Source organism: Empidonax traillii, unplaced genomic scaffold (genome assembly GCF_003031625.1).
Source record: "Empidonax traillii isolate 1590-97213 ecotype Southwest subspecies unplaced genomic scaffold, ASM303162v1 scaffold376:size1174107, whole genome shotgun sequence".
Classification (NCBI taxonomy): Eukaryota; Metazoa; Chordata; class Aves; order Passeriformes; family Tyrannidae; genus Empidonax; species Empidonax traillii.
The window spans coordinates 891,547-1,035,725 of NW_020955569.1; the positions used below are offsets into that span (position 1 = coordinate 891,547).

At 38.2% G+C, this 144,179-nt stretch overlaps 3 protein-coding genes across 6 annotated transcripts in view; 1 reads left to right on the forward strand and 2 right to left on the reverse strand.

Annotated features, from left to right (window-relative positions):
- Positions 1-23,868: 23,868 nt before the first annotated feature.
- SH2D4B (SH2 domain containing 4B) lies at positions 23,869-86,980 on the reverse strand. Of its 4 annotated transcripts, none has more exons than XM_027893028.1 (8): positions 86,192-86,980; positions 73,200-73,359; positions 71,927-72,074; positions 63,409-63,553; positions 55,065-55,275; positions 52,218-52,345; positions 27,946-28,166; positions 23,869-24,633 (listed from the first exon to the last, which is right to left on the reverse strand). In XM_027893028.1, exons 1-8 carry the CDS (start codon positions 86,373-86,375, stop codon positions 24,541-24,543), a joined length of 1,290 nt encoding a protein of 429 aa, XP_027748829.1. In that variant the 5' UTR covers positions 86,376-86,980; the 3' UTR covers positions 23,869-24,540. The 4 variants fall into 4 exon arrangements, with proteins under 4 accessions (XP_027748829.1, XP_027748832.1, XP_027748833.1 ...); XM_027893031.1 differs by lacking the exon at positions 86,192-86,980 and adding an exon at positions 79,264-79,343; XM_027893032.1 differs by lacking the exon at positions 86,192-86,980 and adding an exon at positions 74,618-74,769.
- Positions 86,981-104,949: 17,969 nt separating this feature from the next.
- Positions 104,950-140,359, forward strand: LOC114062010 (rap1 GTPase-GDP dissociation stimulator 1-like). The gene is made up of 13 exons (XM_027893018.1): positions 104,950-105,028; positions 120,568-120,690; positions 120,837-120,962; positions 123,109-123,237; positions 124,358-124,483; positions 125,134-125,277; positions 126,202-126,246; positions 129,232-129,366; positions 132,400-132,525; positions 136,663-136,802; positions 137,669-137,795; positions 138,832-138,960; positions 140,226-140,359. Exons 1-13 carry the CDS (start codon positions 104,950-104,952, stop codon positions 140,357-140,359), a joined length of 1,563 nt encoding a protein of 520 aa, XP_027748819.1.
- Positions 140,360-142,036: 1,677 nt separating this feature from the next.
- The window catches only part of TSPAN14 (tetraspanin 14), a 38,974-nt gene continuing 36,831 nt past the window's right edge, over positions 142,037-144,179 (reverse strand). The window contains exon 9 of the mRNA XM_027893034.1: positions 142,037-144,179. This exon is cut by the window's right edge and continues 1,485 nt beyond it. The gene's annotated coding sequence lies outside the window, so the exon portion shown is untranslated.

Below are 144,179 nucleotides of genomic sequence, written 5' to 3' on the forward strand. Positions count from 1 at the left end.
ATCAAAAGCAATTTTTTATTAAAGAAAAACCCACAAGGGTTTTGTTGAATACATCATATAACTTTGAGAAGACACGGCACCAACATTTGAGTCGTAAGATTCGTAGTTACAAAAAATGAGTGAATAAGTAAAAGCTTCTGTGGTAGTTTTAATCTAGGCCTTCCCTGGTTACCAGTTTGTAACCAAGGAAGGGGCAGTGTTCCCAGTATTCCATACGATTTTTACGTAAATCGTGGTATAAATAAGAAGGGAAGAGCCACCTTCATTCTCTCTTCTCTTCCGCCAAAGTTCGGGAACAGTGCGTCCCTGCGTTGGTCTCGCTTATCTAAGGCTGAGACCTGCAGCATCCACTGGCCTGCCACGTGGAGGCTTGGGGAGTGCTGGCTGTGTGTGTGTCAATCCTGTTTCTTTCTAAGGGACGTGGTGAGATTTGTTTTACTAGTTATTTTACTAGTTCTTGGGTTTGATTGTGCATATCTATTCGGTGTCCCTTTTTGTTTCCTTTTGTCCCTTTTTCCCCTTTCCCTATCCCTTTCGGGGGGGGAGGTGTTTGGATTCCCATTTGCTGTGTACATAGCACCTTAACTGTAACACACATAAAATATATTTTTTATATAACTAGCTTGATTTTTGGGTTCTTCAGTTTGCATAGTTTTTTTCCTTTGCCCTGGGGGAAGTAAAAAGGGGGAAGAGAGGGGCTGCTACTGGGGGATTGGGCATTTGGCAGGGAGCCAAGTCCGAACCATCACAGCTTCATAAAAGAAACAGCAATTAATATCATTATATCCTTTTATAGTCCTAGGGCACCAAACCAGCCCCCAAAATGCACTGATAGAAAATCACCGAAATTATTGAAAGGACTCCAGAGAGTTTGGCTCATTCAGACAGATACTGCAAAAACCAGCGCCAGAATTTTTTAGCTCTAATTCTCCTTACTGTTCTGAGGAAGAAATGTCATGCTGTAAAGCTGCAGTCACAAGGTTCTACTAGGAGCTGTAAAGGATGCATATGACAAGGGTTTCTGTCCCACATCTCCAACACAAAGAAGGTCCTTCAGAGAACATGTGAAAATTAACTATCGTATTGAGCTACTATCCCTAAAGCCATGGTAACATTTCAGAAAAATGCAGCTTTTGACTTAACTCATAAAATGAACATACGACTTGTAGCTCTCAATGTTACTAAAAAAAAACAAAGACATTTGTTATTTCACTACAACTATGCTCTCATATTTTTCCAGGCAAATCTCAGCAGAAGTGCATTTAATTTTACAAGAAAATTTAATTTCAATGCCTAATGAATGTGAGGGAGTCTCAGGCAATAACGTGCATCAAAGCCTGAATGTGTCATTCTTCTCTTTCAACACATAAAAAGATGTTTGCTCCTCAGCTATCAGACACGTGAACCCCCATGGGCTACCAGAAACAGTTATTGCAACTGTAGCCATTTATTCTATTAAAGAATTTCTGAAATCTTGGAAAGACTTTCCTCAAAGTTAACAGTCTGATGAAAGACCACGTGTTGGGAGACTAGGATGGGGTTTGGAATGCTGGAGTTGAAAAAACATAGGCTTAGGAAAAAATATTAAATCTTCAAAACATTCTCTGCTCAGTATTGAAGGCAGAAATGGAGTCTTTGATGTAGAATTAAGTATTTACAATTAAAATAAAAGGCTATTATTATCTTTTTTCTTTAATTCAATCCTTCTGACTGAGCATTCTGAAGGAAAAATAACAACACATTATATCTGAACTGCTGGTGAAAGGCATGATTATCCACTTTAAGTTTGCTTTAGCTGCTTCTTAATGTTCATTAATTATTTTCATGTTAAAAAGACTTTTCCTCCCCTATAAAGAAAAAACTTAATTCCCAGATAAACTGTAGCTCTTGAAAAGGAAATCTGACACGCGAATTTTGTTCATCTGACTGTCAATCTCCTGTTGTTACGAGTCTGTGGGAGAAAATCTCAGCTGGTGTACACTGATAAAATCCAACTGATCCTACAGAAACTGGGAAACTTGCACCGAAGGTCCAATATTTGATTACGAGACCTCACAAACCTCAGTGCTGTTGGGACATACAGAGTTCAGTTCAGGAGAGAGTATTGACTACTTCTAGATGCCTTGCTCTGAGCTATATATCGATCATCTAATTAGTCATTTAGATTACTTCAAAATAAATCCTGCTTTAAGAGTCTTTTCCCTAACCTGGTAGCAGTCTCGTTCTCCCACAGAGATTCTCACTGAAAGTGAGGCAGTGCTCAGAAACACCTCAGAAAAAGATGCATTGACAAAGATCTGCCCCATTGGCTTGCAACAGACACATTTTACTTGCACTACTCAAGCCCCAGGGCTATTGCCAGAGCTCCAGGGCACACTTTCTAACCATTCTGACATAATAATAACTAGTGATATTTGTAATTTGAGCACGTTAAAAAAATCTGGACTCAACTGGTCACTGAGCTGACTTGTGTCAGCACACAAAAACATCAGTAACAGCACTTTGACACCATTCAGCCAGGATTTCCTTCTCCATCTATTATAGTGCTTCCCTGAGTTCTAATGCAGGACGTCTATTTCTAAGTGTCCTTGTGTGGAATTCAGATATTTATGTATAGACATCATACACTTAACAGTTTTCCTCTGAAAACCCCTGAGGACTTCAATATGCTCTGAATCATTTTCACCAAATAATTGCAGCAGGCTGAAATATATTGAATGTTTTCTTATGCCTTTGATCTCACTTTATTTGCTTGCATATATCCAGTGACAATGTCTAGGCTCTAAAAATATAGGCACTCTTGTTTCAGTTCTTAAATAAATACTAGCAAATAACCACCCATGGAACAGTGAGGACCCTTTGTTAAATTAAAATAAAAATTACAGAGCGAAGATAGCTCTTGCAACTTTCTTAATTCATGCTTTATTACTTTGCTATTATTTTCTACCATCTCATTCAACTGGAGATTTTCTTTGACATGTATTTCACTAAAAACATCTTAATTCACCCATTGGATTGTAACCTATAATCAGAATACATCAGGTGTATGATATCTGATAAAGACACAGACACCCTTGTGCCCTTGCCCTCCCTCTACTCATCCATTATGGAACAGGCAAATACTTTTTTGATCGTTGGGGGAATTGTGGGGTATGTTTGCAGTTCCAAATTCACATATACAAACTACAAACTGGCTTGGTTTTGATTAGTTAAAATCCTTCTATAACCCTATCATTCAGGCTGGGACTATGGTTCCCCTGTGCTGAGAGCTTTCAGTATTGTCTGCACATCCTTATCCTGTGAAGGAGCACTGGCTGTCTGGGAGTCACTGTCATAGCTCATATTTTTCTGAGACAGTTAATTTCCTTCATAAGTTTAGGACATGGAAATGAAGAAAATAATTATCCTATGTTCGAAACTTCGCATGTTCACTTACATCTATGCATTCTGTGGAACCTTGGCAAGTATCTCACCCATTTTACAGAGTACAAGTAAATTTCCATCCCTGAAAACATTCCTTCATGTATGGTTTTTTAAATACTGATACTGTGAGATAATTTTTGGAAAATCTATATTGTTCCGCAGGCTCTAGCCTGCTTTTTCTGAACTCAGTTCAGAAAACATACAAAGACTTCTGGGAGTGCCTGAATACATGTATGCATGTGTAGATAGTTACACCTAGAGGAGAAATGCAATCAGCCTGCGAGGTGAATAAACGTACAGCTGGAAGGAGCTCCCCTAGAAACACAGGTGTACACACTTTTGCTTCAAGATCAGAAACCGATCCTGATATTTAGGGAAAAGTGACACTGGCATTGCAAAAGCGGAAAAGAATATCCACTTTTAAAAGAGTAAAGGGGTACCTGAGAACCACAGAATCCCAGCCTTATCTGATACTTGGGAAGATCCTGGAAGAGTTGCAGCATTCTGAGCACAGAGGTAAGTAAATAAAATAATGCCCTCCATGATGTAAACAAATCACAGTACTAGAGCAAGTGAATTTCCTTCTAGCTGGCTTAATAAACAAGGTTAAGCAACAGATGTGCCACACCTCAGCTTTGGTGAGATATTTGACACTGACATTCCAATAAACTAGAAATATTTGCAGAATGGCCAGCAAAACAATCTCAAACACTAATAGTTTATGACTCAGTATCACACTAGGAGATTTTATGTGAGGTCTTTCAGAGACCTGCCCTGTGGTTGTTTTTTTTTTTAAGCTGTTCAAGCCACAAGATCAGTAAATTATTTGAGTAATAAAATGAACATATACACACACAAAAATAAAATAAAAATCACACATTGCATTGTACTGGGATAATTTAAAAGGATTTTGAAGGAGATGATCAAAATTTGAAATAACCCTGGACAGTCAGAAAAATGGTTTAAATTCAGTTAGGACCAGAGCAAAACTCTACCCATAGGAAGGGGAAATAAAGAGCATAAATACAAAGAAGGGAAACAAACCATTAGATTAGGCCAGGAAAAATCTGATTCTTAAGTTTAAACCTGAATAAGGATCAATCATTTGGGACACTTATTCTGAACTGTTGTAACAGGAATATTGTAAATCTGAAGTAGAGCAAATTGCTCTGCTTCTCCTCACCCTGTTGAGAGCTCAGCAAGAACACTGACTGTCATGTGGCCTGTCTGCTTAAGGCAAACATAAGCAAACTACTGAAACCTGAGGAGAACATCAAAAGTCATAAAGGTTTAAAAATGTGAACTAAAAGGAAAGGCTGCAGGGATTCAGTTGGGGTTAGTCTAGAGAAGAGTAATTTTCCAATAAACGGGACAACAGTTCTCTAATGTGAAAGCTGGTAAAAATGCTGTAGCGATTAGTTGTTCTCTACTCTCATCGGGAGAAAGGAAAAGAGAAACAAGCTTTGTTTGCAGAAGAGACTTCAGAAATTAGGGGAAAAAAATTCTCATTCACAGTGTTTCTGTGTTTATCATTAGTGAGCAGTGAAGTTCTGTCACTGCTTAGACAGTGAAGGACAAAACATCTGACTGAAAGGAGATGAGCTAGACAAAAATGTCTCCTGTTAATGCTACACTTCTGAGATTTGCATGCATTCTTTCGTTAAAAGACACAAAACAAAATACTGAAAAATATTGTACAATACTGATATTTGGAGTTTCAAGGTCAACATGTCAAGCCATTGTTACTCCACCTTAAAATAATTGAAAGCCCAGATGTTCCATGAAATGCTTAAACTGCATTGTTTATCATTCTTCATCACCTGTCCTGCACAGTGTATTCTTTTGCACGTTCAAGCCGTGAGCACTGTACACATTCACGCAGTTTTACAGTGAGATTGGTAGGTAATAGCAGCTTTTCCTAGATTTATGTATATGCCAGTCCTGAATAGAAAATTTCACCATAAGTAGCTTGTTTTGTTGCTATTTTAAGCCTAATTTTAAGTCTTTGAAAGAGTTTGAATAACAGATGAGCCGTTTTCTGCTATTCAAAAAAAATATTTTAAATCTGTCTGGTGTTTTGTAGCTGAAACTTGTAAACAAGATATAAAGTATTCACAGTAGACACGTTCTTTTTTAAACCTCAATTCACAATGTCCATTGCTATCATATGTCTGAAGCCCATGGAATCTTGTGCTGATGTTGCTTTTTCCCCTATTTAATTACTTGTATTATCAGGAGAATAACACTGGGTTTACTGTTGATTTTTCATGGAAACATCAATACGGTATAATTTCTCTCTAATGATATTTGGGGGGAACAGTGTAATTTTCTTAATTAGTAAATGTGATTAATAATGGTATGCTATTCCAGCATTATGTCTGCAATTAAGCCTTGGCAGTGCTTGTAGCATGTTACAAACATACTCCCAAAAATTAGTATTGCTTAATAATCTTACTGTCTCTGCAAGTATTTGCTTAAGATATGCAAATAGGCATACAGTCTGTATACCTGCATTCTCCTGACTGCATGCTGAAACGCTTTCATCACCCTCTACTGCCAATCATCCTCCAGTTATTCCCCTCATTAATTTCCTGAGCCCAGTTTTTTTCAGTTAGGAGCCTCTTGCTGAAGTTTTGGAAGCAAAAAAGTCAGGAGAACCCAGAAAACCCAAAGAAATACCCCTGTACACACACCTCTCCCCCAAACAATAAATCTATGTCTGATATCTTCATCCAGCGTCGGGAGCACAGCCAGAAGGCTACAAGATAGGTTAGGAAGATACACTGATTACGCAAATTCAGCCTCTCTAAATACACAAAAAAAGGAAGGGAGGAACAGAGAAAAAGCTTTTACCCCAAATAGCCAAAAGCCTACTAAATATTTAACCTGCAACCTGATGTAAGAGGCTGAAATTCAAGTTCTTGTTTTAAGCCAGCTTTCAGTGGTATCAATGGATTTGACTACTTTCAGTAGTCATCACAGTCATGAAACTCTAGATAAACTTCTTCCACATTTTTAGACAGACTTTAAAATACTGAAATTAATTTGATATATCAAAAGTCATAGTTTTAGTCCATCATAATCTTCATGGAAAAAAAAAAATAGGTTTCCTAATAACACTTACCTGAAGACCTTGAAACCTTACACAGAGAAAAGGACAACGCTTCGCAGTGATAATGTAGAAGAGAAGACGCAGTAACAACAAATCATGAGAAAGGGACAAGAACTTTAGCCTGGCTTCTAGATGAATTACTGCCTAGAGACTTGCTAGCGAGAATTTATTTTCTTTCCACTTCATTTCAGTCTGTGAGGTCTTTTACCTTGCACTGAAGTTTCCCATGCATTCCCATCAAAGGGGAAAGGAAATGAGAAGACATCCTAAATTTGCATCAACCGATGGAGACACCAGTGAACCGGTGGGGCAATTTAGCCTTCATCATCCCCCTCACCTGAGGACCTGGGGCGTCCCAGCTGCTGTGCTCCAGCTGATACTGAGGCAGCCCAAAGGTCTGAAGTATTTCTTAGTATTCCTCTCCTTTGTAGGCAAACACATTTCTAGTCCTGAAAAAATAACCTCTTGTCTACACATCATTGGATGAGGAGGAGCAGTTACTGTTTTGGTAACACATGCCCTTATCTTCTCAGAAAAATGGTGGTGGGCTAGATAGGAGCTAGAAACTCTCTCTTGATTAGGCTGGGTTACAGCATTGCACCTGTGTACTATATTTAACATACATCAAAAGTATTCACCAATTGAGCTTTTTTGCTGATAATCATTTTTAAGACCCTTAATTTCCCTTAGAAGCTCTAATCAAGAGCTGTTGAGAAGGATTTTATCAAATAACAAGGAAAGAAGGATTGTTCAAAAATGGCTAATGATTTTAGGTGCCTGCACTTTTCACCCGTGTTCCTCTGAAAGGACGTGTTCTGCAGAGCACTAGCAAATATAAAACCTTATAAATTGTCTCTAACTTATAAAACAAGACAATGCAAAACTACCCATCACATTTGAAAAGCTGGGCTGCAGTATGTTCCCAGCGAAGACTGGGCTTGAAATAGGCACTGAGATCCAAATATATGAATTGCAGAGCACTGTCTGCCAAAATGATCAGCCCTGTCTGTTATATTTCTTGGAATATAATCATCGCATTCATAAATGGCTACTATTACTACAAAACAAGTCGGTTTTCTCTTGTTCTCTGTCTTTAATTTTAAAGGCATAACACCACATGCAAGCCAAAGAAAAAATGTTATTAAAATATTTATTTACAGAGGGTACTGTTTGCTTATCTCCTAAGTAGAAAGGTGATAAGAAAGTGAATTCACTGACATTTCAGTAGTCAGACTGTTTGCAGTGACAGCGACACACTAGCTAAGGAGGATTTTGTACCTGTTTCAGTTTTAATGTGACCTGAAACAGCTTAAATTGGCTCTGTCTCCCAAACCCCGAGAAAGGTTTAATTGTGAATGTTCAGACAAAACCAGAATGCAACCTACTTGACTCCATACCTGTTATGATGAGTTAAAAAGCCTTGTTAAATCTTGGCAGAATATTGCAGCAAAGGGTCCCCTATCTTATGAAGAAAGGCTCTATTCCTGTGTGTGTGTATATATATATATATAAAATTATGAAACTAACCCAGCTACAAGAGAATGCTACAGTCACTCATATATTTCCTATTATACCAAGAACAAACATGAAAGAAATCGATCTGGCAGCCTGGTTCAGTAAAATACTGTTTTAAAGGATGTGGCAACTAGCCAAAGTACAGTTGTCCTATCTACACAATCCCACCTCAGGATGCTTGTCCTAGTCACTAAATCTCTTGAATATTTGAAAATACTATCAGACATAAAAATGTTTTTTAGAAGAAAGCTTACAAGGAGATTGGTAACAGTTGAGAATAATCATCACTGATGAATTATGCAAGTTGGGCAAAACCCAGTAACATGTTCATGCCCTTTTGGGGAAAAAAAACAAAAAAACAAACAAAACAAATAAACAAACAAAAAAAAAAAACCACACCAAAAAAAACCCAAACAAACAAAAAAAAAGAAAGTAAAATGCTCTTGCTCTGGCAAGATCTATCTTTCCCCTTTCCTCCGTCTTTAACTTTGGCCCATTAGAAGTTTCCTGACTCTAGCATTATGATTTATAGATGATCATCAAGTTGAGTACCAAAATTTGCACAGTGTCAGAGCTGAGTTAATATACACTCACATGGTTCAGGGTTTCGTAGTTTGACTCAGCACTATGCTCACTGACTTCAGGTCTCTGAGCACAAGAGGAATAATTTCAAGTCTGCTTGCAGCAGGAATATGCAAAGCAAAAGATTTCACTGATATCAGTGTGAATAAGACTTTTTAGACTATATTCTCATTTTCAGATTCTGTACACTAGTCTCAAAAGGAAAGAAATTAGATATGCTGAGCCTCTGAGAGAGCTGTTTTTTCAAAGCACTTCCTTTTACATCAGTTTTAATGAGGTTTTAATTACACTTCTCTTCCTTAGGCAGTACATACCTTTTCACAAACTCAATGTACTGCCTTGTGTAGCATTAAATGAACCCTCCAAGCAAAATAAACGTTTGGTACCTAACATTTTGTATTAAAGTGTTTAGTGTTTGGCTTGAAGTTGTTCTGTCGTTACTTTATTGCTGTGGTGGACCTTCACTGTAATGCAGCCCATCATGTAGCAAACCCTCTTTCCACTTATGTCTCTAGCCCACATCCAATTGCCTTACTCTACAGGTTGTGGAAGCACTGTTTTCATGGCAAGACACCATTACAGTTTTCCCAGGATACCAATTCTCCCTACACAGGTGATCATAAACTTCCAAACAGTGCATAAGATCTCCATTGGCTGTGTGCTGTTGTTCTGAAGAAGTTTGAATTTTTCTCTAGTAGGACAAGAGGAGTAGGCAATGTAAGGGGAAGAAGATCATCTAAATCCCCATGTAGGGAATGAATTTAAGCTGAGGATTATGTCCTTTCGCATCAAAACAACCAAGTTATTGATTGGACTATGGAAAGCTGCTTGTCATGTATTTACTTGCTTTTACCTCAAAGGAGCTGTTGTGGTGACCACCAAACCTTAGAGCCTCATTTTTACATCTTAAGACTCTACTTTCTACATCTTGAAGTGTGTCTAGACTATCCTCTGGAACTTGCACATTCTATCCTTTTGGATGGAGTTATGCAAGGAAGTTCAGCCCTGTCTGTTCCCAACTCAAGTGTTAAATGAAGGATACCACTGCAATAGTCTGATCTGTACTTCTAGCAGAAAGTGTTTTGAGATTCAACTACACAACTCACTCTCAGCATTGCTGACTGCTCAATTATGAACCATGATTGACAGCTTAGAAGGAAAAAGAAGCTGCAGAAAGAATCATAAATATTTTCAGGAAAGACAAGAAAAACTACATGGGCAGTTCAGGATTTAGTGAAGTCGACCAGAGGTCTATAAGTTTTGTCATGAGCATGTGAGTAATATGTTATAAAAAACAATGTATGTATTTGAAACTTAGCTCCTATTCATGGATCTTATTTTAAAATGGTTTGATATTTGAGAAAAACTTTGACACATACTTAGAGCACTGTTTTACTCAGACTGGATTATTTCTGGAAGTCAAATCCAGCCATTCTTTATTCAAAAATTTGAGAGCTTTTCCTCTCAAAAACATCTCTGTTTGGAGCCCTACTTACAGCCTGTTACTGAAAGAATGTTTGCTGATAAGCAACAATTTGTAACAGACGCATTTTACAAGATCATTTTGACTGTAATTCTTTTGGAAAAAAAAATTACACATCTACTGATCTTCTGTCCAGCTTTTTTTTTCTTAATGAGTTATATTTTACAAGCTCTCCTAATACATCAAGTATGTTTGACTGCCAGCAGCTTGCAATCCAATACCTAGACTTGCCCTTGTGAGTCATTTCTTCGAGGACAGCTCAGTTCAGGCTGCTCACTCACAGATGTTAATGTAAGATGAGCTGTGTTACATTAATGGGATTCCCAGTAAACAGCCACCTAATTGCCAGTCAGAAAGCCTCAGTGGGTAAGTCAAAAGTATAGGGTCAAATTCATCCTTGCAGCCATAAAGTCTACAGAAAGAAGATGAGTTTACAGTAACACGGTGCTGAAAGCCCAGCACCCCAGTAAAACAAACCCGCACTCTTCAATCCAACACCAATGACCATCACTGTGCTCACACTTTTTTTTTTTTTTGAACACCACCACATTTTCTCTGATAGTATAAAATTTTCATACTATTTTTCCACTGACTTGTTTTCTTTCTCTGTTCCTCATATAGGTCTAACTCCTCTGCCAATTAAGTCAATGAGAATTTTACAGTTGACCTACATGAAAGAAATACTGGCATAAGGCCTATTAAGTTACAATTTCCACACAAGTAACACTAGAGAGGTGTTTTTTTTCACTTCGCATGTTAGAGAGCTTTTAAGGAATATGTGTAAATGAATAAGTAACTAAATACAAGTCAGAGATCAAAACCCTTAACAAGATTAATGTAGTGACATCAAAGCTAGTATTCAGAGCAATGCAGTTTCATAAACAATAATAGACTCCTATCCAGAAAATTAACGGTATCCGAAAACATACTAAAGGATTTTATACCTATTACAGTGATGAAAGATGATGACTTAAAAACAACTTTAAATGGTTTCATTTAAAAACTATGAAAATCAAAGTCCTTCATCCATCAGGAGTTTCTTCTATTCAAGTTCACTGGGCATGCAAAAACCCCAAGGATCCCTCTTGCACTAAACTGTTTTGCCTGGTGCTGGTGGGACTGCTACAAGGCAGGTTTGTGAGGATATGGGTTTGAAGTATTACAAATGACTTTTTAACTGCGTATCAGTGCCATTTTATTGATAATGAGGGATTTGCTGACTTTTTACCACTGACATTTTGATAAATTGTTCTGTAATCCAAAATGATCTCCTACTCTACAGCATTCATGTTTAAGCTAGGATCCAGAGGGAAAAAAGGAGGCGTTTGGCACAGTATGACATTTTGACATATTCTGAAAAGTTTTCAAAGGATTTAGCATCCAAAGTAGCAGGATAGATTAAAAAATACATAAGGACATTTTCATTAGAGATTGGCTGTTCTCAAAAATTCAGATGCTTTTATATGAAGCACAAGATTTCAGACCCTCATCTGAAAGTGTTCCATGGAATTCAGGGCTCTGAGATGCATCAAGGTCTTCTTTTGAGACTTCCCATTCTTTATATATCCTCTTGTATCAGACATTTAACAAGTTGTAAGATGAAGATAAAGGCCGACTTGCATGGATTTCCAGGAGTTTTGGATCAAGCAGGCACTAACAGAGCATCCTTTCAGCACTCAGATCAAAACTAGTAAGAACCAGGAACTTTATGAGACCCTGAGGGGACTGGAAATGGAAGCACCGAACTTATCTTTAACTTCAAGAGAGTTCTATTATGGTTAGCTATAAAATCAGAATAAATTCAGTTTGCCTGAAATTGTTTTGCCTTTTTTAACCGAATTGTTCATCCAAGGTTTTCTTCTCTACTATTTCTACAATAACTTTTCTACAATAACTACTCTGGCCCGGTTGCCAAAGGAATGTGTCAAGCACACTTTAATGGGGCACTGAAGTGACTACAACTTACTAGTAAACACTAGACTTTAACAAAAAAATAAAAAAAAAAAAGGAAGAAAAGGCAGGAGGTAGGAATCAAGGAGGGGGAGATGTCTATGTCTCTGAAAGAAGCAGAGCAGCAGAAGATCATGGACCTGTAAAACGGATCAACATGAAGAATAAAGTAGAAACAGTGAACCAGTACATAGGCTTTGTCCTACAATTGTGCTACAACAAACACATTTTTTGTTTGTTTGTTGTCCCACAAAACATGATCCACTGATTCCTATTATAGCCTTATGATTAATATTGATGACTAACTCTCATAATATGTGTCTAAACACATTGACCAAGACTGTCAGAACTTTTTGTACCTCAAAATTAATTTTTTTACATCTGTATTGAATAATAATTTTTTTAATACATTCAACATACATTGTATATATAAAGTTATGCAGAATATCTGTGACTTCTCAGTTGGCCTTTTCTATTGTGAATTTTGGAGTCCAGCTCTTGACATGCAACTAAGATTTTTTTTTTAACGTAGTAGAATGTAATAATGTGCACACTACTTTAGGAAGAGAAAGAACACAAGAAAAACAATAAACAAGATGTTGATTTCACACCACAAATTCACTGCCTGAAAGGAAAGATCTCCATAAAGGAAGTTAATAATACTGGTCTGCTTGCCTTCCTGAGACAGGACATCACTCAGTTACTGGTATAAATTCACTGGCTAGACATGTATCTATTGCAATATTTATTCATTTTTGTGCTATCAATAGTGACAAGTTGTTTCCTTGCATTCTTTGGTTGGAAATGGGCTGCTTTTTTTTTTATTTATATGCCTCCCAACACCCCAGACACTTTCGCAGCCACATCTGTAGCTGTTACAGAACTCCTAGCAACAGCATTTTATTAGGTATGAAACAACAGTAGTCACTGTAAAATATCAAGCTTAAAGAAGAAACTCCAGTTGTCTGGGCTTATGAGGCCTTCCACAAATCCTCTAGTATCCCAATAAATAATTTTTTTTAACAAAACCAAACCAAAGACTAGCAACAACAACAGCAAAACAACAAAACCACTAACAAAAAACCGTGCTTCTATAGCTCTGTCACATACATACTAAAAAAATACATATATACTACATGCAAAAATGAAACATGGGCAAGAATTTCCAATATTTCCATTTGGTTTCTGTAAAATATTTTTCAGCTTTTTTCAGTAGAAGTTCTGCTTGTATTCACACATGACGAATTCCAGCATCTCTGCTATAATGTAAGATTAAAAGTTTAAAAAAAAAAGAACAAAAAAAAGTGGCAAAAACTCTGTAGAAAGATGAGCTCTAGGAATGATAATGTAAAACAAATTAATGAAAATAAATGGGCAGCTCTGTTGGTTCAACCAACGAATTAGTCAGCTGTGGTCCTCCGGAGGGTCTGGTGACAAGGAAAAAAAAAAAATTCCGGACATTAAAAGATTAAATAAAATGAGCAAACTCCACAAAAATCAAGGGAAAGATATTCTAAAATTTTAGTATAAACATGACCTCCAAAGATACCTTAAAACCTCAAATTATTCTATGATCCTACAATTCTTCTTTTCTGAGTTAAAAGCAGCTTCCTTTCCTTTCTTGTGTGCCATGAAGCAGTTCTTTAACCAAGTTTTGTGCTTTGTAGAACAAGCACAGGAGAGTCTTTATCTTCTATTTGCTGCTTCTCATCAACTAAAATTACAGTGTCATATGTCCCCTTTTTCTTTCTCTGTTGTGCTCCTCGGCTTCTTTAAAATTAAATTACCATGGAAAATACCAAAAATATATTAAATAAGCATAAACATTCCATCTGAACTACTTGAGAAAGCATTTCTTTCTTAAGGTATTCTGTAGCTTGTTCTCCTGTAGTGAAAGGATGCATATTGAGATTCCGTAAACAAACAAACAAACAAAAAAAATCAAAATAGAATAATCTCATTGTAAGAATCAGGCAAAATTACATCCTTGGTAGTCATTTACAACATTCCCTATTATGTGAAAGCTTTCTTATATTACATTATTGAGTATGGTTTCAGTATGTATTAAATAGCCCCAGTTTTTGAAAGTTTATAGACTGTAGCAAAGCACATCAAATCAACCAGAACATAGCTGTTTGCCACTCTACTCTCTAGCACAACAATTCTATTTTGGACATTTTTTATTTTGACATCTCTAAGTCTTCAGACAGTTTTCCCTCTGCTGTATCTGAAATTGTGTTTAGTGCTGTATGGAGAAAGGTGTTAGCGATGAGATTTAAATTTACATTTTCAGAGTCTGATATAGTTTATTTCATCAAACAGAAACAGTTCCATTAAGGGAAACACAAGCTGCCCTGATAATGTGTGCTCCAGCTGTGACTGTGAAGGTAAGAAGGCAAATTTATCTTCCTTTGCATTCAAAGCTTGATCCAAGACCTATTGGAATCATGGGAAAACATTCACATTTTTGTAAACATCCTCAATACTGAACTAATATGTGATTTGTGCTTAGTGATTCATGGAAATAAAAACATGTTGGACAATTTTTCCTTTAGATTCTTTCTACATCAGACACAAACTTTAGACTGGGTTAACAAATTGGGGCACTGAACAATAACCTCTCCAGCAATCACTGTGGGTTTTGCTGTTCAAAAATCACCTAGTATCTTTCTAGCATTGCAGCACTGTTACACTGGCAATTCTGGGACTCTGAGCCAAACCACAACAAAAAAAAAAAATGCATCTTACCTACTGTTCTGCTTCCATCAGGTAAATATTATGGGAGAAGAGGGTTCCTTTCCTTCTCTTTGGAGACAATAGGGCAGCTTCCTTCCCTAGAGCCTTCCCATTTCGGTTGTCCAGCCACAAGTAGCACAACTAAGTTCTCTTCATCAGATAAATAGTTCTTAAATCAGGGAAATTCAGTTTCCTACTGCCAGTTTCATCCTGTCAATCTGTAAATTGTCTTTTCTGTTCAGCCTGAGTGGAATCAAGTCATGGAGTAGGATTTCATCAGGCCTGTATTTCAGGCCCGGTTTTGGGTAGGGCTCAGGAAAGAAGAGGCTTTTGGCAGAGGAAAACTGATAGGGAAGTTTCCTCCTGCAGAGCTGCAAAACTAAGTCCTCAGCCTCTGAGTCTTCACTGCAGAGCAGTGCTGACCAAAGTGTGCTGGGACAGCTCCATCCTGCATCCTCCTCCTCCTCCATGGCTGCAGCCACCAGCCCCTCCAGGCACCGCAGCAGGGCCGCAGGATCCCATCCCGAGCCCTCACACAGCACAGAACTGGTCAGGCTGGAAGGGACCTCAGTGGGTCATCTGATCCAACCTCCCTGCTCAAGCAGGGTTATCCTGGAGGACACGGTACAGGACTGCATCCAGACAGCTCTGGAATATCCAGCCTCTCACGATGACCAGGCCTGGCCGAGGCGCGGCTCCGCCATCCAGCTGCCCTCACACCAGGGCCACGGAGCAGGAGCGGAGTAAAGGGGGAATCCACTACAACTGGTGGCATAAGGCAAAGCCAGGCAGTGAATCCTGATCAGTTCAGATGAGTTCAAATCAATCAGGCGAATTTCACCCCACACAAAGAGAGCGTTTGATCGACGCTTATCTCAAGTTTCCTCTCAGGGCCGCCGCCCTCAGCCAGCCCTGCTCTGTGGCTGCAGGTCTGCCCCACAGCCACTGTGTTACCACCAGACACCTCACTGCTCCCTGTCATTGCCCAGAGACTCAGCTCCGGGGGATGTTTATCCTTGGGTAGCCCCAAGGAACCTCGGACTGCCTTGCCCACATCACGCTGAGGTGCCAGTGGATGCTCCCCGGTGTGTGCTGCACTGGGATCACCCAGTGCCAGCCCTGTGACATGGCCTGGGGTCTGGAGCACAGGCCTGCAGCTAAACTGTCAGGAAAGGGCAATTTAAGCATCAGCGGAAGTAATATTATCATTTCATATTTTTTTTATTGACATACAGTAGCACAAAAACATTATGAAATACCACTTAATTAGGTCACATGGCTTAGAGGACCACTAAGAAAGAATTTCTACATAGGAATAAAATAATTCCTCCACTTTGTTGTATGGATGGCTCCAAGACAAAGTAAGAGTTGTTGGAGCTTCTCAAGATCCCTAAATTTCTCTAATCTGTGGCAGATATAGCGTGGCAGGATTTACACAGGGAAAGCCCTTGTACCCATACTGTTCTGAGGCCAGAGGCAGGACATCTGTACTTCCCAGGATGGGCTGAGGGGGATGTTGTGGATGGCACTGTTCCTGCAGTGCTGGGGGATTATTCTGACAACAGTATAGGCTCCTCCTGCAGTTTTCAAGAAGAGAACTCAATTCCCTGTGCATAGTTAATTACTGCATGACCCTGGAGATTTTTAAACCATTTCAGATCCTCCTTGAACTCCCAGCCAGTATTCCAAGAGTCAGTGTGTTCCCAGCTATACCACTGTGGCATTTACAAGCATCCAGGTACCAGCTTCAAACACCACATTTTTCCATTGTCTCTCACAGTAAAACCAAGTTCATTAATGCCTTCAATCTTTATTACATCTGATAATGAGGATGCCACCATTCTACAGAAACAAAGTTATCAGTGAAAGAAAATCTGAAAAACTGTTATCTGTCTAGCCTTTGAGAACTTCATCTGATATTGAAACAGGTAAAGCAACATAATTCAGTCTCAAGTAGAGCACTCTGTTCCATTAAAATTTCATTGATTTGCTGCTGATAGAAAATGAACCACTAAAGACATTGACAAAAAAGCTTTATAAAGGGATATGGCAAGTGATCATCAATTACTGAAGTGCAACTTGAAATGAACTTTAGCACTGAGGGCAGGTGCAGACACAGGATTACAAACAGAGTATAGGCCAGCAGGCAGGTTTCTCCTTGGTTGTTGTGAATTTAGTTCATTATTAATAAGTCTGAGGGAGGAAGAGAGAGAAAAAAAAAGCCCTGATGCCTCCTAATTTATCTCCTTTATCTGTGTCCCTAAGTAAAGGCATCCAAGCCTTTTCAAACCACCTTGACTGTCTCCTTGGCAGACAGAGTATTTTTAGCCCACTGGATTTGAATTGCTTCCGAGAACAGATGGGTTAGCACTTCATGACTATATGTGTGGTGCTGTAGAACAGAATGAATAAAAAATGACCTGGCTGTGAAATCCTTATTCCCTGCTTCCTTCTCATTGACTCCAACAAACTTGTGTACATGTCTACTCACCAATCAGAAAACAATGTCTCCCAGTTTCATAATGCCTTTTTTCCTTATGCAAGGAAAAACTGATTCTTATCTGGGGTGGGGAAGGGGAAGTACTTCTTTTTCTTTTCATGGTAATATTTCAAAGTTTCAAAAGTTTTCACACTCTCTGCTGACCCCAAGTCTCCTAAAATAGTCAGTGGTCTTTGGCAGAGGAGATGATGCTACACTGACCTGGAACTCTGGATGAAGTCCATATTTCTACTACAGCTTGAGGTGAATAACTGGAGTCTAAGCTATTAATTTTTGCCACACAACAGTGACTATTCTGTGGGATGTTTCACATTTACATAAAACTAGTTCATTGCAAATGTTTCCATTTTGTATTTGCACTCATAGGCAGAACTTTGCATTCTTAATCAGAAACCTTCATCCAGGATGAGATTTCTACTGTGACTAGTCACAATGATTATTTAGAAAATTATATCCTTTTTTTGGCAGAAGTTTATGAGTAGACTTAGTCTTTCACATAACCATTGATAGAATTAGTCTTTCTCAGAGGAACGGGAATAACAGGCTTAATTTGCACCATGTTGTTTATTATTCTATTGAAATTAATTATTTTTCAGTGCTCACACTTTTTAGTAATGTATAAATGTAAATCATATTGTAAGAACCCAAGCATGTAACACCAAATATTCAAAACTGTGAATGACACACATCAGTTCTTTTTTACTAAACTCATTTTGCTAGCTTCATTTTTTTCCTGGAGAAAATTATCTGGGGTCTTATTTAAACCTTCATGAATTTATTTCAGTCATCAAATCAGATATTTAACGGGCTTGACATTTTGAATAACTTCTCCCTGGGTATTTCCATTCTCCCTTAAAAGAAAACTAGCACTAAGGGAGAGAATGGATACCTAATGAAATGTCAAAAACATTGAATATCTGTATTGAATTTTCAGCCTAATGTAACACATTTTCTTTTAGGGATGACTACAAAAAATAGAATTTTTCTGTGTTAGATTTTTGCTTACTACTTTTCATATTTTCTGCAGTTAAAAATGCCTTTAGATACTTTTAAATGTTGTTTTTGCTCTAAAAAATTGAAACAATTCCATGGAGCTTTTAATTTTGAAAATAGAACATTTCTCCATTAAAAAGCGTCAATGGAAGATTTTAGATAGCTCAATTTCTTTCTGTCAAAAGTGAAAAATGATTCTGACAGGCAGTCTTAATAAAAGATTTTCATATTTATCAACTAAGGATTGTCACATGAACTCTAGTGAATGTTGTGGGGGCTCAGCACTGGAATTCAGTGAACATTTTCATCCCACAGAACAGTTTGTTCACACACATGTGTCTCTACTGTCTTCTTATTAAAAAATGGAGATAGGTTTCAGTGTAGCACATAGTCTGAAATTCAAAATGAATGAACCAGCATAGAACAAGTAACAAAATATCATCTAGAAGTCAGACCTTCACTGTTAAGAGTTTCTTTTTTTTATTCCTGGAATTCCTTGAGAGAAAATGTTAACAGTAAAGATTATAATGAAACATATACCTTACCACATCTTCCATTCCACTGGATTTGAATGACTTAATAAAAACATATTTCTCATTAGCTTCAGGCTATCACAAGCATGACAACTTTGAGAATCAAGAACAGATATAAGTGCAACAGGTTGGCTGTCTTACTAACTGGAGTGCAGTGTTTCACTGTACAGCTCTCGGAAGGGACTTTTTATCAAGCTTAAATTCCTAAATGAGAAGATATTTTCTTGTTTTCAGTATTGATATTTCCTACAGGACAGCATATAACAGGGGACAGCTTTGAGTTTTTAATTGCTATAAAAATCACATCGAGAAGTTCATTATGCTTTATGTGGTAAGCAGTGTTTAGCATTTGCATATCCTGATATGCATTATAAGTTTAAAAATTTTCTGCCCCAAAAATCCTACAGTAATACCTATTAACACCTGTCTAAGGTGTTAATAGGTATTATTGTAGGATATTTGGGGCAGAATGATGTCTGATTTTCCTTTAAGGTAATCTATGTTCTACCAATTTATGGAATCAGAGGTGCATTAAGATTGGCCGTCTTCACATGAACTGACCATCAGTGACAACAGTCATACAGTTAGAAGGATACAACAAACAAGAATTTGCAGCCACTCCTTGCTCTACACACCTACGCACAAAATATGTCTTTATCATGAGCTTGATCTGCATAGTTCTGTATCATTCCTGGGGCACTGTCATGTTACTTCTTGAACTCCCTTTGTGCCCTTTACATACTTGGTAGGAAAACCTTCCTGTTGCTGCTGTGTCAGGGAAACACAGTGACCACAGGTCTCAGCACAGGTCCTCTGAATGCTAAGCAGGAAAAACAGTGCATCTCAGGAAATACTGCATTCAAGCTTTGCCTGCTGATACATGTAAAATTACATGGAATAAAATAGTCCTGCCTCCTCTCTTTTCTCTCCATGGCTTGTGAGCATAGGACCTTCTCCTACACACAGTTCTCATTAAAACTGAGAACAGGGGAGAAATGGCAGCTAAACTTTAAAGGAAACATTAACATGCTAAGTGTTTTCTTTGTACATAGATCAAAAGAACATGATTAGGATCAAACTAAATGTCCAGTCTCTTTTGAAGTTATTTCTCCTCCATAAGAAAAATCACTTATTGATATATAATAAAGATACCATAAAATGTTATCTTCATTTAAAACTTCTGGAAGAGAAGAAACCTAACTCATTGAAGGCTCCAGCCTAGTAGAAAATTTGCATTAGCTATGGGCCATCATGTAAATACACTGGCTACAGGACTAATCACTGGCAGTAAACAAATATTTGAAGAGAAGGCTTCACACAGCACTTGCATGGCAAGAAATTAGCTATAAAAATCAATTATGCATCATTATCACCAGACAGGATGTATCCAGGAGATTCATCTCAGGAAATACAAACCAAGCATCTGGCCAAGTGCAAACACCTCATTTTGCAATTTATAGCCCAGCCAGGGACACATTATTCACAGAGGTCACTTACTCTATCCTCTTGGGAAGGGAAAAAGGAATCTTAAAGCAAAGGCACAATGAAACAGTAAAGAAAGTCAGTCCTTGAAAAATAATCTCTAACCTTTAAATTATGCAAACAAATTTATTCATATAAAGGAAGCGAAAAGCTTCTCCTACTGTGAAGTGCCACATTCTACTCAAGACGAGGTTTTTCTTGTGGCTTTATGTAAAGGGAAGAATTTAGACTGCAGTGAAGAGTGGAGCAACTCCATTAGTGCTCTGTGTTCAGGTTTGGGGTGACCAAGGGAAGATTGAGCAGAAGTGAATCCTTAGTTCATACAAAATCAAATTCTTTTACTGTAGTCAGTGCATTAATCCTGCCTCACTTCAGCAACGGAAGAGGTTTTATTAATTTGATTCAAAGGGATTGCAACCTAAGTGCAAGTTCTCATTCTGAATCTGCACTTTGGAAAGAGTTTCTACTCAGTAAGCCTGAAAATAAATCTCTGTTATTAAAAAAAAAAAAAAAATTTAAAAATGTTTAAAAAAATTAGATATTTGTTTCTTGAGGCAGATGCTATCTTCTTTTGCTTAGTACTTGTTCAGGACAATAGGGTTTTAGTACTTCAAATAATAACCCAGAACAACTATTATAGAACTAATATATAAACACTCATACTGCCTCATTATTCCATTAATAATGAGGTAATAGACTGGCTTCTGTGTTCCTTGAGTAGCCTTGAAAATCTCCTCCATGACTGCTGTCAATTTTTTTGCTTGGTTTTTGCTCTCGGTTTTGTGCAGTAACAGGTTAAAACAAAATTCAAAAGAACTGATGGATCTGTGGATCCAGGAAGAAGCAAGAATAAATCCTCAAAAGATGCTTTTTCAAAGACACTTTCAAACAAGCTGGGGACCTCGTGTGCCATATTTTATTGGTGTAAAACAGATATGAGAAAAGTTCAGTTCATTTAAAAGTTTAAAAGTTTCCCTTCTTGCTGTATCGTTTTTCCTTATGAAACACAATTACCACAGTAGGTCTCTCAATGTGTTCCCCATGGTCTCATTGACAAGAAATATTGACAGGAAATCTTATAATGAAAATCCATAACATGCACCTCTTACGACTCAACAACAGCTACCACTAGAGAAGCAGGTTAAAAAGCAAGATTGGAAGGTCATTGTGTGATGAAATATAGGTACCAATTGCAGACAAGGAAATGGTAGCATTAGGAACATATTTTTACCCAGTGATGAACAGCTTCAAACAGTAATACACGTACTGGCAGAGTGAAGCAGATGCAGCACCGATCAGCCCAAATCTTATAGATTCAGGAGTGTAAAATCCAGCTCCCAGGTAGATTGTTAGCTCAAAGTTGAAATCTTGGAGAGAGAAAACGAGGTAGCAGGGCCCAGTCTTCCTCCCAGAGTAGCACAAAAAAAAAAAATTAAAAAAAAAAAAAAATCCAAAATGCTTTCAAAACAATGGGATAAGAACATTTTCCCCTTTCTTGTTTTCTTAATTTTCCGTATTTACTCCTTCCCTGTTTTACCTTCTATTCTTCCTATTAACTGGCTTACCTTTTCATAATCCACTTATTTTCTGGAAGGCAGCAAGAAGCATCTGTTAGCTTAGAAAACATCTCCATGCTGATAATTGATTCAAGTATATTGGTAACAGCTGCACATTTCTACCAAAGAAAGCTTTTGTTTTTCTTAATTTCTGCTACCTGTGATCTCCTTTTGTTTCCCTCAAAATTTACCTTCAGTTAAGTGCACTGTATTTTATTGCTGCTGCTGTTGCTCTTGGTTATACATCTTTGAGGTTTTCTTTACTGTATCTCTATGAATTGACTGGCTATTTTTAATTATTTTTGTTGAGCTATGGAGGGAAAAAAAAAAAAAAAGGCAATTTCTTTACTTTAGAATTCTGCCATTTATTAGCATAATAAAACTCTCAGAAGAAATTGCAGTTACCAAGTAGCATCATTTGCAGGGGAACTTACAAGGGCTTTATTTTAAAGCTAGGGAAAACTTGGAATGAGAAATGGATGGAATTCAGACAGAAAACTTAAGAAAATTAGAATTTAGGAAGTGTTCTATGAAGTAACAGTGGTGATGTTCTGATGTTAATCGCATCACAAGAGGCCACATAAGCTAGAGCTGGTTTTCCAACCCATCTTAAGGGCCAAACAAAACAGAAGCAGGTGCTGGGAAATGTGACACTAGAAATAAATAGCTGCATTATTATCATTTTCTAAATGTGAATTCCATGTGGAACGAGTTCTTCAATATTCTGTCTATAAACACTCACAGAATTTTGTACTGTGGGTTGAGTAATCTCCCAAAAACTTTGGAATTTGCATGTCTTCTAGCATGTCTATCACCTTTGCCAAAGAGAAGGTGGCATTTTACGGTGGGGTTTTTTAATTGGTCTTGGTTAGTTAGCTTGGGTTTTTTTTTCAGTTCATAAAGGCAAAACATCAGTCTGCAAAGATGCCTGGGTGTCTAAATACCACCTTGACTGTTCAGTACCACCTCTGGACCCTCAGTTCTACACAGCCATCTGCTGCTTTCTGGCCTTGGGGAAAGTCTATGGATACCTCAACTTTAAAGGTCCCTTTCTATTCTCCTTTAAAGAAGGGGTCCAGTTGTTCTTTGACGAAACACGTGCAGCTGTGAATAACCACCTGAGGCCGAGGTGGTTCTAGAGATATCTTTTATAGGAGGGAAAAAGTGCAGAGCTGGTTTCTCAGAGGAAGGCTCTTTGGAAAAATTAACCATGAAGTTACAGTAACACATATGGATTGGTCCACATAACATCTCAAAATGCACATCATGTATGAAAAGTACAGAGAAACTGCCTGTTAAAGGCATGGCTATGACACTAACCAAGAGGTACACTTCTCCTTCCCCCATGTTCCACTTCACTCTTGAAACAAATCACTTGCATGCAAAACTGTCACAATCCTATTATTTGAAATATTGCACTGCAAATTGAATATTTGGAGCTGAAAACAACCCACTTCTATACTCAGCAGTTTCTGTCTGGCCATTCATGGGAACAGAGCACAGGAGGGTAATAGGAACAGTTTTGCAGCTCTCTCACTCCATTTTCTGAATTGCCTGCTCCAGTAGTGTCCAGCCTACCAGTGAAACAATGCAGGACTATATCTGTACCATGTGATACCCCAGAGTGCAAGAATGGCTGAGACACAAATTTCAGGAGGACAAATTATCTGCTGTGATGATATTTTATTATCTTTGTAGTCCAAAAGCTAAGCAACTACTCCACAGATCTCAGCTCCTGGTCTATTTACATGGGGTTAATATGGGGTTAATAGCAAATGGATGAGGAACACATTGTGTGCATCTTTTTTAAACATAAAATAGCATGATGACAATGTAATTAGTTGTACCTTTTCCATGTACAAATATACCAGCCCACCATCACCTGTAACACAGCTAAGGAAAATACACGGTCCTACAACAAAGTAAAGACAGAAATGTCCAGCGTGTCTCTTGCACATCTCAAAGCAGAAAACATGACAAGGACAGCGAGAAAATTGCAGCAAGTCAAACTGTTTTCTTTGCAATAAACTGACCACTTACTGTGCAGGAGTAAAGTTTCTTCCAAGGCTGTTGGACTGCGTGAAATTGTAAATATAAGGTGCGTGACCTTGTTCTGTCTCTGCTGTGGGGAATTTTGTAGGTCTGAATTCAAAAGCATAATGCCAAGTGTCAAGATACACCTACCCATGTAAGCAATCACAAACTGCAGAAGGATGTTTTAAGACCGCTTCTCTTGTTATCAAAAGTGCACCACCGAGTAATGAGATTGTCAACAGAACCTGACAAACCTTGCTTTGGAAAAAAGAATCTGTTCACCAACACTGGTGCTTCATACAGTATGAACAGCTCCTGGCCATGCTTCTTGGTGCATCAGACATGAAAAAATTAGGATAGGAAGTTAGCATTCAGTGCAATTGGCCACAATCCCTTGAAAATTTTCTGGGAGTATCCTCTTTAGTAATTTGCTGGTAATTTCTCACCTTTCACATGCTAGCAACATGACTAATGATGTTAACTCAGATGCAGAACAGGAATATTTTAGGCCTCCTATTGAGGATACTTTTTGGCCACAAGACCAGTGGCTTTGCAAGTTTGTTAAATACTTTCAGTGTTTACTCTTGTAGCTATTTATTACTACTGCTAACCAGAATGCATCCCTGTTAGTCCTGGATCAGTTATTCAAATAAAGAGCTGTAGTCTGGTGGATTCTTCTGCTGTCCACATGGCTCCAGTAGTAGCTCCCCACCTGATGATGTGATGATTTCTTCCTGGAAAGATAAAACCAATTAAAATATAAAAGATCTAAGTCTTTCATGTAATCGACAACCAATTATGAACAAACCAATTATGAATAAATAATTACAGACCAGCAAAGGGATCCTATCGACTAAACATTTTCTTCATGCGTTGTTTTTCTTGTGCTTATGCTCGCAGTAACTTGTGCTACTACCAATGCAATCAGTGTACACAAGAGGCTGTGATTTGTACTACTTGCAAGTTGCTACACTACTTAGGAAAATCAGCTACAGATGTCTGTAAAGGATGTTCTCATGGATTAATTTAACAGACATATGCCAGTCTTCCTATGCTACTTCCACAGTCATTCCACAGGATGAAAGAAACTTCCCCAGGCAGACAGAGCAAGAGTTCAATGTTGAGTGCTCACATGGAACAGGAGCAACCCTCTGACTCATTACAGAAACATGAAATACATTCACTTTGCTAGGATAAAGACAGCCTTTACAAATAGCAAGTATTCTCATTAAGTAAATACTCACATGCCAAGTGTGTATTTCCAGTAAGTGATTACCAATTCACCTACTGTAAAAGTAGAGAACTTGGTCTTTGCATTTATTCCTACAGTAATGATTGTTCATTTTTGGTTTTGTAGAAATTTAAGATTTATAGATGAACCAAAATGAGCCAGGATCCAGACATGGTATTGACTAAAATAGCTATCCTTCATCTGAAAGTTTAGATCCAAGTTATGGATCTATATATGGGCCTCAGATGTTCAAAAGCTATCTAGTTTCTATTGAAATTCAATGTAAATTTGGTGCCTGATTTCTTGAGAACACATGCAGGCTCCCAGTTGTCATTCCTTCCCAGTCACTACATCAGACTGAGAATTAGTTCAGAAAGTCACTACCCAAACTAAATGATTTTCAGAATCAAAGAATCACAGAAGCATTTAGGTTGGAAAAGGCCGTAAGATTACTGAGTCTAACTTTTGACAAATCACTAGCTTGTCAACTAGATAAGGTTATGAGGAAGTAAATACAAATATTTAGCAATTATCTTGGAGATGTTATTGCTGCTTTTCACACAGTATTTAAATGAAAATAAAAAGAGAAGATTCACAGTCACACTTTATTCTGTAAGGTTTGTTCTTTCAGCTAGTGGTTACCACTTGTCTCTGTCAGCTGAGTTGCTTGAATGACCTCTTCTTATTAATTTTTTTTAATCAAAATGAAACAAAATTAATCAAAAAGTAAGTAAAAAATTAGTTATACCAGTCCTGCTCACTTTGATTGAAAGTTAAAAAAACCCTCAAAGAGAAGTCCATGCAACCCATGGGGTGGGAAAGTATACTCTTGCCAAAAATAGTCCTGAGGAAAGCAGCACCTTCTCAAATGATACAGCAACAGCTGCAAGAGGAAGGGTGCCCAAAGCTCAGCCATTTACATACAGACTGCTTAGTTGGTTACCAGAAGGCTTTGGGACACTTGACTGTGTACTTCACCAGAAGGGGCAGGAAAAAAAGCTTCAAAGAAAACCATGTGACAGACAGGATAAGATGCCTCCTGAAGTGACTGCCAAAGAGACCAGTTTTAATATAGCTAAAAGCTAGACAGTTAAGAGAATTGTGTGTTGGCATTAAAGATGAACCAGTTTCTCTGATAGGCTTCCTACAGGGGCAGCTATTAACTATTACCAGGAGACACTTAAGAAAGTGTTGGCTTTTTGTTTTAATGGCAGGAACTAAAAGCCATTCTGCTTCTGACAAGTGCTCTACTGCTCTCTGAAAATAGATGTTTCTGATACAGTGATTGCTTAGCATGAGCTGTGATAGAAATACAGGAAGGTAGCTGGAGCAGAGCTGGTTGGAAATGGTTGCCACCATCAACCATCTACAGGAGCAGAGAGGATACTGCATGAGCCAGAGGTCCTACATCCAGTGCCTGGCAATCTGCATTTGAGGTGTTGCGTGTCTGCTTTTCTTTCCCTGACAAGCCTCTGGTTTGACTCTTTCCAGTTGTACTGGGTCTGGCTGGAGTAGAGTTAACTTTCTTCACAGCAGCCTGTCCTGAATTGTGATGCTGTATTTTGAATTTGTGGCTAAGACAGTGTTGGTAACACACCATGGCTCTGGCCATTGCTGATCAGTGCTTGCACAGCATCAAGGCTCTCTTTTTCCTACTTAGGCCTTGCTGGCAGAGTAGGTTGGAAATAAGGGAGAAGCTAAGAGGGGACATTGACCCTCTGGCTGACCCAAACTGGCCAAAAGGATATTCCATACCATATAATATCATGCTCAGCAGAGGAAGAGGAAGAAAAAGTATATGGGGGATTTTGGCTTCCAAGGTGGCCATGTGAGAAGATTTCATCAAATGTATCTTTTAGTCAAATGGGACACCTACTACATACCCCTGTGGAAATATAACTTCTGGACATCATAATGTCAAAATGATCTGTGAGGTGACACTAAGGCAACACTAAATAGATGTTGCAAACTAGGTAAGGTAAAAGGAAGATTTAAAAGAGGGGAAATTTAGAAGAAAAATAACACTTAAATAAAAAGCTATGAAGGAAGAGCAAAAAAATATAAAATTACTTAGAGACAAGAGTGAGAAAAGGATAAAAAAGGATAAAGGAACTAGAAAAGAGAGGATGAAGAAAAATAATAAGGGTGGTTAAGAAAAAAGCAATAAAACTGATGAAGATGGAGAGAGATGCATGATCACGAAAACAACTTATGCTATCAGAAACAGTGCTACTGTTTAGTTACAGTCTGGCAACAGGAAACAAAAGTTAGAGGCAAAGTAATTCAAACCCATGTAAAGTCGAGTAGTAAATTACTCCTGTAAGATTGCTTTGGGTAATAAGGAGTGATCCTTAACATGTCCCTCAAAGGAAGCCCCTCCATGATCCCTTCACCCTCTTTACTGCAGAGCCACACTTCCTTGCTTTTGCACATTACAGCCCTCACAGCAAAGGTAAACAAATGCTGAGATTTCATTGAAAGACCTTTCTATGGCATTTCCAATCCAATTTTCCACAGGAAAAAGGCTCAAAGAGCCTTAGCTCTGCCAGCCCTTATTAGTCCATTTGTAGCCAAGGAGAGCATGTGTTGTATAAGAGGACACAAATACATGCTGAAGCATTTTAAAGACAGAGAAAAGCCTTCTGATTCACTGCAACAAAAGACACTATGAATGTTGCAACTAGGCTTAGTGTAGAATATTCTGTCCCACACTATGGTCATTATTATTTTCCAGGTTGGTTTCAAATTACACAGCTCCCTGTTAAATTATTAATTTGCTCCACTCAGCTATTGATCTCTACCTAGCAAGTGTTACCTTGTGAAAATCGATCAGATCTGTGAGTGTTGCGTGTCGGTTGGGATCTACCCCCAAGAAGCTGTAGAAATCCCCTGAAGCATCAACCAGGAAGTGCTTGAACCCGCTTTGCTGGCGATAAGACAACGCGTAGCCCCAGATTTTCTCACTGACTCGCACCAGGAATGTGCCTTCAGATTTATTCATCAACAACTCTTCTGCCTCCTGACGGCTGATAATACCTGGCAAGAAAAGAAACCCCATAGTTATGCAGGTAACAAGTCTGTCTGAGGCAACCAAATGTAACAAATACAGAGCACTAGTGAAATTAAAATGATGTGATTTCTGAAGACCTAAATGTTTACATTCAGGAGTAGAAGCAATGGAGACAATATATATGCTATTTGCTTCTGAAGGACAGCTATAAGATGAGTCTGGCGGGATAGGCTTTTTAATTCTGTGATTAAGAATATTTTTCCCATCCTTACTGCTTTTCCAAAAGAAGTACATGAATGCAACTTGCCTATCAGACTGGAGAATTCTGTACAAGTGATCATTTAAGCAGATTAGGACGGTTTGGCATTGCAATCTGAATTTGCAATATACTGCTGGTAATTGCAATTATATTGCAGTTCTTTGGACTCTGTTACCTTACAACTATTTTATGGGTCCTAAATAAGGAATGTAAAGCAAGTGCCAGGAGAAAAAGTATTTGTCTACTTTTGTACATCCACACACACACATATCCGTAGATGAACGTAGATAAACTGGAGCACAAAGAAATCAAATCCTGCTCATAGACATGGGTATGTTAGATCACTTATTCACAGGCTTGCATTTCTAGGAACATTGTCGCAGAGGAAAACAAGAAACAAAGATCATTCTGCATTTCCTTCTGGGACCTTAATAGCAGAGTCTTCTCCAGTTAAAAATTATGTCTATGAGCTAAAAGAGGCCCCATACAAAAAAAAAGATTGAATACTGTTGACAAGAAGTGAGTTTATCTTTATAATTCCTAGTGAACAATGATGACCTATGTACCTAGCTCCACATCAAGAGAGGACAAAATCAGTTGGGGCTTCTTGCAGTATGTGTCATCCTGCAGCCACTTTCTCTATGAGCTAGTTTACCTCTCTGGACAAACTCAATCAGGAAAAATAATTTTCTCCCTATATCCTAGTCACCAAGCAGTTGATTTGTAGGTGAATTTATTCCTTTGTTGCATAATAAACTTATTTGTCAGGGTGAAAGTATCGCAAATTCAGATTTTCAGAGTAAGAAAAGGAAAAGGTTTAACAAGAACAGAGCTCTCAAGAACTTTCCCATTTTATTCCTCTGTGTTGGAAAAATCTTCATCTCTCTTTTTCTTTCTGAAGGGTACAACACTTCTCTCCTAGGGCATAACACTGAAGTTGCTGATACTTGTGCTTGCAAACAGGATATAACAGACAAACCCTATTCTGATCACAATCCATGTAAAAGGTGTGATCAAAATTGCACCCAGCAATGACCCAGGTCTTACCATCCACCTAGGAAACCTGTTTCCATTTTGTCTGATAGGCCTAGAGGACAGTAAGCTCATGTCTCAATTATCTGTGAAACACCAGATGCTCACTTTCATCAGGAACAGGTGTTAGGCCTTTCTGAATGTGAACATGGCACAGGTTTCAATAAATAATGTATGTACACATTCCAAAGGCCAAACTTTCTCAAAACAATACTAATGATGTTTGATTTAAGTGGTTGTCATGGTAGAATCCTACACATATCCTACTAAGAGTTTCTATGGATTCCAAGAATGGAAAAGCCACATTGCTTTAATGCAATAATAAACATAGCCCAGAGATTACCAGTTTGTACAAAGAAGGGCCTACCAGAAAGACCACAGTTTGGAATGTTCTAATTAAATCCACGTGGAAAATTATGCCTCTGGGAGACATAGGAAGGGACTGAGGAGTTCTGGGTCTTAAAAGCAAGCACTTTGTGGTGTTAGGAAAGAGAAAAGCTTCTCCTTTCTTTTTTTTAGGTCTACTTCAAGAAAATGAATTTCTTTTACAGTTTTACTTGGTGCAATGGGGGTCAGAGGTCCCTACTGAAATGCCCTCAGTACTAAGAAGAAACATACATGTATATAATTTGCTGAATGACACTCATTTCTCTGTTCTGAACCAGACATGCAAAACAGGCAGTAAACATGCAAACATAAGCATTTGTTTAGAAACAGCATGTAACTGCTCGGCCAACAGTGTCAATTGATGGACTTTGCAAAATTAAAAATATTTTTTTGAAAGTATTCCAAGATGATTTGTTAAAAATTCTTGAACTCCGTTCAGATAAAAAGATAATACCAATATGAATCCACATGATACAGCATATTATGTGAAGCCATATCACTAGATAACAATACCAGGTACCACGTGTCAAGAATTACACAAAAATTGATTCTGAAATCACATAATCTCTTAACCCAGTCTTGACTCAAATTGGTCTAATTTAACTATACATGAAAGGTTTTATTAGTTATTATGGTGCCTACTTCCTTGACAAATCTCTGCTGGAAATGAATGTAGATGAGCCACACAGATGAGCCCAGAGCATTCAATGGCAGGAAAGGGTAAACAGTCCCATCACCAGCAAATGCTACATTAATTAAAATAATATTTATACTGTAATTCCAGGTTGAAACCATATTAGTAATTTTTGGGGTAGGAGCTAGGTGTTGTTGCAACTACTTGTTCTTTAAGCAGTGTCAGAACTCTTATGCAGCCCTGATAGGGAATGAGGTGGCCTAGATAATTTATCCTCTATGAATATAGAGGATTTGTAAAATAAGGGAGCTGGAAAAAAATTAAAGGTTTTATTACACAGTGGACACTATTTTTAGGATATTTCTAGGGTTTGAGTGACCATCACTATCAAGCATATAATTCGAAATTCATTTAGCATTGATTAGTTTAATGGCAAAAAATCTGTTTACTTGCTCTCAACTCCCACCAGTGACTCTAAGACACTGCAGGCTTCCACATGTTGGTAATCTTCTTTGCCAGACCTTTTTTTTGTTCTGGGCACTTTATACCATTGAGTAGATGAGAAATGCTACATTGCTCACAGTCAAGTTCTTTTTTTGTTTTAATTTTCTTTTCTGCTAAAGATGGCGTAATAAATTATCAGCCTGACACTTTTTTTCCTTTCTCTCTTCTGGTTCTGCTAACAGCCCATGAGAAACCATCTCTCCCCAACATCTCCTCCCTCCCCTTGCCTCCCAGTTATTTAATTTTTCTATGGTTCAATTCTTCAGTCGGTGGTTATTACAGCAATGAAAGTCTCCCTCTACCCTTTGAAAAACATTATTCTGTTCTCAAGACGATTGGAAAAAGAGTGGCACTGTTCACTTCTGAGACAGCTGTAAATAGACAACATCTCTGAAAACCCTACATGAACATTTGAAATTGTTTTGGGTAAAATCATGAAACTTTGGTTTCCCAAGGCTCCAGTAAGACGTTTAGAATCACAGATGCTCTTATTTGTGTTAGTTAGGATATTAATTAGAAATATTATTTAGAAAAGAAACTACTGATGCTTTGAAAACTAATTTTCCCCTTGCTTTCAATCTTGCTATATATTGTGTTATAAAAACAAACCAAAATAAAATAAAAAAAAATTTAAAAAAAAAAAAAAAACACTCCAACATCTACACTTGGTATAAAGCAACACTGTGTCAAACAGTAATCTTTTCACATAAATTATTTAAATAAATATCTCACAATTAATTGATCTATCATCATTTTAACTCATCATTTGGCCAAACTCCAGCATATTTGGGTAGCAGCTACTCCAGTGAAACACATCTTCAACCTGACATGCCAAAGAATTTCTCTCAGATGTACAACAACCTGCTGTTGTCTATAACAAACCATAAAGGTGCAATGGGGTTTTGGCTGAGAGAGGATCAAAGGTGTAAATAACTCCTCCCAAAAGCATGGAAATCCTCTCAGCTGGCTTGAATTCTAGCCCCCTGCCCCGATTCACTGCATGCATCAATCACATTACATGCCTCTACCTGTCCAGTTTTAACATTCCAGTTTTGCAATGCTTATGGCTGTTACCATTTGGAATTCTGAGCTAGAAAATAACATTTTGTAAGACAGTTATTTCAAATCATAGGACATTCATCATCAACTGACATGTTCCCAATTAACAGCCTCATTTATAAAATACGGGGTATATAATGAAGATGTTTAGATGATAGGCATGTCTTAACATTTTTATTGTAATTATGTTCTTTTCACTGCCACCAATCTTCCAAAAAGGAAAAAGAACATCCTAACATTTAGGGTATATTAAGCTCACATGGGAACTGGAGAGTTTATTATGAATTTAGTGAGCACAGCTAAGAAATCTTGATGCTGCCTTCCAATTTTACAGCAGCCTCAAGAGCAAAAAATGCTATTCTGAAATATTATGCAATGACAATTCAGCTTCCCACCTTTCCTTCAGCATTATCCTCCATACATCCTTGAGTGAAACTCATAAATATTTGCTAAGAGAATGCCAGAACAAGCATGAATCCAAACTAGAAAAGTTGATGAACTTTACCAACAAGGCAAGACTAAAATTACTTTTTCATTATTATACAGATCAAGTTACTTCATGCCCATTGCTGTAATCTACCAGTGGTCTAATGTACCACACGTAATAATAATGTCTAAATACAAAGATAATTTGGCTTTTAATAGTCAACATATTTTAATATACAAATGTGCATTTATGTATGTTGAGAGGCTGACTAAGATTAAAGTGACAGCAGGTACAAACACAACCCAGAAGCCCTTATTTAGCCTCCTGCAACAGAAGCTGTTTGCTCAGACGATGTTTTCTCTTTTCATATTTCTTCATTAGTTTGATCTCAAACATTCTAGTGCATGAGGTTTTACTCACAGAGAAAAAGTGTCACAAATACTGGTATGAATAAATGAGAGCAATGTAATGAGAGCAATCATGCCAAAGTGCTTTCATGACCATTATGAAAAGCCTTCTATTTCATGCAAAATTGATTTGTTGAACAATTATGAATATTCACACGTAATCAATGAAGAAGAAGGAGATGCTTCCTGTTTATACAATTTAAGACATCTAACCAGGGGAGCACGGGATTTAGGTGACTAATCAGGATCCAAAACAGAGGGAAGGCAATACCAGCACCTCTTTTGTTTTCAAGGGGATTAGATCAAAGCCCATATGAATACAAATGTTGCTGGCAATCGTTACATGAATGATTCGCATGCTAAAGGTTATAGAGACACATTACACCTAGAGCAAATGTAAACAAAAAATAAATGAGTAAACACAAGGAATTATGAAAAATTAGCAGATAAGTCCTCAGTAATGTAAAGGACTATATTGGCTTAATTATACAGGCACATCTAATCAGTAATTTGAAAGACAGTGATAAAACGACAACAAGGGTTACAAGGATCAGTTTGCTAAGCATCAGCCAATCCCTTCCTTTTTTTGAGTTGAAAAACTGAGCTAGACAGACATACTACTCTATCTCATTTGGAATAAATCATTTCCCAATGGCAAAAGATCAAATTTCAAATTTCCAAAAAATTCCAAATCAACTTTCTCTCTCCAAGACTTAATTTGAGAGTCCCACTGTAGGGAGAGGGGGGGAAGCTGAAATAAATTTCAGAAAAATAACACTATAAAAGACTGAAAATAACTTTGTATAGAACAGACTTTAGGGTCTTGGGCATTTTGACTCAAAACAAAAAAGTTCTGATTTGAGGAAAGGAAAATACCTTAAAGGTTTTTCTGCCTACTTCATTATAATTTAAAAAATCATGTAGTTGGAAAAATCAAACTTACTTGGAACCAAAATCTGAGTAAAAGAAATCAGTTTTGAAATAAATAACCAGAAAAGTAAATAGAAATTCAGAAGGGATTGATCTAGATCCAGCCAGTGTGGTTTCTGGAGAGCTCAGAGCCTGTCTTAGCACGCCAGAATTAGCATAAATCACAGTCAGGAAGAGCAAGAACAGTTTCTAAGAACTAATCTATGAACCCAATGGAGAGGGGCAGAGTTTTCGGAGCAACAGAATATGAAGATACACATAAGGAATAAACACGAGGTAAGATGGAAACTGAAGCTGGAGAACTAAGGTTTAGAATAAATCTGACCTTTTTGAGATCCCATAATAAGGGATAGTAAAGACATGGAACAAATATTTGAATGCATGACACTACCAACCATCTCTGGTCTAGGAGAACGTGAAAAATGCAGCTCCTTCAACCACTCAGAAAGATCAAAAGCATAAAAGCAGAGAAGATAAAGCAATTGCTTCCCTGCAGTGCGAGAACTAGAGCACAGCTATAGTGTATGCTCTCAAGGAAAAGCAGTCTCTACATCACTCAAAACAAGTTTCCTCAGGCTGACTTTTTCAGTTCTCTCCACAGGTGCAAGTCTGTATGTGGACTTCTAAAGGGACTGAACATGCTTCTGGTTGTTCATTGGGTAGGACATGATTAATCCACAAAACTGTGATGTCTAGACTGAATACCTCTTGTTATCCTTGAGATAACCAATGCCACATATAATTTAAAGAATGGTGTTATCAGTTATGGTGGTTTATAGAATGAGCTGTGAGTAAAATAGTCAAAGGATAACATACACACTTAGGTCACACCTTGTAATTTTTCTGGTATTTCTAGCAGGAGTAGCATGCACAATTAAATACATGCACAAATATTTGCAGCAATAAGGTCTTACAATGTACCACTCTATTAAAGAGGTTTCATCCTCTCCTTCTTTTTAGTCACAACACTTTTTTGGATAGTGCCATAAAACAAAGGGTGAAAGAAGAGATCAATAGTATTGTGTGAGAAAAGCCATAGCTGAGCAGTAACAATAGCTCTGCCTCTGCTCTTTCAGAATAAAAGCAATAAAGGCTAAAAAGCAAAGCAAGGGAGTAAATCAAAGACATCTGATAATAGAAACAAAGCTGTTGAAGGTATTCACCATCTGCTGTTAAGGCAGGATAAACTCACATGGGACTAGATCTTCAAAAGATTTCTGTTTCCTTTTAGGCGCTGAAATAAATGGTCAGGCTTAAAAAAACCACAACAAACAACAAAAATGTAATAAAACCCCAGCACAGTGACTGGTGGGGTTTTATTTTTTGGTGGACTTTTTTGTTTGGTTGGGTGGGTTTTGGGGGGTGTTGTGGTTTTTTTGTTGTTGTTGTTGTTGGTTTTGGTTTTTTGTTTGTTTGTTTGTTTTTCAAAACCATTTTTTTCATGGTCACAACTGTCATGACAAGAACCCAAGAGCCAAGGGCTGCCAAGTTCCTATGTAATGCTAGTAGGAATGCAGGCATTTCATGCCATGCTGTATGATGATCATCTAAGCCCTAGTAATATTTATGGATATTGATAATAGAGAAACTATGTTCAATAGGTCACAAAAATCAAAACCTAAAATATGAATAAGTAAAACCTTCCTGTCTGCATAGAACTGCAATGGGAGGCAAAGCTGGGTTGTATTTAGAAATCAGTAGGTAAAGTACACCTTTGAAATACATTGGTCATGTCACATATGGGCTATCTGAGTACTCAGGGGTCAGCATGAGGCCATCCTCCTCTGAGCTATATAGGTCAAGTGAAGTGGCACTGGTTAGACACCCTCTGGTGAAAGCTTTCTTTGCTCCACATTCACCACTTTTTGTTCTGTACAATCTCAGGAGTCATGCATGCCATGAAACATACCTAAGGTGGAGATAAATCTGTGCTGTTGAAAGGTGAGCAGGAGTCCATTACCCATTCTTCACCATTCCTCTCTTTTGGAATCATCCTGGTACATGTGACATACTCAGAACTGGGAAACAACACATCAGTGAAACTCAGCTCCCTCCCCAGTGAGCCTTGCTCAGTATAGAAAGTGTGCTCTGGGCTATGGCCAGACATGTACAGAAACCCAAGGCCCAGAGGAATAATGTATTTGTAATGGCAAGATACCCCTCTAGGCAGGGATGAGGCACACTGATAATGCATCATGCCCTAAACAAGCTCTCCTTGAAGGTGCAGAGGACTATCTTGAGTGCCTATACACAAGAGAAATTTATCAAGGAAAAGTGTCATAGGTAAAAATATATAGACCTCATTTTGTTTGGGGGTGGAGGGAGGGGTTGTGGGGTTTTTTTTGGTTGGTTGTTTGTTTTTGGTTTTTGTTATAATGTGGATTCAGCTCTCTGTTCTGTCAGGGTACTGAAGTTCTTAGAACAAAGAAAACTCAGATCTCAGAATCTTTCTTAATTCCCTAAGAATGAGATTCTTTAAAGCAATTAAAAACCTACTGAAATTCTGAAAGAAATGGGTGCCTTACTCCCCTGGGCATCTTCAAAAATCACATCTAAATGAGTAATGCAGCTATAATTAGTATTAGTATTTTTCTTCAAGTTTACAGAAAATCAGGTGTGCTACATCCACTGTTGCCAGCGTGGCTCACTGTTAATTCCCTATGCACACTGCAGAAAATATACCTCCTAACTGTCTCCTTTAAAGTTCATTCTACATCCAAACTATCAAATACTGTAAAACCCCTTTATACAGACTGTCAAAATATTTACACCTTATTCAGCAGCAAGCAGTGCAGCACATAAAAGAAAGGCGTTGGCATTACTTGTCTGAATGCACCACTGTATAATAGAGCCGTAAATTTTTCTGTTAATGTCTCCTCCAAGCCTAGTGTTGGTTTCTTTCCTTCCTTCCTTTCAGGTCAGCCTACAGAATGCATTAGCTGGGAGGAAAACAATTTAATCTCTCTCTTCTTTTTGTACATTATTAATTGTGCATATCTGAAGAAAAAAGGTAGTACAAAATACCTTTAACCTTTTACCTCATACATATTTTTTTGTTCTTCAGATATGGGCTCTTCTGAACTGCAATTCCTGCATTAATCCTCTGCTATTTATCCTTTAATTTTTGTGAGCTTTCTTTTCTTGTCTAAACAACTTCTAAAAAGAAGCTCATGTTAAAAAATGGAACAGTTAATCATTCCATTTTCAGTGGTTTCTCAAACTAAATTATCTGTGTGCAGTTTACCGTGCATGATCAGCAAATTGACAGAAATGATGGGTCAAGAATATTTCATTTTTTATTATTTTCACTGTTGGAACACTGTTGTGTTTCAAAGTTGGAAGTCTCTGTGTTCTAATGAAGTCAACGGAAGATCAACAACAGGGGGTTGGGTGTTTCATTTTGTTTCTATTTGCTTGGATTTTTTTAAATTAGTAAATACTTCCAGGCCCATATAAACATTCTAGACACTGTTATAGATACCTGAAATTTCCTTCAAATAGCAAGGAAAATAAATGTATCCATGAGGATGTCTCCAAACTTGAGAAAACATCAGTACACTGATCCAAATAGGGAACTTTTTTACAAATATTATTGCCATAGGATGCATTTGAATTTTTATTTCTATTATGGATGAAGATATAGCAAACTATCCAGACTATCAATAAACTTCTGTGATGGGTGTGTGATGTGACACATGCAAAGTAGATATTAAGACTTTGCTGTATCTTCTGAAACATGAAAATTTGCTTAATGGGTACAGCAAACAGTAGAGCCTGACAGGGCTAGAAATTGTACAGCGGTGTAATAAAAACAGAGCAAAGAAACTGATTTATGCTCTGCTCCTGGCTCAGCAAAGAAAAACACATCTGTTCTGGTACAGTAGTCACTGGTATTGTGATTTGTGAGAAAATTGAAAAGCGTGGCAGTTGTTTTAGAAGTTTAGTGGCCAGTATTCACCATCATTTCTCCAGGCAGACTAAACATTTGCATTCAGCCTCGCTCTTGCAAGTGACAGAGGACATAGAATGGGAAATCCTAGCTTGTGGGCATCTTTTGCAAGCACTTCACTTGTTTCTCTTACTCACCTTGTTACTTCTCATCTAAATTGTCAAATTTTGCTGAATTTGAAAATAAGAGAGAAAATCTTCTAGTCTGAAAATTATATCTAAATCAAGGAAAAAGATGAGAAAGCTGATAAATGAAAGGAGAGCAGGGGAGAGGAAAAGCCCTCCTGGGATATACTTATGTTCTCATAACTCCAGCTTTCATTAAGTTCATGTTTCTCCTAAATACTTCTGAGGGCAACATGGATGTGAACAAGCATGGAAGACTGAGTTTCTACCAAACCAGTTGCAGAAAACACAACAAAGCCCAGAGTAAGATTTTTGTTTGCTCTGGATTTCTGCAAAAAGGTAAAGTAGAAAAAGTAGTTAAAAGGAGTCTCTTAGCAGAACCTTCCTGGCTTTGTATGACCCATTCCAAGGCAACACTGCCAGGTGACACTCCAGAGGGAACACATGGACCAAAGACAGGAAGAGTGCACAGAACAGCGCAACTGCTAAAGAGCCTTGGCTGGGATGACATTCCTGCAGAGACAGGGTTTCAAAGAGCACATTACTGGTTGGTGGGAAGTTGCTGGAGGAGAGTTGGGAGGTAGAGTTCTAAACACACAGAAACTGAAGAAAGTCTGTGAAATTGGGGGTGACTGTTTCTTGAATCAAAGGCTCCTTTAAAAAGAGAATTTAAATAAATCTATAGAAGTAGAGATTATTTGCAATTCAAAATCATCAATCATTGGACACTTTAAGCACTGATGATATTACAATCAGAACTGAGTGCCAGCTCTCTGACTTGCCATGCAAGCTGCATTTGGGACCTAAAACTCTACAAACCTACTCACTGAGCATGTGTAAATGTTACCATTTCCCACTTTCTGCAAATGGAAGACAAGTATGAAAAATTGTAAGCTTTAAAACTAGTGTCCGTCTCAGGGATTAGTTTTGAAAAAAACATGTCTCATCAGATTTTTATCAGCTTCCATCATTTTCCCATCATGTAATTAAGTACAGAAAATACAGAGAAATTAAGAAATCAAGCCCTTGTCCACACAGAACGGACTGAGACAACCACCTGCCAAAGAGCTTTCTAATAATAACAGTAATAAATTACTGAGAATAGTAATGTGCTCTGATTTTATATCAAAAGGAATGAATAAGACAGCAACATTAAGTCCTAGTACAGTTCCCTGTTCCAGTATTGCCGTAGTTCTCAGTAACTATGACACAAAGCCACTGGATTTACTAAATGAAGAAAAAGAACTAATTGCTTCGATAATAGGGAGCTACTGGAAAATTTCATCAAGCCAAATGAGAAGCAGCAAAATGAACAAGAATATTCTGAAATCATGGAGGCTACATGATGCAGAGACTGAGTATAAAAAGACAAAAAAACAAAAGCAAAGCAGATGTATCCATATCACCACATTTTATGGGTATTCCTGCCTTTATCAGATTGTCTCTTGTACAAAAATACCCCCAAAACAAAGTAAAACAGGAGGGGAAAACAGTGCATTCAGTTGTGAGTCAAATTATAAAAAGTATGACATCCTTAACGGTTAAAACACAACAACTAATTTAAAAAAAAAAAAAGTAATTCTCAGGCATTCTCTCCTTCTCAACATTACCATAAAGCTTGCCAATGAGTCTGGTAGTAAAGCAGTATAATGTCTTCATCATCAAAACAAAGAATTTTTACAAATATCTTCAATACTTATTTCAGTTTGTCCCTTTTTTTTTTTTTTTTATTAAGATAAAAAACACTTCAAGTTTGGATTTAGAAACTTAATTTACTGTCTTTATCAGAGGGTTGACATATTTTATTTGGGTATAATAACACAACCAAAAATATAGATTATGGTTTCAGGTAAACAGGAAATATACCCTCATCTTATTTAGAAAAAAGCTTAAAAAAATGAGATGCCCTGAATGAAAGCATGTTTTAGACCACTCAAAGAACAATTATCATGTTAGTGTTTATAAAAAGGAAGGCAACTGGATTGGCTTTAGACTAGCAAATGGATCTAAATAATTTCCTATACAATTCAAATTTTCTACATGATGCATCTCTGAATGAATACTTAAAATACTTTTCATAAAGACAATTAATATGCAGTTCTACCTAAAACAAACAAGCCTCACAATGACTACTGTGAAACAAACAGGTAAGATTTTGACACAAGTAAGGCCTATTAAATGTTCAAAATCTGCCTGTACGTGAACTGAAACTCAAATCTATCCAAATACATCCATGCTTAGTAAGTCTTATGCAAATATCAAATTTCTGTGAACAGACCTCTTGAATAGTGTGACACAAAATGCACAGCTGGGTGGGAAAGGGTTTGTAATTTTACAGAGAAGTGATATCTAGGCTGATCATGTTTTGAGCACTCGGAATGTTCAGTACACTGGGAATGCATTGGGAATACAATTTCCTTAATTTAATGGTCTCACTGTAGGAGCATTTGCCCAATCAAGGGATACTGAAATGTCTACAAGTTAATTGAGTTATATGGTAGTAAACAAAGTATTACATTGCAGCCCCTGACAAGCTGCTAATTTGCTAGAATTGCTAATGTTTTCCACTAGCCTTTTTATATTCATATTGATTTGTAGATATGTTATTTTAATTCTCTTTTTATCTGAGTATATGGAACTTAGATTTTGATTCTCCATTGCATCCAACAACACTCACCAAACCTCTAGTTCAACCTCCAGCAACAAGGGCTGACTTTTAGATCCTGGAATCCCTTCTACATCAGCCCAGGAACACAGCCCAAGGCTCATTTGGGTGGAGAGAGACCAGAATGGCACCATCAGAGAAGGCAGCGAGCTCCAGCTTCTCTCTTCCCATGGTACGTCTCCTTGTAACTTATGACACAGCTGAGGGCATCTGTGTGCTCCCAGCATGAAACTATTAATTTCAGAAAAAACCTAGACTATTGTCATAAATTGGGTCGACAGTTTATAGCCACTTTGACACATGAGTACTGTGAATATACTGAGTAGATGCCAGCTGATAATGGCAACTATATAGTTCTGCAACTGGGTCTGCAATCATCAGAGAAATTTGTGGGTATAAGGTATGAAGACTTTCCAGCAGGCTTTAATGATAACATTCTTGACTGTGAATTAGACAGAAGAAAAACAATGGAATGTATTCTCAGTTTGTTTTTAAATAATAGCAAAACATCTCTTTTTTTTAAACAAAAATACAAGACACAATCAAAAATCTGATCTGCCCCTCTCACTTTTATAATTAATAGAATGCAAAAAGTACAAAAATATGACGTATACAAACACACACACATGCCCATAATGGTCTTCAAAAGCACATATATCTTACAGTTCACCTAGAACACTATAATCTCATGGGTGTTGAAGAAGCTGTCAAGATAAATTTTCCATAAACTTAAGTGACAACTGTACTAGTAAATCACAGTGTCAGCAGAGCTCTCTCAACAGAAGGAGAAATATAAAAGTCACAGTTAACATGGAGCCCTGGAATTCAAATTTTACAGCTGAGTGTTACAGCAGATAACTAGGCTGAAAATAATACTGTGTTCTTTGCTTTTCATGCGTTTCTTACAGGTGAAGGAAAATGGTTTTTTCCTTAAATATATTCGCTTTGTGTAAGGTTTAAGAATGCATAGATTTTTTAGCTATACTAACAGTCAAATCTCAAATCCATTTACATCTGTGAGAAGTTTCCAGATGACAACACTGAGCTCATAAGAAATCTTCCCACATGATTTTTAATCAAGTAATCATTAGAACTTTTTTTGCTAAAAGGGATACAAATTTAAATCATGGTATATCTGAAGTATTTTCCCATATTCAACTCAAAACAGCAATTCCAGGAAGATTTATACAAAACATTTTCTGTACATATTTAAGAAACTATACTTTTTACAAAGATCAAAGAAAAATAAATCTATGGATAATATCGATAACTAATTTTTCTTCTCACACTCTTGTCTAAATTTGGGAACTTTAGGCTAACTTTGTTAATTACAGTGCTTTCTAGCTGCTGGCAATCTTCTTGCATATTGATTTAGTGCACTGTTCCTCAGGGGAAAGGCTTACCTTTAATCACTCAATAAAAGGAAGCAGACACTGAAGTGCTGTTGAAAGTCAAATGAGAACAACATTGAGATAGTAAAAACTTCACACCTAATGAGAGGCAGTATAATAACCACGTGCAGTGCTGACAGTGATCCAGTTCTGGACATCCTCTGGGGTTTGACACAGTTCTCAGTTAAGCCACTAAAAAACAGTCACTAAATTGCCTCATTTCCTACTGCAGTGGAACTATGGTAAGTGAGCTAGCAGCCAGGCTCAAACTCACAGCAGGATAATCTGAAATAGGTGTTTGAAGCCACTACTTAGTAACAGAAATTACTTTAAATGGAGGAACCAACTTCATCTCAAGTTCTGAAGAAGTTACAAACAGAAGCAAACAGAATTTTTTACTTAGTTTTGAATTCAAAGTCTGGAATTAAGAGTCTTTCATTTATGCTAATTTTCATGAATGAAACTATTCCAGTTTTTATAAGAGAACTGGACACAAACAGCTACTATGCAGAAAAATTTGCTGCAATCACCATTTTAGATCTCAAAGCTTCCCTCCCCACCCTGTAAACAGTAGAATGGTTAAGACTGAAAAGAGGAGAGGAAGCTCTGGCCCATAACTAATGACCTGTTATTTTCTTGTAGCTTGCATTGAATATCTATAAATGTTTGCAGGTCACTTCAAGTACAAAAGATTCTTTTTTATTAAGCATACCGGAATGAGTTTCCAATAGCCACACACACTCACGTAAGATCCTTGCTGTGTTCAGTTGTGAAAAGCAGTGGTAACAGCGCTGCAAGAATGTTCTGTGGAATTATATATAATTTAGGTCTGAGTCGCCCTTGTCATGGATTGAGAACTATTGTTATTATATTATAGATGCTAATCTTGGATAGAGAGGTAGGGTATGAAGCAGTCAGAGCCAGCGTTAATCAGTGAGCAAATCTGCAAAGCTCTTTTGGACTTTTACCTATTAAAAAGATTCATGAGCTTGTGATTTGACAGTCTCATTCACTGAAAGGCTGGGAGGATAAGAAAGAACTGACCTTTCTGAAATAGCAGAGAGAAGGAAGGGAGCTGTCATTCCCTTAACGTTTGCAGGGGTAGGACAAATTTCTGTTTCCCACACTCCACCTCATTCTTCTTCCATGCCAGTATCATGTAACGAAGTCACACGTAGAGGTTAGCTGCCTACAGAGTCACAGAAACCTCTTCCCTTGGTTTTTGTGTCATGTCCTACTGTTTATCTCCTGTGGTAAAACCACTTAAAATGTCATGATCTGCTCCTAACTGGGTGAACTGGAGCCAAGCTAAACCAGTCACATAATTTCACACAGCCCCTTGCTTCACCCCTGCATGACTACACACAATACCTGCTGGTACCCTGTTTGAGGGAGTTGTCTATGCTTAGCAGGAATACAGTATTGCTTCAAAGGAGCTGTCAAACTAATAACTTGTAATCTTTCCCCTTGGGGCTGGATCAATAGGACTGCGGTTTCAATGCAGCAAGACAGAAGGACCAGTAAGGCATCCATCTGCTGGGAAACCAGTGAGATTTACTGACTGTGGGTCTGCAGGTGTTTGCTGTGATTTGAACAGAAAATGCTGCAGGTAAAATAATAAATATAATTTAGTCTATCATAAGATGAAAAAAATATATAATGAAACCTGTGAAACAGAGAGCATATTCTTATAAGTGTGCTGGCATGGGAACAAGAGCTGGATAAACAGTTAGATAAGGACTAACAAAATGCAGGATATCAGCAATTCATCCGAGACTAACAAGGTTCTACACAGGACACCTGTGGTATGCCAGAGGGGGTGATCAGCAAACACCCAGATACAGCATTTAGAGATACACAGTATGAGCTGAATGTCTCATGCTGGTACTGACTGACATCTAAGTGTGCCTTGTGCATGGATAAACTAACCAATTAACACACACACAAGCTGGCACTGAGAGGAGAAAGCATGATCCTGCAGGTAAGGATCAGACTGCAATATATATCACAGGGCACCACAGCTCCAATTCAGGCTGCTGGACAGATGAACGAGGCCTTCTCTGTTTGCTTTGGTCCCCATAGACAGTCATCATAATTTCTTCCCGTCTTACCATCAACAAGCTTTGTAAATGTCAGGGCTTTTGACTTGTTGCTTATTCCTACATTCCTTATTTTGTGTAAAAGCATCAGCTTTATGTCTTTAGATATGATTTCTTCCAAATAACTCATGCTCTTATATCATATGGGTTTATAAATGTCTTTATCTCCAAACACTAACAGCATAGCCTTCTGTTCAGAAACACTTCTCTTTTTTTGTCTTATGCAATGTGATGAAGAATGCCTGAAGGAGCTGCAGTAATAGAAAAATTAACTCACACACAGTCCAGTTCAAAAGAGAGCCAGAACTGTAATGTATAAATGCAGGTAAATACATTAATCTACCACCACGGTTTACTAAACAAAAATTAGAATTGTTCACTATGGCATGCTGTAGTAGTAGCAGATGGAGAAGAAAATCTTAAAAGTGCCTTAACTAAAGAGGGTAAAACATCTTCAGGATGCAAAGCAATTTGACTTTCAATATTTTTTCATTAAGACATTAGTAAATTTGCCTGGGAGTAAACTGCTGTATATTCTTCACAAATGCAAAGAATTGTCTGACATAAACTTGAATGGACACTTTTTTAACTTTATTTTTAACTAGCACTGTACTGCATGGGCTCTGCACCTGACTTGTGACCGTGAAGCTGTTAACACATCAAAACTGTTTCCCCTTTATGGTCACATGTTCTTCATTATCTCTGATTTTTAGTGTCTACAAAATCTGCTCAAAAAAATTGCTGCCTTCTATCTTTAGAACATGCCTAATCTTTAGAATATAGCTTCCAGTTAAAAAGCAGTCAAGAAGGACAATGTATTGTAGAAGAATAAGAAAGCTCATTTCACATTAGCAATTAGCCTATTTACATTAATTATTCAATTGCCTCATTCTACAATTTCCCTGCTGTTCTTTTGTGCTTCCTTTCTCCTTGCAGCATGTTACAGCTCACATTACTCCACTTTGATACTTTGCTCGCTTCCAAGGGGAGCTTTGAGTCTAAAACATTTATTTTGTTTGCTAATAACCTGTCTGTGTAGACACTTTGGAACTCTAATGGCATGAGGAGAACAATTCCAAAGCCTTCAAAAGAACTGGCAAACTGAAACAATCATTATGACCCAAGTGGAATCACTTAGTGTGTGAAGGATCATCTTATTTCTCAGAAAACAGCAAAACACCTCTCACTTCTTAAGGAAAAGGCTGAGAGCTGAATTGAAGCCAAGAAAGAATTTGGGGTTTGTCCCCATTTTGTTATGGGTCTGACTTAAGTTGAGACACCCATAATCAAGTACCAGAATCCACCACAAGACCTCAACACTTAACTCCAAATACTGTCTCATCCTTGAAAAATACTGCCAGAACATGCAGGAGATGTTTTATAAGAATATGTTAAGGAAATACAAAAAAATGATGTTCCACCTCACAGCAAGTAAACAGATAATCATGACAATAATACTGGCTCTAGTAGATGTGTTTAAATCCACCCATACAGAGAATATATATAAAGCTGCAAGGACAAACTGGTTCATATATTGTGCCCCAATAAAATCTCTATGTGTAGGTTATATAAATTACTGCTTTATCTTAATTCAAAATAAAATTAAATTACAAAATAGTAATACAAAAATAGTATTGCTACTATTTAAATGTGATGGTACTAAGCTGGAGTGGGCCTGTCCTTCAGTCCTTCAAATGCAAAACAGACTTTCCAGCCTCAGTGAGTGTTTTGCAGCTCCTTTAGCTAATACAGTAGAGGGCTCTCATTCATCCCACGTCACCATTGAGATATGAATATCATCATTCTGTGCCTGAATCGTTCTGTGCCTGCTTTTCAGTGATGAAAAGCACAGGACTAAGCAGCCCTGGAAACTAATGTGCCCAGTTTAACCACAGAATGGGGACAATAGAGGTGACAGCAGCACAGGCCTTCCCACTTAGGTCTAATGAAACGCCTCAACCCATTTTCTCATGTGATGAGAGTATAATTTGGCATCCAAATTTGTCCCCTGACTGTTCTTCCTGCCAAGATTCCCCACAAAGGTAACACTCATTACTAACAAAGTTTTTTGAGAAAATCTCACAAATTAGGGATAGTGAGATTAGGGATGATGATCGGTACTAAATGACTATGGCATTACTTGTTTTACACGAAGTCAACTGACTGGCAATAACCAGCAGCCCACGTTGACCTGGGTGTATCCCTGCAGCAGTCACAGGCCACAATGTTTGTAGATATTCAAACTGTTCATCACAGATGTGTCTGCCCTCTCTCTTTGAGAACAGGCTGGTAGAGAACAGAGAAATCTACTTTCTTGATGAAGAGAGTAAGACATAACCTCTTCTAAATCTACTCTCTTGAAAGTCTTCCTTTTTTTTTATTCTTTCCCAGACAATGATTCAAAATAAACTTTGATATTGTCTAACTTTTTATCTCCCACTGTCCCTTCTTCATTTACTTGCATAAATTAGAGACCTGGAGCTGTCCTGCAAATATGTGCAAGATAACAGGTACATCGTCATTCACAATTTTTATTTTAGCTGGTTCTATCATTTGAGTCAGGAATTCTAAGATTCCATTCCAGAGGTTTCCTAGACACAGAATGTTTCAAATAGCAAGCTTTTCACATAGCTGTTCTTTTTTCATCCTTCAAGTCCTGTAGAAGACAGGGGAAAAGCTCTAAATGAATTCAGATTTTTAAGAGGATTTTGTATCTTTTTTTCCTGACAAAATACCCCTTCAACAACAACTCTAGTAGTGTAAAAATCCCAGATCCCTGGGGCACTTAAACAGAGGCTCTATCTGTGCACTTTCTCAAAGAGAAGTAAAAGCTAGATAATGATAAAGCAAGGAATTAGCAAATAGATCATTAATATCAAGAAGGCTGTACTTCTGCTGGATTTACAACACTTGCTTTTCACCTTCCTAACAAGCATTCATTGAACAACTGGAAAGTTCAAGAGCAGAAGAAAAATTATGCTTTTATGCTCAAAGCAGCAAACTTTATTTACTGTTACATGTTTTTTGAACTAAACCACTGCCATTTCTGTGTCCCTTAGAAAATATTACAATTAGCTGCATTTTATAAGACTCATTTCCCACAGTTCAGCTATATGAATATGCCTAGTGCTGCCACCATGGTTTAAGGACTCATAATTAGTAGACTTTTAGAAATATTAAACCTTGACTTCTTTACTGAGAGCACCTGATTTGCAGAAGCATTGTCATAATTTAGGTGTCCTAGATTTTCCTCTTAAAAACAAGTTTCTTCCTGAAATCAGTATCAGCCATCTGAAATTAAACCTTAATCTGTAAATACCTGCAACATGTCCCTGTTAAACTGAAAACTGTCTTCCCTGGCTCCCCTGACCTCAGAGATTATTCAGCTTCTGCTTCTCTCAGCAGTTTTCAGTCCACTCTTCAATCTGCTCCGATCAGCTTCTTCACAGCTCAACATTCCCTTGGCCAGTAACTGCACCATCAGTCTGGCTTTCCGTGATAAAATAGTTCTCCACAATAGGATCCATGCTACTGCAATTACATTGTAAAGGTGCAACCTTTAGGGCAACTACCTCATGTTTCCAGATCTGTGATATCAGCCTCTGAACTTTCCTTTCAACCTGAAGGCAAGTGGAGATCCGATAGTGCTACAGCAGATGTTTAGCAAACGTGCATACAGCCACCCCACAGACAGGCAGTGAAAAAATTCTGTATTGTACTCACCACATATCTGAGAGATTCCTGTTGTACTGCAGATAAATAACATCAACTATCATAAAATATTGGCTTCAACTAAAGCAGGGGAATATTTTGAGATCAGCACCCTTTGCAAAGAGCAACACCGCTGTGTTATGAATGGAAAATAACCAAACGCAGAACAAAATATGTGAGAGTGAAAAGCCTAACATCCGAAGCTGAAAATATCAAAATTATCTAAAGTTACAGCTGACAAAGTAGTTGGATTGAAAAAAAAAGGTGCTGAAGCAGATTTCAAGCACAAGAGAAAGGTTAAAGGACAAAATGAAAGATGAAGGAAACAAATGGAAGTGCTGCCTGTTTTAGCCATCAGCAGCCTTTTGTGAAATAGTTATGGGAGGAAGGGGCCTCTACTTTTGTCACCATATGGAATTCTATTCCCAGTGTCTTATGCCTGCAGTAAACTGAAAACTTCAATTTGCTAGAGTTTGTGGTAAAGTTTGGTAAAACTATTCTACCTCTAGAGAAGGATCGTAACTTCCCCTTTAGTTGGCATGGGTCACACAGCAGTTTGAAAAAAAAAAATCCAGTTCAAAACTAAACTTGGCCAAAAAATGAGCATTTCTCCCCTTTCAGCCCTTCTGAGAGACAAACCTGCCATTCTAAGCACCAATTTACTTTCTGACTTTCAAAGCATACCACAAACTCAGATCTTAGCACAGAATGCTTTGAATTCAGATTGACTAAAACACTTTTACAGCTTGATACAACATTAAGATATTTGATTCATCTGCCCATACTCATCAATCAGCAGGTAAGAAATCAGTAACATTACTAACTTCCTGGTTATCAAACTGAGCAGAATTTACCTTTAATTATATTTAGACCAATTTCTTAGTTCTCATAGTCAAAAAAAATCAAAGCCATAATTCTTTTCACTCAAACCTAAGGCAACTTAAGGCAACTATTAAACAGTACAAAAGAAACAGCTGTTTTGTACAAGAGATATAGACACCAATTACCTTCTATCCCAAGAAAGTCTCAGTGGCACCTTAATTGTTTGCTCTGGCTCTTCCTTGTTTTAGCATTATGAATACTGATCATCATCGCTCTGTGGCCACAAAGTGAGCATAAGCTCCCTTAAAAAAGGGTTCATTACTTCCCAATCCAGATTATATAATTTTATGATTTATGACAGGATTAAACATGGTTTTAAGATATAAAAGCCATTTAAAAATAGATATTTTAAATTTTATTTTTCTTTAAAACCTTTAAAAAAGGTATTCTAGATTGAAGAGGTAAATGATCTGTGTTTTGGCAGGGACATAGTATTCAAACATGGCAAAAAGATGAATTTACATCCATAATTCAGCTCTGAATTACAGTTTGTATCTTTAACGTGTCCATGTTTTTAACCAAGAAGACAGTAAAGCCTATTCAAAATGAGCTAAAAACATCTGCTGGAGTTCAGATAACTGATGATAATTTCAAGAGACAAATAGAGATGGATGAAGTTGAAGTCAACATTCATTTAAGGAGTAACTTTGTGAATTAAGAAGAAAACGCTCAGACTTTAAAGACTTTATTACAGATTTTACCACACTGCTTCAAATGAAACATTTTGTAGTGATTCTTCAAATGAAGACAAAAGGAAAACTTCAGGTACATTAAGCATGCCACATGCTACCCTATCTCACACACCATGAAAATGCCCCAGACAACGTAAAGTTTGAAACAGAATCCAGATCAGTTTGATGACTGGAATTGGAAAATATCACAAATATATAAGGATAAAGACATTTTGCATTACTACTTGGACCTCATTATTTTAGCTGAACACATTCTGTCTCAAGGCTTTAATCTCTGTATAACTAGAAAATATTATATGTCCGTAGTACAATTTGAATTCAGTGAATTGACTAATGCTTAAATTTAGCTAAAAATCTGGACAACCTGACAGTCAAAGCAGGTAAGCCAAGGTCTATTGACCCCAGAAAAAACACGTAATTCTGTAAGAAACTAATATCTAGTTTTTCAGTATTGTATAATAGCTCTCTTAGTGCACTGCATTTTAAAAGCCCTTAATGTGAGGCAGAATATGAAGCTCCCATTTTATTGTCCAAAACTGGTACGTAAGAAAATACAGAAATTGTTCAAGGATGTGAAGGACCTGATTATACCTTTTTTGAGAGATGCTTGAGGTTTTAAGAACCTGTCAGCACAACACTAGACAACAGTGAATATTAGGCAGTAGTTCTTTCCACAGAAACATCCACCAATCCATATGATGATTATATCATTGCCCCAGTGGCTCAAGTTGTCAGTCATAATTCTTAGCTTTGCAAAACAGCTTTCATTTGTGTTGCAAATTTCTTATACAAATCAGATACATTCCACTGTATTTTTTTAATACACAAAAATAATAAAAAGTCATATATGATGTCCTGGTTCCCTAAATATAATACAAAATAACACATGGAGATCCTAAATAGATCTATACAACAGAAATTAAAATCTTACTTCTAATAAGAAGTAAATAAATAATAGAAAACCCATTTTTGTCAGGATCAAAAGGGGTTTGGTTGCCTTCTCCTCCCTACCTCCCCCTGCCCTCAAACTGGAGGTCAATTCAATGAAAAGAATAAGAGTTTTTCCTGGAGAACAACGTTCATATGTTCATACTTCCTAATATTTTGTCCCAATGCTTTTGTTTGTTTGTTTTCCCTCAAAGTTTGTCAACCTTACAAAATGTAACAGGCACCACATAACGCTACCAAACACTGAGCACAGGGCCTGTAAGAATCTGATGTTTGGATTCCACCACTGCACAAGAGTTCGAAGGCAACTGCACTGGTCACTATGGTTACAATGAACCTGACCAGAACTACAGAAGCCAAAACAACTAACCCAGCAAACAGGGACCAAAGCAGCACTCATGTGGATCCCTGCAAGTAAACCCACTGAGCTTTAATTATCTCTATCAGGCTCCTTGAGTGGGAGAAGGAGGAACAAGGTACCTTGCTCACTTTTATAAATGTCATTGCACAGTCACAGTTTAAGATATGAACAGCACAGTCTGAGAAACTAAAGAATAATCACGAATGCCTCAGTTTTTGCAGTGATTAACAAACTAGTCCAGAAGCCACTGAAATTAGTAGAAAGACTGCACACGCATTAGCTCAAGCCCAGACACCTTCTTAAGGCATGAATTATGTTCATAACTACTCATGGCAATGTATACAGATGTCAACTTCCCACATGCAGGGAAAACATTTAGTGTTGGACCACACAGACAGATCATGGTTGAAAGTACTTTCGAAAAATGCCCACAAATGAAATTTTAATCAGTTTGTCTCTCAGAAAGCAACCACACCAAATGTCTTCTGTAAGGAAACAAACAACCGTGTCTGCATCGTAGTTCATAAGAAATGGAAGTACGTAGCATTTACAAGCTATACATGACTGACTCCAGTGTCTTTGACTAATTCAACCAATGAAGATAGCAGCTTATTGATGTCTTTTAACACAGAAGAATTTGTGTATCATAAAAAGAAATCTGAAATACACAAAACACTAAACTTGTTTAGAAATCTTCCTTGTCTGGTTCAGTTTAGAACACCCACACATCATCATCTTAGGCGTAGAGAATCATGAATCAGATCAGGGTCAGCTTGGTGCTTTGAACAAAGCTATATAAGACCAAAAGCAGCAATGAAAAAAAGAAAAAAAATTGAGATTTAACTCTAAAAATCTTTCTAGTTTCTCAATTAAGCCAGAATTCTTTCTTGTTTTTTGTTTAATGTCTAAGAATAATGAGTATAAAGATCATTGCTAATACCTATGAAAATAAAATCTCTTACCTATGAATTTGATATCAAAGATTTAGCTGGATAACAAATTCTACACAGAGTAAAAGTCTCAGAGATAGGAACTCAATCACACTCAGCAAATTATGGATCTGCACTGGAGTGTTTTTTCCCATTTCATGAAAACTGTCTAGAATCTCACACTCTAAATTATTTTTGAGAAAAAAATTCAATAATTTTTGTTTACAAAAGGAAACAAGACAGAAAAAACGCTGCCAAAGTTTACAAAGTACAACAGAGATTAAACATACATGAGTTTAAGTCCTTCTTGGAAATTAAGAAAGTTAAAAACTTGAATGTCAGTCATCACTACACTATTCCCCAGTTTATTTTGGAGTCCTTCTCACCCTATCTCAGTCTCACTACTCCTGCTTGGCTTGCTATTTTACAGCAAGTATATTTTGGCCAAAATATTCCTCAAAAAAACTCTGGTGATATGAGTCCCAAATTAGTCTACTTAATCAGAAAAGATAAAACAGGAAAATCATGTGCTGTTAATAGGAAAGATGCAAAAATCTTGTTTCAACAGGCACTCGGTTTCACAATGTCAGTAGACTTTCTTTTTTGGGATGAAAGCTGGAAACATTTATTTCCAGAGCATATGCTCACAGCTCTGTTATACAAGAAATAAAGAATCAGGGTATTACCATGAAACCATTGAGCAATCCTGTTGGTGTTCCTCTCAAATCCGGCACGTCGGGGGATCTGCTCTTCTTTGAACCAGCGGATGATGACATCTCGGGAGAAGGGTCGGGATGGACGCTCCCAGATGTTACTGCATTGAAAGAGAGAATTACTAGTGCATGAAAACAAGAGACAATATAATTTTGGGGTTTTTTTTGCATATTTACTAAACACACAGCTTCAAAATGGCCAGTGTAACTTTGTTCAGTATAACTCACTGAACAACTTAAACCTTTTCAAAATCTATTAAAAGTATTTTGAGTTTTTATGGAAACAACAATATTGCGACTTTTACATTTGCAATGGAGCCTTAGACATTTTTTTAAGCACAGAACTTAAACTGAAAATCAGTTTACCACAAAAGATGCAATGGATATTTCAGTCAGTTTTCCACCTCATTTTTATTCCAAGATAAACACTCATGCAAATTTTATTTTTTTACTTAGAGTATACTCCTCTTCACTGGCAAGAAATTCTAAATCAGAATCAGCTATAATATGTTGTGTCTCCAAACCACTAAGCACAAGAGAGGGAATGTTTTGTTTAAGTCCTTATATTCCCTTTGCATTCCTTACTTGAAAGCCTCCCTTACTCTTTCTACTCATTACACTTTCTGTGCATTTTAGATAGTAGGAGACAAATCAGATAAAATATGTGGAAGATCCATACAACTGCCACAAATAAGGTGTAAGGTATACCACATCAAATTCAAGTATGGTGGTATGCAGCTGAGTCCTCCTTTGAGCTTATCTTGCTGTTACTTCAACTAGTGACTGGTTCTGTTGATATCAACTGATGAAGCCCACAGTGAATGTAACAGTTATTGCTGAATTACATAAATGCATGTGAGTAGATCTGACCAATATTCACTGTAAAATTCGAAGATACAACCATAAGTGGGGGAGGGAAAGTGAGAATTCAGTTACAGACAGAAATTGAAAAAAAAACAACAAAAACAAATAAACGAAAAACCACAAACAAATAACACATTTCTTATTTCTAGTTTTTCAATACATTATATAAAGAAACAAAAAATCCCTTGAATTGCAGGGCTCTACAGTCCATTCTTGTTCCTTAACTCATTTCTGTCTAATTCAGTTAAGTTTTGAACAACCTGTCACATCCATAATTTTTCCTGCCCTAGGCCAAATCTCAAAATTACTGTGTCAGTTTCTCCACAGCTTCTGTGCTCAAGCTTGTTCAGTAGGGGCAGGAAGAAAGAACTACAACCAGAGAAGTAAAAATAAAAACCCCATGGTAGGCAAAAGGATAAAAGTGAACAGGCACGTCAAAGAGTTTCTCAGGAGGAGAATGCTCAGCAAAGTAAAAAAGACAGTAGGAAAAAAAAATCAAATGGTTTTCTATTTAGCTATACAGAAATAAGAGAGAGATACCTCAAGTAAAAATAAAAGAATACTGTTTTCTTATGGTTTTTAAAAGAAATGACAAGGCAAGGTAAAACACTAAAGGAGCAATACCTCATGCTGAAAAACTTAGAGACATAACACTGAACCTACATTCCCTTGAGGCAAAAAACCCGTCTCATAGCTGTGGTAAATAACATACTGTGCGTCTCCTCCTTGACCTCCCAGGTCACTGGTAAAGTAAAATCTTTCCATACCAGTTAAAGATGTAAGAAGTTGAATTGTACACATTTATGTATATTCGCTATTGAAGGATTTTTGTTAAAAGTAACTTTTATGTTTCTTGACAACTTCACAATCAAGCCCTGGCTAGACAATAGGAAGTCTTAATAGGTAAGAAAAATAATTACTGCCTCATTTTTGCAGTATAAACATAGCTTAGAAACAGATAAATAATATTGAATGTGAGCTGGATAATGATGGAAATACTTTTCAGCTTTTTTTTAGGTCCTTTTTGAAAATTATCTAGCTAGCATCACCAAATTCTATGGTAACTTTAAAGATCCTGCTCTCTCAGAGTGAAATTCTGATTCTTCCTCAAACTGAGAGTTTTGGTTGCTGTTATGGGAGAGTTTCTATGTCTCAATATAGCAGAGCAAAGAACTTGTCAAAGCAGAACGCATTTCCAAACAATGGAATATCTGTGGTGCTACACTGACTGAGAAGTAAAAAGAATGTAATAGGACTCTTTTCTTTCTGAGCTTGGATAGTGGTAGCTGGGATTATTTAGTTGTTTTAGAATTTATTGTTACCATCCTGTCAGAGCCCACATTGCCTTTATCACCACATGAAGTGACCAAATTAATTGCTTATACCAAATTAATGGTATAAGCAATAACTAGTAAAAGAGTAGAGCAATTAGTCAGCTTCCTAGCACTCATTTGCCAGTTTGAATTCTGTTCCTCTTCTACAATTTCTAGTGCTCCCTAAATAGTCATATGAAAGATTAACAAATAACAAAGACACTGGATTTGGCCAGAAAAAAAACCCCAAAAACCTAAAACCTCCTGAAACTTAGGACAGCTCTCTGTAAAATAGAGCTATTAAGCACCAGGCAATTTTAGGCTTGAGGCTTAGGACTTGCCTAAGAATTTGTCCATTTGACTTCTCTGTGCCACAGCCTCACATACTGACCTAATACTGACATTTCAAGAACTCCTCTCTCTCTCTCTGCGTGAATTCTAAGAAATCTGTCTGAAAAAGAAATGGCGTTTAGTTTACATTAACCTGGTTTTATTTTTCTTTAAACATTCTTTTTCTGGTCACAGTGAAGCAGCAAGACTGAGAATTCCCAGCGACTGAAGAACAGCTTGTTGAGATGGTGGGAACTGGAGAGGGAACCATTCAACAGAAAACTGTTTCAAAGTCACTCCTGTACAAACCAACCTGGGCGCTGCAGAGAGAGAGAGCAAAGGACTTGCGCTGTTGTTGTTCAGTTTTATCTCCTGGTCGTTGTTCAGGTTTGTCCCCTGGAACAAGTTACTCAGGCCAGCCACTCTTCCCTTCTGGATGGCACGCAGGGATTGCCGCCGGTATTCATCCCGCGCCCTGCGCGCTTTGTGGCTTCTCTCCTCATCTGCAGCCTTGGAGCGGCGCACTGGGGGGAACCAATGGGGAGGTTGGGGAGGAGAGACTTTAGAAAAACAAACAGCCATTTATTTACTCCTTTCCTTACAGAACAACCTTTATTCCTATATGACCTCATCTTAATTTCAAATGCATTACACCAAAGGCTGGATGACATTCCTGGTGCTTCAAATACGGCTCTACCACTAGAAGGAGACAGCCAGACTCGAGATATCAATGATCTGATCACTACTGGCAATAACTGAGCCTCTAACATACTGTGATTACATCTGACCTTGCTTTGGCTGTAATAAGAGAAATTCTGCTTCGGGACATCTTTTCCATTGGCACTGCATCAAGTTCTGTGTTTCAAGAAAGTATTTTAATTGCTGCTTAAAATTAAGTTTGGGTTCAACAGAATTCTTTGCCTCTATGAACATAACTAGAATTGAAGGAGGCAATCTCAAAATTTACAATTATTAAAACTAACAAGTAGGTTGCATTTTTTGTCAGTGTTGTTCTCTTTCTGAAAAGCATATGCTATCTTTGTCACAGTACTTGTAGTCACAGAAGTTTCCTACTTGAAAATTTCACTCTAAAAATGGTTTCAGTAACAATCGATAAATTAGTAACCACTGGAGAAGGCATGCTGATGCTATGGTTGGGGTTGTCTCCCACTTCAGTCTCTGAAATTGTATATAAAGAAACAGAATCTCTATCGGAAGATTTAATACACACCTAACAATGGCAATGACCAGGGAGTTGCCCATTTCTACAACCTGAAATGAGGCTGCTGTTCCAGCCACTGCAGGTCAGGCATCTTTTACTGAAGTTTCTTCATTTTAAAACTCATGTACTAACAATCCTGTCTTTGAAGTGGTATAACTTAAATGCACCAAGAATTGTACCGCAAATATTCATCATGTATCAGCTCTTTTCTGGTGCCTTAAGCCCCATTTGGATGATTTTTTGAGTCACAAATAACTGCAGGCAGGCAAAATTTTCCAGTGCAAAACAAACCCTTAACCTCCAGTGAAGCAAATACTAAAGAAGCAAGCTATTGCCTCTGGTAGCAATTAGCAATCCTGCCATGACTATCCTGGCTTAGATCATATCCAGTTCATAACGTGCATGCACTATTTCTTACTCAACTGTGACTGTACCTGTGACTAGGAATGCATGATATAACACTGTTGCATTTCATTAGGCTGTTTGCATCCCTCTGGTTTACACTCCCAATTTAAAGCAAGCAGAAATATAAATTGATTTGTCCAAATTATGAGAAGGTGTATTGAAATAAAGCAATAAAAGCACTCAAAGCCAAATGAAATTGAAAAAAAAACCTTGTGGGCAAATGAGAGAAAGAGAAAAGACCTTTAAGCTCAGATTTATATAATATTATCATAAGTAGAAAGATATATAGAACTGAAAGCTCATCAAGATAGCATAGTAAATGAGTCATAGATGCTTCATATGTACACAACTGGCAGGATTTCAGTTTCACTTAACTACATACCCTGTAGTTTTAGATAAACAAAGTAACAAACAATTGTACGGTACAGAAAACATGAGTAACAGACTTCACTGTTTATTTCACAGGTCATCATTTTTAAGGGTAGATAATGTCATTTAAATATGCTACTTCAGTGGCTCGAGTATATTAGCTACAACGTTTCTTTGATTTATCCCTTGTAAAGCCACTCAGTAATGGCCACTTTAAACACGAACTTTGTGTTTGCAGCACGAGGAGAGACTGCAAGGAAGATGAGTTCAATGCAACTTGGCAAGGCATTTAGAAACCGGTCATTGCCACAATCACAATATACAGATTGAGGGCAGGCTGCCTGGAGGTTCATGGGATTCTTTTCTACTGATGCACAGGCTGCCTGGCAGTGAAAAAAGCAAGCTACCTTCATGCCCCACTTTCCTCAGCAACAGACACTCTTTTCAACAGACATTCCTACTCTATTTTTGCTCACTAATAAATCTGTACCATCAGAAGCTGATGACCTGGGCTACATTTTCCCAAACTGTAGAGCTTCTTATCACAAAACCATGGGGAGAGGTAGCACAGTTTGTAAGTGTTAAATACCAACATTTCAACTTCCAGAAAACCCTTGGAATGCACCTATTTGTATTTATGAACATACTCATGCATGTCCATATGCGTTTGTGTATTTGTGTCTGTACATAGGTCAGGATGGGGAAGGCTATACACAGGCTTTTAGATTTATATCTATATCTGTATGTAGTCATCTCTTTCTCATTAAGAAGAATTTTTATTGAAATTTCCCAGGTGAGATATCTGAAGAATTCTATCACTGACCATAGGGATGCATAGAGTCTCTCAATCCAATTTTTTCCTCTTTACTGGAGTCCTGACCTTCTCCATCTCCCATTCCTTACAGTTATTCCCTGAAACATTCCCCTCTTTCCTCTATCTTTCAAAGTCATCCAGTACAGCTTCTACTGTGGACCTGCTTTGCAACGTTATCCTGAGCTACTTTTAAAACTCTGACTTGTCAAGGGACTTTGCAGGCAAATAATCAAAGTCACTGGCACAAATAACTGGTTTTGGTGACTGGAAATTGTATTGTGAATAAAGCCATTGCAGTCAGGAATCTACAGAAAGGTTTTTCACTACACTCCAGACAAAGTAATGTGTGTCACATGAACTATCCTCCCATACTGACACTTCCCACCAATTTCTCTATCTTGAGAATGTCACTCAAAGTCTGAAGGTAAATCTGGATCTATTTCTGTAGCAGATTTTTCTTATAATAGAATTTTGTGAATATTCATATTTCCCTCTTTGGCTCTGAACCATCTCACTAGGAATAAGAACTTTATGTCTGGATCAAGTCTAGCACAAATATTTTAAGATAGAAAAAGCCAAAATTCTGCATTACTTGCATTTTGAGAGACATCATAGCCTTTCTCACAATAAGAAAGCAAAAGTAGTCGGGACTTCTAGTACTCCCTTAAATAGGAACAGGTTATTGTTCTTAACTGGCTGTCCTTTTACAGCAAATGTACTTCTGGCATGACCCATGTACAAAACACTCAATTCAATAGTCAGTGTTCTCACTAGAGAGATTAGATATGTGAAAAAAATCTTACAATCTTTGAATCATCACCACAGGTCCATATATCTAGCATCAAGAATTACATCAATAATAATTTACATATTTCTCATCTTCCTTTTATATTACAGAATAATGTAAGGACTGGCAAGACAGGAAAATGAGGAATTTGTTAAGCTCCCAGGAAACCTACAGTTCAGGCAAGCCCTGGAAGACCAGCTCCAACACCAGTTTTCTCTTCCAGTGTTGGTGATACCAACAGGTACATCTTCCTTCAGCACTTGCAAAATGAAGCACATTTCTGTCCTGGTGGAACTGTAGCTTCTGTAGAAATGCCTCAGCTGCTCATATAGGTTAGGTGTCAGTATGACTGTAGTTTCAGTAGAGCAGGCCAAAAATGGGTTACCAAACCCTCCTGGAAAACTGGCAAATATATCCAAAACAGTTATCAGTACTAGAAATTAGTAGTTTAAAGCCAGCTCAGGCATGTCTACGTGATCCGCAGTGTGAACATACTCTCAACAACAGAGAACAACCCACAAGCGGTGTGTGCAACAGCTCTTACAATCCTAGAGGTGTCAGTTGGCTTGTTTTCCCTGAAGAGTTTGTGGAAATCTATTATTCCTCTATGCTAACCTAAGCTGTCTTCTGAGCAAAAATGCAAGATTGCCCTCTAAATTTTCACTTTGGACTGGTAAATCCCTATTAGCAGTCCTGGCAAAGTTCTAATACCAAATCTTTTGATATAGATGAGGATTAATTCATGCTGCACTGCAGGTGAACTTGATCACATAATTTGTGAAAGACTAGGAACTCTCTATTTTCTGTAACCTATTTTGTGCTTTTGAAGAGCTATGACTTGCAGTCAGAGATATGTGAAAGCAGCAAACAACATGTGTTATGATTACACATCCTAATTTTTAAATTATTTTGTTTTGGCTTTACGCTCTTGTTAACAATTCTTGGAAGCTTGTTTATGAGCAATTCAAAATGACTACTTAATAGATAAAATTCAATCTTCAGATTTTCTGAGTGCACAGACAAATCACACAGTGGTTTTTTGCCTTTCCTAACTGGAAAAAAACTTTCCACAAATACTCTGCAATATGGCTCCAGTACAGCAATTTTTATCTGAAAGTATTTGAATAATCCCATTCCTATTCAACAACGCACTCTGAGACCTATTGAAGTTCAGAGGGTACATACTTTATGTTAAGCACTTGCTTAGCTAATGTATAGCTGAACTGGGGACTACTCACTTCAAAATTCAGCATTTTGTCAAACGCTCCTGCCAGTAAACTCACTCTCTTGTGTTTCTGTGGAAGATAAGTCCCAAATGAATTCCTTTAAAAGCCAGGCAAAAAATAAATTCATAGATACATTTGCAGAAGAACACAAAAATATAACAATATTAAAGAAGCTATAATGAGTCAGCCTGGTATTCTACTTCCAACAGAGACCAAAAGTGGGTGCTTGGGGAAAGGCATAAGAATAGATCAACTCACTCATCTCTGTTTACATTTTTACTGGAATAATTTTTGTCTGCAGATGAGTAAAGTTGGTCAGATGGTATCTGAGCACTTCACTGCTTCATGCAGTTTGCAGGGATTTGTAACTGTACTAACAGAATGCTTTTTGCAACACCCAATCAGATGAATATTCATGCTACAGATTTTTTTCTATTATGTTTTGCAGATTCCTCTTCTGCTTTCACAGGGAGAAGTCACTTTTAAATACCTCAGAAACATAAGAAATGGAACAGTCCACAGAAAGGTCCAAAACTAATCAGAATGTGCACCCTCCTCTATCACAGCTTAGCCTTAGTTCTCACTTCTCAGTCTCAAAGAATTAGAGTTTTGAACAGTGGACTCTCTGAATCAGTCTTTTCCATTATTCTCATTTGCCAACCAATATACTTGTTCCACTTATTAACTCACAGCTATCTTCTAAAATAACCCAGTATATATCTATTATATGAAATCAAAGTGTATAATTGCTCTTGCAACACCATATTTCCCCTTTAGTACTGATTTCTCTAGTTATTCTACATTTGTCATTTACCATACTAAAAAGCATTCAAATTATGTATTTCAATTAACACAGCAGTTCTATGGGCCTTTATTGTTGTCTGGCAAACAGCAGAAGCCAACTGAACCAAACAACAGAAACTAATATTAGCAACACTTTGCTTATTGCCTTGGCAATAAACAGCTGAGGGATAATGTGATGAGGAGAGATGAATCCTCATCACATTCTAAATTCCATCTACTAAATAAGTTAGTGGTGTCATCAATATCATTGCTACGTTTGCTCTCCACAATAGCTGCTCAGGCACTACTGTTCCTCTGCAGTGCTGACCCCCAGCACTTCTGAACACAAAGGGCTGGCTTCAAGGAGGTAAGATCCAAAGGAGCCTGGCCCTGCTCCTAATGAGCAATATGGTTCCCACTGCAAGTGTGGAGAGGCAAAAGATGTAAATATTACATCTGCTTGTAATTCTCTTATGCATTCATGCATTTATTTATTGCTTTAAAAAGATGACTATTGGATAGCTTTGCCTGACTTCAGTAAGTTTCCTCTTGGTGTTCCATAGGAACTTGTGGACAAAAATGGAAGGATTACCATAAAAAAAGGAACTGAAATAAAAAAAGTGAAAAATCTGGTGAACCTGAGGTACTAATTAATTCTGTAGCAATTTCAGATGCTCCCAGTCCCAGATATTTGCTACTGGCGGTCTGCTAAACATTCTGTCTGCTGCAGTAAAGTTAAGGAAATTAAAGATGTTAATATTGCTGAGGAAGCTCACTGCAAAGTCTGACAGCGTGGTTTAAACTGGCCAGCAACTGGTGTGAGATAAGGCACTAAACACTCCATGTCACATCCATTTGCTAATGGAGCAGAGTTGTAAGCCCTCAAACCAACTGGGATGAATGGAGACACTGAGATAAGCATAAGAGGATAAACAAGGATGTGCTACACTCTAGTCATTAGTCTGCAGTTAGTTTAATGCTAAATCAATTACTGATAACAGCATAAGCTCTGGCAACACAGCATTTATAGTAGGCTGCAAACCCCAGCTGTGGTGCCACCACAGAAGGTGCTGAGCTGTTGTTCCCCATGGCAGCGCTACTACTGGTGACCAGGCTCAACAGCTGGAAATCATGGGGGCTGCCCTTGGTCACCTTGAGGACAAGCAGACAGCTCTGCAGGTATCAGGGCACTCAGGCTACTCAGAGCACACAGCATCCTTCAAAGCTTATGCAAGAAAGGAGCACTGGTGGCAGAGTACACCCATCAAGCGGTGCAGTCGCAAGTGTTTTGATAGAACACAAATGCCAAAATCTTACATAGCTTATTCCTTTCTCTGTCTTCTCCCATAATTCCTCTATTGCACTACTGGTGTCTGTCCCTGTGCAAAGAGGGCTACGTGAGAAAACAGAAGTAACAATTTAAGACCTCAGTTACCTCTTTAATGCAAGGAAGGATACCTGGTTTCAGTAGTCTTTATAGTATTTTGATTTATTGCCAATTTCAGTGTAAAGATAGACTGGATTTATTTTAATTTTTTTTTTTTTTTTTTACAACATGATTGTAAATGTGTTTTTTTTCCTTATACACCACGAAAGAAATGCTAAACTACATAGCACTAATCTCTATGCTGAGTTGGCAGGTGACACTAATTTTCTACAGAACTAAAGGGCTACTTTTCCCTAAACTCATTCTGTTCTTAAATACCTAAAACACATAAAGCTACAGTTTTAGTTTCCATATAAATATATACAACCATATCTAGATAATTCTCTGGGAAATAATTACCTTCTCTTTATTGACAGTGTAATATACAGTGGTTTTATTGACCAAAAAAAAACATGGTCTGTTATGAGCTTCGAAAATGGCACCACTGTATCTTATATAGATTTAATTCATGTTGCACAGAATTACTCACTATCAGATCAATTCTAGGTAATAGCACTCCAATAATTAGTCCTTAGGAACTAATGAAGTGATGACTAAAACCATAAAATAAACTCATCGTATATTTTGAACAATTTTTCTACCCTGTCAGGAAATAAGTAACACTACAGCAATACTTTCTTTCTACTCCATGGGGTATTTCTTGCACAACATATCAGCTCCCTAAAACTCCAATTTTATTATTAGTTGATTAACTTTTGTGTTACATATAATTACTACAATAACCCCACAGGAGCTAATACTTTCCAGTCATTACACTTCCTTTTTCTGCAGAGTAATCAAATCAGGAGAGGTGTGAGAAATGGAAAATATTCTTCCCCCTCTCCAAAAAGAAAAAAAAAAGCACAATTCTTCTTGCAAACAAATTTCTTACTTCCGAAGCCAACTGTACAATAGACACCAGATAGACAGACACTTCGTTCACAGTAAGCTATTAAATATCATTTATTCATAGTGTGGACCTTTCCTTATTTACAGTATGAATGTATACATTTATAGTAATATAGTTGTTCTGCTCCTTGCAGAGTTTTAAAAGTCACTAAAAAATTTAAATTAATCATAATTATGATAGTTATAAAGAATTTCAAGGTGTCTAAAAATGAACAGTACCTCCACAGAGTGAGATCACCATCATCATAAGAAATTTTTTTTTAGATCAACAGTCTAATTATTATTTACTGTAACCTTTAGGAATGAAGTGAGTTTCAGCACTGATATCATAGCTTCAAGCAGTTACCATGTAGAAGCAATTAAAATACAGATGAAGACGGATTTTACCTCCTCAGATATAGCTATGGACAAGCTGTCAAAATAAGTGTGTCCTGCATTATTACTACTAAGCCAAAACCATTAATTAAGTACATTAGAAAAAAAATAATGATCTCAGTCATTGTGCACAATAGATTTTCTGTACGGCATTGAAATGGATTCAGAAAGAAATATGAAACTTCTGTTTATAAGGTTAAGCTGGTAATCCCTGCCAAAATAATAGAGCTTTTTGTATTGCTCTGGGTAGAAGAGAGTTTTGGCAACATCTTTTCCATCCTACAGGTTTCCCTTTGTTTGCTTTCAGAAATACATTAATCCTGTGAAGGTGATTTACTCACACTGTTCTTCCCACTCCTGGTCATCGTCGCTGTGCTGACTATGCTGCTGAGCTTGCTTGAGGCTCAGATACAACTCCTTTGCTCGGATTTCTTCCTGCTGCCTGATTTGTTCTTCACCCTTTTGTCTTTCCTCTTCTTCTCTTTTCTAGGCAAAACGAAGTAAGCCACAAGTGACTAAAGAGGAAGAATGTGCCCAAAGCTGGGACACTGCTTCAGTTGCTTCCTGTGACAGAGTAGCTGCATTACCCTTGGACAAATCCCTGTCTCTTCTAACCTTGAGGTTTTCACATAACAGGCATAATTGGAGGGTATGTTTTGAGATGCACAGCTATCATAGGAATGAGGAATATGTAAGTATCTAAAATCTGAAAACTATATGGAAATTGTTTTATCACGTGACCCCAAAGTCTGTATTATCCTACAGCCCATAAGCAAAGCTTGTTTTATGTCCACATGTAACTCCCACTGAAGATACTGCTGCATTCAAGCACTACAGAATCTGTAGAATTCAGTAACTCATTGCATTAGAACCAGTCATACCTGGGCACAGGGAAAAAAAACACAAAAAAACCCCAAAAACAAAATCAAAAACAAACCTCCATGATTACTTTAAACTGCAAAAGAAATTTCCAAATCTACCAAGACATTCCATCAATCAGCTGAGCTGATATATTTGAACAAACGTTTCTTAAGAAAAAAAAAAATTACCAGTACAATCCTAAGACTTAGTAAGATGCAAATTCTGAAAATTATGATCCAATGGGATTCCTCCTGCTTTCAAAGGGAAATTAGACATGTTTACCTTCCATTGTATAATATTAGTACACTGTGAACTTTATGAGAGGGCATATTTTCTAAGTTTAAAAACAAACTTTCACCACAGCAGGACACACAGCATGACCAAAACAATCCATGATCTATTTTAGGTACTACAAATATGAGAGGAGAGATTTAAAAACTGAGGCCAAAATCTGACTTCTGTTATTCTCTAAACCTACTCTGTGGGTTCAGGAGATGCAAAACTGAGCTTTCATGATGTTGCTCATAATCCTGCAAAAATTGACTTGCACTTTTTTTTCTATGTAGGTTCCTCTGTTCAGGTTTTAAAGACGCTACTTACCTGAAAGTTCTTTGTATAAACTTTTGGTATCATTTTGCAACTTTTTAGGCTGAAAGGGGCTGAACTATCCAAAAACTATATTAATTCTACAAAATATGCATTAATTAACACTTCCTTATAGTAAATATCTTTTATTTGACAACACATTGGAAAAATCCTAATTCAAAAGCTGTCTGTCCTATCTTAACAGCTGCCAGGGCACAAACAACAAAAGGCAACCCAAATATAGTACTTTGAATGTTCAAACAATGTTGTTTGGACAGGCTGAGGAAGTTGAGGCTGCTCAGCTGGAGAAGAGAAGGTTGCATGGAGACCTCACAGCAAATTTCCAGTACCTGAAGGGGGCCTACAGGGAAGCTGGAGAGGGACTCTTGTTTAGGAACTGTAGTGATAGGACAAGGAGTAATGGTACAAACTGAAAGAGGGGAAATTTAGGTTGGATATTAGGTAGAAATTCTTTACTATGAGGGTGGTTAGACACTGGAACAGGTTGCCCAGGGAAATTACAGATGCTCCATACCTGGCAGTGCTCAAGGCTAGCTTAGACAAGGCTTTGAGTAACCTGGTCTAGTGGAAGTTGTCCCTGCCCATGGCAGGGGTGGTATGGACTAGATGACCTTTAAAGTCTCTTTCAATCCTGAACATTCTATGATTCAAAGAACAATACATCAGGTTGCTCATACTTCTGAGAAATAAAATCCTAGTATTGTTTTTCAGTCAAATTTAACGCTAGTATCTCTGATTATTTCTAACATCACCCTTCCACTGTTATCTCTGGAGTCCTAAGAACATGAATTGAGTAGACAGGTCATTATTTCTGAAAAGTCAATTATTTTAGATAGCACTGATTTCAAAGCCCAGCGGCCTCCTCAGAAAAAGAAAAAAAAATTCTAATATCCCTATAGAATTAGTGATTCCATATTTCAGTTGCTAGTAAATGGTTCTATTCCCTTCTTGGAAAAAGTATGAGATCTTTATTCTTATGAGGAGAATATTTATTTACTTAGCTTCATTACCTAAAACAATTCAATACATCTAGGCTATCTTTTCAGGAAGATGGACAGACTCAAGAGTAATCCTGGGTTATCAAAATGTTTTATATTCAACCTCTCAAACCACGGGGTAAAATTTAATATAGAGGAAGGAGGAAAAATCAATCTCACAGCAGTTTCCCTGAATCACACAGAGTTTTGTTATAAGTTTGGGTTTGTTTTTTAATGTAGCTATAATTGAAGCATTTCTAGTAAAAAGATGAAGTGTGTAGAGAAAAACAAAACAAAAAATACAAACTAAAAAAAAAAACAAACCTCCACCAAAAACTAGAATTCAGATAGAATTTGAGTTCTTAATGGAAAACAGAATGTCTACCAAGAAAATCCTACCTCTTTTTTTTTTTTTTTTTTGCTGAAAAGAGGAAGGTTTGAGTCAAAGAAGAGACAACAACAAAAAACTTAATGCTGGCACTTGATTCTGGATTCACCAAGGCTTTGTCATATAATTTTGCTTCCTACAGAAAGAAAAGTTTTAATTTCTCTTTATTTCATTAGTGCATGGATGCACATGCGAGTACATTGTACAGCTCCTTAAAGGTGTGCGAGAGGAAACAACCCTTGCTAGTCGGACACAGGAAAGAACAGTGATCCTTTTGTCAGGGATGATTAAACAAAGTATGTATTTACAATGAACAACAACTGAACTTCTCACATTTACTCCACTGGAAGAATACAGCAAACAATTTATTTGCTTCTCCCCATGAACTCAATCCTGCACATCAGAACTGAGAGTGAAGAGCTGTAATAACCTACAAACATCACCTTCTGCCTGACTGTCGAGAGAGATTGTACTCCGTGCCTTGTCCCTTTCAGCTCTTCCAGAATAATTAGGAAGCTGGCAATTCAGTACAGAGTGGCAAATTGCCAAGAAATACCAACCTGAAGAAACAAATCACACTGACAATTCAACAGGCAGCAGTAATCCTCTCAGGTATTAACTCCACTGGAGAATTTGAACATGCTAAATGGTTTTATCCATCCTCTGGCAGTTGAGAATTTACCACAAACTTATTACTGTCTATGTGTTCCTCACTGTGTTTTATAACTTTGCTATGGACAGCTCTAAATAACATTTAATATTAGCCATGGTTAGGTTCTAATGTTTCAGTCCAAGGCAGATGAGAGGAGATAAGGTCAGCATTTAGTTTTTGCTGCAGTTAGATTTAAAATATACACTGAGGAAAAGCCAAAATAGAGTAGTGGGGTTTTTTACAATGGAAAACTGGGCTCCTGGCTGCCATGGGTCTTGGGATCTCTCTGGGGAGTCTTACAGGGTGGAGGGCAGCTGAAAGACCAGCTTCTGGCTCAAGGCAAAACCCATAAGGTGATTTTGTTGCAACAGTCCTCTCTGAAAAAACGATGCCTGGGATTCCCTCAGTGCTTCAGGCTGGTAAGAAGTATCTTGGGCAGCCCTGAAAGTTACATCTGATGTGAATCTCCTGAGCCCACTCAATAATCACCCCTGAGCCAGGGCAGGCATTCATGCTACCACCTCCCACAGAGCTGAGAGCCCTTAGGACTCCCTCCTCTGAAGAAAATCTGGAAGTCCCAGGGTGCCCAGCTGTAGGACAGCTACTCTCAGGAAGGCTGGCACAGCTGGCTGAGTTCAGAGACCAGACTGCCCTGTAAACCCACCTGACAGTTTTCAACAGAGCTGTGAGTGAGTAATGGCAGAAATACATCCAACTGCTTCCCAGCCTTTTCCTGAGAAAATTCTCTCACTTGCACCAGAAAAGAAAGAGTTTGCAGAGGCATTATTTTCTTCTGTGCTACCAGTGTCTCAGAAAGGAACACAGGGTTTGCATCACTTCACTGTGCATGTCTGCATAGAGACAAATGTAGTAAATGCAGTCGTGCTTTATGCAGAAGCAGCTGTATTTCAGCCATGGATATGCCCCAGGACATGCTATTCACACATCTCATACGACAAAGGTAACAACATACTGTGGTTCACAAAGACTCTCTTTTCAATGAGTTAAAAACAAAGCTAAGGACTGTTCCTAGTTGGGAGAGATCTGACATCAACTACACACACTGCAGCAGACTCTGCTTGAGTAACTTGCTAGAATTCCAGTGAACATCTACTAAAAGTTTGTCTCTGGATCTTAGGGACTCCTCACAGCTTGAGTTCCTAATGTGCAAACTATCCTCCTTAGTGGCTCAGATTTTCCTATTTATCCATGAAAAATACCAAAGCTTTGTTAATTTTTACTAGCAATCCAGAATAAAGACAGTGGCTTCAGCAGTGCAGTCATTACTGATGTCACCAGAGAAGAGATTTTTCTTTAAAATTAATATCACAAGTCCTCACAAGGAGGATAGAAAACCTGAACACCCAATCCCAACTGTAACTAACAGTTGCCTCATTTCCAACATTGTTCAAGAGACAACTGCATAGAAAAAAAAAGAATTTCTGAACTGCAGTCTCACAAAAGAAAACAAAATCAAGTGTTACTGAATTATTGTAATTGCCACTGAAATAGCCCAGCTAAGGCATTTTCAGAATTAAATGGGTGCCAGATCCCAGCAAGAAGCTGTTGTCATATTCCTAGATTCTAAATATGCTGTGTTTGGGAAAGAGCTCAATGTTTTCTTGGCACAGCAAAGCACAGAGCTGAACTTACAGCTTATTTGCACTTAAAGACAACAGTCCCACTCAAGTGCTTGACTTTGATTGGAGACAGTTTTCAGCTCAGGACAGAACGCTCACTGCTGCATCATAAGGATGCAAGTACCACAGTACTGCAAGTGGTGGTGACATTTCACTTTATTCAGAAACTCTACACCTGGCAGATGTCTGAAGAAGAAGGTCCACAGCACTTTGGGGCACAGTAAAGCCCTCAGACGTGTTGAAAGCTCATCCAAGTCAATAGGACTGAAGTGTGTTCTTTCTATTAAGCATAAGTTTAATTAGAGATTTCCTGAACTGAAGCACTAATTATCCTGTTCTTCTCTAAAGGTTGATTCTCAACCTGTCTTCTTTGAAGAGATATATTTCATCTCCCAGGGAATTTTTAAGAAGCAATCTAGCTCTGCTGTCAACTATGCTTATATTATTAAATTTGGCAGGTGTCTGATGTTGTCATAAGGACAGTACTTTACAGTTAATATTCTCTTGCTTTATGTAGACCACATGAAGAGTTGAGAAACCAACTCTCTTTTAATTCTAAATGTAGCTGAAGGATACCACTCGCCCCTGGCTGGCTGACACTCACACCTTTAATTTTCCTTAGCTCTGCACACTGTTCAAGACTCCTAATGACAGCTACTGATAACAGTAGAAAATTATGCTTATGATCTCATAGCCTTTGTGAATTAGCAAAAAGATTAATGATAGTAATTGGCTTTCTTATTTGTCCTTTGCAATAAGTGCATAAAAGAATAGCTGTCCTTAAACTGCAAAAATAGAGAAGTCAACATTTATATTCTAGCATCATAAATTAAAGGTATTTCTGCTTAAGAAACACCAAGGAAAGCAATAATTTTCTAATAGTGTTGGAAAAGGAAATAGGGATCATCATTCACTTTGATATGTGAGATATCATTTATCTAGTGCAGACAGCCCTAACGTCCCATGATAGGTCAAGAGGAATAAAAGCATTTTAAAAAGGAGTGTTTGTGATACAATATGGTTAGAAATTAAACAGTCAGCAAGAGAGGACAGAGTTTCAATTTCCCAAGTCAAAATGCCTCAAGAAGGTGAAGCATTAGCAGAGACTGAACTTTTCATACCCCAGTTTGGAGACCTCTTTAAACATGGTCAGGTCATCATCACAGAAGGATGATTACCATGACACTAAATATTTGAAACCTGTTAAAGTGGGCTTGCTAACTGATCTGCATCTCATTCTACACTTATTTCTTCATTATTTCAATTACTTAAGTTATACATGAGTAGATTCAACTGTTCATCTTCTTCCCAGTACCTTAGTTCTATTCCCTTTCTGTAGTTGGATGTGGATGCCAGAAACATAACTTTCTTTTCTTGTCTGGTACCTATCCACTCATTGCAGCCTGTCCACTGCACCAGAGTAGCTACAAAAAGAGTAAAATGGGAAGGAGAAGGAAAGCCAAGTGAGATTAAATACGCCAGTGGACAGAAAAAGTAACAAGTCCCCCACGTGAGCCTGTGACATTCACCTGTCTTTGAAATGCCTTTACTGTCTTGAAGTAGTTCTACATTATAATGTCCAAGATCTGTTCTTTCAAGACCAATTAAGAGATAAGTTCCTTTTCTGAGTAGCAAAGGAGTAATATTAAAGTACCAAATATTAATCCTGAATTTGAATCTCTGCTGGTGGAACCCTATGTCAATTCAAGGCTCTCCTAACACATCTCAAATTATAGACCTAATCGAAGAGCCAGGGCTGAAAGTGGAATTAGCCTATGTTTTGTATTAATGCAGGAAATGCCAGGAGCACACTCAATAAAGGGGTATTTAAAAAACAATCACTATCAAATCTTGTTTCCAAACTAATTTTTTAAGCCACAGAGTTCATTTCTGCTGAGTCTTGTTTTAAAAATTTTTTCTGCTTATTTAATTTTTTTTTTAAATATTATCTACAAATGCTTGATTTAAGTGGAACTAGAGGGGAAGAAGGGGTTTCTGTTTCTTTGATAAGATAAATATATTGGCACCTTTATGAACAGACCTAAAGAAATCCCAGCCAATATTTAGTATTTGAAATTCAAAGTAGAAACTGAATCATATTCTCAACCCAGTTCCAGCAGTGATCCTTGCGCCTACCAGGCACACAGCTGGATGGAGGACACCTGCTCATGTCCTCAGAAACAGTGGGAACACAGAAGACTGTGACATAACATCAATATGAAAATGAGTAGATTTTAGTGTCATTACTGTTATTTGTATCAACAACCAAAGAACGAGTTTTCCTTAATAGAGAAGTATGGATACTGGCCACAAAAAGTCTCAGAAGTTTCTCAATCTCCTTTTAAAAAAAGTCTCTTTGAAACAGAGTAGTAGCAGTGAGGTTATGGACATTTACCCCACTGAATGCCCTGTAAATCAACCACAGATATGTAAGTGAACACTGTATCAGTCTTTGTTCAAGAGGGCTTTGCTTTCCAGAGAGCAGAGGAAAGAGTGTTTAATTAGTTGCTCTGCTCATTATTCATATATTAATAAAGCACTTGAAAGGTATAGTTTCATTACTCATTGACATCGAATTTCAAAGGCCTCATTCTCTCCTGTGAATTCAAATTAATTGTGCAAAGTTAAATCAGCAACTCTGTGCAGAGGAGGCTGCAGGAACAGCCCTGGCTTCGTGCTCCACAGCCACCCTCAAATCCCAGGCCCACAGTTTATAGAGACAAGTACCTTGTTGACTCAGTTCGTAATCAAACCACATAAATTTAAACACTGAGCTTTTCAGCATTCCTCTCATCCCAGAGGGACAAAGGGAAAGTCTATCCACCCTTTCCACACCTTTAATCGCTGCGCCAGAAAAGGAAAGGAGAGACACAGCAAGCTGTCAGCAGGGGAGAGGCATGTAGATGGAAGTTACTGGATGCAGATCTCCTAGGAGTCATATTTTGCTACTGACTTTCTCCATGGAAACCCAGCCTCACCAGTCATGTGCAGTCCCAGTGTGCACATCCCAGGACTCAGAGGACTGTGATAATTTCTCTGCATGCTGAACCAATTGTATTTTGTTTTCTCATTTTTAAACATGATTTCATCTTTATCAAGGAATATGAAAAGAGTGGAAAGAGGCTATCTTTTCCTGTTTAGTTTTTAAATTGATATTTTCAACAAGAAAATGTGAAAAAAAATATTATTTCAAACAAACATTAAAACACTGTAACTAAGCTCATGGAAAGTTCATTATGAAGTCAATAAAAATCAGGCAAATAAACTTTTCCTAGCAAAGCAAACTGGACCTTTCCCATACATTGAACAGGAGAAGGATCCATCCCCTTATTATTTTGAAGAAAGTAGTGACACAGTTTTCGAGTTCAGTACATGAACAGCTTATCCAAAATACACAGGATAAGTTCAAGCAAACTAACTCAAAATGAGGTATTTCGCAACTGGATGTTTTTTCCCCCAGTATGATTCACCCAGCACAGCTGACTGAACAATTCTGTTAACGTGTGAGCTGAATAACCAGTTTGATTGTCCTGGCACTTCAGAATGAGGCTTGTAATTTTTTCTCATCACTCATCCAGCTGTTCTGGTGAGCACCACGTAGCTGTCTGTACACTCCAGAATGAAAAATTACAAGTCTGGATTTTAAAGCTTATTAATAAACATGCACTGAAGGTGACTAGAACTTTGAATCTATATTAAAACACCATGAAAAGAACTAAATTACTCTATGCAAACCTTCAGTTCCTCCTGAATTTTTTCTTCCTCCAATTTGGCTGCTTTCCGATCCTCTGTTTCTATTTTCCATTTTTCTGCCACTATTCGGGCTTTTTCTTGAGCCATAGCATCCCGGAATTTCTTTGTAATTTCAGCTTCCTTTTGTCTCCTTCAAAAAAGATAGGAAAATAAAAATTATTTAAACCACTGGTTATTTTTTAAATTGAGGATCAATACTTACTCGCTAGTTGCAAGAAATAATTAGCATAAGACTTCATGGAATTATGTAAGGAAAGAAAATATATTAAACAGGAGATCTATCACAAACCAGATTTGAAGAAGCTATACAGAAAGCAGACAATTTACAATTTTTTAGAAATTACTAATTAAAATAACACATTCTAAATTAGACAAGTACTTCCTGGATGTCTTTGACCTTATTTTTTAATGTCCCTGGCTGCAAAAAATAGATTTTTCTGTCACTTTTTTTCTAGCAAAGCACAATTGGGAATTTATTGTCTTTCAAATACCAGTGCAAATGTTTGACAAATTCTTATGCTAGATTGTTTATTAGTACTGACAATGTAAAAGGAATGCAGAGCACAGGTTGAGGCCTTTAATCTCTGCTTCAGTATGTAATCACCATAAGCAAATAAGAATCTCATACAAAAAGGGATAATGTAGAATAACCTGATATTTAAACTGTCACTTTTCAGTGATGCACTAAAGGAACTGTGTGAGACAGGCGGCCTACTTCCTAACAATGTCAAGCATCAAAACATTTTTGAATCTCTCCCAAACCTGGTAAAGGCCCTGCTGGAAACATCAGCATGGCACTTCGCATAATCAGTTTCTGAACTGCCAGAATAAGAATTAATGCAAGCAAAATGCAAATAAAACCAATTTTGAAAAGGATTTTATGTACCAAATCCCCATTGTGGGCTCAGATTTGTGATACAACAAACATATTAAATTTAATTATCTCAGAACCAGATTGTTTCATTTTTCTTTATTTACAGATTGGGGGACGGTTTAGCAAAATTCCCCAACAAGGAAAACATTTGCTCTTTTTTTATTATTTATTTTTTGTAAAAGGGAGTTTTTTTTTTTCAATATTCAAAAAAAACCAACAAAATTACATTTTGTACATGCTGAAAAACTCCCAAAACAAGTGAAAGCCAATGTTCACAAAACATACTTACCAGTTCTACCCACCATTACCTGCAACCTTTCTACAAGGTCATGGCTCCCATTATGCCAAGCGGACCCTGAATTCAGTGTCATAGATCCTCACCATAGTTCTTCTGCCTCCCTCTGGGCCTGCTGCCTGGCTCTCTCTGCTATGAGCTCCTCGGATATCTGCTCGTAGGGCTTGTCACCTGGGGCTTCTCCCATCACCCAGACCCAGACCTCACCATCCTTCCCACGCAGCCACTGCACGTGTTTGCCATTACCTGCAACAGCCACCGGGACAAACCAAAGTATAAACGCTGGCTCAAATTCTCACACAAATGTAGGTGTAAATATGGTAAATCTGCAGTCTAGAAACATTAAATCTTGCAATTTACAATTCAGAATAAAATGTTACTCGGGGGTTGAAAGAAATCTCCTGATTCGACCAATCTACCACGCTGGGGTTTGTGTGCTGCAGATCACACAACCTTTAAAGACTCACTGTCCCACAAAAATAAAAATTATTATTTCTGGCATGCATTTCCCAGAATTTCAGTGTTATGATCCTCACTTCAGCGTTTTATTTTCTTGCTTTGCTCAGGAAGGGATGAATGAAGAGCATGGCAAAAGAGATGGGGCAAAACCAATAACCAGTGACATTATGTGACTCGCAACCCTTTGTGCACAGAAAATGTTGACACCTTCAAAAAATCCAGTAATGATGTCTCTGGGTGAAGGAAGAGTTTCAGGGAGCCTGAATACTCAGAGCACACCACTCAGCACTGCAAAGCCTATTCTGTTCACGCAGGCAATTGAAAGGGATGAAGTTTCTGGTTCAGCTTTCAAGAAACACACCATGCAAAAATCTACAGTTACTGTGTTGACAGGGTGATGTTAAGAACACCAGAAAAGCCTGACAGCTCTTTACAAAACAGACTACACTTGATGAACCTTCATGTCCAAGAACAAACTACAGGACTGCAAAGGGCGCTAGATTAGATCCCATCTGGATATATTTTAATATAAACTACCTGACTTAGTGTAGTTTGGCCTTTTCCTTCTGCTTTTATATGTGTAACTCTCAAATATCAAAAGCATTTTAGATGTTCATAATAAGGAATTTGTAAAAATATCTTTTATACATCCATTTTTATGTTTTATTTCTTGCAAATTTGTTGAAACTTTTCTTCAACAAATAAAAGGAGATTACACTACAAAAACTGCTGCCAAGATGGACAATGGATTTATTTTAAAGAATGCGGACTACAAGGCCGTAAAGGTTCAGCAGTTTCTATCACTCCCTGTGTATTACAGTCCTCTAGATTTCACCCTCTCACCCAAATATTGAGGTTAGAAAACTGTGGGCCAACACATAGTTTTTAAAAGGTATCTTGCCTCCTTCTAAAATGTGAAGAAATGGACAGGGTACCATTTTTCCAATTGGTTTTTCCCCAGTGCTCCCATAAAAGAAACCTGGCCAGGCTCTGCTTCTGCTTTTTCCACATCCTTCTCTACAATCACCAGCTTAGCTACTCTCACCCTCAACTTCTCTTGTTCTGCAATAGGGCAGTATCCATTTAACTGGATTAAGTTTCCCAGAGCACAATCAATAAAGTGTTTCTGACATCCCAGACTGCAGACAGACAAGTGCAGGAGGAAGGGAAGTGGGGCTGTTGACAGCAGGCAGTGTCCCCGCCAGCCCACACTCACAAGTGTTGACAATACGAACTGAGGGCCAGGAACGTATCGGATCTCCCAATGAAAGCTAATATTCTATATCAAATTGGAAAATGTAATTTATACGAATTCCCAGTGTTGGCCTAACAGTACTGACTTCAAGGGGGGCTGGAAATTTAAGCTAATAATGTTTTCCTTCAACAGCTCTCAAAAGCATTTGCTCTTTCCCACTCTATCAGATTATGTCTCAGGTTATAAATGTGAATGTATTCTATTGCCGTTCTTATTCGGTACATTTCTGTGTTCCTGTCAACCTGACATTTATGCTGCATTTTTTGGATACGTCATTTGAATACCATCTACTGAGACCTGACTGGCCATATGAGTATTTGCCTGCCAGGTTTTCATCTACTGCATTTCATAGTAAAGTATATTAAGAAGTATGGAATTATTTCCCATGAGTACCAGTCCCACATAACCAATGACAGCTTTTGTTTTAAAAGTGTCCCACATCCTCTTTCCTATAAGGAATCTGAATATCCTGTTTGGTCTCCTTTATTTGGCACTTTAAAGAAAACATTGGAAACAACAACATGCCTCGTGATTGATCTGTACCATAACTTGTAGATACCAAGTACTTTACTGTTCTCACACAACTTCACTACTTCTGTTCATTTATGACCTTATCAGAGGGAAAGAGAATAAATTTTAAAAACAAGAAACAAACAAACAAAAACAAACAAACCCCAAGGCCACCTTTTCAGGTAGGCAGAAAAATTTTATCTTTACCTCTTTCTGGGTTTTCTGTGCCAAAGAGTTTTTAATGTGCTTCTCAGAGACACAACTTACCCATTGCAACCAAGCCCCATAAAACAAACAGTGGATTTGTAGATGTCTTGAGAAATTGTTTTCTTTCTTCTTTTAAAACAATGAATCTCTCTTCCAAAGCTATAGACAGTAAATGTATAAACTCTCCTGAAAACATCAGTGTAACACATTTCTGGTTCAGCACTACCTACTGCATACCCCAGCACGCTGCTGAACACACACCCCCAGTTCAAGCTGAAAGATCACAGCAGCATTAAACAACCTGGAAATTTTAAGCTTCAGGATTAAACAGACAGACCTCCATATATAAAATTTTAAAACAGTTCAACTTGAGCACATATGCCTTTATTCAGGTTTTTCTCCAGAAGAAAAGGCCTTTTCACATCCAACCATCTATTTTACATTAAGAAATGACTCCTGTGAAAAGCTTCCCTTAGACCTATGCTCCCATAAAGCTGGAGATGGGCTTTACTGTACATTTTGATCATAAAACTTTATGTTTTAGTTTCTTAGCACATAATAACATAAAAAATGAGCATTCAGAAAAAGAAATAAGCGCCTCAGGGAGAAAATCTAGCAATGTGAAAACAGAATTTCTGCCATACAAAAACTCTTTGCAGCCTCCAGAATCACATTCACAGTGACAGTGTCAGCTCTGCTGGACTAATGACACTGGTCTTGCACCTTTAAATTGCAGAATGAATGGCAAGAGTTGAGATGAAAGTATAGAAAATTATTTTCCCTAATATTTTTAGGAAACTAGTGTTGACTGCTTTGCAAGTAGAGAATTATCACTATTGAGGGCCAATTAAAAAAAAAAACATTCCGCTTTAAAATGCCTCTCAAGTATTAAGTTTTTCTGCAAAATAAGATGTTTTATGAATTCATTTTATATCCAAGTGAAACAGGAAAAAAAATTAAGAAAGATTTAACTAAATATAAAAGGAAGGGACACGTCCTGACTAAACAAATTTGAAATCTAAGTGAGAAAGAGGCAAGAGAATTGCATATTTCCTTTTTACAGGCAGGCTTCTGAGCCCAGTTACAAATCCTAATACAGAGTCAGGAAAAAAAAAAAAAGTCTCTTGAGCCCCAGTCTTGTGCCTTGACCACAAAAGTACTTTTTTCTTCCTGAAGAAACTGTAACAGGCTGCAAATAATTATCATTAGGAAGTAGTGGACATAAAAATTAGTCTGGATTGGAGAGTAGAAACAGAAGTGTTTTGGAAACAAATACTGCTTCATCGGGTAAACTTACTGAATAATTTACCATGTCTTCTCCATCCCTACTCTTCATATTAGTGGTCTATCAGCTTTAATATTCCACCATTTTTCACCTAAAACAACTCTGTAGCACCACAAGAAGACAACATTAACTCTTGCAGTTCTTTTTAACCTTTTAGCTCCTCCATGAGTTAGTATCTCACAGGAAGTTCCTCTAAACCTACATCTATACTGTTTATTGTGTTGAGACCAGTAAATTGGCTTTTGGATATGCTACTTACTCCAAACAAATGCCAGATCAGACAAATACAAAACCAGGTCTCTCGACTCTGCAGTGCAAAGGGATCACAGCTAAAACTTCCTAGGAGACCTAAAACATGAACCAACAGCAGCTCAAGTTTGCACATATAAACACACACAGTCAAAAAAATAAGACCAAATGGTGTTTTCTATGTGTTTGATTTTACAGAGTCAATTCTATAACAGCAATGAAAGTGTAAAACAATGTCCTGGAGAGCCATAGGAAACTCAAGCTCTCCCCCACAGGAATTATGAGCTTCTGCCAGCAGCACCACTGATCTCACACCCACCCAGAGTGCTGGAGTGTTCCCAGGGGCTGTGCTGCAGGACACCACAGGCTGCTCCTGGCCCTTGTGTCACCCTGCAGTCAGCAGGGTATCATTACTGTCACAGCTGAACACTGCCAGGGAATATGGACACTGCCCAGCACCTTGGGACAGAGAGGAGCACGGCAGCTGATGGCACAGGGATGGGGAATCCTGGCTGCAGGCAATGACCAGGCTGCATCGGGCTTCACCTCCCATCACCTCCACCTTGCACTTTAAACAAAGAGTTACACAAAGGAGCACTGGGCCTCACACAGTCTCAGCTAGTTGGAACAGAGGAGCTGAACCACAGAGTGGGTTTAAGAGCTTTATGGGTGCTGGCTTTTTGGTGTGTTTTCTGTGGGTTTGAGTTGTATCTGCCTTCATTTTCTCACGGTTCCAATAAAAAGTGCTTTAAAAATAATGATGATTAGAGCAAATGGTATTAATATTGGAGTCAGCTTCCTTCCTCCAAGCTTGTTCGCCATTGCTTTAACAGTTGCAGCATCCCCAGCAATTCCCATTTGTGATTTATAGCCAGTGTTTACAAGGGAACTACTCCAAGGACCATTAGAGGCCTGATCTGGTGTCAAGATTTCCAGCTGTGCTGTCACTCAGCCACAATCTGCCTGCTTAGTCCAGCAAAGATAGAGAGCACCAAGTGCCTTGCTGCCTTTCTGTCACAGGGAATACTACAGAAAATTAGAAGATCACTTATTTATAGTCTCAGAAACATGGGACAGCATTCAAAGTCTGATGAAATTCTTTTGAAAGAGTTTCCTGTTTCCATGAACAGCCTTATTTCTCTGAGGCTGGGCTTTGCACTATAGTTCTCCTGCTTGGCAGCTACAGATCTCCGCAGCAACAATTGACTCTCCTTTCTCACCTGCTGGAAAGCTTTGTAGTCATACAAATATCTTCTGACTCTCTTTAGAAAATAGAGAGTCTTGTTTTGTCTTTTCTCTCTCTGTGGTAGAAAAAAACAAACCTCATGAAAGTTATTATACATTTGAAATAGGCTGCATGAGCGTTCACTGCTGACATCAAACTGATCAGTCTGATCTACTTTTGCCAGGAGAGCTAAACCATAGCTTGTGGAGTTTAGTGTGTTTGTAGGGCTAGGGTTTTTTGTCCTTCTGCTGTTCAGATATCTGGTATACTTTGGTCTGAGTGCAATGTCTTTTACATAAGATTTCTTGGTTTTCCAAGCAGATTATTTTTATGGTTTCATTAATGTAGAGGCTTGAATTTTGATAGTCTGCAGGGTAGATGAGGTTCCATTCAGAGTTTCATTAGCTCCAGGACACATGTTAGAAGCACATCGATTAGGATGAAAATGTGAATAAGAGCTTTAGGCTGTTCTCGGTTCCTTGAGTTCAGCCAGTATAAAGATTTAATTATATTTCATTTTTATACAAACACACAAATAGACGCACATAGTTTCACTTTTTTCTAAGGAGAAAACCTTGGAAATTAGTGAGAATGCTTTTGAGAGATTCCTCAAAGGACAGAATGCACTTCTTAAAATCTTAAGTGCCGTAAATCCATTAAAGTATATAGAGAATAATTAGATGGTAATAAGGAAAGTAATGAAAATAACATCATCCCACAATAAACTGAAGATCTGCTATAATTAATTTGTGCTCTGTCCCTGCTAATAGTCACAGGAGCATGAACCCCCTCTTCCAAAAATACATTCAAAAACCCCCTTTGTTTAAATCACCAAGAAAATGGGGAAAAATTCTGCCCCCTAATATTCCAGTTCACACATCCTCGATTTTCAGCACTGTGTTATGTGCCTTTCTATTTAGGGGAGGATTTGCAAAGGGAGAAAGAAATTCAGCTGATTACATTAATATATCAACAAGGGTTGCAGGATTTCAGCTTTGCTGAAAAATCAGCCCTCATGGCTCCCCAGCTGCTTCCTGATCATATAACAAACTCAATCTTCTGTTTATGGAATTACTGCCTGTTACCATGGAAATAATTACACTGCAATATCCCCCTGCAGGATCAAATAAAGGAAGAGTGATTGAAGAGAGCAAATACTAAGGGAGGAAGCAGTTACTCAAATAAGACTCTGGTAATTAACAAATGTGGCAAGGATAACTGCACACAACACTCAAAGGCAAGTGGGTTTGCATTATCACACGGGATGTATATATGCAACATATATTTACAGGCTTGCACGTTGCAAACCAAAAAGAAGAAATACAAAAAAGAAAAGAAACACAGAAATTAATTATCATTTATGTGGTCTCTGTCTGGTATGTTCCAGATAATTTCATGGCTAGCTGGCCAAGACACGCTGTTGCACATCACAATTTTGCAATTTGCCCACTTTCAACTGGGAGACAACATTCAAAATTCTTTCCTAAAGACATTGTTCTAACTCCTCGTACAATCTAGAGGTAGCCTCTTGTCTGTCCTTTTTAATGACTGACCTTTTCACTGTAAACAGTATAAAAATGTAGGTAAACATCAGAGCAAAACTGAAGGTTTTCAAATCATTCACATCAGTATCATTCATTTGATGGTTTTTCTCTTCATTAAAAAAATAAGGCAAGAACACAGTCCCATAATTTCTGATTCCTAATCCAAACTGACTCTTATAAAGAGTAAAAGCTATACACAGGGCTTGGTTTCTCACACAGACCTTTCACAAAGCCTCCAGACTTTCCTTTTGCTGGAGAATAAGATAAAACCAAGTCTGCACGGTTGCTTCAGGGTGTGCTGGAAACTCAAAGTGGAAGGATAAAGGTTCTGTGTCACAGAATAAACAGAGAACTATGGATCCCTTTCTGCACCAGGCTCTCCTACTTAATGCAGTGTGACAGGTTTACACTGACTCCTTTTATCAGGCACAGAGGAACACAAAAGCAGGGAGAACTATACCACTACAGTGAGGCTTTTTAGCACCACAGTAAACAAGTGGACTCAAAGGTTATTGAACTGACATCAGTGTCTGGCTAAATCCACTGCTGACTTGAATACATTGAGTTTTTCCACATCTTTCAAATCCTGCTCTCAAAACCTGATGCCATTGTCCTTGAACGTTTTAGTCATTTATGGTGATGACTGACACAATCAGCAGGAAAATATTGAATTTGCTGGGGTGAATCCCATTCTCTCCTTGGCCACAGTCCTGCTCTCTTTCCATATCAAGTATTTATGAGTTTGCAGACTGTCACAAACCCACATCATTATCAGAGCACTAGTATGTACAAGAAAGCCCATCTAACACCACTGTGTCCATCGAGGGACACGATGCAGAGAAACACAGGAATGCTCTCCAAGCCCGTGGTTCCATTAACCCAGCAGCCTCTCTCAAAAAGTGGCAGATGCCAGATGTTACAGATGCAGGACCACTGAGGATTGTGTGCATGCAAGAGAAGGCCCAGGTAGACAGCAATATTCTGCTGTCACTTTTCTGCAAAACAGAGAAATAAGCTGCAGGGCAAGATATGAGACTAAAAAGCACAGACTTACTGCTAATCACAGGAGGGCAGAGAATCCCCTCTGGATTTGTTCCATCTGGTACGTATCTGGGTCATACGGCAGTCGGAAGTGTCTTGCTGGCCTCAGGTCCAGAGAAGTGAACAGAATTTGGGAGCTGCTGTCTAAATGCACCTCATCCTCAGCCACGCTGAGCACGAGCTCTGAGCAGCTGAGCCCTGGCCCCAAGGTGTACAGCACTAACAAAGCTGCAGCTCATCTCAAGCCGTCGTGAATGTTACATTAAAACTTATCAATGACTTTAAGTTAGTTGGGCTCAGTCCTCCAATAAAAATTACTGTAAGATTCTTGCTTATATTCTCCTGTTACTGTTCCATCTGCATCAGAATTGGAAATAAAAGGCAGGGCTCTACAGAATTGAAAACCACATATGGACAGAAATTTCAGAACTATTCAAGTCTGATGTCCCTGGTTAGACCCATGGCCAGTGATACAGAGAAAGAGACAATGAACAATGACAGGAGCATGTCTCTATAGGAGATAAAATCTTAGCTAAGAATTACCAGAGTATGTAGAGGCCTTAGCATAAATGAAGAATACATTTCTGAGTTCAAAACCAGAAAAAACTGTCATTACATGAACATCTACTAAAACACATACCCACTCACTGGCCTTCGCATCTGACACTGATGCATCCTCCAACCAGCCACTGGGGATATTTGAAATACGTTCTTCCAAATAGCACCATCTATTCTCTAATGATTTTCTAACACAAATGCCATTTATACAAATAAATTATTTTCTAGCCATGCTGTGATAAACCTACCTTATTTTCTCCCAGCTACTCTTGTTAAGGACAGGTAAATAAGAATGTTTACAAATAGCTCCCAACTGAACCCCACAAGCTGCAGTTCACAATGAATAAATGTCAGAATAAGGAGCAGCAGACCAGCATTATCTCCCCTCCCACATGGCTGCCCTTCAGCTACCTAACACTCAACAGTTTTTGAGATCTCATTTTGGGAATGCTGACAGTTCTGGATACTACATCAGTGTCAAAATCCAAATTGGCAGGGTCCTTTGCTTACTCCCAACTCAGTCGTAGTGGTTAAAGGGCTCCTGCCTAATCACATAAATATGTTCCCTTGCAAATTGCAAAGCTGCCTGTCAGTCAACTCTCACTAAATCCCAAAGGGATCTTGAAATTTTGAGGAGATTTCTCTCAGTGATTTTAGCACAGTAAGAACAAGCAAACTGTTTCATTACAATGAAGACATGGTCCTGAACAATCTGCCCAGGAGCGTTTTGTAAGTGAACTGAAGATGGACCTCCAAGAATTCAACGCACTTGTGGCACTATTCTTGTATCAGCCAGCAGTCGTTATTTAATTAGAGCCACAAAATATTTCTTTTACCTTGAATAATCTCACTAAATGCTGCAATTTTGAAAGGACCCACAGGATGCCCAAATTCTGCTAATAATTTTAGGCAATATACGAATAACAAAAACACGGGAACAATTTATTCAATATCTTCTAAAGGAAATAAATACTTCATTCTGAAGTGTTATTTATATGTTGCTCCCTTTTAGACATCAATCTGTGTTTTTAAAATGGGAAAGAAATTAAAACTGTTTAATAATTGGAACACATATCATTCACCCACAAAAACGAAATAATTTGTTTAACATTGACTCATTCTGATACTAATTTGAGTTTTAACCTTTTCTCAAGAGACATGGAAACAAATAATCAGAATGGAAAGGCAGGCACAATTTAGCATTCACTGCTGCAGGTGCCTAATATTATTTTCCTTAGAAATCAAGAATAAGACCAGCTACACAAACTGGTACACTATTTGGCTTGATAAACACTCCCAACAACTTATATTTTATTATAGTTTGGACTTGGTTTTGTTTTCTAATCCAAAAATTTCATAGAACTGAATAGGACATTTATGGGCAACCTGTGCTCAGTGGCACTTCAGTAAAAATCAATGCAGATTTGGGGCTTTTGCTAGTTAGTTTCCTAACAATTAAAAAGTGATCATGCTAATGAGTATTCCTTAAACATGTTGCTGATTTTATCTCTAGCACAAGCCCATTCTGACCTGCATATGCCACTCTTTTCCTCCCAACTCTTCACTTACAGTTTCCACAAGACAATACACCTAAACCTTGCACAAGAACACTTCATTCTCAAGTGACTGTAGGAAATCAAGACTGGATTCACAATCCTTGCTCTGTTTTGGAAAATCCACCTCTTTCTCTATGCTGCTGGATGCACACATGCCATTGAAGCTAAGCTAAGCTAAACTCTTGAATTGATGGAGAATTGTAGCAACTGGGGTATAGAACTCCAGATAAAGCAGAAAGCACTTTTAACTACAGAAATGCTCATTGTCATTAACTTCTTTTGTTCAGTATCACCATAACCCATCCCAAAGAGGCAGGACAATCTTTTCATATGAAGCTATTCAAACCATAATAAAAAAACAGAAGGATTTGAAAGGCAGTCCTATAAAGACAATTCCAATTAAATTAGTATAAAATTATTTTATACAAATGCAATGTTGTATTCAACAAGCAACATACACATTTTCCTGTCAGTTATACATTCTCAGAAACTCAGCACAACATCAGAGATACCAAAATCTCACATCTGTATTCTGCTCTATGTCAGCCTATGAAGATTTCTGTAAACCAGAGTAACTCTTGGCTTCAACAAAACAGCATGAGTATAAAACCCATGTCATGCAGGAGAGTCAAAACCAACACATGCAGATGAAACAGGTCAAATCCCTCAGTTTCAAAGGAATAAAGAGCATGTAATTGTGATAGCTTTACATTTTTTTGGTAGCCACTGTTTAAAACAGGAATAAAACCACTCTGCCTTCTACACTGTGTAGCAGGGGAAGAATGTTTGGAAATTCATTTATACATCAAGGGCAACTAAAAATTAAGCAGCTTAAAGGTCAAAAAAATGTTGATGTCAAATGTCTTCAAGAAAACAAACATATTTTAAGATAAGAAAGGATTATTGTCATCTACTCTGACCTTTTAAGTCATATAGACAAGAATATTGCACAGTAATTCCTATCTTATACCCATAATTTGTGGTTGGGTTTTTCCAGCTTTTCTTTTTTAAACAAGAAGGTAGCTCCACTGTCAGAAAATTTGCCAACACATTATGGAACTGTACACTAGAAATCAGTTATATTTTCTAACTCTGGTCCACATCAGTTCATGAAAGTAAAAAATATTTTCAGCAGAACCAAGTGTCTGAATTGCAAATCTGATTCCAGGAGTTCTTCAGCACAGTTCTGAAGGAAGCAGAAAGTTTCTAAGACTGGGTAAAAGTCAGACCTAAGCAATACCTTAAATTGGCAATTTAAGATGGTAAAATAGAAAGCAGCTATTGTGATATTTAACTCAATGTGTATTTGTGAATACCTTTGTCAGAGCAAATATAATCTACAGGTTACTCTGCTGCTCTTCTTACTCTTTATAAATCAGGAAATTAATTACCCAGAAAATGGTCTCCTGTAGTAGGAAGCTGAACAGGTCTAATGTATAATTTATATATGGAAATTTAGGTGTCAACACTGTGACAAATCCTCAAGTAAATATTTTTGCAGTTAGATTTTTCTGTATCTGTCTTCCATAAAGAATGAGCATAACAGATTATCTCAATGATAAGATGTTATTTTGGTATGTGGGGTAGAACTGCATTTTTAATTTTTTTCCCAGCTAAAAATCAATTGAAATGAACAAGGTTTTTGTGCTCTATGAGAGAAGCTATTTTGATGACATCCCTTTTAGGAGAGTACCATTCACAGGGAGAGCACTAATATGAAGAAAATAGAAATTAAACAGAATGAGGTTTTCCAACATCCACCTTGCCATCTGTTAGGGGACATTTCAAACTCATGTTATGGCTGATTAGGGTTTTCTGAACATTCCCTCCTTATTTTGACACTGCCATTGCAACTTAGTCCAGTCATTTCATAAAGGCCTGTGCTTCAAGGGAGCCTTGGAAAATAGTTTTGCTTTGTAACACATTTCTAATAATAGTCATTGAATTGATAACTATCTAATGGGCACTTTGTGAGGTTCAGAAGCTCTAAATATTTCAAATCTGACAAGTGAATCCAATAATCTCTCTGTATTGGGGTGCTTTCTACCATGGGTGCATTAAAATAAGCAACACTTTAAACACTGACTGCAGTCCCATAACCATTAAAGCACTTAAAATCATTTACCAAAAGTTATTGAAATTTTTGAAGATTCAAGCTTTAATAGATTTAAAGATAGGATGAGATCTTTGGCATTTCACGGGGAAAGGAGTGTTTGACATATCTCTGACATTTCCTTGTTGAGTGAGGAATCACTGCAGTTACATTTCAAAGCTGAAAATGTTTTCTATCTTACACCAGCCTAACAACATCATCCTGTGACTGTGGAGAAAGTTGGAAGCCACTTACTCAGAGAAAAGAAAAAAGATCTAAGAAGTTCTGTTTATTTCAAACCACTTGGAACCAAGACTAGTCCATTGAAAATGACATTTGGAGAGGCCTTTTTTGATGTTTCTTCCATTATTTTGCTTATTTACTTTTCAAGTCAACACACACATTCAGCATTCATAACAGCCTGTGGAAGGACTTCCAATATTTTAACTACGTATTGCATGAAAATGCATTTCTAGTTTCTTCTTCTTTGGCTTTGCTTATTTACTTTTTTTGCAGCCTTGCCACACTATTATCCTATTCCCTAGGTGTAATCTCTTGGAGATTGTTCATTAGTACAGCTGGAAATTCAGTCTCATATGGCATGGCTGTTTTGACACTACATCTTATTCACAAAGAGGCCTGCCTGACAAGCTCAAGTTCATAAATCAATGTGCTACTCCAGCTAATTGGAAATATTTAATGCCAAGTCAAGAAACCTCAACAGCACAGGCTTTTTGCCTGGCCAACAGTGAGAGGGGGATGGCAGGTGAAATAAAAACCCATAGGAGTGGAGGGGAAACTTGGTCATGGTACACCTGTTACCACTGAGAGAAGAGCAGAAGTGACTCCTGACTGAAACATGCACTTCAAAACAATTCCCCTTACTCCAACATTAAATTACTCCCTGAAGAAAGAACTAGCCTGGAGATACAAGGAGCAGGAACACGGTGTTTTTGCTGTCCCAAACTGACTTTTTGCCCATGGGGACAGCTGGCACTCAATCCCTGTAATCTCTTCCAGACCCTTGCTGCACCCACAGCCAGTTGCATGCCCACCATCCCCAGTCCCTGAGTATGGAAGGAGGTCACAAATCTTACTCTGGTTGCGCCTCGCTGTCTTTCTCAGCACAGGCTCCTCCATTCGTGCTTTTTCTTCCCTCTCCTTCCAGCGCCTCAGCTGCTCTTCTCTCATTTTGTAGAACAGGATCTGCTTTTGCTCTTCGTTCAGCTCTGCCAGGAGCTCAGGGTCAATATACATATCACGCAAAATTTGCTGCAGCATGGTGGCTCAAAAATTTAAAAAAAAAAAAAAAAAAAAAGAAAGAAAAAAAGAAAAAAGAGCAATCTGCTTCCAATTATATTTACTACAGTGACAAAACCCCACCGATGGCACTCCAGAAAGCAACCTGCAGCAAAGGAGCTCTCCCACACCTGCCTGCCCAGGAGACTTTTGATTCTTCCTCTGGTCCTCTTTGTGCAGACATGTTCTGCTCCTTGTCTTGACAGGGACAGAGTTCCCTCTTTATCTCATCCTCCAAAGGAAAGGACAAGTGTCAAGGGAATGTAAGGAGGAGGAACAGACAAGGATAACAAAAAGAACATAAAATGCAAAGTCCAGGAGAAAAAAGAAAAAAGTCACTTCAGTAGTCTTGACTGCAAGCCATTAAAATTAGGGATTCTTGATTGAACCCATCAGCTTTGCTCCTTGAGCAGAAGGAAATTCAATAGAGAGAAAGCCTCAGACTTTCAGGTCAAGCAGTTCCCTTCAGCAGCAATACACTCCCAAGGGTTTAAGTGTTGCCCAGGGGTTTATAGTGATGTCACGGCTACAGGTATCACCTACACTAACAATATCTATGTCACTTTGGGAACTGATCTCTCCTGATAAGAGAGGAGAAACAAGTTTGCCTATTATTTCCCAGTCTAGGCTGTTAACTAGTCTCAACAGAGTAAGTCATATTAGAGGTCCTATTTACCTGGTGTTGACAAATACTGTCATGCAGCAAACTGATTAAAATGCCTCTAAAATTAAAGGCAGATGTAACAAAAGCCACACGAATCTTATCACTTTATAAATAAATTAATATTAATTAAACAAGACTAAGTTCTCAGCAATTCATGCAGACTCTGCAAGCCCTGATGTTAATTCATTTTCCACTTGGTGGCTGGAGAAAGTTACAGTGGTGCTCTTCCAGGAGATTATGGCTTTTCACTGTGTGGCAGTTTTATTAAAATTAGTTTAAAAATATTATTTCAGCACCAGGGCCAACAGCCACTTAATTATAGAAAAAAACAAAGCAAAAGCAAACCCTCTGGATTTGGGAGTCTGCTTTCACTGGGCAGGGGTTCAGCTCTCAGCTGCACCAGGGAGGGGCGGCACTTCAAGGGAAGGGGGCCACTTTCTGAGCCAAACTAAGACCTGGCCACTCAGAGTCATTACAAAATACAGATCATTAGCAGGCTGAGCCACATCCTTCTGCTTGATGTTTACACAAGAAGGAAGGAAGGGCAAAAGCAGGTCTGTATTTCCTCATGAGAAACCTGCTTTATAGATAAGGAGTTGTCAAAGTCTTACATGACTTCCATGACCTTGTATTCAAAAACTTAACTGCTAATCCATCTATTTGTGTATCATTGTTTAGAGGTATGCAAAATATTAATATCCTAATTTAGGCAGAAAACAAAACTGATATAAACCAAAATTCCCTAGAAGACCCATCACCTAGAAGCATGAAACCAAAGATTAAGCTTGAATGTTGCCTTCAGCTAAAGCAGAATTTCAGAACCCAGTTTGGGCTTTAAAGACTTCAAGTCCATATGCTACTTTGCAATTCAGGATCTCTCTTATGTACAGATTTTGTCTACTAAAACAAAATACCTTTTCTATTATTATTATTTTTTAAGAAACAAGGTTTGGTAAGAAAAAACCTAGGGTAAGGAAGATTTTATTACTGCTTCTTTATTTCACTTGGTCAGGTACAGAAAAGGGAGACCCTGAGGGGGTTGGCTTTGTTTCTCTGCTTTTATTCGATTATATTAGAGCTGTGGCTCCACATTTTGGCATTAATTGAAAAGGACTCACCTTTGCAAAGGCTTCAGGGCAAGCAGTTTTGCTGTTTTACTCATTTGTCATTATTCTTATTTTATTTTGCTTGACTTCACAGACCAAAAATCAAATCCTGATCAGAAACTATCACAGTGCAAAAAACAAACTCTTCATCATGGATTATGTGCATTTAAGCATGGTAAGTAGAACCATTTCTAAACTGCACTCAGCTGTAGAAGTAGCTCAGGATGGAGATACAAGACAGCATGCAAACAAATTTTCCGTCAGCTACTGATAATGCTCAATGGGTAACCACCCAACAAAACCTGCAAGAGCAAGGACACGAAATGACACTTCAATGGGACATGAACAACCCACTGCCTTAAGATTATTCACCAAAAATATCTGAAGATGGTAACCAAATGATCAAGTGGAATTAATCTGGGGGGGAATTATCTGTTTTTCTTAGAGGTGGAAGTGTTATCTAATCATAGCAGTGAATCTGATCGACTTGCCCCGACATAGCTTTTCTCTGGGTTGCAGTAATCCCAAAAGAAAGAACTGGAAATACGAAGAAGCAAGGAAGATAAAGAAACACCCTATCTGACATAAGCCAAGATCCAACAGAAACAGAAAGATACATCTTACATTTTGCCATTAATTTCTTCTCCAAGATAAATACGCTCCGCTACATACTGCTTGGTCTTTGGACTTCCACATGGGTGGCACTTTTTCATCATCTCTTTCTCTCTCTTTGCTATCACTGGTAGCTAAATTTGTTTTAAGACTTGCATTGTTTTATGGGGTGGAAAATTCAGGAGGATCAATGGAAGGAATCGAGTTTTTTTTACCAGTCCCTTCTTTTCCCTTACTAATTGCTAGGTGATTTGATCTGATAACAACCTGGGAATGGAGCGCATGGAAGGAGAAGCTGGTTACCTCCCTGCAGATCCCAAAGGTGTAGAGAACCTCAGTCATGTGAGTAAATACTAGGCATGCTTGAGAAACCACTCAATGTTCCACTTAGCAGAAAAGAGTAATGGTGGATGTTGCTCTGAGAAATCCATCCTTTGAATATACTGGGCCAGTGAGGTATTTGGCCCAAACCAGGCCCAGCCTGGTGGCTTCATCAGGAGCTGAAGCTCCCTCATCAGGAGCTGGCAACACTACCAGTCTATGCTGAGCACCTTGAAGGATATGAAAGAATTTGGCAGGACGTCCAACTTCCATACAGCCTCACCAGGCCAGAAACACTAAGAAGCAATAAATAATTCAGATAATTAAGCTTAATCACTAGCCACTATTCCAGTGCCTCATATTTCTTCTGCATTTGACAAATCTTTTCAGAATTACATTTCTCCCTTCTGAAGAAATACTCCCAAAGCACTATTGAAAAACAATTAAAAAACCTCTCTGATACAGTGAGAATGACCCCAAACATGCACTGCAAAGAATAAAAAAACCTGACTACATAAAATGTAGTAATCTGCCCCCTTGTCATCACCACCTTGAAGAAGATGGACTACAGGAAAATTCTCCCCCTCGTTCTTTTTCCAGCCCAGTTGATTTTCTAGCCTCTTCACTTGCTCTCCTGCCCACTGTGACAAAGCTTCTTGAGAAGCCAGTACCCTCAGCGGGCAGTCCAAATGTAAGAACTGCCCTGACTAGCTGTGATCCTTTATTTGGAATGAAATAATATTTGTGTAGAAGCATTGTATTTCTACACTGCTTGCCTTTCTTCCTGTGCAGACATCATTTTAGATGTTACTGTCCTCTTCACATCCTTCCTTTAGTGTTTAACAGTCGTGTTTTCCCAGCCCACTCCCACAACACACAGGGGTGTCACAGGTATCTGTGCAGCTTTGTATCCCAGTCAATCTGTTGGCTGTACATCAAATGTTCCCAGTGGTAACTTATGCCAGTTCCAAACTGGATTTTTAACCCAGTGGACACCGATTCTCATCATAGTTCTCCTTTTCATAAATATTTCAAATAGTCTGAATTGTCATGAATTAACTCTCCTGATTTCTCAGAAAATTAAACAAATCCATGAGATCTAAAATTCAGAAGGTAACCTTGAAGAAACACCAAACCTACTATAAAAACTCTTGCTATTTCTAGGATTAGCTCATTCATTTTGTGATGAATTATCTTTGCAGATCCATCCACTCAGAAAGCTAAGGGACAGGAGATAACTCAGGCAAAACACAAAATAAAACCTTCTATTGTAAACCAAAAATTTCTCTCTTTCCTTCCTTTCCCAGGTCTGATTAATATTTGGATTAATTAATGACTCAGAAGACCAAGGGAAATTTGAAGTAAGGATACCCACTTCTTGATTGTGGCCATCCATCATCTTTCCAGCTTTCCTGTGAAGTATTTTGAATATTTTGAAAGGATAATGAAGTCTCCCGTGCTTTTTCACCTTGGTTACCCCTTGTTCAACGGTCCAAGCTAAATTAAAATCGTTACAGAAAGACATTACATCTCAAAAGCCAGTACACAAAATAAAATTACTATTAATGTAGTTCTTTGTTCACAGGCATTACATTATGATAACTGGCACACAACTGGATAATCTAACTAGTAGCACTCTCTGCAAGGAGCTCAGAGCTGTTTAAAATTTAAGTTTGAAGCTTCCTTTAGTCTTAAATGTCATCTTCTGGGACTAGACACACTCTGTCCCATCTCTGATATAGCACCGTCCTGGCTAAGCACTCCTCAGCACTGCCACTGGAATTCATCTGCTGGGGAAGGGAGGAAGAGGAAAAGGCACAGAAAAACATTTTAGTTTCATTTTCTAAGAAAAGGGGAAGTACTTAATCGGCTAAGGCCTGCAAATCTCTTCATCCATTTTCCTCTGAGCATGTGCACCCTCCATCCCCTGAACAGAATAGCTGCAAATGCTGATTAATGCTGAGCCAGCAGAACAGCATTTTCATTTGGATTTTACAACACAGCCATATAATCCATTTTAGCCATGTCATTTACATAAAAATATTGTGCTATAACCTATACATTACAGGGAAAGAGAGGGGTGTAATGCACCTCTCTCCTTAAAGGAAGGATTAATAGAAAAACCAGTAAACAAAAAATGGGGCAATCACGTTATCCAGACTGTGAACTACATGGCCTTAATCAAATTTTTGTGGTTTGTGTCTTTATATTTCTCATTTTTTAAGGGGAGGGAGTGTGCAGCATTTTAATTTTTCAAGTCCTGCTGTGTCAGCATCAAAAAGAGAACAGTAGAACCTGGAACTAAAAGGTGCAGGAGGGAGCTGACCATGTAAAAAGGGAAAGGTAAAATTAACATTTGTTTGAGACCTTCTAAACCCTACAAATCTGTCAATGGAAATGCAAATACGTTAGGGCACTCCCCACAACAAACCAGTTTTGTCTCTGATGGACAAGTTCCCGTCAATTAAAAGCTAGAAAAAACAAAACCAGTTGAGAACCATCCCTTCCCCACCTCCCCTATCACAGATGGGTGTAACAAAACCTCCCTGTTTTAACTCCATTTCCATAGTCAAGTCTGTGGCTCCCTCTAAGGGCTAAAATGAATTTCTCAACAGCACAATCTGCAGCTGGAGCAGAATGATCATTTCCCTGAAGCTGCTATTCCATTACAAAGCACCACATAAAGCAAGAATGAGGGTATGTTCTTCCAGACCTTCCTTTTCTATACAAGGCCAGTATTAGTAAATCAGGCTATGACGTGTTTTGGAGCATGGGCAGGCTTTGCATGTTCATCATCTTCTTTGTACTGGTTCAAGACTGTGATTTCTAAGAAGCGATGTCATAACTAAAAAAGAGAATAAGAAAAAAAATTGAGACAAGTACAGCAAAATAGGAATTAAATAGATTCATTAAAACCACATCTTAATGAAAAGAAATGAAGCAGAAGAGCTGCCGGTCATACAACTGTAAGTGAAGTGAGGCTAACTTGAGATTTTAATGGTGCAATGATGATTTACAGTGGCAGAAGTCTTATCAGCTGTCTGGGTTTTTGGTTCTTTTTGTTTTAATTCAAATCTGTTACTCCTCAGTCCCATACGGAAATTAGACAATCCTAAATATAGATAGCACTGACAATAGGGAAAGAAAAAGGGATGGGAACTAACCCAGAGAAGGTAGTGTTGGGTGTCCATGGCTGCAGAGAATGGAGCCATCTTTCATTATTTGACTCTCCCAAGGTTAATCCTGTACTCTGCAACACCACTCGCCCTTCAGAAAAAGTCACATCAGTGCTTATTTTTGCCTGGCAGTGTGGCAATCCTACCCAGCAAGACTAATTTAGGTCTATCGCTTCCCATTTCATACTACAGCTGTCGTACACACAATTGCACTGAAGCCTGTGATACCTTCATGGTTCAGCACAATTTATCAGAGATTTGGGGAGCTAGGGGGAAAGGGCAGCTCTCCAATTTTATTTCAAGTGGATAGTAGATATTTGAAATCCTGACCTGCATTACAAAGTCTAAAGTTAATAGAAGTTTGTTAACTTTGAGTCTGAACTTGTTTTAATACCTCTATAGTACAGACATGGATGCAACCCAAATTAGAACAGTACATACTTGATGTTTATTGCTATTAATATACTTACAATAGCACAATACATCAAAGAGCTGGCAAGTCCCACCCTAATTTTTCAAATGGAGACTGAAACATCCACTATGAAAATAATTCAAAGTGAATGCTAGTTAAGTAAACCAAACAGAAAAAAGTGACTTGAGAGAATTCATCTAAGAAAACATGGTACATAGGCTTGCAAGCAACAACTAGTATTAGCCAGGCACTGCACCTTGCAAGTAAGGGGCAGAAAAAGAAGGCAAACCATTCACATACTCTGCAATTAACTAAAACAGAGCTCTCAGTACTTCACCATCCTCTCACTGGGACTGTGCTATTTAATCCTATTGGTGTTTATCTCATTTACAAAGCAGTAATCAAGTTCTTCAGGTTGGACCCTCAGCTACAAACGGGGTGTACTCTGCTGGCAGGCAGCAGGCTCTACTTAAGAAGCAATTCCAGCTCGCTGAATGTCTGTAAGGATATAGCCTTAACATAGATTAAAAGGCCTGCTGGCAACAGTCTCCAAGGAATTTCCTAGTTCAAAAAGATATGCAGAATGCACTGCCTCCTGTTCTCCTGTTTACACTGCCTTGCTCGTGTCAGCTCCTGAAGTTGCACTGCACTGTATCAAGCACGGCGTGTGCTCACACTGCACGCTGCAGCTCAGCTGTGTGTGGCTTGAGTGCAAAATACATCAGTCCATCTGTTTCTCAGCACAAGTCACCATCACTGAGGGAGGCCATCCATGGCTCCTCAAAGCAGAATGGGTTGCCTTTCAATTCTGCAGTGACAGGTTTTTCTTAGGCCTCTACATACCTTTCTTTTTGTATTGATTTACTTCTATGCAATCTTTATAATGAGCTGCTAATCTAGGATGAAACTCCCAATACAAACAGCTGCCTAAAGAATACTGGTATAATTTGCTCTTCTTTCCCCATCCCCCAGCACACACCTTTCCAAGACCCAGCTGTCTGCATAATGACAGGATACATACCTCCAAGCAGGAATTCAGTATTCTGCTTTATAGGAATTATTCATTTTGTGTATCTGCAAAGCCCAAGACACTTTTGAATTCCATGACCTAATTGCTACATGAAATTATTCCAGCATTTGGTATGTTTTCAGTGAAATTCATTACAATAAGCTACCCAAGAGATATCATGCTCTAAATTATGCGAGTTTCTTCTCTCAGATACATATTAACTTATGAAAATGCTCGGTAAACTCACTTTTTTCTACCTAACCATAAGTGCATTGAAATGTATCATGTGAGAGCTAATTTTCTTTAATATACTCCCTGGTATAATTTAGCTGCATTATACATAATGCAGCAGTCATATCATATCAACTTCACATCATATTAGACACTGCATTATGGCAGCTAAATTGATTACTTGTGTAATTGAAGGCCACTGATACAAAAATTTTTAATCATTTAAGTGACTCATCAGCTTTATATACAAAATTTCTTGCTTTAGTGGCATCATGCACGTGACTTACTTTCAGGCAATAGCATTTTTGCCCATTTAAGCCATTTTTTTTTTCTTGTCATCTTTGTTGGCAATACAATCTTACAGATTTACAAAGGCAGAACATAATCTGAATGCTGACTTCAAAGGATTTCTTTTCACTATCAGATGCTTGTTTGGAAGATCTGGTTGACAATCCAGCTAGACAAAGGGAGTTTTGTTTCTGGTGGGGTTTTATTCTTGAATTTTCAGCTTCACTTGCTGCCCACCTCCTAAGGTGGCAGAACCTCTGCTGCAAAAAAGTGCTGAACTTTCTGCTGCAGATCATGTTCAGCACTTTCCACATCTCAATGCTGAGGTGCTGTTCAAAAGTTTAAAAAGCAGTACTTAAAGGATTTTGAAAATCCTTCCCTTTTACCTAAAGCCTTTTTTAGACCTTCTCGACTCCTGTCATCTACTGTGGGACAAAGAACAGCTCAGGACACGGCTGAAACTTACTTGATTTTTTTTTTCCCCCCAACTCTAATCACCTTCAGTCTCAAACCACAAAACCTGGATTAAGCCCACTGTCTCATTTTCACAATACAAGCCTTTGCAGCTTTGGCAGTCATGTCTGTGCTCCATTCACCTGACAGAAAATACCCTCTTCAAAGTTATTTGCAAAATCATGACAGATCCAAGTTTCACAATAGGGATGTGCCCCTGACAATCCCTTATAGCAGACTTACAAAGTAGGAGCAGCTCTATTTCATTCCCTCTTCCCTTGTCATACCCTCAGTCACGAGAGTCACCTCCTCATTCTTCTCCAGCAGTGTTGTGCACTGCAGTTCTTCAAACCTTTATTTTCTCCTTCCTTCTAAGTTTCTGCATGTTACACTTCCACTGTTGCTTCCTACACTAAGCCTCTGCCCACTGTCAGCAGCTCCTGACTGAGAAAGATGACCAGCTGAAGCAAATTCATCCCAAGGACTGTAGTGTCCTTGTGGCATCCCACCTTTGCCCTTTCCCAGCAAGAAGATGAGCCCCTCTACGTTCCCCATGACCCAAATAAGCAGAGGCAATACACTTCATTATTATAGAATATGGCCACAAAATGACCAAAGTACTCAGAAGTGATTGAGGAATTTCTTCTGACAGAAACTCTTGCTTTGGTGAAGTTACCATACTGTACCATACAAGGTAGTTCCTGCAAAGAGATGTTGGACAAATGCTCTAGCCATTCCTGAGTAGCAATGGATTCAAGCAGGTTATGGTTACTGCTCCATACTTTCTATCTTCTTTCAGTCTTTCCTTTAGGTAAGTTGTCTTAAGCCACCTACATGCCCTCAGGATATTCTGAGATTTAAAAAAATATATATTATTTCTAATTGACAACCAAGATTAGTTTCATGTGCTCAACTTAGAATTCTTTAAGTACCTCTTTATTTTGCTATGGGGCAGTGAGTCCAGGGGGTAGACAGTGTACCACTACTACTACTTCATATTTTTCTACTCTCATGACAGCAAGCAAGCAGATCAGCTTATGAAAGTAAAGGTGAGACATTGGGGGATTCAGTAATTCCTGAATTCTTATAGTCAACATAACAAACTGCATTGTGGCTCAAAGTCTGAAATACAGAGGAAGACCTGGTCCTTCTGATTTGACTGGTTAAATGTGATTTACTGGAGCAGGGAGTTTCAACTCACTCATCCAGTAGGTTACATCTCAGGGATACAAGCAGCTCCTTTGATTAAATTACACTGATAATTATTAGTCTCTCAGTGAGATGAGTCACAAACTAACATGAGGTAGGTTAGTGAGAAGCTTTTAATTTCTCGCTACTGGCACCACAAACAGTTCTTTGCAAACTAAATTAACCACCAATTCTGAATGCTAGAGTGCTCCAATGAGCCACTCCATTTTCTCCTATGAAATTCAGGAAGATCATAGATCTGTTTAGTCAACCTTAAGAACAAATGGTACATGGATAACTGGGGGAAGTTATAGTGGCCTGTGATGAACAGGATGATCCAATAGCCCCTTCTGGCTTATTTACTATGAATCTATAAACTCAGCCAAGAGTGAGACAGACTGCTCCTAAGTGGAGTTGTCATCAAGCAGCACAAAGAAGTTAGCACTTTAACAGGATATATGCCAGAAGGCATTGGAGTAATGCAGGACTTGTACTGGTAATTTTATTTTTAGTCTTTAATCGTATAAAGTAATAATCATCACAGTCATAATTATTATAGAAATGAAAACAAGAGTGCTTTCTATCCCTCTTTAAAATTATTTGGATTTTCTTGCATATTTGACACGGACAGAGTCTCCTTTGTTGACCCAGATGTTAAAGAAAATATAGACTGAAGCAAGCATTTAACTTTATGCTGTATAGTCAAATCTGGTAAAATCAATGGGATTAGCTAGACTGTGTAATATTAAAGAGCTTTGTAGGTCACTGAAGAAATGGGATCAGACACTGTATCCTCCCTGAACAAAGCCCAGTAACTACCAGGAACATGACATTATATGGCGTGTAGCAGAATAGGGAACTAGAGGCTAAATTCTTATCCCAGTTATAGCCCTTTGGAAGCCACAGGGACCGTACAATCAGCTCAGCCAGTTTCCCAAGGACTCCCCATTCCACAGGCGGTGTTGCTCTGTACAGTCTATACAGTAACTCACAAAACCAAGGAAATGTATCAGCTGAAGGACAAGCTACAAAGCATCAGCAGAACACTATAGAACAGGTGGCTTCTTTAGAGAAAATATGCATATCGAGGTCCCCTGGGGCCTAGAAAAAGTAGGTAGAGCATTGTAATAACCTTGAGGTTTCTTTAGGCTACACAGGAGTTTGAAATGCCCCAACTTCGCATCAGGCCCTTTCCACAGACCCCAAGGCTAAGCTAAACAGAAAATTAGGTCCTTGAGATTGTCATTTACTTCATTTTCTCCCTTTCTATTTCAGTCTCTTTTCCTATGATTCTACAGAAATACTCAGAGACCATATCTCTTTAGCTGTTGTACCATTACAAAAATGATGTATTAAAATTTATTTTCTGGAAATAAAATCCATTATAGAGCAAGATGGGCAATACTTGCAGTCTCTAGAAATGATACTATAGGCATTTAGTATGTAGAACAGGAACTAAATGTCTATTCAGATAAAAAAACCCAAGCTGCAGAAAGATGCAGATGGTTGATATACGAAGTCATTTTAAGGTCAGAGCTGAATTTGAAAAAAAGGAGAAAGGCAGAGCTAGCAGTGTTACAAACTAAAAATAAAATAACAGACTATGTTCTGTTTTATTTTTATTTATAAGAACCCAAATTTTAACCACAAAATTATCATTGGACTCTAGATCTGCAACCAGAAACTATTCTAGAAACTATCCTATCCCTTTGCGGCGTAAGGACTGCAGGCGCTGGACAGGCGGAAATTCTGAAATTACAGACAAGATTCAGATTTCCATGATGTTTGCCTCCCAAATATTCATTAACTTACTGTGGTCTATTCTTCATTATGGACAAATTCTCTTTTTTTAATTCAACAGCAGGTTGAATGCAAAGCTGATTCTCCATTACTGGTATATCATTGTATCCTGCAGGTGTTATATTTTAACAAAAGAGGTTTGTGATTTTTTCTAAATGTTCAATAAGCAAAACCTTAAATATGTTTCTGTATTTACACATTCCTTATAACAGAAGTACTGTGAAAAGCTATACATGCAACTCCACTCATAAAGAAAAAAAATCTAATCTCATAACTTTTTATGTCTATATACTGTCATCAGCAAAGTGGAATGAGATGAAGAAAATCCACAACAATCTCAGAACAACACATGCGGTTCTGAGCTTCCCAAAACTTGCACATATCCTTCCTTTGCCTTTTTATTCCTTTTAAGTTCCATGTGTACCAGCAACAAAACTTTTTTGTGGATTTACAAGGCATTTTACAGGCTCTTCTATGTCCTACAAAGCCAGAAGTTCAGGTAGTTCCAATCACTTCAGGTTTCCTTTAATAAGCAATATACCAAAGCAATTTTTTCTATTTCCAAGCAATTTTATAATAACATAAGCAAAAGGCACCAGCCCTTTTCTCTGAACAAAGAAGTTGCTGGATTGCTTTGTTGCTCTTCAAGTATCTATTAAGGAGTAGGTAATTCTTCTCCCAAATGACATGGAAGAGTATTTAATTTCAGGAAGATATCAAAAGGAACAGGCACAGTTGGGTTCTCTCCATCTTCTAGAGCTCCTAAAAAAGGTCAGCTGGAATGAACCTTCAATGTCCCTAAGCAAGGACTGTGGTCACTTTTTATACACCTGGGCTGTAGTACCTTCCTTCTTTATTATCTTGATGTTACAGCATTCACTGTCTCCAGAGACAGAGAGCTGGAAATAGAGCACCTCGAGTCACAATTGATTCAGTGGGCTTTGAATTTGCCTCCTGAGCCTCAGCATGTGCAACTGAAGGAGAACTGGCCTAAAAAACACCCAGCTATTAATGAAAACTTTAAGAAGCCAACTCTCAAATACTCAGGGGGCCTAAGAACGAACTGACACCAAAAATAATCTCAGCAGTGAAGAAGTTCCTCTGATCTCCATTATAAAATGAAAAAGAACAGTAGGATTTGTAGAACAATAGGTAATTAAAAAGTGGCATAGAGGTTATTGAATATTTCACTAATGTTACTTATTACAGTGTTATTTGAATTCTGCAGTCAAATACACGAGTTCTCCGAGTCTGACAGAGATAAAGTACAAATAACTGAATCTAATGCCTGTTTCTATGGCTTTTCCCTAAGCAATAAATGTTCTAATTGCACAAAGACGGATCTCGCTTTCCTTTTGTGCTCTACATGTTGTCACACACGGATGGAAATAATTAGTGATTATCAGAATGGCTTCAACAAAGAAAAGGTCTGTGAAAGCCTAAGTATTTTAGAGACTTATCAGTAAACATTTTATTAAGAAAGGCTGGTTGGGGCTAGGTCTGTCTGTGAAAGTGAGACATTCTCATTGCACTGGTCCTAATATTAAAATCTTTGATGTACCTGGATGAATACTCATTTAAAACCTATTCTCAGCACACAGTGGGCAGAACAGAGGTGTGTGCATTTGTCCATTCCCAAACCAGCTTTACCAGCCTGGTCTGTACCCAGAATCTTATAATTGAAGTCCCAAGGTTTCAATTACAGAGATGACACCACAGTAAAGCTCTGGTTGTGGAAACATAAAAATGGAGATGAAATCTTCCCAACGTAGAAGAAAATGAACTGCCAAAACCTCAAAAAACTTTTCTGAAACCAAGCTGGTATTGTGTAGTCAGCTGCTACTGTGACACATGCTATAAGGCAAATTATCTTTTTACTGAACCAGACATGAAGAATGAAAAATCTATAGCTAATTTAAAATCTGCCTGGTACACACAATACCCAAAATATTTTCCAAATGCACAGTGGCAGAACAGTTCTCCTAAATAAGGGATTTGCTCAGTTGCCCTTCAGATCATCACTGACACTCCTCTAACCATTGCTTAGTCTCTAAAAAGGAATTAAAAAATTCATTCATTTTATCTCAGAAAGTTACTTACCAAAGTCCTTAGGGAAAAAGGATTTGAAAGTAAGTTACATGAAAGGGCATGACATTTCCCAGCCTCAACAAAGCTAGGGAACTTAGAGAAAAGTTAATACCCCTTCTCTCTTTTTTTTCCTTTCTTTTTTATATGATTAAACTGTCACAGTGAACCTCTGACAACCTGGGATTTCAACTAAACTATACATTACAGCCCAAGAAATAAGGAATGGAAATATGGCCTTTATTCATTCATAATAAAGGATGCCTAGGTAAGAGAAGGTTGTACTGGTTTGCAATCATACTTGCCCTTTGGCCACAAGGATCCACAGCTCTTGCCCCTGCGAGCAGAGCTCAGGAGCTTGCACATTAAGATTGCACATGCTTTACTACCTTAATGGAGCTCACAGATTTCTAATTCACTACAAGCCAGTTTATTCACTGCCTAAATATTAAGGCCTCAATATGCCAGGGGAGACCCTGGCATAACCCTGTTTTAACCCCTTTAATGAAAAACTGCAAAGAAATAAATCTTACCACACAGCAGTTCAGATGCAGCTCCACAGGGGCAAGTCTGTGCAGTGGCCTTTCAAACAGCTCGAGGACTTCCACTGTCAGCACTTGTACAGACCCACCAGACTTCCAAATAAACACACAACAGCAACAGACTATCACAATAAAGGTGTGTTTGATCCACTATGACAGAAATACAACATGGACAAATTGGAAGTGAAACTCGAGCATATTAATGTGAAACAACAGAAACCATTTGCCCAACACCACTCTTTAAAATGTTACAGAAGTGAAGGATAATAAATCCAAATCCACTATACACGGAACAGAGTTACTCTTCAGCACACAGGGATTTGGCCATCAACCTGAAACTAATGGTGCTCATGCTGAGAGCTAGTCCTAATTTCTTCCATGACACTATTCCAATACCAAACAAGGCTAGGAATAGTGTTTTGGCTACTCTGAGAAACATTAGCACGTGGGCCTCATAAAAGTACTCACATAAAGTAAGAAATCAGGAGCATTGCAGCATTACCACCTAGAACTAGAATCTTCATGTGCAAGCTTCCTGACTACAGTTAAATTCTGCAAGGATCACAAACTATTACATCTATTCCCGTTAGTCATTCCTTTGCCTTCCAGAAGCATCTCTTAGAAATGAGGACTGAGATGACTGGTATTTTTCATCTGCCTTTTCTTAAAGAGGGTATTTTCTTTCTGGTTCCTAAAAATCACAGATTTCAATTCCTTCAGGTCTCTGTCCATCATAGAAACCTCCGAATAAGCTTCTTTAAAATGCAAAGGAAAGGCAGGATATGCTGGTGGTTTTTAACTCAGTTGAAGATACTCACACCAACTGACAGGCATCTGATGCTTTCCATTTTCATTTGCTATTTTTATTCTTTACTAAAAAGCATAAAAATCTGTGGGTGTATGTATATTTTTATTGCACCAGCACCACGCAAAACAGAAAGCTAAGAGTGGTACATAGAAATTGCAGCAATGGAGAATGAAGACAGATAAAACTATTAAAAAACAAATAGGTTCAAAGGATCTAGGTACTTCATGGATGTATAGCAAAGGACAATCCTCGTGTACCTGAAGTATTACTGACTGTCTCTATTATAAGTGTTGCTGCTTTTAATTAATTAGGAATACCAAGCTAAGCAATTCTGAAAGTGAAATAAGAGTGTTCTGATGAACCACTGCCTCAGTTTCATAGAGTTGTGACTTTTGAGTGGTTAGATAAGCTTTTGGTGGCCAAATTCACATAATATTGGACATACATTGATTAAAAAATTGGTCGAAAAGAAGCACCAGTGACAGCAGCAATTCATCATCAAATACACTCATCAAACAAGTCTTCTTTCACCATTAGGAAATGTGGTACTCAATTTGAGAATATGACCATTAGGTACATCCCAATAAAACCGTGACCAAACTGCCAGAACTCCAAACATGGCCCCTAGATATGCATACATTCTGTCTCTCTAGCATGTGCTGGGGACCAGAGTGCTCCAGGTACATAATGGCAATTTGTCCCAGATTTGGTGATATCTGCAGCCCACTCAGGCCTGGAGTTGCAAGAGAATTGTAAAATATCAAGAAATCCAAGACAAACAGCACGCTCATATCGCATCCATACAGAGACACGTACAGTAAATCCAGTGTCCAATAGAGGTATGTGCTTCTTTTGAGGAAATCTTGGACAGAACTCTGGGAGCTGTGATTATTTGTTTTTACATAGAAGAATGAATAGTTTCATAATAAATCAGAACTGTACCTCTAAACTCGATAATGGTGTTTTCTAAAATGGATTCTCCATCAAAATATTTCAGAGTAATCTGAATTGCAGAGAGCAATAAATCTTTGATGTCCCCTACACAGCTTGAGCAGCACTGCAGCACGCTGGGAAAACTGCAGCCACATCTCTCACAGCACTGTGATGCTGTGCCCTTCTCCCTGGGTGCTGATGGGCCCCCATGAAAAGAACGAGACTCGCTGTACACCTTAATGTGATGTTGTAGATCAGCTTATTTCCAATTCTTTCCCCCAAGCAGTTTACTGAAACCTGACCATAGGCTCTCACTTCTCCTCTCTGATACGCTCACCCCCTGCACCAACTCCTCCACTTTCCCTTCTGTTCTGTTCGGTTTATTTTCATCACAGCTACAAGAGTTTCATGCTGAGCAAGTAAAATGATGATAGCTCCTTTTCTAAAAATCTTTTGATTTTCCCAAAATAACTGCATCTACTAGACCTATGAACCAGATAAAATACCCTTTCACTAGCATTCAAAGGCAGAGGGGAGAAACTGCCATATATGAAAGCAGTGTGCATTCCCCAGTGTAGAGAGTCCTCTCCAATAAATCTTTTTTTGGTATTTTACGCTCAGATCAACACAGGTACCCACCGTCCACCTTTTTTTCCCTGAAAAGAGGACAGTTTATTTGAAGCCACAACCAAATAAATCACATTTCCACCTTGTAAAAAATTAAAGCAGTAAATTAACCCTCAGATGAGAGATACATCACATTGCAGAGTATTGGATTAACTTAGAGCAATCCATCAACTAAGAGGGAAAGAAAGACTCCTCCATTTATTCTAGACAATTTCTTTTGCTGAAAAGAAGTTTTTTTCATTGCCATCTGCAGAGAAAATAGTTTCTCCATGTCTGTCAGTGCTGGGATGTGCCTAGAACAGGTGGCATAAACATATCTCAGGTGCCCAAGGTGGAGGCCTTGATGACTGAGCTTTACTTCAGAAGGCACAGTCAGTCTCAGACCCAAGCACACTGTCTCTCACATCACTGCTGACTAGCTGATGCTTCACCAGAGCAGAGCTTGGGCCACCTTCACCCAAGAAACACTGCTGGCTCTTCTCACTGCCTCTGCCACTGACCCTCCACCAGGTTACTGATGAGATATCCTCTGATTTTTTGGTGTGCTTGTAAACTTTCCCAGTGCAAAAAGTGCTCACTGTGCATTCCTACAGCACCCAAAAATAATCAGCACCTGATGCTGGTAACAACCTTTTGCAGTGCCTGTTGCAACAGATTTGCAGGATTATATTCAAATGGAAAGAATGTTTTAGCTTGACAGTGTTGTTCTATAAATTTAGACTCCCATACTGTCTTATTTTTCCATAATGTTTGAAACTGATTAGTCTGCATATAAAATCACAGTTCATTTGGCACAGAATTTCCATACCTGGCTGTTTGTCAGTGCTTTGTGCAGTGTTATGAACCTCTGTTTCCCCATTAGTATTCACTGCAGCAAGATGATGAATGACACTGAAGATGTGTTTATCTGATGTGATTTCTTACTTGTCTTCACCCATTTTGTTTCCTTTGTTGTCTTCCATCTTTTATCAAGGAAAGCTGTTAATTTTTTTTCATTATTACCATTTTCTACATATCCATGACCCTGATCCAGTGTTCCTTTGAAAAAAAATCTCCATTGACTTCAAAACACACCAGAAATGGCCCCTGTCGAGGCCGAATGCTTCTGGCATGCCTAAGGCTGCAGAACCACCACCTACTCATCCCCTCTGGTTTCTGTCTGTTTTGGGGCTTCACAGTTTACCATGACTGCCAATAAAATGGTAACATTTACCCCTCTTGCTTGCATTTCAGCAATATCCCAACCTTTGCCCACGCTGACAGCTTGTGCCAATCCTGCCTAAGCCTCAGCCTGCACTCTGACCTCAATAAACAGCAGTACCTTTGATAACTAGAAGCAGACAAGAACCAGCTCATCCTGCCAATCTCTGAACTGGCAGGAAGGTCTCACCATTTTGTGACACGTAGCTTATTCATGAATGATCTCAGCAGGCAAGCACACAGACTATATTTCCGTACAAATACAGCATCTGTAGAACACATTTTTTTTCTGAATAAGACAATGAAAACACATAAGGCAACACACATGTAAGAAATTTCCCCATTACAAGAAATAAGATAGCAAGGACTTTTATTTCCCAATTCATATGCAACTTGCAAGGCATGTCATTACAATTGAAGGAAAAAAAAAAAAAAAGTCAGAATTCAGCTCATCTTCCCTCTCCATAAACTCAGCCAAAGGGACCAGCTTTTTAATTACCCAGCAAGAGAGTCAGTAAAACATCCCCACCTCCTTAACAGGATCCTCAGGCTCCAAACTCATTATCAGATTGCTTTTTAAGAGTCAGCAATTTAAACTCCCCCCAGCGTTATAATCACCACAGTGATTGTAATTCCATGGTGCAGTGAAGTTTTAGGACACTGCAGACTTGCAGCCACTGCAAGTGGTTGCTTGTCTACCCCAAGCACTGCAATACACAGCCCTCAACAAGCAGCAGCACACGGGGAAGCTCAATCTGCTTACTGGAACAATCTTTAAATAGTATTAACTGGCAGACAGCATTTCCTCTAACTCATACTGCAGCAGCACTAGGGGGTTGTAATGCATCCTGAATAGAACACACAGCACATGCTTTGTAAGCTGTCCTATAACTGGCTCTTATTTATTAGAGGTTCAGCTCTCCCAGAAAGTGGTCTGAGAAAGGCAATAGGAAAAAAAGAAAAGAACCTGCATATTTTTTTTAAACTATCACTTGAAAATCAGTATTTTTCCTATAACAATTACAAAAATAGGAAAAAAAGGAAAAAAAAAAGAGATTATTTAAGAAAACATTCTACTTCATCCAAAACAGTTAGCCAGAGATGGCAGCTTCAGGCTTTATTAACTTTACAGATAACAAAAAGAATCGTCTCATATGCTTCAGCCATGCAAACTTGAAAGGTGAGTGTGAAGCAGAATAAGAGCAGTTTTCTCAAGCGCTTTAGAACCCACCAAGTAAGGTCCAGGCATGGATAAAATTTGGCCAGATTTTAGAGTAGCTTTTAGGAGTCAGACACTTTTAAATCTGTCAACCTAGATGCCAGTGAGGAATCTAGTCTCTCTTAGAATTCTGTCCCTTACTAGATTCAATAATCACCCTCCTGAATGAGAGTGGAGGGAAATTCAATATAAACTATTTTGAAGATCTGAAAGGTTCTCTCCCAGCATGATAATTACCGTGTTTCCATTTCTGTTAATGACATCTAAGGACTGGAAACAAAAGCAGCGGTGGAGGATTAAGTAATTATGGAGTATTAGATGCATTTGAAGAGCAGGGTCACAGGAAAAAGGCAGAAGGAGGAAAGAGAGTGAGCATGCTGTGGGCTGCTCATCAGCTTGAAAGCTCTAAAATATCCCCCCTTATTCACAGCTTGGTAGCTGTAAAGGACACGGGCTCACAGTACAGATCAGGTATTCTTTATTGTCCCCATTCTGGAGAGCTACAGCTTTTATGGGTAAGTAAAGCTCTTGTTAACTATAGATAGATGTGATCTCTGCTTTGTGATTAATTTTCTCTCATCCAGAAATTTCAAATGTATGTGACAGAAATAGAAAACTAATTTAGGGTCATTTAAATATACAAGTGTAGTTGTATGATAAATACAGTGCTATAGGTGACCTAAAATTCTTGTGTGTCCTATTTCAAACAATACTACTTGACTCACAAAAAAAATTAAGAGAATGGCAAATTATAAGAATGGCAATGAAAAGTAAACTTAAAGCACTGGAAAATTGTGAGTTCTTAGGAAATTTAAGTATTTGAAAGAGAATTAAAACTCATCATTCTCTATTGACAGTACAATATACATCAAAGCAAACATACTTATGTGTGTCTCTGAATGTATATTGAACTTTGTTAAGCACTACTGAAAAGACTGGAGCTGCATTTAAGCGGTCCAGCCTTTGAAAATGCTTCTTTATGACTCAGCTCTCAGCCTAAGTAAAGCTGGAGTGTAAGCACTAAGCTATGATGTTTCCATGTGAAAGGAACACCTTTCACACTGGATTTAAAATACGTCTTTGAGAATTTAATTTCCACTGTTCTCCAGATCATTCGAAGGTATTGGTTAACTGGATCACAGGGTTCAGCCTTCCACCTCCATTCATATGATGGCAACTTACATCACAACTGGATCTCATGACATCAGCAGAACTAATCTTAGCAAGACTTGACGTGTTTAAAGGTGAAATAATCTGTCTCGAAGAGCAGTATGGCAACTGAGCTGCCATTTAGGGTGATTACCTTCCTAGTCAATTAAATGATTATTCAAGTGAAGTTAAACATCTCAGTAGTTTTGGGACACTGACAAAAAAAAGCAGGTGAAAATTGAATTTCAAAGCACCGTAAACACTCCAAGAGATGGGCACAAAATATAAGTGAACTTAACAATTATTAGATAGGTATTGCTTCTGGCTAAACCACCTCTATTTGTAGAGTCATTTCTGTAGAACTGACTTTCTATTTCAATTCAGGTGGATAACTGAACTTGGGTGGATTGTTTCTTCTATCCCTACATCATTTATATGTACCTGTCCTACTTTCTGAATGTTCTGTTCAGGAGGTTTATTCTTTTGATATATTTGCTGGTCTTGGCTCAAAGTTTTTATTCCCACATTTGTTCGTGCTCTTTACAGCATCCTTTTGCTCACACAGCACTGTTTCTGCTGCCCAAGTACAAAACTTTAGACAGTGCAATAATAAATGACAAACAGAAACCCATACACTTCTAAGTACAGGTTTGTCAAACTTATATTTTAAAAAGAAATATTCATTCATTCAAAACCGTGTAACAATTCTGGCAATTTTTAGATATAAGCTGTGTTATCTTCCTTACAACTGAAAGCACTAAAGCCAGCCTAGACAATATTACAAATTCCTTGTGTGTGCAGTTCTCAGCAATCCCCAGCATCTCACCATTTGCTTCAAGAACATTATAACCTTAATACATCAACACCACAGGGAAATCCCAGAGCTGCAGTTTTAAATTCAGGCTGTTTTTTTTCTTTTAGATTTTTAAACCATTGTGTCAGGTGCACTTAAATAAATTGTTATCAACAAAGCTTGTTGCTGTCCAGTACCAAATGAAAATTCAGCCGCTCTTGTTCTGTAGAACTAGAATCTAGACTGCACCAAAGTCAGTAAAGCCATCCTGACCTGTGCCGGCTGAAAGAGGAGACACAGGGTCCCCAACAGCAGTTTTGAGCAAACTCCTCAAAGGCTCTAAGCATCATTTCCAAGATGCTCTGTTAAACACAGCTCTTGTATTTGAGGAAGGTTGAGATGGTTGCTGAAGACCCATACCCAGCAGCACTCCCCTATCTGTGGTTTCATCTTTGCTTCTCTGTTGTTAACGACTTGTTTGCATTGGAAGGTCACCGATAAGGTGGAAAAAAACCAACCCACCACTTCTTGTTCTGTGACAATCCAAGTATTTTTTAATATTCATTCACCTAAAACTATGGTTCTTGTGCTTTGGGATCCCCTCCACCTTCATTGAAGAAAGGTAAATTAAGGTAGTAAAATACAGTCCTTCTTGGAAAGAGATGAATTATCTTTCAATATTCTAATATAAAAATCCAATTTTTGGTGAGAGCTTTTTTTCTAGTGAAGATACAATTTAAAATAAAGTCTATAAAGAAAAAGTACTTTATTCAGTACTCAGTCCAGCTAAAGTACAGTGACAGTATATTCTGATTTATAAACTGGTATGGGCACTTTCCTATGCTCCTATGGCAGCTCAGAGTGTAAAACTGTCCTGTTCAGTCTAAAAATACTTTTACTGAAAGACCTGCAGAAACTTCTTCAAAAACACCAATCCTAGAAAGAAAAAGTAGATAGCCATTTAAGAGAAATTAGTCCATGTTAGAGCCCAAATTAGAGAATATTTCAACACATTAAGAAATACCAGAAATAAATATTTGGAATCAGCGCTGTTCAACGCAGTTGTTGAAATATCTATCACCCTAAAACTACTTCATCAAAAGCATTTTATCATTCTTTAACTTCTTTATGCAAAAGAAGTAGAATAATAGGAAGAAATCTAGTCACAAAGTGCTTTGACCAAAATGCACGAACTCATCACAGCAGCAGAATCTTACAACTTGTTCACAGACAGTTCCTCCCTGCCTTTATTAAATATTTCCTTTCTGCCTTTCTCTTAAAGCCTCAGCCATACAATTTGATAACCATTTTGGTATTTTAAAAAATTGCATAGATAATTTGTAATGATTGCAAGCATGTCTTCCAGGTAAATAAAAGGGAGAGAATCTGCAAAGATTTTGAACTTTTGATACTAATATTTTTAACTAGGGACTCTCAAAAAAGCTTGTATATTATGTAAGAAAACTTGTGCATGAGAACGTTATTGCAATATTCAGCCTAGGAAAAGATACCCAAGATAAAAGCTACTCATATTATCTTGCATATCTTGGAACTATTATAGACATGAACTCTCTAAAATGCTTTATATGAATCTGTGGTCACTGCTTTATTGAATCTATTTCAGTGATACAACCAGGGTTTTTCCAAGACCTCAATCTGTCTTCTCCCTTTCAAACATACCCTGTGATATAATCGCCCTCTTAGATTGGCAGCACAGAACAGTCACTGGGAGGTCCCAGAAGCGAGTCCCTGCAGGACTCTGGCTGCATTCCAGCCCTCCCTGCCTGCCCCCCGTTCAATGCCTGGGCAATGCAACCCATTTGTGCAGCAGAGCTCACACCTATTCACGCAGCGCAGGTAACAACAGGTCAACATAATTAAGTTAAACCAAACCAACAAAAAACTACGCAGCCAAAAATCATGGGATTTTTAAAATTGTTAGCACACCTGCATGCATTTAAAATCTGATCCTTCTTGCTCTGCTGGGAACAAGCATAAAAGTGACACTTTATAGACACTGGTAAAGTGATGTATCAATAAGCAGATTTTGCTGAGCAACTCAGGTTTAGAGCAGAGCATGCTACTTGTATTAAGCACTGACAGACCTTCTAAGGTCATAACTTTTAAAATGTGTGTCAGACTTGAGAATGATCCTTTTTTTCACTATGAAGTATCTTATACTGCATAAAAATAGCCAAACACACCCACTAACCAGGAAAAAAATATTTCTAGCACATCTATTATGCAACCAACTTCAACACTGTCTTCCAAGGATCTTTTTCACCTCTCTCTCAGGTTTTAAAATGGGTCAAATGCACACCAAGATTTACACTATAATACTCAGCACTAAAAAAAGCTTCAGACAGTGCCACACAAAAATTTACATTAGACAGAATTGATGTGAATTTCCACGACTGTCCACTTTATTCCATCAGCCTCCGAGATTAATAAGGAACCCCACTCCACAGGTCACATCATACCCTTGTCTTTCTCAACATCCCAGAGACGAGACCTTCCTCTCTCAGTGGCTTTTTCCAGATCTTGGGTGGAGTCACACAAGCAATTAGCAAGGACAAGATAGGTACAGGTAGAGGACAAGTTGCAGACAAAAGATCTGTCCTTTCAAGAATTACAAAAATATACTTTTTTTTCCTCTTTTTTTTTTTTTTTTTGGCATTGTACCAGAGAAGCAAAGGAAACAAGAATGCTTTCTCAGATCTAACAACATACCATTGTACTACAGCCTCCTAAAACTACATGATACACCTACCTCAAAATTGTCACACACAAGCAGAACAGACTAGTGCTCAGGCCTATGAGTTTACTTGCACAGAAAACAATCATTAAACCCTAGAAATTCAGGAATTTTTGTCTGGACGGTGGCACCTTTGTTGTGCCTGTTGGGGTGGAGTTCAGGCACAAAAGGCCAAAAATTGCATTTGCTTTGTTATTTGCCATCTCTCCATGTAGCTCTCATGCCACTGGGCTCCCTGGTGGAGCCTCCTTGCTCCAACAGCCATTCCACATGGCTGGAGTTCCCACTGCAGGCAGCCTGAGACTCTGCATGGTGATGCCCTCTTTACGTCAGACACGTGCTCTGGCTTTGGCTGCCACACCCTAGTGACACCCATACCCCAACCAAACCACCTACAGCCAACCAGGAGACTTTGAAACAAGTCCCTGTGGAGAACCGGATTACATGCACTGCCATGGCCAGAGATGAGACTTTTCTGCTTCACTGCAGAGGCAGCAGACAGCTGGGAGTCAGGGATGGAACATGTTCCTGGCCATCCAGCCCACCATTCTGTGGTCTGCCTCCAACACCCATCAGCATCTTTTCTTTTGATGACACACGCTGGGGTCCGGACACCACAGCTTTCCTATCACTGTCCATAATCTCCAACATCCACCTACGCTCCCAACAGACTGTTTAGCAGCAATAGTTGAAGACGGGGCTGATACTTTGATATCAGTACAGAGGCTTCTATTTTCACAGCTGTTCTTTTGCTTGGCTGAAAAACCCCTTGTAGGAGTTGTCAGCCAAAGGAAATTAGTGTTTTCTCTGCTATGGAGTCTAATTGGTTTTTCCTCCATTGACAGCTCTTCAAGCTAAATTTAGGAAGCCAGGGAAATTAAGCTGAATGCTATTTGGCTGAGGCTATGGCCTACTTCCCATACACAAATAATAACCATAGGGAAGGGTTCCTTTAATTCACTTTGTGCTGCAATACTACAGAGAGTGAGCAGATAGCAAGCCCATCACATAAGCAACATACTCTGGATGTATATTAACTGTGTGATCAAAGATATCTTTAGAGACGAACAGCACTCATAACAAATGCAGAAAACTACATCTCCAGTGAGCAAGCAAGACAGAGATTTCATTCATTTCCATAAATGAAGTCAATTTATTCCCAGCTGTCCCAATTTGTCCAATCAGTTATCTGCTCACATGTGGTTTTGTCAGCACTGACAATTTACCCCTATATTTCACAATATGTGATGAAACCAACACCTCCTGGAACTAAACAACTATAAAAGAAGTTGAAATCTGACTTAGACCAGCAAGTTTCCTGACCACTTTTTTACAAAAAATCTACCCAAAAATGAGACTCAAACACAAACTATTGCTGATGAAGAAAGAAATTTTTAGGTCCAATACTAATTGCTTTTGAGCATAGTACATTTGTAGCTATTCCTGTAAGTCTGACTTCTAAATCCAAAAGCTGACGTTTCCTTACCTTGCATAAGGAATTGGAGCAGCTGGGAGCTCAGGCTTAGCATTAGCCCATGAAGCTGGTGTATCAAACAGACCTACTCCCTAAGCACTGAGTCACAGTTAAATTACCAGGCATGTAAAAGGTGCATCCTTGTACACAGGTTTACGACATTTTGATTACGTTACACTGAAGTGGATTTTATTCCTATTCTCCTTCCCCTCAAGGAAAGGAGTAAGTTTAACAGAACGCAATTAAGCAGCTTTTCATGCTATAGGTCATCTCTTGGGCACATATGTTCTCCCTGACTGCACTCAGCTGGGTTTCTTCTGACTTACCTCACTGACCTGTTTCAGGTTATACTAGGATAATCACATTTTTCTTCTTATCTGTTATCAGTCAGGGTTCTGCAGCCATTTTTCTCATTGACTCCACAAAGTGCAGCACCAGCCGCAGGTCAATAGGATCTGCTGTCTATCCATAGCTTTCCTCATGCACACTCTTTCCTGTATTCCCTCCTTGGTGGAATTCAATTATCCAAGAAAAAAGTCAAAAATTATAAAAATATAGAATTGTTTCCCCCCTGCCAAGCAATCTTCATTTCAAAATCAATTGCCATTTTTTCTCACCATGACAATACATCAATTTGGATTATCACAAGGAATGCACATCTCTATTTTTCTGCAAATTTCTTCTGTCCATCTCTGTTTCTTACTGTTCACAAAGAAAAAAAATCTTTGTTTATGCACTTACAGCTTCATACTTCAGTCACTGCCTCCTGAAACTCTAAGCTTCAACCATGTAATTCCCACCCAAACAATGCAATATTTTTACATCTCCTTTAACTGCTTCCATTTTCAAATTCTTCATTAATTTATGTTTTGCTCAAGTTAGAACTATGCACAGGTTCTCAAAGGGTATATATTAGGGTTAGGGTTCCTGCATCAGCACACTCTCTTCTTTTTCCATCTCACTTTTTAAATACTTTCTGCTTGCCACCTTTCTATCTAATGGTTGGTGTTCAGGAACTAAAAATCCAACACTCCTTACCCAGCCATGGTAACCAGATGATGACCCACTTATGGTCTATGTTTATTTTATTTTTCTACTGTACTGCTAGGTAATTTCTTTACCTCAGTTTTTGAAGAAAAAAAAAAATAGTGCCATGCATGACACCATGTCAAAAAGAGTATTTGTGGCTGTCCCAGCGATTTATGACAATTAAGAGAATTTTAGACATGGATTATAAGAAATTTTTTTTAATCCTAGCGATTAATAGAGAGCATTAATGTAAGTACTAGCCAGCTGGGCTTGAATTCCTGTCTGCATCATCCTTTCAACCTGTGGCTCAGGCTAAACATCCAAAAATCTTCTTCACTAAAAATCTTCTTCAAAACCTGATGCATTCTCTTGTGCTTTAAGTAGTAAAATGCTCAAAAGCCCATCCCACAGGACCAGAGGCACTGAGCAATGCTCTAAGGAGTTCAGGCTGGGCCAGTGCAGTCCAGAAAGGCTGTAAAAGCAGTGAGCAAAGGCTGGTTTTTGTGGACAACACTGTGAGCTTTCCTCTGTTCTCCAGCTCTTGGCAGCAAGTATTTTTAAACTATGCTTAGAGACTGTTATGCATTCAGCCAAAAAAAAAAAACAAACAACAAACCAATAGTCTAGATCAGGAAAAAAGAATAATGGGGAAAATATGGCCTTTTTCAGATTCTGAGTGTGGGCAGCAGGACATATTTAAGTTCCCAGATAATGACAATCCATACTCATCATCCATTCCTACTCCTTTCCTCTTTGAAGAGAGTCACTGAGGGATGCAGGGGTAAGAAAGATATAAAAGCTAAATAAGCCCACATGGCCATAAACTACAGGACTGCACAAGTTGAATGAATTTAGAATAGTGTTGGATGTCATTACAAACAACAGCTTGGATTTCAATCTCCATGCTGCCATACACACTGGATCAAACCTTCAACTCAATTCAGCTTACTTAAACCAAGGAAAATCCAGTGAACATTCACCAAGAGAAGTATAAGTTGAAATGCTGTCTCAAGCTTTCAAAAGTGTTCCAAAATGTTTCTTTCCCCCTTTTCTAATTTTAGTAATGCAAATTTGTCCATAAAGCAGAATTATTTTTTTATCTACAGATGTTTTCTGTCTAGTAACTTCCATGCAGAAAAAGTTTAAAAATGTCAGCCAAATGAAGCATTGAAATTTATTTTTATTGTGAATTCTTTACGGCTACAGAAGAGACATGAGTAATCTAAAACTCTGTATAGAGAAACAAGAGGGAAGGAAAAAAAAGGCACCAGGTCAGGAGTTGCTCATAATTATATCCCTTTCATCCTCACGATATTGGTTTTAAATTCTCTCCCCAGCTCCTTTTTAATCTTGTGATTTTTCTCCTACATCTCATCACCCTTGAGTGCAGCGACAAAGACACAAAACATATCTTTTAACATGGCCATAAGTGGCTTTTTATGGAGACATAGATAATAGCTTATCTGATTTATAGGACAATTTTCTTGCCACGGGTTTGCAAGTCTGAAGAGATGGAGGATCTGTTCCTCCAATACTTTACTTCATGCACCAAGATAAGATAGTTCTATTGGAAAGAATATAAGCCAGCCCAGTCCCAAAACAGTTGCATGGCTTTCTGGAGATGAAATACAGTAATTCACCATGGAGAAATTTAGAAAGAAAAAAAAAAAAAAAAAGAAATCTTTCCTCAAATTGTATTGCACCTTTCTCCTCCCTTCCCTGGTAACAAAGTCAAAAGCAGCAGCTTTTGCTTCCCTTGGTTACAGCAAAATGCTATGATCATATAGCTGCACCATTCACAGCCAGCAGGAACAGGAGTATTGGACCTTCCAGGCTTTATTTCCTCTTTACACAAATACACTTACCAGCCCTTCTAGATTTTTGCCATCCTCAATTTACACTTCTATGAAGGAAATATAATATCACATTCCCAGACAAAGAGACCTGGAACCTTATTTTGACTACTAAATTCTAATTCTTCTACTCAGCATGCAGGTACATCTGTTACCGTAGGTTTATATGGGAGATGTCACGAACCAGGAATTATTTTTGTTATTTCAGGGAATAGCATTAAAAAAATACTGTGACAAAGTGGAGGGCTTACAGCTACATTATTTTGCAGGGAGCCACACTAATAAGAATGCAGGTCAACCTTTCTTTTTTGTTTCTCTTGTAATTACATTGCTAGATAGACTGAAAAGGTATTTTCAAGTATTATGACTTGAATTTTTGGTTTCTTCAGGACACATCTTATACCCTCGAGCTACTCTTGACCTGCAGAACTCTGGCAGTTTATCAACATGGACTGATCCTTCAGCTGTTACATAGGATATGTTTAATAGAGTCTTGTGTTTCCTGCCCTGGAGATACAGTACATTTACAGAAAAGCAGAGCCAAGAGAAGGGCAGACAATGATTTCAATAAGAGAAAACAAGAATTAGTAATTTTCTCTCTCAATCCAAAACTACTTTCTGGCACTTATCTCTAGTCCAAGTTCTGGAAGCTAAATTAAAAACCAAAATTCAACATAAATACTTCAATCAATTTAAATGCAATTAAACAAGATGAAACTTCCAGCAAAGAAAACACCTATGAAGTTAGGAAAGCATACCTAGGAAAGGATACACAATAGGGTTTTTTACTGTTCCTTAATCATCTATTACCAGAGACATTACACTGAGCTATATAGACCTTTATTGTTACCCCATCTTTATATTCTGGAAAAACACTTTATCTTGTTTTCCCACTTTGAATAATGATGATGATGATAATAATAATAATATGTGGGAGAATCTTCTAAAGTATACTAGAGATACGTGGCAGAAAAATAAATTTAGTATGTGAAATTGCTAAAGTATGGGGCAGTGAAAGACAAGGCATTTGACTGGATTAAGTTGCCTCAAGCCCTCAAACAAATTGGATCATAGAGACTTCACACTGCTCAGGATCGAGACAATAATAAATACTACTGAATGTAGCATTTATACTGCAAAATAGGGTCTATACTTCCTCTAGAAAATAATAGAAAATAGTTCCTACACATGCAAAAGGCTATAAAAAGAGGAAAATAATCAGATAAGTCGTTGCTGTGTTAGAGGGGTCAAAATCAGTCACTGAGAGACATGTGGGATTCTTCTTTCTCACTCCCTAAAGACCTTATAGATCAAAACCTGCACTGGGAATTGACACAGTGATGGTCCAAGGGATCTGAAGAGCTCACGCTTCATGTCTCTTTCCCCACTGCAGAAGCCAGATAAAATCTCCACGGTCCAAGCACGTTCTCTGCATTATTGTTTCTACTCTCATTAGGATTATCAAAAACCAACTCTCACACCAAAACTCTAGTTCTACTCAGTATCTTATGCACAGATTTATGCATGAATTAATAATCTATCCCTTCAGCTCAGGAAAAAAGCCTTTTGTACTTCAGTCTCAGGCGATTTCTAAACTCAGACCCTGCAGGTAATCAGTGAGAAAGTAAAATTAGATCCTGAGCCCATCATCCCCCACTCCTATGGTGAATTACTAAAGCTGATCAGCAACACTCTGATAAAAATGCTGATTCAAGAGAATGAATAATATTCCTTGAGAACATGTTTATTCTGCTAAAAGCCCTCCTCAGGAGCAAGGCAGAAGGCACTCCCTGCTGTCTGACCAGCTGGCTGGCCTGGCTGGCTCCCTTCCAGCTTGCCTACCAGCCGGCCAGACAGCCCCCGGCTGGCAGAGAAACACATTGAAAAAAAAAAAAAAAAGGCAGCTAAGACAAATTGTTCTGTTTTGCCTGAAGTTCCACCATGTCAACATTTCTGTTCCAGCACGGGATGAAACAAAATGTCAACAACACAGAATTTTCCATGAAGCAGAAATAGCCTTTTCTGGTCAATTTTAGTCACAATCTCTATGTGTGCCACTGCCTCTCCACAAAAATAGCTGTGTCTTACAGTGTCTGCTTCAATTCCTCTCCAGAAGCATGGAGCCCCTGGTGGTGAAGTGGTTAAATCACAGCACTGTGAACGCTGAGACCCAGGTTCGAGTCCTGGTCAGGGCCCCTCCCTGGGCAGATGGAGCTCGTTAGCCCTGTAAGGCAATCCATCTACGTCCTGAGGACCTCGCTGCCACCGTCCAAGCCTGCTTGGCCCCGGCAGATGAACCTCAGGATTAAAGGGTGGGCTCAGTTCCGCGCACACTGTGTCTCACCTAAAAAAAATCCAATGCGCAGGCTGGAAGGTGTAAAAACCTTCCCCGGTTCTTCGTTCGCGAAGAGACTGGCCATTACCAGGGAATCAGTCCCATGTTGATGAAATTAATCAAGCTTTTATAAAAAACAATCATGATAAAATTCTGAGGATCTGAGAAAAGGTTTCAATATTTTAACACTGCTATAGTTACATGCTAGACTAGAGTTTCTGCAAGGCTTTTATAAAAGTAGTTCTTTAGCCAGCTACTTGGTCCATTTTTTGTGCTCATGGTACTCATTTCTTAACACTACAGACTATAACCAGAGGGACTGTTTACAAGGGCTTAGTCTGTCATCATGCATATGGTGTTATTCCACTGATCCATTCCCTGGAGAAAAAACAAAGCATCTGCATTTCTAGTATCCACAATACCAACCCAATGAGCAACCAGTATAGACTGTTCCCTGCGATTTGTAAAACAACCTCCTCCAGCTTAAGAGATCCACTTGTCTTTTCATGTTTTTATAGATCCTAATTATATTAGAAATGTAACTGTAAATATCACTATTGCTCTTGTAAGAGAATACTGGAGGCAAATGCCAACAGCAGCTTCCTGCCCACTCCCCGAGATCTAGTTTAAGATCAAAGCTGATTCAACTCTCAGGTTGTTCAGGTCAGGGGGGGTGGGGGGGTTTTTTTGTTTGTTTGGAGTTTTTGTTTTGTTTGTTTTTGTGAAAAATCTGCATTCTGCTGTACTTCATTCGTATAAAATCATTCATTCAGCAAATTTTGACAGAAGAACCGGACCTGATGAACCCAGCCATTTTTCTGAAGATGGCATTTTGTTAAAGCATAAACCCAAAATTGTCATTGTCCTTAAAAAACTGCTTTGAATTTTTTAAGTCAAATAAATTTTCCTGTCAAGGGGCAGTAACAGCCCTTAACTATGTTCTACTTCTACTCCCTTTATTTCATCCTTTCTTCAAAACACTTCTAATTCCTCTGAAGTAAATTCCTGTATGCACCAAATACATGCATTTTAATTTAAAAAAAAAATCACATTAACCAATGGACACATTAAGGAAAGAGAAATTAGTGAATTCATCAAACAACAAAAATGAATGATCAATTACTAATCCTCAGCAAAGGATTTCTAGGGCAAGACTCACGGCTCATTGTTTTCAATTAAACAGGTTGTAAAGTAGAAACGTTATTTTGCTACAGTTTTGGTAACATCCTATATTGTATCCTACTACACTAACTACTTCAGACATCAGTTTCCCAGCATTATTTCTTCCATTGATTTCAGCCACTTTAGGTCTTTTTGTTTTCAGGAATTAGATGGAGGAATCTTCATATTGAAAGGGCAGAAGATTTAGAACAAATCAATAAAATAGGGGGTAACCCACCGTCAGAAATGGATGTTTTACTCCTGAGTTCATAAGGGATAAAAAACGAATTGTCGAATCAGTAACTGTGACACACGGAATGCCATTTAGTTCAACAACAGAACTGACGGAGTGGAAAGCAGTAAAAGTGGGACGAGTTTACAAAAACAGCTGTGAAGAATGCAGGAAATTAAAGTACAGAAATCTGATCTCTGTATAGGTAAATTATTGCATTATAGTAAAGCACAGAATTACTAAACATAGGCACAATAAAAAATGAAAATCTATGTGAGTTTTGTGGAGGCAAGTAAAGCGCAACCTGTCTCTCTTTAAAGATATTTTTTAAGACCTGGCAAGTAGATCAGTAAAGGAGATACTGCTAAGAATGCATTTTGGTTTCTACAAACTTTTCAATAGGGTTTATCTAAGTTTTCTTGGGATATGAGAGAAGGTTATCTGATGAGGTCTAAAGAGTGGAATAAAGACTTCTCTCACTAAAGAAAGCCAAAATTATTAGATGTTCCCTTTGCCATAACCTGTGTCATTCAATATATTCACAAACAACCTAGAAACAAAAGAGTAAGGAGGGTTTTTTATTATTTGGAGTATTCAAAATTAAAACCCACTGTAGAGAATTGCAGAAAAATTACAGCATCCTGTACAACTTGGGATAAAGAGGCACATCAAGTTCAATGTCTGTAAATAGAAGACAACCTACAAGGGGAAAAGATGGCCTAATTATGAATGCTGGTGGGGTTTAACTCCCTTTCCCCAGAAGATAACAAGTCATTTTGAATAGCTGCAGAAAAGACATTCTCAAATAGACAAAGAATTAACAGAGTAGGAAACAAAACATTACAATCTCTCAGTACACCTGAACCTTGAGAACACTTTCAAATCTAGCCACTCACCAAAGGAAAAAAACACCAAACACATAACAAACGAATAAAAGTTTCTCTAAGTGTTAAGTGAATTGGCAGAGGAATTACAAGGGAGGGATTTAATAAAAATCCATCTAATCATAATAGGCATGGGAAAGGCAAATAGTAAAGGTAATTTCCTTTCTGTTACTACTATTAAGGTAGTACCATTAACTTTGAGGGTTATGGTTGATATTTTAAAACAAAGGGAAGTATCTTCCTCTTACAACAGTGAAACTGTGGTACTTAATATCACAGTGTGCTGTGGATATAAAAAGTATGAATTCACTTATATGAGTAAACAAATTTATTGCATAAAAGTAGATCAAAATGTATTAAATATATTGATGTAAATACTGGGTATTTATCTATGGCCCAGGTTGCCAGAAACAAGGGAGAAGTGTGTTATCACATCTGTTTGTGTCTTGCATTCTTCTGATGCTGCCACCAGCCACTATCAGAGCAGACACTCAGCTGATTGAACTGCAAGTACTATCTTTATGATAAACAGGTATTTAGAAATTACAGGTTTGATGTGGGTCCTCTCATTATTCCTCTCTCCTCCTCACCTCCAACTCTGCCACAGTTATTATATGCTAATTTCTTTTTCCAGATAGAATTTATCTCTGCATGTTTATGGCTGTTCAAGAGCTGTGTGCTATCTGAGAAGTGGACCAGGCCTTTGACCTCATGCTCTTGGATTAAATGAGTTATTTAATGAGCATATTTAGAACTCAACTCTTTAGGAAATGATCTTCTGGTCAGTCACTGGGACTGAAAAGAACTACCATAAAGAACTCTAAATATTTCCCATTCTGGCTCACCCCAGTCTTCTGTCCCATTCTGTTTAGAAACCCTGAGTAAGCACCTGGAATATCTTGGACTTTGTGGAGATGACACAGAAGCAGAAGATCAGATTCTTGAAAGTTTGAATGGGATTCTCCTGGCTCTTACTGAAGATAGCTAAGTATCACTCCAGATTAACATTTAACCATTTGTATAATCCAAAAGCATTCATTGCAGGTGTTGTCTATTGTGATAACCTGTATTGCAAGAAGTGGTTGCTTTTAGACGTCTCATTTTCCTCAGGCTGGTTTGTTTTATTGTCTTTTCTCTCTGTACAAAATCATAAATCTACCTGTAACCAAATAAAGCCATTGGTCACTAAAACACCTGAAGCTGCAGAGAAATTCCAGATTTAATCTTCCATTTACTATAGACTCCTAGGATTAACTTAGGGTGACCTTGTCAGGTATTTAAAAAAGTACTTCCTAGTCTCCTTATACAAAAGTCCTTAAAGTCTCTGCACATTCTCCTAAAAAGACATAAACCTGCGTTTATTTCAATCTCCTGGCAGATGGTGATTTACTACATTAAGGTCAGCTAGCTATATTTTTAATCAAAAAAGGCTAAGGGAATTGACTGTTCTAATTGCTACTCTAATAAAAGATGCTGTGCCTACCTGCAAAATTAATTGCTAGGCCATACCTCAGGAATAGTATCTTAATCCCTGACTTCCTGTGCCTTATGCAAGCATCCTTTTATAGTCAGAGAAGATGAAACCGTTTTCCTCTTTGCTTTGCCACCTGTGCTTCAATTCAGCACGAAGCAGAGTAATCAGCTGGAACCACATTCCTGCAAGTTCAAGCAGATCGATGTTCCCATATATTTAGACTGAGACAGCCTTTAAGTACCTTGTTAAATCAGAACCTTGGATCCCACAGACACCCACTCAGAATCCCAGGAAACAAAGCAACACGTAAATAAATCAGCTGTAAACCTATGGCAGGTATTGCTAACGCTTATCATTACAGAGCAGGGATCCCTCTGCCTACTCAGAGAGAGTGGGATCTTTCTAACTTTGGCAAAACTCCTGAAGGGCAATCCACGATGTGCAGTGAAAGCAGCCCATGTGCTCTCAGAGATAGCCAAAAATGGTAAGTTGTGCTCAAGTGTAACTATAAGGCATATTACAGCACCTTAGCTGTATGTTTCCACTCTTGAATTTGGTTTCATGGCTACCAGCGACTGGCATTGCAATTGTTTTATTTCTACATGGCAAAAACCTCTCCTTTACCTACAGAGGAAATGAAGAAACCATGTATTGAAGCAGATTTGGTTCCAATATTGATACCTTTGCTGGAGAGCAGGGACCAAGAAATGTTGCTCCACACTGGGAGGGCCATTGGCCGTATCTGTTATGACAATCGTAAGTATCCACATACAAGAATCTGATTTTCCCGTGCTCTAAGGCATCATTTTGAAAGGCATTTTAACCTGTTACTCATAATAACTTTATGAGACCTGAGCACGTAATGTACTTCAGCCTCCAGTTAGATATACAATTCACACAGCTCACAGATACCAGGCTGAATGTACCCTAAACACCTCCTGCACTTTGGGTTTCCCTGCTGTATTTTTGACTTCAAGGTGGCACATCTTTGTCAGAACTGCTCTGCAATTACAAGAGGAGCAGAGCCTCATACACATATCTTAATCAATTTTGCAGATTTGCCCAAATCCTGAATGGCTTGGTCTTCTTCCAAAGTAATAAGAGCAAAGTAATAAAGCAAAAGATTTTTGAAAAGTGTGTTGGAAAAAACCCAGACTCTAAAAAACTTTAAAATACTGAAATATTATCTATGCAGGGAATGGTCTTCTCTGAGGACCACCGCTTGCATGTAGGAGATCTTTGTGCTCCAGATTGCCTGGACACTCACTTGCCTGTTGGTCTCACCAATTAAACAATTTTCATTTACTTGCCCAAATAGTTTAAGATTTTTTTTTTACCTTTAACTCCAAGACTGATCAAAAATACTTATTGCATACTGAATGTAATACGGAATTTTTCATCCAGTATCTTCTATCTTTTATTACCCTCTTCCTTCAATCTTCTTTCTCCTATCCTTCTTGCACGGATCTGCACAGCTTTACTTAGAAAGCTATGATTTACCACCCTGCACCATTCTTATGAAATCCAAGCATGATAAGTACTTGTTACAGATTTCACTAGCTCCCTCCAAGTTACATGTATTTGCCAGGGAATGAAAAGTAATAGTTTAAAAAAACCTTCCCCCTATAAATTACATGCAAGGCTCATGCCACTCCTGTACACCAGCACTGCTACAGCATATGGTCAATACTGCACATCTGCTTCCCTTCTGGCACAGCACAGGCCCTGCACAGCCTTGCCAAGATGACTGTGACTATGAGATACATGATTTAATAAATTCTATTACTAGCACAGCAATAAATACATCAAAGGAAAGAAAAATTACCTTCACCAATTCTCTGACTGAATTACAATTGTATACGCCACAGTGGCACCCAGACACTTTCTAGGGTCTGCCATACACGCTGTCCCACAAGTTCCAGTCTGGCTCTCAGCAAGACACTGCTGCAAAACAGTGCCCTTGTACTGTGAAGTCACCATCACTGTCCAACTTGCTATTTTATAGCTCTTGGCATTCTCAAAAACACTTTAGATATTAAGCTTTCATTCATTACAAGACAAACTACAAAAAGAAAGCAAGCAGTTATCAGCGTTTTCCTCAGCAAGTGTGCATGTGGATAGAGACAAGTGGAGTCAGTATGCTGGATGCAGGACCTAATTAAGTTTTACTTGCTTTGTTGACTTCCCTTAAGTCATAAAAATTTACACATGCTTAAAAAAAAAACTTACTCAGCCTCTAAAAATTCCCAAAATACCTTGAATTCAAGCACTCCAAGGCTCCCAAGATGAGGAAGAGCATTATTTCCCTAGATTAACTTTAAAGCATTCTATCTTTTAGTGGTATCTTATAATAACCCAGGTATTGGTAAAACACTTAACTAAATTTTTTAAGCATTATTCTACCATGCAAAAAACAAGTATATTGACATTTGCTATATGAGTCACTATTTTTTATTATGTATTTCCAGTCCCTTTCATCTCACAGCCTTTCAGAACAAAAGAAGCCATAGTAGAAGTTGGAGATTCCCATTCCCCAAGATGAAAATGCCAACTGTCTGTGCTTTACTCAATTTTCAGATACATCCCAAGAAAAACTACTCATCAGAACTTGCTTGGGAAGCTGAACTAGTAGTAGAAATGCACAGGCAATTGCCCTTATCTATTTTTACAGTGGCATAATTCCTCAAGCCAAAGTAACACCAGGACATTTAGCAAAAAATGTCCCAGACTTGCATTCCTTCCACACACACGTTAGCCTGCACCCACAGCACAAGCTTTACAAATTTTAACTGTGAGAAAGACCGAGACTACCTCGCTGCTAAGCGTCTCAGTTGGACCCTTTTCACTGATTGAATTAGTCCCTAATCCAATCACCTGTAACTTCTACCACTTCCCTTATCAGGTGACCTTCAGGAAGAGCTGGTGAAGGTTGGAGTAATCCCATCACTAGTCCGAATATTAACCGACTATGCAGAGAGTGAACCACTTGTCCACGTTGCTCTGTTGGCCTTATATAATCTTGCAGACCTGGGTAAGGAAACGTTTTTGCATCTTGGAATAAAATATCTTCAAACTGTCACTGCCTTTCCATGCCCACAGATCTGTGGGCTTTATTTGTTTTGGTTTTTTCCTCTGTTTGTTTGGCTTTTTTTGGGGTGGGGAGTGGTGTTTGTTTTGAGTTTTGTTTTTTAAACATAACTGATAGACCTAATCAAAGACTGGCCACAGTATCTGTATTGGAGAAGTAACTACTCTTTCATGGAGTACCAGCAATTACTGGTACTATACTAAAACAATTAAGATTTAACAGACAGCTTTTGACTCCAAAAGAAAAGCCGAGATGGCATAAGTTCATATGGTAAATTGGCAGTTTCAACTACTTCAGTTACAGAATATTAAAAGCTTGTTTATTAAAATTTTATTTCTATTTAATAATTAAGTTCATATACCTTAACAAAACAGCTTCTGCTTTCATTTGCACAATTTTCAAAGCAAAAGCATCTCCACTGATTTAAAGTATATCTTTTTGCACAAGTTGTAAGTAGTGATGGAAAAAAAAGAACAACTAGAAAACTATTACCACTCTCTATATATGGTCTGACTACAATTTGACCTACTGCTTCCTGTATTTTGGGGGAGAGGCAGGGAAGGGGGTATGGTATCACACTGTCACATCCTCCTCTAGGGACGTCTGTCCTTTTTACCTCTATCTTAATACTGTATTCCATTCAAATATGTTCTTGTCAGTGGCAAGCTTTGCTAACATTCATCTTGCAGATGTTTAGGATCCCAGCAAGACTAGAACCATCTAATCAACGCAAAAAATATACTACTACTGCTAATTGACATGTGTCAATTTGTTATATTAAATAATCACACTACAGATAGACTTGTAAGAGTCAGTGAAATTAAGCCAGGATTAATTTGACACCTATAAGGTCTACAAGAAGTACAGAAAAACAGCATTAAAGAAGTTGGGGGGAGAAAGGACAGAGTTTTGCTATCACAGTACTGTCCAAGGGGACAGAATAATCTATCAGAACAGAAAAAGCCTTCAAAAACAGTATCAAATCACTTCAGATTAAATATTAAAAGCCTATATCCCTATAATCAAATAAACATTAAAAAACCTGACTTTATCACACACACAGATACAGCTAAGGAAGCTCTAAGCAAGACAAATGTTGCTGAACAACTGGTGAAACACCTGAGAAGAGCAGTGAACCATGAAAGGTTAGAAATTGTCTTTGAGGTCCTGCAAGCACTTGCAGAAAATGGTAAGGCTCCTTTTGGCTTGGGCGGAATGAGGGGAGATGGGGAACTGCACTCATTTAAGCTCTGGGTTCCAAGTCTGCCAGGGGAACCTACTAATGGAGCCAGCAACCCTTTCAGTAGAAAAAAGCCACACAAACTGTGAAATCCTGGCCTGAACAACACTTAGAAGCTTAACAGGGGAGGCATCAAGGAAAGGAGGGAGGGAGTAGCATTCCATTCCATTTGGAGCAGATTCCCTAAGACAGTAGATTCAAACTTCTACTCTCCCTTCTGTGTAACAGGAAAGCAGCAAGATAGATGGGGGGTTTTAATTAAAAAAATGAGAACAACCAGATACCACAGAAGATGTCTACACTAAGCAGTGGTGTAACAAGCACTGACATGAATCTACTAAAAATATCTAGATACCTGATACAGATTCTAAAGAAATGAAAGCTCACGACTGGCAATACAAGAAATGGGAAAGACCAAGGCAGAAAGCTTTGCTCCTTCTGCCTCGGTATCACCCTGGCACCAGAAAGCTGTTACAAAAAAAAGAGTGACTGCACCTGTAAGGAGACTGGCTGAAATTCAAGGATTTAGCTTCCTAGTTTGAAATGCTTCCACAAAGACCCAGGAAGCTTTTAATGTGCTTTTACTGTGCTCTCTACAGATGCTCTGAAAGTGCAGTTGGTGGAAGCAGGAGTGCCAGAGGTGCTGTCTGAGATCCTGTTGAGGCTCCAAGCTAGTTCACAGGCTGAAGATACGTGCATTGTGAAGGCTGCATCAGATCTCATTGTCTCTCTGCTTCTTGGAGGTAAAAAAGGGAATACTTACAGTGCAGATACATAAAGAAAGAAAATCAAAAGGTGCCTTTAGCAGACAAGTTGCCATTTTCTTTGTTAACATTCACAGTCTCTTTCATTATCTTTACGGGAATTCTTCTGGGGCACCACACTCCTCGCTTTCTATAGGAGCCTAGTGCTTGTGCTGTCATGCTTCCCTTCAAGCTAACACACATGTTGCCTCAGGACATCTAATACCACTGTGCCTGCCCCTGCACAGAACACAAATTCGAGCATAAGAAACTGAAGCCATTGTAACCACAGGTACAGCTATCAGGTTACACCCTTCTATAACTTTACTTTCAAAACTGGCTTAAGAGCCAGTTTTAAACTTAAAGCTTATTATCAGATTAAGTTACACGGTACTGAACTACTCATGCTTCCTCATTCACTACTCCAAATCTGTGTACGTACTTTGAACACCTAGATTAGCAAATGAAATGTAGTAACTTCTTGTAGTCTAAGTTCTGCATCTACACACATCGCTGACCCAGATTTTCCACTAAGACTTGTAGTTGATTTCAGCAATGACACAAAAAGGCTCAAGACCTAACAGAACTTAATTTAGGTGGCCTTGCTGTGTTGTATTTTGGGCAATATGGATTAAAGAATAAAATACCATCAACTGGACACTTACAGGACATGCCAACATCCTCAATCCCAAAGCAATCAAAAACCAAAGGTCTTAAATTATTAACTCTAACAATAATCTAAGTCATCACTGACTTGAATCTCCCCAAAGACTGACAGAACAGTTCACTTTGGGACTAATTATAAGCAGATATGAGATGTTTTCTATGCCATGCCACAGTTAATACATACAGTAGATTTTTGCTAAGAGGTGTGGCATCATCTCCTAGAACACTGATTCTTGCACCACATTCAAACATGTGCAGCTACAGAGACAGGAGCAATGGCTATTGCTAATTTTACACAAAATTGTAAGGTTGGTTATTCTCTGCCCTTCCAAGACAGAAAGCCACTGTTTGTGAGTGCAGAGAAAAGCAACACTATTAGATTTCAATGTTCTGAAACATTCTTGCTTTTTTGCAGACTGAAGACTTGTGTAAGTTATAAATGCCAACAATGAGGAACTAATTTGGGGGACATAATTATGAAAAATGGGGTGGTTAGGTAGGCAAACTTTTGCCCATTTTTTTTTCCCCCTAAATCACATTCTCCTAGAGGGAAGACTCTGGAAATATTTCATGGCAAATACATTTGTTACAAAAAAAGAAAAAAATAACACACAGTTACTGGTATGTCAGATTTAAAGTCACTTTTAGAAAGGGAGGGTTACTCAGACAAAAAAAAACAAGTCTCAAGAAAAGCCATTTTAACTTTCACTTTCCTATTATAGAGAGCAATGAGTCTTTATACTATGCAGAGAAAAACACAGAGAGATTCTTGTAAGCAGAATCCTGGAAGGCAGGCATGATGTGCTGAATCAGTCAGTAAAAGGTACCCCACCATGTCCTCTGTCTTTTCTCACTCCAAGCTACTGTACTGGCTTCAGACTCAATTAAAAAAAGGGACCCCAACATTGCTCAACTTTCTTCACTAATATGTGCTTAATTATTACAAAAAATCCCCTAACACCTGTCTGAATGTTGGGGATTTTTTTTGTTTTGTTTTATTGGTTTTTTTTAAGCAAGCTATCATACACACATCTCTTCACCTCCCCCTCATATCCTTTGTAGACTCTTTTTCTTCCTTGCCTTATACCTTATTCTAAATCAGCCACTGTGCATCTACAAAGGCCACAGACATGCCCTCGGTGCCTTTAAACTGGCTAACTTCAATTTATTCAACTGAATGGCTTGCTTTGTCACTCACTCTTCTGCCTCAATCTTCCCCGCACCACCATTAGATGTTTCATGTGGAAAAAGTGAATAATCCTTCTTATGCCCCAATATGTGCCACTGATGTATGCACAGCCTTTAATCTAAGGGAAAAAAAAAAAGTCTATGAAAATCTGATCTCAGCATCAAATGACTGCCAGGCAGTGAAAAGATGACAGGCAGCTCTTGCAGCTGTGAAAGTGGCTGATCCTATCAGACTGTAACTATGAGCCATTAAACTGCAGGTTCTGCTGCTATCCAAGCAAGAATTCCACAGGAGAGAACAGCAATCTGGAGCTCTGCAACAATCAAAGCGAGGCAGCCACTAATAGTCTCTGCCTATTTACTACATGAGAAAATAGAAAATGCTATGCCATTCCTGTTTGAAAGGTGGGGGCAGGAGAGAAATTAAGTGCAATTAAGGTTGGTCAAAAGGAGTCATAAAGATCAAAATATTTTGCCTGTAGAATGTTATCGGACCAAAAGAGATGACCTATTCCTACAGAGCTGGTTCTAAAGACGAGTGGGCAATTTTCCTCTTATACTCTGATCTGCAAAGATTAGGACCAGGTAAGAACATCTGAAGAATCACGAGCAAAACCACCAGCTTTAAAGAATGTATGCAAAAAATGGTATCAAAAGATTTTTGCATGAGTAGAATTCCAACTATTTCACAGAATGTGACCTTTAAAAGCATTTGACAAATTCTTATTTAACTAATGTAGTAGTGGGGGGGAGGGGGATAGGCTACTAACTGAAATGTTAAGAAACGAAAGGAATATGGTTCAAAAGACAACACAGGGGAGTGTCTACTATTACAAGGTGGAAATAAAACCCATGCCAGCAAGGATTGTAAAATTACTAGAATCATTTTTACATGCTATACATACAAAAGTTAGAAGTCTGTACATATCAGGCATGCAGTTAGAACCATGAGAAGCATCAAAGCTATTTTTGGCCAGATTATATACTTGCATGAAGTTTGTACAGTTCCATGGATAACCATTCACTCCAGGTGAAGATGTGGTCTTTCTACATGGTGTTCATTCTGTTTTGCCACACTTTAACAAGCAGCAGTCACAAGGTAACAGCACAGCAATACGGAAATGTTGATGGGTGTCAGGCCTATACTTCCCTTGAAGTGTATAATAAACTGTGTTAAGTAAAACACAGAAAATTATTTGCCAAACAGTACCTTCAAAACACTTCCTTCAGGAAGGACACAGACCATAGTATAGAGGGTTTCCTTTTGCTGTTTAGGAGAACGCTTTCCCATTTCCTAACAAGGTGACCTAAGCAGTTTCTGATGACAAGAGGGCTGTCACCTGTACAGAGCAATTTCTCAGAGACAGGAGATAACACATAGACATGCACTGACAAAATACTGCAAAGAATTGCTGGGCAAAGTGGTAGGTTTTGGATATACAAATCTGCTCTTTCATCGGGATTAAACAAACCAGACCTCTCTAAGTGAACTTTGATTTTCCTGGCTCCATATGAGTGCAACATAAATAGGCTTCTCATTTCAAAAAGTGGGTTTCTCAAAACAGGTCTAGGTCTGATTCTTTCAGTGAGTAGTTAATAGCAAATTATTTCATAGAAAACAAGGAGGAACAGCAGTACAGAACTAGTAATCAGACTTACCATTGATGGTTAAGATCCCTGGTCTCACAATAGCCTCTTAAATCAGCAGAATAGCAAACTTGGAGTATTAAAGCTATCCCAGAGAGAAATGGAAAAGACTACTGGTATTCCACTACATCTATAGTGGAAAATACAGCAATACTGAGAAAATACAAAAAAAATATGGAGAATCTATGGTTTTGAATTTGATAATGATTGTCCCCAAAGCTCTCTCAAGCTAAGCATTACTGGAAGGTGCCTCAGCATCAGTTCATGGTTGGCTGATGCCCACTCCTCTCTAGAGTTGAAAGTTGCTAATAACAATGCAAAAGCTTTAGTCTCAATCTTATCAAGACATGAAAATGGTCAAGGCAAACTCCCTGAATTCTCAGTTTGCATTATTCACTTGTATCATTGCATTTCTTGCCTCTCTCACCTGCTTGGTTTTGCCTCTTTCTTCAGACGGCAACTGCTTACGGATGGTACAGCTGGGAGTCATACATCAGCTTCTGGATCTTCTGGAGAAACATGTTCAGAGCGGGGACACCTCTGTTCAGCACGCTGCACTCAGTGCACTTCAGAACCTTGCTATACCAGGTACACAGTTTGAGGACAATTGACTTACTGTGGTTCTTTGTAAAGGTGGGTCAGCTAATGGAGATCTGTGCAGCTCTGTCCAAGTCACCAATTCCAGTCCCTTGCATTTTGAGGGGCAACTGACTTCCCCCCCCCGCAGAAACATATGTTTGAATAATTCATCAACAATTCCTCATCTACAAATACAATAAAGTGTGATCTCATTGCCAGCTGCTGAAATAGTTTCATATTAACAGCAAACAGTTGCTCAAGACAAAAATTTAGAATAAGGTTTCTACAGAGTATGGGGTGGAGCTATCACATCCTATCTGGTAGGGATTTCATAAATCTGCTCTTCTAGAAAGCCAATATTCATTGCAAATTTGGCCTTTCAACCCAAAAGCTACAATACTTAAGGGAGACATATGAGATGGGGACAGACTTTTTAGTAGACCATGTTGCAACAGGACAAACTAAAAGAGGGTCAATTTTGACTTAGATAAGGAAGATATTTGTTATGATGAGGGTGGTGAAACACTGGAACAGGTTGCCCAGAGAAGCAGTGGATGCCCCATCCCTGGAAACACTCAAGGTCAGGCTGGATGGGCCTCTGAGCAATCTGACTTAGTTCAAGATGTCCCTGCTGACCTTTGAAGGTCCCTTCCCACTCAAGCTGTTCTAGGTTTCCACTGTGACCTTTTGTTAATACATATCAAAATCATGCTGCTTCTCATCTCAAATTTAATGCTTCCATGTCAAGTACCATTCAGGTCAAAAATGTTCTGCTAGAGACTTAGTCCCCTGCAGTGCACTGATAGACAGTACTCCAGAGCATGACACTGATGCTATTTTGTGAAAATAACTTGAAGTTGTTTGCCTCTTTTATTATGTAAGCTAGCCAGCATGCTTGGTTTAACAGTTTTACACATAATCATTACTTCAAACAAGTAAGAGCTCCATAATATCCTAGATGCTGTTTCGCCTCCACTACTTCCTTTTAAAGCCTGAAACACTGATTTTTTTTTTTCTTATGGGTAGCTCCCCTCTGAACTGCACTTATTTCTTTCAACTTTTAATATGCTCTCCGATAATTAATTTAGTTTGGCTTATAGTATTATCATACTAGCCAGCCAGGTCAGTCTACTCAGTACTTTATTAAATGTATCTGACACTATAAGCCCCTCACTGATACTACATTTATTTTATTTCTCTTTGAAGAGATGTTCTACCAGTATTCACACCAGCAGGCAAAAGCCTGTGCAGATTGCTTTTTGGTGTTAATAAAGTACGCAGTGCTGCAAAGATGCAGGCCAGCTACCTTACAGCAGTTATACTCCAACACAGAGCTATGAGGAGAAAAACCACAGAATTGGGACAAATCATGGAGAGCCATACAGCTGAAATTAGGAGAATAAATTAGTAGGAAAAATGTAACTATCATTATTAAAATGAAAAAGGGGATTTTTTTTTTCTCTAAGCCTAGCTATCTCCCATGCTTACATCTTATTGACTTCACTCCTGCAACATGTACAGTAGGATTTGTTACAAGCAGCAAAGATATCAATTCATCTCATTTAAAAGACAGCAATTTTGATGTAGTTTCCCTTGACAACAAGCAGAAATGATCACGTGCATCAGTGCAGGTCATGACAGAACCTGTTCCTCAGTAAATACCAAAGGCCAACTTTTTGCAATGCCAAGCCCAGGCATTCCTTAGGAGTTCATTAAGGTAGCGATAAACCCAGCTGATCCTGCAAAGATTAGACGATCGAAAACTTCAGAAAAATGTAGTTGCAACCTACAAGTTCACTGCTATATCACTGCCTGCTACACACAGAACCAGTAAGACTTAATGTTCTTTGAAGTCGCACTTTAAGAAGCTCAACTCTGAATTATAAAATATCAATGCATCAATAGAGAGTATTTTAATTATCTGTTTGAGTTTATTACAAACCATTTTAGATCTTGCCAAGTGTGTGGGCACTTAAAACACTATCCCTACAATGTACTTCATCAATTCACAAAAATATCTATGTTTTTATACTTAATACGAGTAAGACGTTCCCTAACAGTAATACATCACTTTTAGAAACACCCAAAATCTATCACTTTCAACAATACAGTGTGTATCAGTATAGGGTGAGAAAAAGACTGGAGACCCATAAACATGAATTAAGTATGGGCCAACATTGCAAACACAATGAAGTCTGTCATTCAAGTATTGATCTTAAAGGAGAACAGCTGCTTATTAAAAAAAAAAAAATTAAAAAAGTCATGATCTAGTGAAAGGAATCAGTCTGTGCCACTGAAAACAAGAACATTAAGAGCAAGTTACTTAAGAGGGTCTGCTTCTCAATTTGCCCAATAAAAGGACAAAGGGAAGGAATAGTTATCTCCCTAATTTCACTGTCCTGTCCTCCTCACTACCCCACAAAAAAATGCATGCCAAAGATGGGAAGAAAATTGCTCTGGAGGAAACAGCTTTTGGTAGCACAGTTAAGCCTATTAGGACTCCTTCCAGACAAGCTTCTGACGATTACCAGGGATTACTGCACCAACCACTGATGCAGAGACACAAAAATTAGAAAAGCGCAGAAACAAAGGCATGACCAACAGATCAGTGAGCTCAAATACAAATAGAAAATCCATTTCCTAGAAATATGGCAGTGTAAATCACTTCTGCCACCCAGCTCAGTTAAGATGAGCAAGCACAGAACAGACTTCCTCACATGAGTGGGCGAATGGATGGATCATCTATTACAATTAGAAAAAGAAAGAAACGACAATGCTGTGTTTATCCTCTTTTATGTATTTGGTTCGGGGCAGGGCTAAGATTAAAAGTAACCAAAATAACCTAACAGCAGTTCCTAGGAAGGTTTTATCTCAAAAGAGAAGCCTGAAGTCCTGTCTTAATTTCTGACTTCTCTAACAAGTTGAACCTTTTGCTAGAAGCATAATGCAGTATAAAATTCAGAACACTTATGTCATATCTATATTTTCAGATGCCAGTGTAGTTACTAAGCTTTACATCAACATCTCTTTTCTATTTTCTAGTTGTTAGCAAGGTTCAAATGCTGGAGGAAGGTGTTGCGGAACGCATTGAGGCACTTCTAAGATCAGAGAGTCCTCCTGTGCAGCTTAAACTTCTTGGAACATTACGGATGTTAGCAGATGGTCAAGGTAGGGAATTGCTAATGTTTACTGAGATCAACTACACATCCCCCTCCTCCCCCAGCCCTGCAACACAATGGATGTGCAAGACGACGGGCTAAGTGTCCTGCTAACCTAATTCCAATCAGTCTGGAGAGGTTCCAACAGGGATGATTGCCGGCGGCTGCAAGCTTTCCACACTGACCCAGTCAGCCTCGGAGGTAGAGGAGAAACAAACCAAACGGAAGAATCTGCAGCACTCTGTGAGAATGGGCAAAGGCCTTAAAGGAAGACGTTTTCCACCACAAATATAGAGCAAGGCATGAGTATGGTGGAAAAGAGTAAGGCTAAGGCTTTCCATTGTCAAATCACAGGAGAGAAAAATCAATAAAGAAATGGAGAATATAAAAGGAACAAAGGAGGCTGAGATGGAGAGAGGCAGAAGAAATGAGTTTCTAGCCATCATGAAGTCTTTATATATATACATGCTGCTAGGTTTATCTTGCTGGTGTTGTTCAAAGGTTAAATTTACTTTGCATGTTGAAATACTGGACTACCTACTTGCACTTCATTTACTTTTACAAAGAGGTGAGTATGCAAAGGTACATCGTTGAGGAACGTGCACAATGTCAGAATTATATTAAGATCCACTACAACATCTTAATTTATCCTTAGGCTTACTTAGATTCTTACCAGAGTAGAACACAAAAACAAGTGTTGCAGAGTTTGGTATTGCCTTTCATATCACCAGAGCAGCTGCTCTAGAGCACTAACCATTACAGATCCCTTGATACGCAGGAATAACAAGGGATAGGTCCAACCCAGAACCAGAATAGTTATGACCATTTTGTGATGGGAACTGTCAGCTGATACACAACAATTACAGACACCAATTCAATAATTATATGCAAGAGGAAAAAAACCTTCACTCTCCTACATTCCATGCTGCACTCAATTGCACCACGGTAGACACTTTGACTACATCCTTTATCAAATTAATATGCATGATATAAAATTTAGATCTATCCCTCATATTAATTTGCAATGATTCCAGTTCACTGAAGAGCTGCTTTCACTCATTTCACCATGGTAGGAAATGGACAAGATATTGCAAGATATATAGAAACTTAATGTCACCTTCCTCTCAGGCTTTGAAGAAGTCATTAAAAGGTAATTTCTCTGAAATCCTATCTGAATTGCAACAGAGGACAGAATTTAGCTTTTAAAATTGAGACATCATAATAACACAGATCTAAATTATCAGACATTAAATTAGGTGGGTTTTAAAATTCCATTTCCCAGTCATAGTGAGAAGTTGGAATTTGGCGTGAGGTACAACTTCTGAAACAACACAGTTATCAAAGTGCAAAACTGAAAAAAGATGTAGGAGATTATTCCATGTTTACCCATTCCTGTCTATGAGCACACAATTCTCCCACCTTTAATTACTTTCTATTCTGTTTACCCATGAGCTAACACTGGCCCTAATTAACTCAGCCGGAAACTCTTATGAACCCACATCTACTAAAAAGTCCACACTAAATTAGTTAATTGCCCTATCTAGTATGAATTCATTACTGTGACTGTCAGCAGGCATGCTGAGGCCTACAGACTAGAAGAGGTAGGTTTCTTCCTAACTACAGAAGACTGCAGGCAGATCTGTCAGCTTCATTACTCTGGAGAGATGTTAACATTAACTCCCCTTCTTTCACCATTTTGCTTCAGAGGAGCAGAATAATTTCTGCACTTCAATAGCCAAAGGACTTTCAGCTCAACTGAAGGTTCAATCACACACAATTTATTCAAATTTGGGTTTTTTTGCAAGTTAAAAGGTATTCCTGTAAAGAGTAACTAATTGGGTTTTATCTCAAAGAGCTCTATTGGTGGTAGACATCAGGAAGTCCCTGCCGAACTGGGTCAAGAATCTGCCTTTGAACAGATCTCTTAGACTGGTTCTATTCACCACCCTGTTACTTCTTTCAGCTTTTTGTACTAAACTGGATTACCATGATCTCAGACTAACAAGTAACAGCTGACCTAGAAACAAAAGCCTTGAGTAACAGGAGATAACATGCAAGTGGCTTTGCAATGATAAGTAACTCTTACCACAAAAAAACCCCTCTCAGCTAGGCTATATAAACTCCCAAATCCCTTGTGGGATTTTCACCTGTGGATTGTTCCATAGCATACTGGAAAAAAAAAAAATCAAAAAAGGAAGTGTCTGTACTTCCCCAGTTGCCCCTGCCAAAAGTATAGGCTGACTTACATCTCCTGCAAAACATCTGGAGTAATTACATGGTTTATTGACACAGACATTATGGTACACATTCTATTTGATTCTTTCCAGAATATCTCAAAACAAATGCAACAGAAAGGGACAAGAGCAGGGCAATGCCCCTATCAGCCAAACCCATCCCTTCTATTATGGATGCTAATGTTAGTTCTTCCTCAAATCCTTCCATCATCAAAGGTCCAAGAGACAAACTTCTCACTATCTTAAAACAATATAGACTTTTCCCCCACATTTTTCCTCTCTGAATCAGCATGCAAAACACCAGGGATCTCATTCACTACCTTCTTTCAGGCCTGAAACTATTTTAAGACTAGAAAATCAGAAGAATATTGCAAAGAGCTCACAGATCCTTTATAGGCCTTCTTAGGGAATTTGCACTTCCAACTGAGAGCTTTGCCACATCTTCCCTTTTTCACAGTACACAATGCATGTTTCATGCTCAGCTGCTCTGGTTCTGTATCATCAAGGGGTGAACAGCAGGCATGGGACAGGACTCAACTAAAAATAAAACAACAAAAAAAAATATTTAATTACAGATAACTGCATGAGGCTCCTAAACTTGAATTAAATCATATAATCACAATACATTTTTGCCATTAGAGTAATTCTACACCAAAATGAGTGTCTGTCCTGTGACTACTTTTGCCTCTCAGTTGCTACATCTGGCGCCCAACCAGAAGTGCTGTGCATTTATATCCTCAGTTCAGCTGCAACACAAAGCAGCAGCAGTTTGAGCACAAAAGAGGTGTTTTGTAAACTGCCAAAGACAAATGGGAAAGCATTCAATTCCTTCAAAAGGCAGATTAAGTTGTGCGCATTACTACTTCATCTTTCTCCTAGTACCCTTCACTTAGAAGATAATTCCAGTAGAATCAAGATGTGGGATTTCAAAAAGTCATCAGCATTGAAGAGAAACCACTGCAGTTATTTACCACGATTTTCTCAGGGCTGAACCCTTACTTAATATATTTGGTTAAAACAGAGTATTTCAGTCTTCAGCACCCTTATATCTACATTTCTCCTCTGCTTAGGAAATCACCTCCCACCATTTAGTCACTTTTGATCCAGAGCACTTTAAAGAAGCGTTAATTAAGTGCAGTAAGACTCACGTGGACCCTTATGTCAGACTGACAGTACTGAGAGAGGATGAGTAAAGTTCCTTTTGCTGCTGAACTTCAAAGAGCTTTGAGAGTAGTCTCCCTTAGTGGCAACAAGCCTTAAACCCCAGCATATAATTAGAGTTCCACTTCTTAGGAAAAGTTACCTAGTGAGATTTTTTCAAATGTCAACCACATAGATTAATACTTCTAGCAAGTCTTGAGATATGGTTCTTGAAACACAGGGGAATGCAAATTAAAAGGCTCTTCCATGCTCAAGGGGAAGTTTTGACGATGCCTTATACACAGTTCAACCCATTCTTAAGACTCAAGTCATGCAATTACCCACATGCTGCAGTTCTGTACTAAGGCTTGGCTTCCCATGTCACCAATGGTAATTATCACCAAAACAGCAAGAACAGGCTCTGAAGAGCCCATGATTACACTTGTGCAGGCCTGACAGTGCAAGAAACCAAATGGGAAAGGGATACTCCTCACAAAGAAATTTCAGTATAGCAACAGAGTATTTTCTTTCAAACATACAAAGCTGCTCATTTTAAACCCTGCTTCAGCAGCCTCTTTAAAAGGATAGGTTTACTGGAACAGCTTATTTTGTCCTTCACCTCCAAGATTCCTTTGGCATTCCTCTGCTAAAGATTTCCAAGATCCTTTAAAAGCCCAGGCCTGTGGCCCAAGTTGCTTCTACATTCCCATTTCTCTGATACAGACTGAGAAATCTGATTTTGAGTGCCTATTGATGATGGTTTTTCTCCTCAGCTGACGCAGCTGAAATCTTGGGCCAAGACCCCATGCTGCTCCACAGACTTGTGCAGTGGTGCGACACGAACGACCACACTGGCATCCGTGGAGAAGCAAATCGGCTGCTGGCATCCATCTTGCATCACAACAGGTCCCAAGTAGGAGAGCTGTTTGTCTGATACCTTTCTACTTTATCCTCCTCAAATATTTTTAAAGCTTACACATATAGCTTTACAATTAGAAACATGGAAGGTCACAGTAAGAACCTCTCCGGTCTGCCTCAACACTGGTACGGGGGAAGCAAGCAGGAAAGAAACCTGTGCCCTCCATAGCCACAGACACCTCACAGAAACCATGTGGTTACTGCCACTTGTCAACTTTTGCCCTGCTTGAATAAGGCTTGACAAGTGATAAGTACATAAAGCTTTTCTATTTCCATAAGTATGATTCAAATTTCAAGTTAAAACAGCAAATATAACCCAGACCTGTTATACATGTCAGTCCTCCAGAAGCTCTGAAGTGCCCACTTATCCATCTAGTAGTGGATTCATCTGGCATGATTTGTTATCTGCTGCCATTTTAGAATAGGGTTCTGTTTCTTGTAAGTCATGCTGTTATGTGCAGGCATCCCAAACATGCTTTACTTGGAGGAAATGATTAGAAAAGTAGATACTATTTGCATAGGCTTTGACAAAGTAAAATTAGTCTTCGCCAATTTGAAGTCTTGAAATGAAAGAATGGAATAAGGACAAAGTAAAACTCAAGACAAAAAGTATATTTATCTTACAGATATGCATTCATACTTAATGCTAAGTATTGATATTCCAGGTAAATTAGACCAGCCCTAAGCAGACAGGTACGATCAATGATAAAAGCAATTTGGTCTCTAATCTCCAAATATTGTCAGTTTGCACTACAGCAGGCAAGCATTTTCCATCTATTCAGAAGCTGAGGAGTGCAATTATTTTTCATTCTGCTTTAATCATAAGTCAGATTTCCATGTGGTTTACCATTACTTTAACAGGAAGTGGTCAAAGCCATCCAGGAGGCACAAGGAGTGAAGCATCTGGTTTCCATGACAACAAGTGAACACGCTGCCACGCAGATCGAGGCTCTGAATGCCCTGGCAGTAGCATCTGCAATCGATTTAGGTATTGTTCTCCTAAAAGTACTTATCCATGCATCATCCTCAATTACTGAGAAACACTGTCATGCTGCTAATTCTACATAACACATGTGAAAAAGCACCCCTCTTGTCTAGATTTCACTCTTCAGCATGAAATAAAGGTTGTCAGCTATCCGGATCACAAAAGCAATAGGCTTTGAGACTTACCTGAAGATTTTTTTGTTTAGGAGTGTCAAATTATCAGGTTCAGTAGACAGGCTGTCTGTTGAGTAGCATGGTACGATGCCAGAAACCTACACAAAAAAGCCCCAACCCAAAACAAAGCAGAGGGCAAGTAAAGGTGATGAAGATAAAACAAATGAGAAAGTCTAAATGAAGGACAAGTTATATACTTGAGTGGTTACTGCAAACTTTAAAAGGGGTAAATCATCTTCAGAAGACAGATGAGGAAAGAACAAAGCAGTAGCATAAACAAAGAGGTATTGTAGAAGCTTCATTCTCATCGCTGCATTGCAAATGAAACAATGAGAAAACCATGAAGTCCTAGCTACTTTTCCTGAGCTGATTTTCAGAGTTACATAAAAATCTTTTCAGCTTTGTCCTGTATAATTTGAAAATGGGTCTCAATTTATTACAATAAAGACAGACACCACAGAAGTCTACAAACATCAAGAGGTTCTTTGACAAGAAAAAGTCAACTTGAAATTTGGAATTTTTCTATACCAACTAGTAAGACTGTAAACAGCCCATTTAACTGCTTGTCTGCCATTAAGACTCTCAAACTCAATTGGGCCACTAATGTGAATCAACACTTCTAGTACTGATCATTGCAAATTTATTTATTATGAGGTTATAAGTTCTGCTTTCAAGAAAGAGGCCAGCGAAGAAATACTAGGCAGAAAACAAAACAGAAATTCTCCAGGAGAGAAGACAGTTGCCCAAGACATTGCTGAATAGCCAATTTGAAATGAAGCCAGTCAGGAATTTTTAGAAAGCAATCATGTTCACTTTCCAGTTTCTTTTCAGAAAACATTTCAGACATTTGTTTACTTATTTTTCAGAAACCCTTGAAGAATCTTTTAAGGAATCACAGCTAGTTCAAAGTTTACACAAACTTCTACAAGATGATAATACAAGCCCCGAGGTGAAATACAATTCTATGGGTCTTTTGTGCAGGCTTCTTAATTCAGGTAACCTCATTTTAAATTTTCTGTGATGAAAGGATAGATATTTGTGATAAAGACAAGTGTTTTTTCTTACCAAAATGTGCTGCTTGTGATGCTCCAGTGAATGAGTAAAGGATATTAAACAGGTTCATTCTTTATTGATCAGCAAACATCACAGTCAATCAGCTTTCTTTCTTTATGAAAAGTTGATTAAACCATCAGTTGAATAAAATAGAAAAAAAAAAAAAGAAAAAAAAAGAAAGGCTTTGTTCCAGTGAGTCAAGGGCATAATCAAGTCCTGAAATAGCAAAATTAGAGCCTTGGCATAAAGGCAGCTTTGTCCAACTTCACCATGCAAAAATGCCTGGCAGGCCCAGGCCCTGTGTGTACCACAGCATTTTTGTGTTCAAAGAGCGAGTCTGTATCGTGTCTGCAGGCAGGCATTCATTTGCTCTGCCTATGCTGTGAGCAAACCAGAAGCTGAGATGAAACAGCAATTCTATCAATGCTGCCTTTGCACAGTAACTGTTTATGAAGCATGTGAAGGATATGATCTCAGTTTCACTCCAGGGTTAGGGAAGACTTAAAATGGCTTCAAGCAAGATCAGACTATCCTGGGTGTGTGGCACTAAATGAAAACAACGACCTTGAAACCAGGAGTCCAAAGATCAGCGGCAGTTTCTCGCATCCTAATAAAAATATTATGTGAATTGAAAATAATGATTGTGCTTAGGCAAGGATTGGTCATAAGGTGAGATGCCTTTCAAACCTTGGAGCCACCCTATATTGACAGACAAGCTGAATTTTGCAGTATACACTACTTTTTTCCCGGTAGCCACTGAGATATTGGAATAGGGATAAAGCACTTGCATCCTTCAGTGCAACAATGGAGTATTGACTTAACACATGTGATCTATAAGACTTTTTTTCCAGAGGTGTGTATACCTAGAATTTTATAGACTAACTGTAACACAGTTCATTCTTACTAATACAAAATGCTAACAAAAAGAATACGGCAAAAAAAAATGCTGGAAATTGTCCTGTATTATAGTTTCAAAGTGCTTTTCTCCTGTCAATCAGTTCTTGGAAGTCAAACAGGAGAATAAAAATCTTAAACTACTCAATACTTCCAAGGCAGAAAGGATATCTATTGAATAAAAAAAAAAAAAAAATTGAAGTAAAGCAGCTCATTTTAAACAGCAAGTACTTCAAATTTATTTTACTATAATTGTTGGGAGCCACTATGCCATTGCACGTCACTAAGAGTCAGAATTTCCTCTCCCTTTCAGGTGATCTGAGACAAGAAATAGAGGAGGACAAGATTAAAGAAACTCTGGAACAACTCTGCAGTCACAGCAATGCAAATGTGGTCAAGGCAGCTGCCACAACATTAGAGGTTTTGAGAGGAGAGACACCTCAATAGTGTCCCTTCCTCCACGTGGCAACCCAGCACCGCTGCTGGGGCAAACAAAACATCAGCTTTGCAACCCTACCCTGCGTTTGCAGTGTGGCCACACAGCCAACACTACTAAAGCCCAGGTACAGCTCCTGCTTTCAAAGCTGTACATAAACCTCATTCACCCATCTATTTGGGCTACTGATACTTGCACCACTGCTGCTCTTCACTGAGGTACTAAGACACAGCAGTAGGAATAAGGCCTGTCAAAGCAATTGTTATATATTTTTAAGCTGCTTGGTTTTGTCCAATTAGGATACACACAAGAAAAATTGCATCAATGGGACTTGAAAATAATTACATAAAAATCTCAAGCTTATATCGCATAACCAGAAATGGGTTGGATTAGATCTGTAGCCTAAAACAATGCAAAGGGCCAACAGGCAGCAGCTGAACCTCTGCACACCATGAATCGCATGTGAGCCCAGCTGTTAAGTGACCATGCTAAAATCAACACAAAACTATCCTTAAACTAACTCTCCCTTCAATTTCCAATTTTGAAGCTCATCTCTAAAATTTTACTCTGCTCCTTTCACAAGCTATATTCCTAAACAATTGAGGCTGCAGTCTTGTCCTAAGTTCAGAGCCATATTGTAACATATTGTAACCTGAAATGAGACTCAGCAGAAGCAAAATTTACAAGAAACTGTAATCAGTGAACACACAGTGCTTACAGAAGACACAAAATTAAAGCTGGTTAGAAACTACAAGTGGGAATGGGGCAGATTTGGAGGCAGCTGGCATTCCATCATCGCCAGTAAGAAGCACGGGTTTAACTTCAGATAACAAAAAACTGCAGTAAAGCAAATGTGTATAAACACTTCTGCAGAAACCTTTCATATTTAAAAAAGGTGATTAGATGAAAAGGTAACAAATTCTCTTACACCAGTTGTTCTTATGGGAACCTTTTGAAGTAATTGAACGTTACAGAGTTAAAATTCCCAAACCCCTGATGTGGTAGAGACTGAAATGCTAGGGAACAACAAGTTTTTGTTGGTTCTTTTGTTTGTTGGTTGGTTGGTATTTTTTTTTTAGCCAGCAGAAAAATTGTTGTGAAAGAAATAAACAAGTACCGTTCTTCAAAAAACTGTTACAAAACAGGGTACATTTCAAAGTCAACAAGGCCCAACAATTTCCAAAAAATTTGAGTACAACTGGTTTATGTCTGCAAACAAACATTTCAACTTTGTTCCTGCAAAAGCCTTCCCACTTGCAAAGCTTAGTAATAACACTTGGCCTACTACACTCATCACCAAATATCACTCTCAGGAATACCCTTATGAAAGGGAATTTCATAAAACCACTCCAGACAAGTCACTTGGTGAGTAACACAAGCAGGTTTTGACCACATAGGAGAAAAGAAAAACAGCAGATTTAACTTTCTGGATGTCCAGAGATTTAATAGTTTCTCTAAACCCTTCAGCAGCTCTTCACTAGTTCATGGCTTTCCGTTAGCAGTGGAGAGAAAAACATCAGTATTATCTATTACTCAGCAGCCCAGACTACAAACAAAAATAAAATCAAGAACCTTTACCATTTCTGAGTTATCCAAAAACAGTAGTCTTGGTAGCCAGTCTAACCCTTAGAGAGTGAAATACTAGTAAATAAAAGCAAAAAATTTTAGAAATCAAACTCCAAGAGTAAAAAACATCAAGTTTTATTTAATAAAATTTAAGGCTTAAGAAAAAAATATACTGAAAGTCACTCAGAAAAGCCACCTCAGAAGAGGAGACAGAACCTCCTCTTCCAATGGCTGAACAATGCTGAAGCTGCATGATAAGCCATAGGTAGTAAGGGGAAGGAAGAGGGAAGGGTGAAATGAGGAGCCAAAAAACAAAGTAATTCTACACATAATTCAATCGCCACATCAACCTCAGTGGACTTGCAGTACAAGTCTATGCACATGGCACTGCACGAGGTCACCAAAACTGAAGACCTCTTGGGAAGAAACATTCAGATTTTCAGGAGGCAACTGAAGGTCCTTTGGTCACTGTACTTTTTCCAGTGCTTACACTGACCTTCCTCTTCATGTACAGGGAAACTGTGTCCAAACGCAGTTACATTATTAGAAACAAAGGGCAGTTGCACTGTCAAACACACTGACAAATACATGGCTTAACGGAAATAAATCGTGCTTATTTCAGAGAAATAAAAGTGATCATTCATGTTTCCTTCTCTCAGTGTAGTTACTCAAGTCTGAGCTCCCATCTGACATCTTCATTAAAAACCTTGTTTCCATTGTAGTGTTTGTGAAGTTGTTCCAAATGCAACCACTGAAATCTCAACGATTTATTGAACCTCTGTGAGGTCACTGAATCACTTCTCCTTGGAGGCTTTAAAGGCAGGCTCACGTCCAGCCGCTTCTGCTGACAAGACTTTTTTAAACCGTAACATAAATCTTAAGCCAGGAAGTCACTGCAGGTCCACAGAAGAGGTGCTAAATCAAATTGAGTAGAAAGTATTCCCATTTTAAGTCTGACGTTACCCTAGCCATGTGTACCATCAATGGCGGTACACTTCAAAATGTCTAGGGGCAAAAGGGCCTAGAGACCCAGAATTTTAAAAACGATACTGAATCAACACAGAGAAGTATATCCACAGTGTAAAAAAGAAAAATCACTTCATGAATTTAAAGATCCTCAAATAGGCCGTACGTCTCTCTTCAATTCAGCTCCAAATAACTGAAGCACTGATACAAAGCTGGTGTTAATATGGCCAAAGACATTAGGAACAAACTATGGAAAGACAACGCTTCAATTAAATTCTGTTTTGCACACAAACAGTACTTGAAAAAAAAATGAGTACGCATTTGTCTTCAGGCAAATTGGCAAGATCTGCAGACCCTGGAATCCTAATCTGAAATGCTGGCTCTTGTCAGCAGCTAATTTCAGTCACAGACATCTTTGACACCAGCATGATTTTCACCAAACTGCTGAAGTTCCTTCCCAGCATTAGGAGCTTTCTGTGTCACAAAGTGGCAAAGGGAATCATATTCCCTAGTTGCAGTTTTCCATGCAATGTTTTATGAATAAAGACTTACAAACAGGAAGCATCCCTCTCCAATTTTAAATACATCAGATTATTTACACAGAGCATTAACCGAGTAAGCCGGCTGATGAGGTGGTGTAGAGTTTCAAGCACCAGAATTTAAAGCAAAGGTTGCTGGACACTGCTTTGCCACTTGCAAAGTAGCAGTACAATTGCACATTTTTGGTTACTCCCAATGCATTAGATTGAACAAATAAGTAAAACAGACCTCAAACTCAAGGCTTTACAGAAGAAATGCCTCTTGCTCTCCCCTCAGTGATCTACTGTTATTGTTTACTTGTTGTATATCAAAGTTAAAAAAATGTCACAGTGTACTTCTAGCCATTTTACTTTAGGTTTTCAGATGAGTTAATAGCCGACTGTTCTCTGCTACTGTAAGGAAATCAGCTATCCGTAGACAAGCTTCCTTTTCCTGTTGTGTCTCAATCGCTGGCCAGAAAAAGAACTAAGAAAGCTGAAGTACACATGAGAAGAACAGCACTGTCTGAAGTGCTTCACAGACTACAAGCTATAAGGATGTCTGGATAACCAACACAGACACAAAGATTCTTACTGTTGATCAACTGTTGCCAATGAAATATTTGTTAATACATGCATTATAGAATAAAAGGACACGAGAGATATTTAAAAATTTGGCTTCCTGAGAAAGCCATATACTTTAGAAATACAAGCATTGAATCCTTCAGGCAGACTACATATACTAAAATATCATTATAAAAATATATCATTTTCTAAAATT

Excerpts from the sequence above, each read along its gene's own strand:
- SH2D4B (XM_027893028.1), bottom strand. The coding sequence starts at position 86,375 with ATGCTGCAGCAAATTTTGCGTGATATGTATATTGACCCTGAGCTCCTG. Across the intron at positions 52,346-55,064 it reads TCTCTCTCTGCAGCGCCCAG|TAACATCTGGGAGCGTCCAT; the intron begins GTTGGTTTGTAC and ends CTTTCAATGCAG. Across the intron at positions 24,634-27,945 it reads ATCTGATCGATTTTCACAAG|GAAGAAATCATCACATCATC; the intron begins GTAACACTTGCT and ends TTATCTTTCCAG.
- LOC114062010 (XM_027893018.1), top strand. The coding sequence starts at position 104,950 with ATGGCAGCTTCAGGCTTTATTAACTTTACAGATAACAAAAAGAATCGT. Across the intron at positions 124,484-125,133 it reads GCAAGCACTTGCAGAAAATG|ATGCTCTGAAAGTGCAGTTG; the intron begins GTAAGGCTCCTT and ends TGCTCTCTACAG. Across the intron at positions 132,526-136,662 it reads GATGTTAGCAGATGGTCAAG|CTGACGCAGCTGAAATCTTG; the intron begins GTAGGGAATTGC and ends TTTTCTCCTCAG.